Raw genomic sequence first — 144179 nt, 5'->3', positions numbered from 1 at the left:
GGCGTGCTGCGACTAGCGGACTACGCAGGAGCACTGTATTTGTGAAAGGCTATGTGTGGTGTAAAGTGTTGTGGTGGTGGAGTGGCTGTGTGATTAAAAATACCGTGCTAGTGGGCCTCAACAATTTATTCTGCTTTTAGATTGGTATATTAAAATGGGGTAACACTGCTATCTAACCTTAAATTGGGCTAAATCAGTGTTTTATGGTCGACATGTTTCAAGCTCCCCAAGCTTTTCATCAGGACCATACAGGGTCCAGCCCTGTATATACCACTCCTATATTGAAATAAATAGAATTTATTTGTTTTTTTTTCTTTGCGCTGTTAATTTAAAACATGCGTATTTATACATACGATTTCTATCTTAATGGCGTATATGTATTGGTGCTTAATTGCACTTCATGGTCTCAGGCGAGGGCGGGATCACCTCCTGGAAACATTGTGATACACCCCTTCATCAGGGAAAGGATACCTGGTCCTTGGAGGTCTTCAGTTTCCTTCATTTGAACCTCTGGATTCAGCGTCTCTGCCGTGGCTTTCGGCCAAAGTGGATTTTCCTGTGGGCGCAATGTCGATCGCTGATTGGGTGAATCCTTTCCCTGATGAAGGGGTGTATCACAACCCCGAAATGCATTGGATGTATACAAAGGATGGTACTATGTCACAAAAATGAACAATGAAGAAAACTATTGATTTACAATAAGGAAACTTATGAATAAAAAGTCAACTACATTCATTGCTTGAAACTTTTTTTGAAACCTCTATTACACGTAGAGGAACAGTAGTGTGCATACAAGGATGGGGCCAGTGACCCACTGACCACACACCATGGACTGTTAATAATGATGTCGAGGGACGCCTGACATCACTTGTATAGCACCCTAAACACTCAGGAATATCTTTACAGAAAAAACGCTGTGCGCCAGCCCGACTCATTCTAATGATGGGGTCTCCCTCATATTAGGTATTGTTTTCATTATAAGAAGTTAGCGATTACTGGGTGTTAGGAGTTTTGAAAGTGTTGGTGGTGTTCACAGAGCACCTTCAGAGAATGGGTGTACCAATCTTTCCATACCTTGACTACTGGCTGTTAAAGGTGGCTTTGCTCCACGTAGTTAGTCATAGTCTAGCTCCAGACTATGGGGAACCCACTAGCATTGTTGAGGTTTAATATCAGAAGTCTCACCTGATTCCTTCACAGACTCTCCCATTCATTGGACCCATCCTGGATACGGTGACGTTTCGTGCCCGCCTCACAGAACGAACAGTCCTGGATATTCAAGCTTTGATCTCAATATTTCAGCCTGTATCCTGGACTTCAGTGAGGATGCATTGTGGCTGCTGAGACTATTGGCCTCCTGCATCCTGCTAGTTAACTACATCAGATAGCACATGCAGCCTCTGCAGCTGGACTTGAAATCCCAGTGGAGATAGATAACAACAGGGGAACTTTTCAAATTCCATCTAGAGGAGGCTGCAGAAGATCTGCATTGGTGGCTACTAGACTGGGATTGAGCCATTGGCAGACTCCTCCTCTTACTCCACCCAGAGCTGACTGTGGTGATGGTTGCATCACTACTGGTCTAGCGAGGCAATCTGGGAGTAGTGGAGATCAGAGGTCTCTGGTCTCTAGCAAATACCCACCTCCACATCAAGTGTTAGAGTTGTAGGCAATCCGCTAGGCATAAAATGGCCTTCCTACCGGGGCATGGCTTCGGCAGCCACAACAGCGGTTGTGTCTGCGTAGAGCTCCGGCAGGCAGCACTAGATTACTACCATTTCCAGGTGCCGGTGGTTCCCGTTTACCGTGGCAAAGCCAGCTAGAAGACGATGGGGAGCCCCAGCACTTATCCCCAGGCAGAATCGACTAAGCAGACCCACAGAATCGACCCAGGAATAGAGCGGGCGTGCGAACAGACGGAGCCAAGATGGCGGCGCCCGGCCTCCAGATCTCCGCTCCGGAGGCAACAGGATTCGGGATCCGAGTCGGGGGCCCCGCTCTGACGTCGGAGGCGAGAGCGGAGCAGAAGCGGCGGCACTAACATGCCACAACAATAAATAGACGCCCAGAATACCTGCCTAGCGGCTCGTCGCCACCAAGGGTCCCTTCACCAACAAGGTGGCACCCTAAGTGGCGGAGGAGGCTCCGTGGCCCCTGCAGAGCCAGAGGAGAGGGCATTGTGAATGATCCAGGTGAGCCCCAGAATCGAGGATAGCAATGAAGGAACGGGCACATGGCGGGCGCGCGACCGCCAGGAAGGGGTCTCCAGAGGCATAGAGCGCAGGTGGCCCCATCAAACAGCTTGCTCAGAAGAAGCGCTGTGAGGAGGGGAACCCCCTGGCAGACATCTGCAGCAGGCCCAGAAATATAGCGCGACCACAGAGGGACAGGTCCTAAGCCAATAAAGGGCCAAGAGCCGCACCACAAACTCAGACCCGCCACCAGCTATTCTATGGCCCACTGCTGCAGTCGGTCACCCACAGCAAAGGAGAGATAGAAGAGGAGCTGGCCAATGGCGGGGCAGGTGACCGCGACACACAGCTTAACGGAGGCACAACAGAGGCAACAGGAGGGCCCGTCGCGGTGGGGAAGGGGCGGAAAGTGCAGGCGGTCAGAAGGCACTCTGTTGTCGTGAGAGGACTGGAACCCTCAAGCCAGAAGACAGCACCCCCCAACAATTACATAACCCTAGTCACACTCCAAATAACGGCGCAGCAAGCACCCGATAGTCCCCCGACTGATAGAGTACAAAAAAGAAAGGAGTAGTATCCCTCTCCCACCTGCTTACACAGAAGTGACCCCTAAAGGGATTATCAGAAGATAGGCAGAAGACCTATCCACCCTCCCACACATCAATATCTGCCGTCTCATAGAAGTAGGCACGGCGATCGGCACCAGGAATCGAGGCGCGGTAAAGGAGAAGAATGGCGACACCCACAGCGTGCAACAGGGAGCCTAAGGGAGACCCACAGGGGAGAAGATCAGTGCGCCTCAGTACCAGGGGGACCCGAACAGAAGACTTTTACATTGCCAACAACGCATCGACACGGGAGAGCTCATAGCTAGCCAAGATACCATCTTCCACAGCGCCCTTGGTGATCTCAAGAATGGGTCGACAGCGAGTCACCGGGAATCCGCAAACACCAGCTCACAAAAGACAATCCTCCCCTTCTATGAAAAATTCCAGAACAGAAGAGGACGCCATGACACCAGCATCAATGTCCGATAAACTGGATAAAGTACTAACGGCAGTTGAACACTCGAATGTCACAATGGAAGACCGATTTGAAACATTCAAGTCAAGTCAAGTCATAACATTTATATAGCGCACTACATACCCAGAGGGTTTCAAGGCGCTTAGGAAGGGGAGGTGGATTATTTGGGTGGATTATTTGTCAAATATCCACGTTTTAAGCTGCTTTCTGAACGCAAGGTGATTCTGGGTGAGGCGAAGGTAAGCGGGGAGTGAGTTCCATGTTTTGGCAGCCAGGTATGAGAAGGATCTGCCTCCCATGGTGGTCTTGTTGATGCGAGGTACAGTGGCGAAGGCTTGGCTGGAAGAGCGAAGTTGGCGGGAGGGGGAGTAGAAGGAAAGTCGAGAGTTGAGGCAATCTGGTCCGATGTCGTAGAGTGATTTGTGTGCGTGGGTAAGCAGTCGGAAAGTGATCCTCTTATTGACGGGTAGCCAGTGGAGGTCTTTAAGGTGACCAGAGATGTGTTCGTTGCGTGGGATGTCTAATATGAGCCTGGCTGAGGCGTTTTGGATTCGTTGTAGTTTCTTCTGGAGTTTAGCGGTGGTACCTGCGTAGAGGGTGTTTCCGTAGTCCAGTCGGCTCGTGACTAGAGCGTGGGTGACTGTTTTCCTAGTTTCGGAGGGGATCCAGCGAAATGTTTTTCTGAGCATGCGAAGAATGTTAAAGCAGGAAGAGGATACGGCGCTGACTTGTCTGTTCATTGAGAGTGAAGAATCCAGGATGACGCCAAGGTTCCGTGCGTGGTCTGTCGGGATGGGTGCATTTCCGAGGGCTTCCGGCCACCAGGAGTCGTCCCATGCAGAGGGGGATTTACCTAAGATGAGGACTTCTGTTTTGTCTGAGTTCAGTTTCAGACGGCTTTGTTTCATCCATTCGGCGACTTCTTTCATTCCTTCGTGTAGGTTAGTTTTAGCGGTGCTGGGGTCCTTGGTGAGAGATAGGATCAGTTGAGTGTCATCCGCGTAAGAGATGATGTTGAGGTTGTGTTGGCGGGCGATGGCCGCGAGGGGGCTCATGTATACGTTGAAGAGGGTGGGGCTGAGTGAGGATCCTTGTGGTACGCCGCAGATGATTTCAGAGGCCTCGGACTTGAATGGTGGGAGGCGGACTCTCTGGGTTCTTCCGGTGAGGAACGAGGTGATCCATTCCAGTGCTTTTCCTTGGATTCCGATGTTTCTGAGGCGTTGTAAAAGGGTGCTGTGGCAGACTGTGTCGAAGGCTGCAGAGAGGTCGAGGAGGATGAGGGCGACTGTGTCTCCATTGTCCAGTAGAGTTCGAGTGTCGTCTGTAGCTGCGATGAGGGCGGTCTCAGTGCTGTGTTTGGCTCGGAAGCCAGATTGTGAGGGGTCGAGGGATTTGTTGGCTTCGAGGAAGGCGGCGAGCTGGTTGTTGACAGCTTTCTCGATGACTTTGGCCGGGAATGGGAGAAGCGAGATGGGGCGGTAGTTTTTGAGTTCGGTGGGGTCTGCTGTTGGTTTTTTCAGAAGGGCGGTGAGTTCAGCGTGTTTCCAATCTTCTGGGAAGGTAGCGGAGTTGAAGGAGCAGTTGATGACGTCTCGGAGGTGCGGAGCTATGACGGAGTCTGCTTTGTTGAAGATGTGGTGGGGGCATGGGTCTGTGGGGGATCCAGAGTGGATGGAATTCATCAGGCGGATGGTGTCCTCAGTGGAGATTGGGTTCCAGGCGTTAAGGGTGTTAACGGGGGGAAGATGGTCAGCTGATGGAAGGGTGGGTTGGCTTCCGGGTTGGTTGTCAAAGCTGTTGTGGATGTCAGCAATCTTGTTGTGGAAAAAAGAGGCTAGGGAATCGCAGAGGGTTTGAGAGGGGGTGATGTCGTTGGAGTTGGTCGAGGGGTTGGAAAATTCCTTGACGATGTTGAAAAGTTCCTTGCTGTTGTGGGCGCTGTTGTCAAGTCGATCTTTGAATGCTGTTTTCTTGGCTTTTCGGATCAGTTGGTGGTGAGTACGGATGGCGCTTTTGAAGGCGTCCTTGTTACTGGTGGATGGGTCTTTTTTCCAGGCCTTTTCAAGGGAGCGGCACAGTTTCTTGGATTTCTTGAGGTCGTCGTTGAACCATGAGGCCTTCTTGATGCCAAGTTTGTGTTGACGTTTTTTCAGTGGTGCTAAGGTGTCGGCGGTGTTGGATAACCAAAGGGTGAGGTTGGAGGCGGCTTCGTTGGCGTTAGAAGAGAGGGCTGGGGAGGTTTGAAGGAGTGATGTGGAGATCTGCTCTGTGGTGATTTTGTTCCAGTTTCTTTGTAGAGTTGGTTGGAGGTGGATGATGGGTTTCGGCTTGTTATAGGTGAAGTGAACGCAGCTGTGGTCAGTCCAAAGGAGATCTGTAGTGTGGCTGAAGGAGACATGGTTGCTGGAGGTGAAGATGGGGTCGAGAGTGTGACCTGCGATGTGGGTGGGGGAAGTGACCAGTTGTTTAAGTCCGAGGTTGTCTAAGAGGGTGGCGGTGTTGCGGTCGTTGATCTTTTCAAGGTGGAAGTTGAGGTCTCCCAGAAGGATGTAGTCTTTGGAGGGGAGCGCGTGTGGGGTGATGAAGTCCGTGATGTCTTCACTGAATTTTGCGCGGGGTCCTGGTGGTCTGTAGAGGAGGGTGCCTCTGAGTGTGGTCTTGGGGTCGATGTGGATCTGGAAGTGAAGGTGTTCGGAGTTGGCGAGGTTGGCATCAGAGCTGGTTGAGATGCGGATTGTTTTCTTATGGACGATAGCGATTCCACCTCCTGTATGGTCGGTGCGGTCCTTGCGTGTGATCTTATAGTCATCAGGGATAGCGATGGCGATGTCAGGGGCGGAGGAAGCGTTCATCCATGTTTCCGTTAGGAAGGCGACGTCAGGAGAGATGGTGTCTAGTAGGTTCCAAAGGTCAATGGCGTGCCTGTGGACCGAGCGGGTGTTGAGAAGGATGCATTCTAGGTGGTTGGGGTCGGGAATCTGTGGTGTGGTCGTAGCGGAGATGTTGTCAGTGCCGCTAAATTTGCAGGAGAAGCAGGAGAACGGTCCATGGGTGCGTCCAGGAGCGGCTTGGACGCAGTTGGGGGCGCGACCAGGGTTAAGGGCTAGAAGGGTGGCGGCGTCGTAGGTAACGCGGGGGGGCTGGGCAGCGCGAGGGGCAGGGGGTCTGGCGCTGGGCGCGGTCCAGGCGCGGACGGGCGTAGACGGGCTTACCTTTGGCGCACCTTCGGCGTGGCCGAAGCGCGTGGAGGCATTGGCCATAAATGGATGGTGGAGGGGGCGGAGCGTGGGAGGGGCTGCCGGGAGGCGGGAGCGGGGAGGAGACAGGGGCCGCAGGTAAACACAACAACAAAATGGCGTTATGGTCGCGTGAACGAAGCAGGGGCACAGCCGGAGGGAGAGCAAAGGTACAGTTACACACAACAAACAAAATCAGCCTGTAAATAAGTCACCGCTATGCAGGGCCAATGAGCAGCAGTGATTGCAATATGAACGATACCACGCGCTTGGGAGTGGTCGAAGCGCTCTCTGATGCAGCCGGTGTCCGGGTGGCCAGGAGTTCAATCAGGGCAGGCGGTGTGGTCAGCAAGCGTCGCTAGGGCAGGCAGAGGGTCAGGGGAGCAACCGCTGTGGAGCAAGTCCAGTCGGTCACGGTGGGACGGAGGACGGGGCTAGATAGTTATACCAGTGTGTGGGAGGGGCTGCCGGGAGGCGGGAGCGGGGAGGAGACAGGGGCCGCAGGTAAACACAACAACAAAATGGCGTTATGGTCGCGTGAACGAAGCAGGGGCACAGCCGGAGGGAGAGCAAAGGTACAGTTACACACAACAAACAAAATCAGCCTGTAAATAAGTCACCGCTATGCAGGGCCAATGAGCAGCAGTGATTGCAATATGAACGATACCACGCGCTTGGGAGTGGTCGAAGCGCTCTCTGATGCAGCCGGTGTCCGGGTGGCCAGGAGTTCAATCAGGGCAGGCGGTGTGGTCAGCAAGCGTCGCTAGGGCAGGCAGAGGGTCAGGGGAGCAACCGCTGTGGAGCAAGTCCAGCCGGTCACGGTGGGACGGAGGACGGGGCTAGATAGTTATACCAGTGTGTGGGAGGGGCTGCCGGGAGGCGGGAGCGGGGAGGAGACAGGGGCCGCAGGTAAACACAACAACAAAATGGCGTTATGGTCGCGTGAACGAAGCAGGGGCACAGCCGGAGGGAGAGCAAAGGTACAGTTACACACAACAAACAAAATCAGCCTGTAAATAAGTCACCGCTATGCAGGGCCAATGAGCAGCAGTGATTGCAATATGAACGATACCACGCGCTTGGGAGTGGTCGAAGCGCTCTCTGATGCAGCCGGTGTCCGGGTGGCCAGGAGTTCAATCAGGGCAGGCGGTGTGGTCAGCAAGCGTCGCTAGGGCAGGCAGAGGGTCAGGGGAGCAACCGCTGTGGAGCAAGTCCAGTCGGTCACGGTGGGACGGAGGACGGGGCTAGATAGTTATACCAGTGTGTGGGAGGGGCTGCCGGGAGGCGGGAGCGGGGAGGAGACAGGGGCCGCAGGTAAACACAACAACAAAATGGCGTTATGGTCGCGTGAACGAAGCAGGGGCACAGCCGGAGGGAGAGCAAAGGTACAGTTACACACAACAAACAAAATCAGCCTGTAAATAAGTCACCGCTATGCAGGGCCAATGAGCAGCAGTGATTGCAATATGAACGATACCACGCGCTTGGGAGTGGTCGAAGCGCTCTCTGATGCAGCCGGTGTCCGGGTGGCCAGGAGTTCAATCAGGGCAGGCGGTGTGGTCAGCAAGCGTCGCTAGGGCAGGCAGAGGGTCAGGGGAGCAACCGCTGTGGAGCAAGTCCAGTCGGTCACGGTGGGACGGAGGACGGGGCTAGATAGTTATACCAGTGTGTGGGAGGGGCTGCCGGGAGGCGGGAGCGGGGAGGAGACAGGGGCCGCAGGTAAACACAACAACAAAATGGCGTTATGGTCGCGTGAACGAAGCAGGGGCACAGCCGGAGGGAGAGCAAAGGTACAGTTACACACAACAAACAAAATCAGCCTGTAAATAAGTCACCGCTATGCAGGGCCAATGAGCAGCAGTGATTGCAATATGAACGATACCACGCGCTTGGGAGTGGTCGAAGCGCTCTCTGATGCAGCCGGTGTCCGGGTGGCCAGGAGTTCAATCAGGGCAGGCGGTGTGGTCAGCAAGCGTCGCTAGGGCAGGCAGAGGGTCAGGGGAGCAACCGCTGTGGAGCAAGTCCAGCCGGTCACGGTGGGACGGAGGACGGGGCTAGATAGTTATACCAGTGTGTGGGAGGGGCTGCCGGGAGGCGGGAGCGGGGAGGAGACAGGGGCCGCAGGTAAACACAACAACAAAATGGCGTTATGGTCGCGTGAACGAAGCAGGGGCACAGCCGGAGGGAGAGCAAAGGTACAGTTACACACAACAAACAAAATCAGCCTGTAAATAAGTCACCGCTATGCAGGGCCAATGAGCAGCAGTGATTGCAATATGAACGATACCACGCGCTTGGGAGTGGTCGAAGCGCTCTCTGATGCAGCCGGTGTCCGGGTGGCCAGGAGTTCAATCAGGGCAGGCGGTGTGGTCAGCAAGCGTCGCTAGGGCAGGCAGAGGGTCAGGGGAGCAACCGCTGTGGAGCAAGTCCAGTCGGTCACGGTGGGACGGAGGACGGGGCTAGATAGTTATACCAGTGTGTGGGAGGGGCTGCCGGGAGGCGGGAGCGGGGAGGAGACAGGGGCCGCAGGTAAACACAACAACAAAATGGCGTTATGGTCGCGTGAACGAAGCAGGGGCACAGCCGGAGGGAGAGCAAAGGTACAGTTACACACAACAAACAAAATCAGCCTGTAAATAAGTCACCGCTATGCAGGGCCAATGAGCAGCAGTGATTGCAATATGAACGATACCACGCGCTTGGGAGTGGTCGAAGCGCTCTCTGATGCAGCCGGTGTCCGGGTGGCCAGGAGTTCAATCAGGGCAGGCGGTGTGGTCAGCAAGCGTCGCTAGGGCAGGCAGAGGGTCAGGGGAGCAACCGCTGTGGAGCAAGTCCAGCCGGTCACGGTGGGACGGAGGACGGGGCTAGATAGTTATACCAGTGTGTGGGAGGGGCTGCCGGGAGGCGGGAGCGGGGAGGAGACAGGGGCCGCAGGTAAACACAACAACAAAATGGCGTTATGGTCGCGTGAACGAAGCAGGGGCACAGCCGGAGGGAGAGCAAAGGTACAGTTACACACAACAAACAAAATCAGCCTGTAAATAAGTCACCGCTATGCAGGGCCAATGAGCAGCAGTGATTGCAATATGAACGATACCACGCGCTTGGGAGTGGTCGAAGCGCTCTCTGATGCAGCCGGTGTCCGGGTGGCCAGGAGTTCAATCAGGGCAGGCGGTGTGGTCAGCAAGCGTCGCTAGGGCAGGCAGAGGGTCAGGGGAGCAACCGCTGTGGAGCAAGTCCAGTCGGTCACGGTGGGACGGAGGACGGGGCTAGATAGTTATACCAGTGTGTGGGAGGGGCTGCCGGGAGGCGGGAGCGGGGAGGAGACAGGGGCCGCAGGTAAACACAACAACAAAATGGCGTTATGGTCGCGTGAACGAAGCAGGGGCACAGCCGGAGGGAGAGCAAAGGTACAGTTACACACAACAAACAAAATCAGCCTGTAAATAAGTCACCGCTATGCAGGGCCAATGAGCAGCAGTGTTTGCAATATGAACGATACCACGCGCTTGGGAGTGGTCGAAGCGCTCTCTGATGCAGCCGGTGTCCGGGTGGCCAGGAGTTCAATCAGGGCAGGCGGTGTGGTCAGCAAGCGTCGCTAGGGCAGGCAGAGGGTCAGGGGAGCAACCGCTGTGGAGCAAGTCCAGCCGGTCACGGTGGGACGGAGGACGGGGCTAGATAGTTATACCAGTGTGTGGGAGGGGCTGCCGGGAGGCGGGAGCGGGGAGGAGACAGGGGCCGCAGGTAAACACAACAACAAAATGGCGTTATGGTCGCGTGAACGAAGCAGGGGCACAGCCGGAGGGAGAGCAAAGGTACAGTTACACACAACAAACAAAATCAGCCTGTAAATAAGTCACCGCTATGCAGGGCCAATGAGCAGCAGTGATTGCAATATGAACGATACCACGCGCTTGGGAGTGGTCGAAGCGCTCTCTGATGCAGCCGGTGTCCGGGTGGCCAGGAGTTCAATCAGGGCAGGCGGTGTGGTCAGCAAGCGTCGCTAGGGCAGGCAGAGGGTCAGGGGAGCAACCGCTGTGGAGCAAGTCCAGCCGGTCACGGTGGGACGGAGGACGGGGCTAGATAGTTATACCAGTGTGTGGGAGGGGCTGCCGGGAGGCGGGAGCGGGGAGGAGACAGGGGCCGCAGGTAAACACAACAACAAAATGGCGTTATGGTCGCGTGAACGAAGCAGGGGCACAGCCGGAGGGAGAGCAAAGGTACAGTTACACACAACAAACAAAATCAGCCTGTAAATAAGTCACCGCTATGCAGGGCCAATGAGCAGCAGTGATTGCAATATGAACGATACCACGCGCTTGGGAGTGGTCGAAGCGCTCTCTGATGCAGCCGGTGTCCGGGTGGCCAGGAGTTCAATCAGGGCAGGCGGTGTGGTCAGCAAGCGTCGCTAGGGCAGGCAGAGGGTCAGGGGAGCAACCGCTGTGGAGCAAGTCCAGTCGGTCACGGTGGGACGGAGGACGGGGCTAGATAGTTATACCAGTGTGTGGGAGGGGCTGCCGGGAGGCGGGAGCGGGGAGGAGACAGGGGCCGCAGGTAAACACAACAACAAAATGGCGTTATGGTCGCGTGAACGAAGCAGGGGCACAGCCGGAGGGAGAGCAAAGGTACAGTTACACACAACAAACAAAATCAGCCTGTAAATAAGTCACCGCTATGCAGGGCCAATGAGCAGCAGTGATTGCAATATGAACGATACCACGCGCTTGGGAGTGGTCGAAGCGCTCTCTGATGCAGCCGGTGTCCGGGTGGCCAGGAGTTCAATCAGGGCAGGCGGTGTGGTCAGCAAGCGTCGCTAGGGCAGGCAGAGGGTCAGGGGAGCAACCGCTGTGGAGCAAGTCCAGCCGGTCACGGTGGGACGGAGGACGGGGCTAGATAGTTATACCAGTGTGTGGGAGGGGCTGCCGGGAGGCGGGAGCGGGGAGGAGACAGGGGCCGCAGGTAAACACAACAACAAAATGGCGTTATGGTCGCGTGAACGAAGCAGGGGCACAGCCGGAGGGAGAGCAAAGGTACAGTTACACACAACAAACAAAATCAGCCTGTAAATAAGTCACCGCTATGCAGGGCCAATGAGCAGCAGTGATTGCAATATGAACGATACCACGCGCTTGGGAGTGGTCGAAGCGCTCTCTGATGCAGCCGGTGTCCGGGTGGCCAGGAGTTCAATCAGGGCAGGCGGTGTGGTCAGCAAGCGTCGCTAGGGCAGGCAGAGGGTCAGGGGAGCAACCGCTGTGGAGCAAGTCCAGTCGGTCACGGTGGGACGGAGGACGGGGCTAGATAGTTATACCAGTGTGTGGGAGGGGCTGCCGGGAGGCGGGAGCGGGGAGGAGACAGGGGCCGCAGGTAAACACAACAACAAAATGGCGTTATGGTCGCGTGAACGAAGCAGGGGCACAGCCGGAGGGAGAGCAAAGGTACAGTTACACACAACAAACAAAATCAGCCTGTAAATAAGTCACCGCTATGCAGGGCCAATGAGCAGCAGTGTTTGCAATATGAACGATACCACGCGCTTGGGAGTGGTCGAAGCGCTCTCTGATGCAGCCGGTGTCCGGGTGGCCAGGAGTTCAATCAGGGCAGGCGGTGTGGTCAGCAAGCGTCGCTAGGGCAGGCAGAGGGTCAGGGGAGCAACCGCTGTGGAGCAAGTCCAGCCGGTCACGGTGGGACGGAGGACGGGGCTAGATAGTTATACCAGTGTGTGGGAGGGGCTGCCGGGAGCGGGGAGGAGACAGGGGCCGCAGGTAAACACAACAACAAAATGGCGTTATGGTCGCGTGAACGAAGCAGGGGCACAGCCGGAGGGAGAGCAAAGGTACAGTTACACACAACAAACAAAATCAGCCTGTAAATAAGTCACCGCTATGCAGGGCCAATGAGCAGCAGTGATTGCAATATGAACGATACCACGCGCTTGGGAGTGGTCGAAGCGCTCTCTGATGCAGCCGGTGTCCGGGTGGCCAGGAGTTCAATCAGGGCAGGCGGTGTGGTCAGCAAGCGTCGCTAGGGCAGGCAGAGGGTCAGGGGAGCAACCGCTGTGGAGCAAGTCCAGTCGGTCACGGTGGGACGGAGGACGGGGCTAGATAGTTATACCAGTGTGTGGGAGGGGCTGCCGGGAGGCGGGAGCGGGGAGGAGACAGGGGCCGCAGGTAAACACAACAACAAAATGGCGTTATGGTCGCGTGAACGAAGCAGGGGCACAGCCGGAGGGAGAGCAAAGGTACAGTTACACACAACAAACAAAATCAGCCTGTAAATAAGTCACCGCTATGCAGGGCCAATGAGCAGCAGTGATTGCAATATGAACGATACCACGCGCTTGGGAGTGGTCGAAGCGCTCTCTGATGCAGCCGGTGTCCGGGTGGCCAGGAGTTCAATCAGGGCAGGCGGTGTGGTCAGCAAGCGTCGCTAGGGCAGGCAGAGGGTCAGGGGAGCAACCGCTGTGGAGCAAGTCCAGTCGGTCACGGTGGGACGGAGGACGGGGCTAGATAGTTATACCAGTGTGTGGGAGGGGCTGCCGGGAGGCGGGAGCGGGGAGGAGACAGGGGCCGCAGGTAAACACAACAACAAAATGGCGTTATGGTCGCGTGAACGAAGCAGGGGCACAGCCGGAGGGAGAGCAAAGGTACAGTTACACACAACAAACAAAATCAGCCTGTAAATAAGTCACCGCTATGCAGGGCCAATGAGCAGCAGTGATTGCAATATGAACGATACCACGCGCTTGGGAGTGGTCGAAGCGCTCTCTGATGCAGCCGGTGTCCGGGTGGCCAGGAGTTCAATCAGGGCAGGCGGTGTGGTCAGCAAGCGTCGCTAGGGCAGGCAGAGGGTCAGGGGAGCAACCGCTGTGGAGCAAGTCCAGCCGGTCACGGTGGGACGGAGGACGGGGCTAGATAGTTATACCAGTGTGTGGGAGGGGCTGCCGGGAGGCGGGAGCGGGGAGGAGACAGGGGCCGCAGGTAAACACAACAACAAAATGGCGTTATGGTCGCGTGAACGAAGCAGGGGCACAGCCGGAGGGAGAGCAAAGGTACAGTTACACACAACAAACAAAATCAGCCTGTAAATAAGTCACCGCTATGCAGGGCCAATGAGCAGCAGTGATTGCAATATGAACGATACCACGCGCTTGGGAGTGGTCGAAGCGCTCTCTGATGCAGCCGGTGTCCGGGTGGCCAGGAGTTCAATCAGGGCAGGCGGTGTGGTCAGCAAGCGTCGCTAGGGCAGGCAGAGGGTCAGGGGAGCAACCGCTGTGGAGCAAGTCCAGTCGGTCACGGTGGGACGGAGGACGGGGCTAGATAGTTATACCAGTGTGTGGGAGGGGCTGCCGGGAGGCGGGAGCGGGGAGGAGACAGGGGCCGCAGGTAAACACAACAACAAAATGGCGTTATGGTCGCGTGAACGAAGCAGGGGCACAGCCGGAGGGAGAGCAAAGGTACAGTTACACACAACAAACAAAATCAGCCTGTAAATAAGTCACCGCTATGCAGGGCCAATGAGCAGCAGTGATTGCAATATGAACGATACCACGCGCTTGGGAGTGGTCGAAGCGCTCTCTGATGCAGCCGGTGTCCGGGTGGCCAGGAGTTCAATCAGGGCAGGCGGTGTGGTCAGCAAGCGTCGCTAGGGCAGGCAGAGGGTCAGGGGAGCAACCGCTGTGGAGCAAGTCCAGCCGGTCACGGTGGGACGGAGGACGGGGCTAGATAGTTATACCAGTGTGTGGGAGGGGCTGCCGGGAGGCGGGAGCGGGGAGGAGACAGGGGCCGCAGGTAAACACAACAACAAAATGGCGTTATGGTCGCGTGAACGAAGCAGGGGCACAGCCGGAGGGAGAGCAAAGGTACAGTTACACACAACAAACAAAATCAGCCTGTAAATAAGTCACCGCTATGCAGGGCCAATGAGCAGCAGTGATTGCAATATGAACGATACCACGCGCTTGGGAGTGGTCGAAGCGCTCTCTGATGCAGCCGGTGTCCGGGTGGCCAGGAGTTCAATCAGGGCAGGCGGTGTGGTCAGCAAGCGTCGCTAGGGCAGGCAGAGGGTCAGGGGAGCAACCGCTGTGGAGCAAGTCCAGTCGGTCACGGTGGGACGGAGGACGGGGCTAGATAGTTATACCAGTGCGTGGGAGGGGCTGCCGGGAGGCGGGAGCGGGGAGGAGACAGGGGCCGCAGGTAAACACAACAACAAAATGGCGTTATGGTCGCGTGAACGAAGCAGGGGCACAGCCGGAGGGAGAGCAAAGGTACAGTTACACACAACAAACAAAATCAGCCTGTAAATAAGTCACCGCTATGCAGGGCCAATGAGCAGCAGTGATTGCAATATGAACGATACCACGCGCTTGGGAGTGGTCGAAGCGCTCTCTGATGCAGCCGGTGTCCGGGTGGCCAGGAGTTCAATCAGGGCAGGCGGTGTGGTCAGCAAGCGTCGCTAGGGCAGGCAGAGGGTCAGGGGAGCAACCGCTGTGGAGCAAGTCCAGCCGGTCACGGTGGGACGGAGGACGGGGCTAGATAGTTATACCAGTGTGTGGGAGGGGCTGCCGGGAGGCGGGAGCGGGGAGGAGACAGGGGCCGCAGGTAAACACAACAACAAAATGGCGTTATGGTCGCGTGAACGAAGCAGGGGCACAGCCGGAGGGAGAGCAAAGGTACAGTTACACACAACAAACAAAATCAGCCTGTAAATAAGTCACCGCTATGCAGGGCCAATGAGCAGCAGTGATTGCAATATGAACGATACCACGCGCTTGGGAGTGGTCGAAGCGCTCTCTGATGCAGCCGGTGTCCGGGTGGCCAGGAGTTCAATCAGGGCAGGCGGTGTGGTCAGCAAGCGTCGCTAGGGCAGGCAGAGGGTCAGGGGAGCAACCGCTGTGGAGCAAGTCCAGTCGGTCACGGTGGGACGGAGGACGGGGCTAGATAGTTATACCAGTGTGTGGGAGGGGCTGCCGGGAGGCGGGAGCGGGGAGGAGACAGGGGCCGCAGGTAAACACAACAACAAAATGGCGTTATGGTCGCGTGAACGAAGCAGGGGCACAGCCGGAGGGAGAGCAAAGGTACAGTTACACACAACAAACAAAATCAGCCTGTAAATAAGTCACCGCTATGCAGGGCCAATGAGCAGCAGTGATTGCAATATGAACGATACCACGCGCTTGGGAGTGGTCGAAGCGCTCTCTGATGCAGCCGGTGTCCGGGTGGCCAGGAGTTCAATCAGGGCAGGCGGTGTGGTCAGCAAGCGTCGCTAGGGCAGGCAGAGGGTCAGGGGAGCAACCGCTGTGGAGCAAGTCCAGCCGGTCACGGTGGGACGGAGGACGGGGCTAGATAGTTATACCAGTGTGTGGGAGGGGCTGCCGGGAGGCGGGAGCGGGGAGGAGACAGGGGCCGCAGGTAAACACAACAACAAAATGGCGTTATGGTCGCGTGAACGAAGCAGGGGCACAGCCGGAGGGAGAGCAAAGGTACAGTTACACACAACAAACAAAATCAGCCTGTAAATAAGTCACCGCTATGCAGGGCCAATGAGCAGCAGTGATTGCAATATGAACGATACCACGCGCTTGGGAGTGGTCGAAGCGCTCTCTGATGCAGCCGGTGTCCGGGTGGCCAGGAGTTCAATCAGGGCAGGCGGTGTGGTCAGCAAGCGTCGCTAGGGCAGGCAGAGGGTCAGGGGAGCAACCGCTGTGGAGCAAGTCCAGTCGGTCACGGTGGGATGGAGGACGGGGCTAGATAGTTATACCAGTGTGTGGGAGGGGCTGCCGGGAGGCGGGAGCGGGGAGGAGACAGGGGCCGCAGGTAAACACAACAACAAAATGGCGTTATGGTCGCGTGAACGAAGCAGGGGCACAGCCGGAGGGAGAGCAAAGGTACAGTTACACACAACAAACAAAATCAGCCTGTAAATAAGTCACCACTATGCAGGGCCAATGAGCAGCAGTGTTTGCAATATGAACGATACCACGCGCTTGGGAGTGGTCGAAGCGCTCTCTGATGCAGCCGGTGTCCGGGTGGCCAGGAGTTCAATCAGGGCAGGCGGTGTGGTCAGCAAGCGTCGCTAGGGCAGGCAGAGGGTCAGGGGAGCAACCGCTGTGGAGCAAGTCCAGCCGGTCACGGTGGGACGGAGGACGGGGCTAGATAGTTATACCAGTGTGTGGGAGGGGCTGCCGGGAGGCGGGAGCGGGGAGGAGACAGGGGCCGCAGGTAAACACAACAACAAAATGGCGTTATGGTCGCGTGAACGAAGCAGGGGCACAGCCGGAGGGAGAGCAAAGGTACAGTTACACACAACAAACAAAATCAGCCTGTAAATAAGTCACCGCTATGCAGGGCCAATGAGCAGCAGTGATTGCAATATGAACGATACCACGCGCTTGGGAGTGGTCGAAGCGCTCTCTGATGCAGCCGGTGTCCGGGTGGCCAGGAGTTCAATCAGGGCAGGCGGTGTGGTCAGCAAGCGTCGCTAGGGCAGGCAGAGGGTCAGGGGAGCAACCGCTGTGGAGCAAGTCCAGTCGGTCACGGTGGGACGGAGGACGGGGCTAGATAGTTATACCAGTGTGTGGGAGGGGCTGCCGGGAGGCGGGAGCGGGGAGGAGACAGGGGCCGCAGGTAAACACAACAACAAAATGGCGTTATGGTCGCGTGAACGAAGCAGGGGCACAGCCGGAGGGAGAGCAAAGGTACAGTTACACACAACAAACAAAATCAGCCTGTAAATAAGTCACCGCTATGCAGGGCCAATGAGCAGCAGTGATTGCAATATGAACGATACCACGCGCTTGGGAGTGGTCGAAGCGCTCTCTGATGCAGCCGGTGTCCGGGTGGCCAGGAGTTCAATCAGGGCAGGCGGTGTGGTCAGCAAGCGTCGCTAGGGCAGGCAGAGGGTCAGGGGAGCAACCGCTGTGGAGCAAGTCCAGCCGGTCACGGTGGGACGGAGGACGGGGCTAGATAGTTATACCAGTGTGTGGGAGGGGCTGCCGGGAGGCGGGAGCGGGGAGGAGACAGGGGCCGCAGGTAAACACAACAACAAAATGGCGTTATGGTCGCGTGAACGAAGCAGGGGCACAGCCGGAGGGAGAGCAAAGGTACAGTTACACACAACAAACAAAATCAGCCTGTAAATAAGTCACCGCTATGCAGGGCCAATGAGCAGCAGTGATTGCAATATGAACGATACCACGCGCTTGGGAGTGGTCGAAGCGCTCTCTGATGCAGCCGGTGTCCGGGTGGCCAGGAGTTCAATCAGGGCAGGCGGTGTGGTCAGCAAGCGTCGCTAGGGCAGGCAGAGGGTCAGGGGAGCAACCGCTGTGGAGCAAGTCCAGTCGGTCACGGTGGGACGGAGGACGGGGCTAGATAGTTATACCAGTGTGTGGGAGGGGCTGCCGGGAGGCGGGAGCGGGGAGGAGACAGGGGCCGCAGGTAAACACAACAACAAAATGGCGTTATGGTCGCGTGAACGAAGCAGGGGCACAGCCGGAGGGAGAGCAAAGGTACAGTTACACACAACAAACAAAATCAGCCTGTAAATAAGTCACCGCTATGCAGGGCCAATGAGCAGCAGTGATTGCAATATGAACGATACCACGCGCTTGGGAGTGGTCGAAGCGCTCTCTGATGCAGCCGGTGTCCGGGTGGCCAGGAGTTCAATCAGGGCAGGCGGTGTGGTCAGCAAGCGTCGCTAGGGCAGGCAGAGGGTCAGGGGAGCAACCGCTGTGGAGCAAGTCCAGCCGGTCACGGTGGGACGGAGGACGGGGCTAGATAGTTATACCAGTGTGTGGGAGGGGCTGCCGGGAGGCGGGAGCGGGGAGGAGACAGGGGCCGCAGGTAAACACAACAACAAAATGGCGTTATGGTCGCGTGAACGAAGCAGGAGCACAGCCGGAGGGAGAGCAAAGGTACAGTTACACACAACAAACAAAATCAGCCTGTAAATAAGTCACCGCTATGCAGGGCCAATGAGCAGCAGTGATTGCAATATGAACGATACCACGCGCTTGGGAGTGGTCGAAGCGCTCTCTGATGCAGCCGGTGTCCGGGTGGCCAGGAGTTCAATCAGGGCAGGCGGTGTGGTCAGCAAGCGTCGCTAGGGCAGGCAGAGGGTCAGGGGAGCAACCGCTGTGGAGCAAGTCCAGTCGGTCACGGTGGGACGGAGGACGGGGCTAGATAGTTATACCAGTGTGTGGGAGGGGCTGCCGGGAGGCGGGAGCGGGGAGGAGACAGGGGCCGCAGGTAAACACAACAACAAAATGGCGTTATGGTCGCGTGAACGAAGCAGGGGCACAGCCGGAGGGAGAGCAAAGGTACAGTTACACACAACAAACAAAATCAGCCTGTAAATAAGTCACCGCTATGCAGGGCCAATGAGCAGCAGTGATTGCAATATGAACGATACCACGCGCTTGGGAGTGGTCGAAGCGCTCTCTGATGCAGCCGGTGTCCGGGTGGCCAGGAGTTCAATCAGGGCAGGCGGTGTGGTCAGCAAGCGTCGCTAGGGCAGGCAGAGGGTCAGGGGAGCAACCGCTGTGGAGCAAGTCCAGCCGGTCACGGTGGGACGGAGGACGGGGCTAGATAGTTATACCAGTGTGTGGGAGGGGCTGCCGGGAGGCGGGAGCGGGGAGGAGACAGGGGCCGCAGGTAAACACAACAACAAAATGGCGTTATGGTCGCGTGAACGAAGCAGGGGCACAGCCGGAGGGAGAGCAAAGGTACAGTTACACACAACAAACAAAATCAGCCTGTAAATAAGTCACCGCTATGCAGGGCCAATGAGCAGCAGTGATTGCAATATGAACGATACCACGCGCTTGGGAGTGGTCGAAGCGCTCTCTGATGCAGCCGGTGTCCGGGTGGCCAGGAGTTCAATCAGGGCAGGCGGTGTGGTCAGCAAGCGTCGCTAGGGCAGGCAGAGGGTCAGGGGAGCAACCGCTGTGGAGCAAGGCCACAGATTTCAACTTGCTCAAAGACGACCACCGGAAATTAGCAGACAAGGTGACACAAGGAGACAAAACCCTCAAGTGCATAGAGCCCAAATCAAAACCCAACAGGAAGCACTGTTCAAACTTCAATGCAGAGTCAAGATCCTGGAGGAAAAAATGGATGGTTTAGAAAGCCTCTTCCGCCGATGCAACATTCAGGTGATCAATCTGCAGGAGGGGGTGGAGGATCACGATCCTGTCAAGTATGTGGAATAGTGGCACCAATCGTTCACACCGATCTCAGAACAAACCCCGTATTTTTGGTGAAGAGAGCTCCAGCACGGAAGCCACCATCAGGTAACCCACCTATACCTTTACTACTAAAACTCCTGCATTTTCAAGATAGAGGTGCAGAGCTGAGAGCGGCCCTACAAAAGGGGCCCATACAGGTTGAAGACAAGACAGTTATGCTATTTCCGGATTACTCCCGTGCGGTGCAACGACAACGAGCATCATTCATGGAAATCAAACACATATTTCAGAAAAAAGCGATCCAATTTTCCCTGCTCTTCCCAGCACAGCTAAAAATAATGCACGAGGGACGCTCCATCTTTTTTACGACCCCAAGGATGCATATGAGTAGGCGGAACAACATCTGCAAACAGGGAAACCCTGAGCTGCCCTACACAACAAGCGAGGCCCCAAAGGCAAACGCCAACAATTGAACAGAGCGACCCAGGACCACACAGAGGCACCGGCGAGAGGCCCTCCAAACCTTGAACAAATTATTGCAGAACGTCGGAAAGCCTTGCAGGCGGCAGCAGAAATAGGGCCCACAGCGGGGAGCTCTGACGGCGAGAGGGGCCGTCCTATCTCCACAGACTGAAAACACTTTCATTTAACAAACACGCTGTTGGGTGGTAAGACTCACAATACATCATATAGACCCCATCACGGACCAGGTGGTAATTAAGGACACACGTATACATCCCTCAGCTGCTTGGGTCTGACTCAGAATAGAATATGACACCATGTCGACGGGGCTCCGCCGTGCAGTGGCGATGGGAATCTCCGGCACCACACACACTACACTGAACAACTAAGGCTCCCTAGAAAGGTTTATCATGGGTACCTGAAATCGCCTCCCCCCCCCCCCCCCTTCTAGGGTAAAACAACATAACGCTAACACAGTATGTCTAGTTTGGACGTACCGCCGCTTGCGGAGGGTCCCCAAAGTTGGGACATATTCCCACCATTGAGTTTACTCCCTTCCTCTCCAAGACTCTTACACAACTGGTTAACAACACCAAACAGACAGGCAATGTCGAGCTTAATATACGATCACTTCCCTACTGGGGAAACATCAGGCACCCTTGTACGGCCTGTGCAGGCTGCACCAGTCCTCATAGACAACCAGAAATTGCTACCATAATACAGACGTCAACATCTTAATACTAAATGTTAGGGGCCTCCATACACCGAGCAAACGTTACGCTGTATATACACCAAACGCCAGAACGCACAGATCGCTCTCTCACAAGAGACCACTTAACTACACCCGAAATTGACAAACTTCGGGCCAGATGGCGTGGGACCATATGTTCCACGTCTTATTTTGCCTATGCACGTGGGGCGCTGATTTGGATCAGACCAGGAACCCCAATTCAAGAACTTCGGAGAGTGGTGGATAAAGAGGGGAGGTATGCTTTCCTAGAAGGACTCCTAGATGGGCAGTCAATACTTTTGGGTAGTATATACACCCCAAATACTGAGCAAGACACGTTCTAGGACCGCCTAACAGGAGTTCTGGCCCAATTCACATCTACACCATGGATCTTAGGGGACGACTACAACTGCGCACTGAATCTCACCTTAGACCGATCCCACCCTCCACCAGCACATTCTCCTGCCCACAAGCAAACAGAACGGTTTCAAACCTGGGTCACACATTGGGCACTCATAGATGCGTCGAGAGCTCACCACCCGTAAACCAGACTGCATTCATTCCACTCCATCCCACACAATCTATGGGTAAGACTGGAAAGGTTTCTGTGCACAGCGCTGCTAATACTTAAAATTCAGAACACGGATTACCTAGGCCGGGTCCTCTTCGACTATGATGCCCATATACTAGGACTATGCTGGTGACCCCTACACCCCACAGTCCCCACCTGGAGACTGCCACGAGAATGCTTGACAAACCAGGTTTTCAAACATGAAAAAGGGTCAGAGCATACAGGAATTCTTCTCTAATAATGCAGGAACAGCGACATCCAAATTAGTAGAGTTGGGCGTATTCAAAGTAGCCCTGGGTGAGTTTATAAAACAAATAGTGGGTGTATAAAGACACTGGAACGGGCACTAACACAGGCCGAAATGAAGCTCGCTACCCTAATAAAACAGGAAGACGCAAGTAGCTCAGGTGGCAGATGCGAAGACGGGTCATTTAGCCGCTATATCAGATCTGCGCAGATATAACTTCAAGACATTCGCAACCAAGGTACACAAGGAGAGGGATAAAACAGGAACCCTACTAGCCTGGCTAGCTAGACAGGACACTGAGGTAAAACCCATTACCGAAGTGCTCGATCCTTCTGGTAATCTGGTACGTTCCCAAACAGAAATACTAGAGGCATTCCACCAGTACTATACTGAAGTATACCGAAAACAGCACAGACAGAGCAGGGAGCAGTAGACCAATTCCTTGACCCACTGACGATCCCACAAATTGATAAGGTAGAGCTAACCGCACTAGATACAGAGATACAATCCACGGACATTACACCAGCGACCCGCTCCCGAGCACGTAACAAGCCGTCGGGGTTGGATGGCTTCCCACTGGAATATTACACAACCTTTTCCCTCCCTGTTGGTCCCCCACCTTATGGAGATGTTTGCGGCTGCGCTAGAAAAGGGAGAGCTCTCGGGAATTAGTAATTGCAACTTTCCTGAAACCATACCGTGACATGGGACAGCTGGCATCATTCAGCTGATTGTAAGATTTTAGGAAAGATATTGGCGGTTCGCTACACACAAATTCTGCAACCCATGGTCCAATCAGACCAATGGGGATTTGTCCCTGGAAGAAAAACGTCCCAAAACCTACGTCGACTATTCCATATACAGAATATAGCGAGCACCGCATTTCCCAGAGCAGCCTGTCTCATCTTAGACCGTGAGAAGGCCTTTGAAACTCTCATGTGGCCATATCTGTTCTCGGTCCTACAACAGATAGGGTAGGTCCTGACCTCCTAGCATACACAAGACTCCTATACACCAAACTTACCTGGTGTGTCCGCATGGGACTGTACATATCCTCATTTGGGGTGGGGAGAGGCATGAGACAGGGTTGTCCACTCTTGCCCCTGCTCTTTGCTCTAGCCGTAGAGCCCTTAGCCGTACGATTACGCCAAGAGGGAGAAAATTGGGCCTTCTTTATAGCATATGTCAAACACATCATCTCCATGTACGCGAATGACCTTTTAATATACATACGGGACATCAACGCAGATCTGAAATCCATATGGACAACATTTGACGATTTTGCAGAGGCATCCGGGCTTAGTGAACTGGGATAAATCCACGGTTTATCCACTGCACCCAAACCTTACCCCCCAGGATGTTAGGATCGGCAAGCAGAGCTTAGCGTGGAGCGCAGATGCCCCCCGATATCTCAGGGTTCACCTGTACCACTCCCCATCCGACATGTTTGAGGGCAATCACCGCAGAGCTCTAGCCATGATACTTTCGGCTGTAGGTTTTTCGAAGAACCTCCCATTGGCCACAATAGGACGTGTGGCCTTAGTCAAGAGGATTATAGTCCCATGGCTATTGTATCACTTTACAAATCTACCGGTAATCCCACCCGAGCATTCTTTCGGGACCTAGACCCGCTCACTAATCTGGGCAAGAGGCAGACATAGAATAGCATTAGCGAAATTACAATTACCCACTACCCAGGGAGGAATGGGCACACTCTCCTTCGAATCATAGTTTCTGGCGGCACAACGGCAGTGGCTGTCCTACTGGACAGCAGGCAAACAAGTGGGGGAGACGCACACAGAGACGGGCCCTATTCCAGTTTCAGATCTCCGCCACTTGCTACTGCCAGGCACTAAGCCACTTTCAGTAAGAAACAAGGGAACCCACTAGGTAACCAAGGACCTGGGGTATCAGCTAAATTAAGAACAAATGGTCCTTGACAAGAGAATTCCTAAACTAAGTAATAATTATAGGCCACAATGAGCTCTATAACAAAGAAAAAGTCCAGCCGGACTTTGAAATGTATTCAATGTATTGTGGATATGCTTAATCAGACGAACAAACAATAAAGCAGTGGGACACAGTCCTGCACCCACGATGCTACACATACAATCAAAACATACAAGTACTGGGGTTTTTCAGGCATTTGGGGGGCATGAGCAAAAACAGTATTTAGAATGCATTTGCTTCACATATGTGGGAAACATACATTTTTGGGCACATAATAGTACACTTATTGTTTAGCCCACATATAGTGTCGACGGCGTTTCGATCCAATTGTTAATAATGGATCATCATCAGGACTTCCAATGTTAGCCTGAATGTAGAAAGCCTCAAGGAGATTGTTTGAATGAACCTGGTGGTGGGGAGAGGTGTTCCAATGGTGATCTGAGTGGTGTTACTCCTAATGTATTAATTTTGCAGGCAATAGTCCGGTATCAGGTTAATCCGGTACTGTTGTACAATTCGTCTATAATTAGGTCTAGGACCGACCTATTAACAACACGTCGGAGGATAATTGCGGGCAGATTTCCGGTCCTACGGGAGTTCAGTTAAAGTAGCTCTGATCGCCTATAATAAGGTCTTGGGCGGGATTCCTTAATGGATCTCCTTAGGTTCACGATGGAACCGAGTTCAAACGTCCCGGTGCACAGTCGCTGTGGTTCCTGAGATTACCCGCCTCATATAGATGTTGGGACAGAAGAGTCACTATACTTTTCCCCCTAAGTGCAATGTTAAATCAACTATGATATAAAATTCATCAATGTATACCACCTCTAAATCTTCTTGTAAAATCTCCATTTTTCTTGCCACAAAAAGCCCAGAGCAATTTTTATCCCCCCCAAGGTAATCTCAAGAAAACTGTTGCATACTGTGATTCAGGCACAATAATTTGACTAAAGAACTGGATATTTCTAATGTCGGTTTATATTTTTTCCCTAACTAGATGGGTGATCAGTCAAGTACTGAGAGTGTTTTGCGCCGCATGTGAATGCATTTACATTTTTATACTCAAAAATGATTCTATAAGAGTTGCCTGATTTTAACGCTGGGAGAAGGGAAGTGTTTATGCTTGTATGACAAAGCACTATTACGCCGGGATTCTGTGGATGACCTAGGATGACTCTTGGATAACATTTACCTTCTAGTTTTAATAGATTGTGACCCTGGACTTTGTCCCCTCCCACTTGATTTCTATACAATGCCGAAGTCTATTTTAAAAGTTACTTGCGAGCATATTTTTCCCCAGAGTTCTTCAGGTGATAGGGAGAAAAATGCTTGAATTGTTATCCCCAACCACATGGTGCGGCTCTTTTAAGGGATGGAGGCCAATCATCCCCTGAGAGAATTATGCTATAGGCATTTGACAAGTATGACCAGAATACAACTTTAATTTTGTGCAAAATATCGCCTTCAATTTGTATTTCTACACCAAAAACTCTGAAGTGTTTACATGTTCATCCTGTGTTTCAACCATTATAGTTGGAGGTAGTACCAGATGCTTTTTGAGAGTCTGGTGAACAATAGGTACTTTTGCTTCGTGGTCCAGAAGACCTATCGCCCATGCAGAAGTATTCACAGTTTCTGAGGTATGTTTTTCTTTGCCAATCCAGCTTTTTCTTCAATAAATAAAAAAGCTTCAGAGTCAGAACTTTTCTCTTCTTGCTTTACGCCAACCCAAACTTCAACTGCAGGCTCTCACACTTTTATGTCATGCATACTCAACTTTCCTGCAATACTCAATCTGTTCACTCCTTTCTGACAATCTACTCTCCCCAGTGTCCTGCAAAGAATGGCAAAAGAATGCTAATACAGACCCAAGTAAAAAAAAAAAAAAATCATGTTCCCTCAAAGATCCAGTCCTGGATTTAGGTTTCTCTTAGTTTCTCCGTTGTTTTCGTTACTGAATCCCTCACTCATTTTTAGGTCTTGCCTAGCATTGCTGTGCACATGCGCAGCTCGCTCGGCGAGATTTATAGGTAATGAGTACTTTTGGAAAAGGGCTATTAGCCCCGCCCCTTATTTACACTGGCTGGCGTCCTCGTTTATGCTAAACGTTGGCCTGCCATTTGAAATGAGCTATCTGTGTTGCCTCCCTTTTTGGGCTGGCCCACCTGGACTGGCTCGCCTACATTACGACTGTTGTGACGAAGTTTCTTATCAGAAGCTTTGTCACACTGTCTTTCACGCGCCAGTCCGGCTCTGTCATTGGGCGCTCTGAGAACGCTCTTCCTGTGTAAACAGGCTTGTTTTGGTAGGACTCCCGCATTTTTGAGCGTCTTTCTGACGTGTGCATTGCTTTAATTGCGTGGCTTCCCACATGCGCTCATTAGGCTTTACGCGTTGCCAAAGGCAGCCACGTGATTATTTTTCTATCATGGATTCCAGTGGAGCAGATTGTCGGGTGCATGGGTCCGTCTCCACAGTGGTGCTACAGGCAGAGTGGATTGTCGAGTGCATGGGTCCGGCTCCACAGCAGTGCTCCAGACAGGGCTGCACTGGCCGAGCGGGTTGTCGGGTGCCAGGGTTCGGCGCTGCAGCGATGCTCCAGCAGGCTAGAACTGAGGTGCGTGTGCAGAGCTCAGATGGTACCGTCCACGATATGTGTGCTTTGGTTTAGGATGAGGTGGTTTAGCAGAGCTGCGCCTTGCACCCCGCCCCACCCTGCACAGGGACACCAAAGCACCAAGCTCGGGACTATGCTTCAGGTCACACAGCCCAGGTGTATTCGCCGAACCGCTGCAGAGTTGGGCCCTTCCTTTTAACTTCTGAGCTGGCCTCTCGATTGGTGCCTGATGATACAAACCGTGCACATCAGCCGAGCAAGGGCAGGACGCACAATTCAAGCGGATAATGGGTTCACTTTACAGCAGGAGTTGTGCAAATGCCATTTTTATTATATGCAATTTTACTCCGCTTCGCACACGAGGTACTTAAACATCCAGGGGTTGGGAGCGCAGCTTCTAACATCTGCATCTCATTGGCACCCATTTTGACAAAATGTGTTTCCCTTATATCTATATTTTTTAATTGTTTTAACTCTTTATCCACCACAGGCTAAGAATTGGAAGCCAAGAGCTACGTGTCTCGAGCAGGAAAGGGACGGCGCGGGTCCGATATCAGGCCATCTAGCTGCCCTGTGACTTTTTTTATTTATTTAGTGCATTTTTATAAAGCACGAACAGAGCGCTTATATCTATATTTTTAAATTCTTTTAACTCTTTATCTGCCACAGGCTAAGAACAGGAAGGCAAGAGCTATGTGTCCCGAGCAGGAAAGGGAGGGCGAGGGTCCGAGATCAGGCCGTCTTTCTGACCTGTGATTTTTTTTTATTTATTTAGTGCATTTTTAGAAAGCAAAAACAGAGCGCTGTACAATAGAACCAGTTAAGTTAAAAGAGAAAAGTGTTACACAATAGAACATTACAGAGATAATCAGGAGACTTAAAAGGAAGGGTACGCAAACACTGAAAAACGGCATGCGTATATTTACCAACTTTAATTGTTGTCAACTTCCTCGTAATATTGTGATACATATGGGAATTTAGTGAACCAGGTGTACAGCTTTTCCTTTGGAGCAACAAGGAAGTGGGGAGTCTTGAACCCAAACCAAACAAGGGGTCCCTATGCCCTCATTCGCTATGTTATAAGCTGGTCCAGGGTCAATGCCATCTTAATTTAATGTGGCCGGCTACCAGCATCCTGCCATGTCATATTATTCTCACAAGTTTTTATTTTAATGAGCGTGGCGCCGTCTTCACGGACACCGCGCTATGCAAAGCAATAGGTGTTGCTTTTCGTATTGTAAATAACAATGCCAAAAGGCATTGCCATTTACAATGCAAATAGCTCCAAAACTCGCAGTTGCGAGACCTATTGCATTGTAATGCTTGCTTCTTTTGACTTGTAGTTCTGAGGCTCCAGAACCTACAGTATCTTGATCTATAGAGGTATATACTTCTGAAATAATTTTAGGAATCTCTTGTTCACAATCTTGAACAGGAACAATAGCCTAGTATTGGCCTGCTGCCAGAGCCACTGCTTCCCCTTAGGTGTTACTAATAGCTATAAAAGAGACCGTCACAGAATTACCTATCAATGTCATACTTAAATCAACAGCCAGAGCAGCTTCCTGCTTGTTCTGTATTTTCTTTTTTAAACACCTCCGGTAATACTGCCAATTAGATTGTAATGTAATGATGTCTTGTAAAGCGCATGAATCACCCCACATGGGGTATCTCCGCACTGTAGACCGCTGGGGAACCCGTCCTGGTTTTCCCTGTGAGATGGTCCCTACTGGGTATCGCCAAGGTGAAACCAGGCATCCCTGGCGTATGTGGGGGGCCGTTGTGGAAATGAGGCAAGCTAATGCCCAGAGTTGCCGAGTGTGATTCCTGGTTAGAGTAGGCACTGAGGCGAGAATTATCGAGTCTGCGGACCCTGCCGCGTCAGGAATTGAACCCTGGTCCCGGGCCGTCCTCTGCCGCCTCTAACCAGTGAGCCACACTTGTGCCAGTCATAGTAGTGTAAATACTAGTTCAAATTCTTCCTCCGTACATTCTGCTTTGAATGGTACCATACCAACTGGAACACACATTGTTAGAATTCTATATTTGTCTTGGGTGTACTGTAGTTTTGTGAGCAATCCAAAAGGAAATCTAGTCTTGCTTTTTGGACTAGTTGCCCAGAAGCACATTAATTGTCTGTGGACTAATAGTCTGCACTGCAGGATGCAGCTGTTGTGAAGGAGCAAGAATCAAAACTCCAGTACCTACAGTCTGTAGACTGTACTATTGACGTTGTCTATATATATATATATACATATAGCCACCAATTGATTTAATATAGGTCTCAATTTTGGAGCAGTTAAATATGTTGCAACCGAATGTGTAGTTTAACCAACCAACATGGACCAAGTAGGGCCTGAATTACCTACCTGCATTACATATGGCAAATGTCCATGAAACTAATCTAGGTGTTCCTGATATCCTACCGGGGTTCCTAGGTTTAGGTAAGGTTTATATTCTGTTTTTACAGAATCAAACTCAACCCATGAGTAAATTATTTCAAAGGGGTATGCAGCATGTGCATTTATGACAAAAATGACTTCACCCAAGGCCTTAGGGAAACTCATTCTTGTGAGCTGTACTGCTAGTGGTGTTCTGAAGCTTATCCATATCACAACATTTTTGTTGTCATTGTAACAGATTCAGAATGAGATTAAAAAAATAAAATGGAATGAGAAATACCCTTTACTAATGAGGCTCCTGACAAACTCACAGAAGGAAGCTCCTGTCTGAACTGAAGAAGGAAACCAATATTACAACGGACATCTCCACCATTAGTAATTATTGGTAAAGTCTTGTGTGTTTTACCCAGGAATACCCAAAGGTCGGCCCCACCATTGGGTACAAAAGTTTCTGCAAACTATAGCTCAGTTGTAGAACCATCCTGGCTCAGTGCATGAGACTGGACATTTTTATTAAAAATGTTCTGATCTCTGCCATGGTGTGCACAACATGCATTGTGAAACCTGTGTCATATGTCTCTCCCACTATGTCAGTTCTTAATTGATGTTGAGCTGAAGCTGGTTTTATGTTCAATAAAAAGACCTAAAAAAATTGTTCTGATCTAGTGCAGAATATGTATGTATATATATAGTTGTAACCATGAAAACAAACATTACAAAGGCAATGAAAGCAAATAGTAAGCAAAATATTAAAAATAATCGCAACACTGATGGCGAATGATGAAACTAGCCCCTCCCTTGTATCCCATAACTAAGCTGTCTTAGCACCAAAAGTGCCTGTCTGAATTTCTTGAAGTGGTCTCTAACCTGCATACGTTAGCGGAACAACAAGCCTGCTCTTCAGCATTTTCAGAAGGTCGCTCTAACTCTGGACCTCTAGATTGAGGAGTTCTGAAATTAGCTTATTGAGCGAGGTTGGCTCAGTGAACTTTATGGCCCTCACTGGGGAATTTTTCAGCTCAGATTTCACAAACAATATCTCCCAGGATTCTGCTTAACAGTGCTCTGTCACAGGTTGAAATACAATTCTCTGATTATTTTGAAAGTGGCAGCTCTCCCGATAAATGATGTAAAAAGCGAAATTAGCATATTAATGCTGATGCACCTTCCCTGAATTCTAGCACACATTTTGAATACACATTTAGGAATAATTGATGCACTCTCAAACTATAATAAAGCAGGGGGGTGGAGCCTAGCCGGGCAGCAAGATGGCTGTTCACTGAGGGGCTATGTTGGCTAAAATCCCAAATCTCCCAAAATCCGTGCTAATCGACAGATGGAGTGCACATACGAGATACCCCAGTGTCAGCTGCGGACTCCAGTGTTTGGCTGGAGAGCAAATCTGCAGCCTGCCTGCGGCAGAGTGATAGAGGCATAGCTTGTCCTAAAACAACTGGGTCGTCCACTGGATCTCCTAACCCTCATCAGCAGACTTCATGAAGATAACAAGGCCCAAATTAGATGGGGAGGACAGGAGGAAAGTCACTGAATCATTTCCGGTGGAACACGGTGTTAGACAGCTCTGTATGATGGCCCCTACATTGTTCACGCTATATATTAATGGAATAGCTGAATGCATGAGCGAAAACTCGACCGATGCCCCCATATTAGCAGGTGAGAAGGTATCCATCCTGATGTTTGCCGACGACACGCTGATTCTCTCCAAGACCCCGAGTGGACTTAAAAAAGCTCTTAAAATTTTTGAGGATTTCTGCTGTGAGAGGGGATTGGAGGTCAACATGTCTAAGACAAAGCTAATGGCATTTAATGCACGAAAGGCAAACGCAAGAGGTTTTGCAATGAAGGAGGCCCCCCTAGAATTTGTCAATGAGTTTACCTATTTGGGAGTTAACTTCCAAGGCAGCATGAAGTGAGACCGGCAAATCGATCTAGCCTCACTCAAGCTCAGACAGATATCCGGGGCTCTTTGTCAGGAACATAACCGTTCCATATCAAAGCCTTTCAGACCCGCCCTTGAAATCTATAATCTGAAAGCCGTTAGTTCAGCATTGTATGGTTCAGAGGTATGGGGCTGTGAGAATCTTGTTGCCCTTACCTCAGCAGAGAATAGGTTTCTAAGAAATATAACCAGACTTCCCCAGAGCTCCCCAATGTGTCCATTATTACTAGATCTAGGCAAAAAAAAACATTGCAGCCATAGCCAAATTGCGCCCCCTCCTGTATTGGAGGAGACTGTGGACTACTCCAGAACTTGTTGGCTATGCCCAGGGTTTCTTAGACATTATTAAATCAGACACATTGCATCAAATCAAATGGCTCAGGGCAGTCCGAAATCTTTTAGGGGAGCTAGGATTGACAGCATTGTGGACCGACCCTGCAAATTCTACTTTTCCATCTAAATCTATGCTGAAGGCTAAGTATTGGGAACTGTTTGCATTAAATAATGTCATACAACAAACGTCTTCCTCCCTTACGGGCCGCTTTTTGGATTATAAATTGGTCCCCAGGCTGGAATTATACTGGGATGCAATCACGAAACCCATGGATCGTAAATTGTATTTTCAGTTCAGGGTGGGGTCTCTACCAGGAAGATCTTTTACCCTGAAATGGTCATCACACTCGTCAGCTGGGTGCCCAAGATGCACTGCCGAAATTGAGACCACGGCGCATATTCTTTGGGTTTGTGATATCTATGCTGCCCCACGTCGGGCCTGGCTGTTACCAATATGCAAGCTACTTGGTACCAGGGTAGCGGCGGAGGCTGATCGAATTTTGCGAACAGATACATCATTACCCATTGTACTAGCTATGGCGAAATTCCTAGGCTGGGCCTGGATCTTGAGGGCGCGTCAAATTGCACATTGTCCTTGATTAGATTTAATAACTTTTTATACTGTTTTTGTAGTGTGTATATGTCCATTGTTTCATTCTTTTAACCTGAGGTTTTTACTGGTTTTAAAGCTTGTTTTTATTCATGGGGTTTTAAATGAATTTATGTATATCTAAATCAGGACTCTTATGTACTTTTGTGGCTGTATATGCTTTTATGATTGCAAAAGTCGAATAAAGCTTTATGAACTTAAAAAAAAAAAAAAAGATAGAGGCATACGCAGCACCCCGGGCAAACCACGAGAGGGCCAGGGCCAACTGCGGCTTGCTTGGGTCGTCCGATCCCAATGGAATTTGCCTGCCAGAGGCAGCTGGACCTGAGGCAGGACCGCTCAGGAGCAGACTGACCCAAGACTCCATGCCCTGCTTTCCGTTGAGGAGCAAGGAGACCGGATTCGGAGAGCCTGAGCAGCTGCCCGGCCCAATGGTAAGGCCTAGTTGCAGAGCTGGTCAGGGGCCGGGGGAGCTGTGTTCAGGGAAGTTGGCTCTCTCCTGCCTGGGGAGAAGAGACTGGCCCATGCATTGCTTGGAGACCTGGGTAGGAGATCAAAGTGGACATGATCCCTGAGCTTCCCTCTCCGGTGCACTGGTCGTTTGAACCTGCATGACCACTTCCGATATGAGCGGCACTCTTGTCGGGCCAGTAAGGCTTGTGAAAGGAGTGGTGAGGGGCCTGCCACCCCTCCAATATAGCCGGAAAGGACACATAGGTGAAGGCCGGCTCAGCATACTGGGAGGCCTACTGTGAGGCTTGAGGCAGCACCTGGGCTACAACTGTTTGCAGAGACGCCACCGGGACTGAGGGGTGAAGAGGCATGGGGAAGCACTCAGAGACTTTGAAACGTGGATAGCTGCTGGGCCTCTCCTCCGGCCTCACTCCCCACCTTATCCCCAGCAAAGCAACTAAACGGCACCAACAGCTCCTCTGCACGCAGGCCGATTCGGACACACCAGTGTGAAGTGCACTACAGTCGGTGAACTTACACAATGGGGTAATCTGACAACAGGCAGGCCTGGCTCCCCTTTGAAAGTTACCTTTTGCCTGGTCGTACTCTATATCAGAGCTAAGACGAAGATTTAGAGGCACGTTCGAGGAGTAATAACCTGAGAATCATTGGGGTCCTGGAGTTCCAGGCCATAGACAATATGGAGGACTAAGTAACGAAAATCATTCGGGATCTGTTTGGAAAGGCCTTGACCCCTAAATTTGTAGTCTAGCGCGCTTAACGCTCTTTGGGACCCAGGCCGCCACCGGGCAGGCTGGCTTGCCCTACCATTGCACGCTTTCTGAACCTTAAAGACAGGGACACAGTGCTGCTATTCTCCTGAAAACACGGAAACCAGCAATTCCAAGGGAACGTGATCTCTTCTTACCTGGAATCCACCATTACTGTCCAGACAGCCCACAGGGAATTCTTGCCAGCCAAGAAACTACTCCAAAAAGCAGAGATAAAATATGCCCTTCTGTACCCTGCAAAACTGATAACCATGTAAGAGGGCAGACCTCACCACATTCCCGACGATAAAGCTGCACTCAAATTTGCCAAAGGATTGTCTGCAGAATTGTCCCAGAACTCCACGCAGAGACAGGAAAGTGCCCATCTAGACGATAATGACTAACTTTGAATTTTGAAGCCCGCTGCATAATTAGCAGTGACTACAGAGTGGGGAGTAGCTGCTGTTCAATGGGTTACCCAGAGGGGGACTCTTAATTTCAATGTCCAATTATCCTCGCTTTCCCGCTGATGGAGCACTTGAGGGGTGTAAAGCCACCCAGTTAAGCAGAGGCTGGGGTGTTTTCGAGAGGCTCTACTTCGCCCTTTGGATGAATCCCAAACCTGCTGACTAGTGTGGGGAGGGTCTAGGTATTCGACCATGTTCGGAGATTATTAGTGGGAGGGGTTTTCTCACACCTTTATGGTTCCTGGTGTGTTTTGTTATGTTCTAGAGCGGGTGCCTGTCATGTACACACATACAAAATGCTTGAACATGCACTTAAACCCTTGGTTCCCCCACTTGGTGTCTCACTGTATTGCCAGCGTTAGTCGACTGGGATCATTATTGGCCCCACCATGAGCTGGATGCTCCACTACGGTGACTCAATCCTTTAGGGATTGGTTATTCACAGCACAATTAAGATGACTGCAGGTCTTAAGTTCCTGACATGGAATTTTAGGGCTCAATGACCCAAGGAATGCCCATATGGTCCATACGTATCTCACCAGGCACCACAGATATTTGCTTCTTTCAGGAGCTTCACCTTACCCCCTCTACTTCCTCCCACCTCAAAGCGCATTGGTGTGTAGAGGTGCATTTCTCCTTATATTCCAATTATGCCCGGGGCACCGCAGTACTCATACAAAAGAGAATTCCATGGAAACTTGCCCAGACAAAGAGTGACATGGAGGGGAGGTATGTCTTGGTGGTGAGGGGCCTTCATCATCGGCATGTTATTCTGACCTGCGTGTATGGCCCTAACACAGGTAACTCAAACTTCAACATCGAGCTATGGCACCAGCTAACGAAACTAGGCCATGGAGCTGTTCTCTGGGGTGGGGACTTTAATGTGGTGCTTGATCCCAGGTAGGTAGGACAGATTGGGTGATGTTCGGTGCCCACAGCGCAACACCTTGATACATAACTTCCACTTAGTTGATGTATGGCAACAAACACAGGGACTGCAGAGAGGGGACCTGTGTGACACTGGCACATGAGGCCTGGTCACGCATAGACTTCTGGCTGACTACCCAAGATGTACTTACCTGGAAAGTCACTGTGACTCTTCACCCCGAACATGGTCGGATCACACCCCGGTACTCTTGGAAATTGCTTTCCCATTGGCAACTGCGCATGCTTTTACGTGGCCCCTACTTCCGTTCGCACTGCGTGACCAGGTATTTTGAACCAAAATACACAGCCATTACAGAATACTTTGAAACCAACAAAGGCTCAGTTAGCTCTGCGCTGACACTCTGGAAGGCCTTTAGGGTTGTGGTGAGAAGCAGGCAGGAGTGCTGAGGGCGATTAGATCGAGTCTTGCTCAGCTAGAGATACCTGTGCGAACTCTAAACGCAATACTCTAATATGCACTCCCCTGCTATCTGAGAGTCTATAAACAAAAAACTCACCAAGCATGATGAGGAGGCAAACCGTAAGCTCCATTTTGTAACCCGCAAATTCTGAGCTCAATATGAAGAGGGTAATTGTGCCAGTAAGACCCTGGCAGACGTGCTCGTCGTGCCCAGAGCCCAAGATTACATTGTGGAACTCCAAGATGAAGTCGCTACGTCAAATATCCCCGCTGACCATACTTGATATAATGTCCTCTTTTTACTCCTACAATCCAGCTATTGTTGCTTGACGATGCACACCGTCAATACCCGGACTCGCCTTTCACCGAAGAGGAAATCCTGCAGGTTATCTGTAGCTTCCCGAATGACAAGGCGCCTGGCCCGGACAGCCTCTTTCTATCAAGAATACCCTACTCTGTTAGTTCTTCAATTGCTGGCTATGTACCAGGCACCTTTAGAGGCCCATTTATTACCTCCCTCACTTAGGGAAGCAGTAATTATATCTATACTAAAGCTCGGTAAACCGCAGCACCTGTGTGACTCATACCAACCTCGGTCAATGATTATTGTGGAAACAAAATATTGGCTAAGCTTATCGCCGACCGTATCCAGCCCCTCTTACCAGACATATTCTACCCGGTTCAATCAGGCTTTGTTCCAGATCAATCGACGGCACAATCTCCGAACGCTGTTTGCAATCATGCAATGTGTGGAGCCTGGCTTGGCGCTGATTGCCGCCCTCCTGGACACCATCAAAGCGTTTGATTAGCTGGAGTGGTCTTTTCTCTTCAGTCTCCTCTGGCAGCGGTGCTTCAGTTCCCAATTTATTCTCCTAATAAGTCTGTTATATACCTCCCCGACCGCTAGACTACACAAGATACCGAGCTTCTAGAAGCTCGGTACATTGATACACGCACAGACCCTGGACAATTCAATTGCCATCCGGACTGACCCTTGGGCACCCGAAGATATGGAACCGAATGATTAATACAGATACTCTTCCCGCCAGTTTTTGCATGCAGATGAGGTTTCTAAACCACAGGCTGGTTGCCTCCTCACCCACCCTGGTCCCGTCCTGAGGAAGACTCGCAGGCTAAGGTCTAACTGCCCCATATGCCACAAGTCGAGTCAAAACCTCGACGAACACTCCCCCTGTACCTGGACCTACTAAACCCCCAATGATCACGTGCCACAGATGACTACAATCTGTGATTGTACCAACAAATGTAAAAAGACCATGTAAAATATACAACTTGGCCAGGACACCCAGGTTGATACGCTTGATCAATCTCTCCTTGAATCTATCTACTTTCTCTTCTAAGACTTCACGTTGGGATTAGTCCCCCCACTTACTTTTGAGCACCGTTTCCTTTGAGCGTTCACCTCAGAGCAACCTTTAAGTTCTCATGATGAAATGTTGGAAATTTGAAATGAAAATAAATGTGATGATTAACTGTTAATCAAAACTAAGTCTCTGCACATCCGTCACCTTTCCTTGTTTTTCGTCAAACATTACACTTACTGTATGTATAGAAGTGGTTAACATTGCAAATACTATATTACTGGGATAAGGTTACCCCTAGGAGCACCAGCTTAATTTTTTGCTCCAAAACTAGAGAATATATTTGGTATATTTTTAACCGTGCAAATAATTGGTTGTTGGATCACGGTTTTTCTTTATTGTACATTACCCAGGTCCACAGACTTAGCTGGGTTACCCCATACATGTAATGGCTACATGGGCTGGGAAGCAGCCCAGGATAGCGTGAGAGATCTCTACCCTACCTCTGCACCAGGGATGAATCAATGTTCCCTGATCTGGCACTATATGCACTGTGTGCCCAGGCCCACCGTGTTCACTTCTGGTGATACCCCATCAAATTTCAACCGCACATGGCTGTAAAGGCAGATCTGACCCCTCCTACACCCCCGTCAATGGCATTATATCACCTGTATAGGCAGACGCACAAGACGGCTACAATAGTGGACTGTGTAAGATGTGCTTCAGACGGAATGGGATGCAGTTAAACTTCCATGTCTGTATGCCCCATCCATTCCGATAACTAACAATCCACCGATACTGACTCTGCTGGATACAGGTGCAAAAACTAAAGCACACAAGCAAAACCTGCATACATTTGCAGACCTGTACCCAGATGGCTACTTCTTCTCTCCTCCCCGCTGCCTGACGACCATCAGCTGACTGCTAGTGCTGTTGTTCTATGCCAGCAGCTGCGAGCCACCTGCAAAGCGTTACACAATACATTTTCAGAATCCCTCCCACTATAGATGCCCTAGAACATATACTAAGTAATGAAACACACCATAAGCTGATTACACAATTTTATAACATCATGCAGGACAAGGCACCAGTATGCACCCCAAGGACTCACGCCCAGTAGATAGTGGATATCGTCGCGCCAATAACGATGGAACAATGGGAGTACTGTTGCAGACCCACCGTGGCTCTCTCGCCCAATCATAGGCTACGCCTCAGACATTTTAAATTTCCACACAGTATATACTGCACACCTAATTAATATACAGTAGGATGACAATGGTCTAGAACAATGCTGGCACATACACAATTTCAGTATTAGTAACACATATGGAGACAGGTGTGCTCAATGAAGATGGAAGCACTAGGTCGTCCAACTAGCGTCAAGTACAAGGGGTAAACCCCAAATACATAGAATAGCTGAAAAATGGCCAGAGCACCACCACAATCAGAAGTAAATGGTCCATCACTTTAACAGGTCCGTTCACGTAGAATCAACTTAGATGAGCAAAAGGTAGGCACAGAAAATCTGATGATTCCATTTGTTTATTCAATCAATCAGAACATTTGTAAAGCGCACTACTTACCTGCGAAGGTCTCAAGGCGTGGTGGTGGGGAGGTGCTGCTACTTTTCGAATAACCAGGTCTTGAGGAGTCTTCTGAAGGTTAGCAGGTCCTGGGTCTGCCGTAGGTGGATAGGTGGGAGAACAATCTGCCGCTGGAGGTTGTTCTACGGATGCGGGGGACTGTGGCGAGGCCAAGGTCGGTGGGGCGGAGCTGGTGGTGGGGGGTGTAGAAGCGGAGTAGTCTGTTGAGGTAAGCTGGTCCAGTGTTGTGGAGTGCCTCATGTGCGTGGGTGAGGAGCTTGAAGATAATCCTCTTGTCGACGGGGAGCCTGTGCAGGTCTCTCAGGTGGGGTGTGATGTGGCTTTGGCGAGGGATGTCAAGGATCAGCCGTGCAAAGGCGTTTTGAATGCGTTGAAGTTGTTTCAGGAGTTTGGCCGAGGCTCCCGCATAGAGGGCGTTTCCGTACTCCAACCTGCAGCTGACGAGGGCCTGGGTGACCGTTCTTCTGGTCTCCGTGGGGATCCACCTGTAGATTTTGTGAACATGTGGAGGGTGTTGAAGCAGGACGACGAGACGGAGTTGACCTGTTTTGTCATGGAGAGAGTAGAGTCGAGGATGAACCCAAGGTTGCATGCGTGGTTGGTGGGTGTTGGGGCTGTTCCCAGTGTGGTCGGCCACCAGGAGTCGTCCCAGGCCGAAGGGGTGGAGCCGAGGATGAGGAGTTCAGTCTTGTCTGAGTTTACCTTCAGTCGGCTATTCTTCATCCATTCGGCGACAGCTTTCATTCGTTTGTGGAGGTTGGTTTAGGCGGTGACGGGGTCCTTGGATAGGGAGTGCATCAGCTGGGTGCCATTGGCGTAGGAGATGATGTTGAGGTCATGCAGTCGGGCGACATGGGCGAGGGCTGCCATGCAGATATTGATCAATGTTGAGATGAGCCCTGGGGTACGCCACAGATGATCTCGGTGGCTTCGGAGCGGAAAGGGGGAGGCGGACGCTCTGGGTTCTGCCGGAGAGGAAGGAGGTGGTCCAGTCCAGAGCCTTGTCTTGGATCCCAGCGTTGTGGAGGCGTGTGCGTAGGGTGCGGTGGCAGACAGTGTCGAAGGCAGCTGACCGGTCCAGGAGGATGAGGGCTGCAGTTTCTCCATTGTCCAGCAGGGCCCTGATGTCATCGGTGGCAGCGATGAGGGCCGTTTCGGTGCTGTGGTTGCTGCGGAACCCGGACTGGGATGGGTCCAGGATACTGTTCTCCTCAAGGTAGCGGGTCAGTTGTCTGTTGATGGCCTTCTCGATGAGCTTCGCAGGGAACGGGAGCAGGAAGATGGGCCGGAAGTTTTTTAGGTCCTTGGGGTCTGCCTTGGGTTTTTTGAGTAAGGCGTTGATCTCGGCGTGCTTCCAGCTCTCCGGGAAGGTTGCTGTCTCGAAGGGGATGTTGATGCCATTCCGGAGATGGGGTGCAATGGTGTTGCCGGCTTTGTTGACGATGTGATGTGGGCATGGGTCTGACGGAGATCCGGAGTGGATGGTGTTCATGATTTTGATGGTGTTGTCGTCTATGTTGGCCCAGGAGAGCAGATGGTTGGGGCGGATGGTGGCCGTGGGGACGGATGTCTCAGTCGTTGTCATGGCGGTCGTGACGTTGAAGCGGTCGTGGATTTCTGCGATCTTGCAATTGTATTCCGTATACAAACACAGACAGCTGACACGATTCGTCGCACTAGACAACTTTTTCTAGGCTGTGAGAGCTACATAAAACATACATATATTACAATTCCTTACTATCATGTTAATTTTAATTATTTCTACTTTGTGGAAATCTGTACTTCTTTTCTTTGGGCCCACTATTAGTGTTTTGCCTCAACTGACATGGGAGCTGTAAAATGTGGGGACTCTCCATTCGGTTTGCTTTGTTTCTGGTTTGCATTGCACACGACGGTGCTGCGTGCTAGGGTTTATTTGCTATTCAGGAACGATTACCAATAAAATACTTATTGTGATTTCGGTTAGTACTCATGGACTATAAAGATTTGCTTGGGGGTGTCTGCTTTTTCACTAATTATTTCTTATTTAGTTCTGGACATCGGTGTTAGCTTATCTGTTATTATGCAGAGTTCTGAATCTTTATTTTTGTATTGTGATTAATATTTCAGATCCTTTTTTGGGGGCTCCAGGGGCCATAATTTGGTTTCTCTTGTAATTTTCATTTGGATGAACCGTCTTTCCTACATTGATGGCAGCTTCCCTTGATCAACTTCAAGTAAATCTTTTTTCACTTATTTTCTCTCTTTTTCTGTATCTCGTTTTCCCTTGATCCACATATATACTTTCTGGACTAAAAGCTTGCTAGTGCATGTGGGCTTTCAGGTTTGTTTTTCATTTGCTCTCTCCTTTTTTCCTTTCTTCTAAATGTATCGTTTTCTTTTAACTTACTTTTGGAAACCCCTCTTTTTTTATTACACTTTCCGATTTTTGGGGAATTAAGTGCAAGTGTTTATTGCTTTTTATGTATATCCACTTACTATCTATGAATATCTCTCAACTCGCTAGGGTGTAAAAAGGAACCACCGGAATATAGACATTATCTATCTGTCGATTGGCAAGAAATAGAAGCATGGCGAGCAAAACACTGGGGAGGGAGAGCCTACTGGGCACTGATGCCACATGTGACTCGGCCATGGGAAATATGGGAGCCACTCCTGTCATATCCAAGATCAAGTGACGACTCTACATCCAGCTGGCAGCCTGAAAACACTCAGTAATAAAGGAACTAAGGTGTAGCAGGGAGACATGGGAGGCTATATGGGGTCTTGATGTGAGCCCTAATATAATGTGTTTTTTTACCAGTGCCTACTAGAAGTGACTTTAATAGATATATATTGAACCTCAGAATGTCAAAGACTGCAACATTGGGCGAGATATTCCAAGATGTGAGACTAAGAAAACAAATGTACATGACATATCAAATGTCCCCCCCCCCCCCCACCTTCTCCCAGTTGACTGTCTGCCGTATCTGTTGAGGATGCTGCCTCGTTTGTATGGTTACCTAAAATGACAACAGAGAATAAAAGGAAAAAAAATATATATATATATATATATATATATGTGCAGGAACTCCAAGTTGCCACCTCCACTTTCAAAGAACTGGCGAGGCAGGAGACAGACCACAGGCTTCAGGAAACTGGTTTTATTTGCAGGTTTTTCTAGTACAACCGACCATGACGCGTTTCGGGCTTTGCAGCCCTTGTTCACATGCAAGGAGTAGCTGCATTAGGTGATTTTTAAAGTGCATTATGCTCCGCCCTTAGGCCGCCTCCCACTAGGTCACATGTTCTATCAACATAAACAACAGACTGGATGCGCCTGAGTTCACAGTTAAACAACAAGATTTGAAAAAATAATGCAATTTTGTTGATAGTGTTTACATATGCATTAACCATTGTGGAAATTATTAAAGGTTAAGGCACATGTCAGTACATATTCTGCGTAAATGCATTTACAGACTATAAACATCATTTTTTATGTACTTTAACATGGAGTTCAAACCAACAAGTGAGCAGAGAAAATAACCGGGTAAATCCGTTATGTCACCATGGATAGGGATGAACAACATTGATAACTGGAATGGTGTCCTTTATAATAAATTCCACAGGACCTATGTACATATGTGTGGAGGAATAGGCGGCTGGATGTGCAAATGAGCAAAAAATGTGCTGTAGTGTCAAACACCTAAAGCTAAGACAACCTTGTCTGGTGTGCAAAGAGGCTTAATCTAAAGTGCAAATATTCACATCACAAAAGTGATAAAATTCATGATATATATGTGTTAATGTTAAAAAAGAATGCATATACAAACATTACCAGTAATATAAATATGTGCAAAGCCATATTGTATGATAAAAGGTAAGTATAAAATGCTATTCTAAAAACAATAATTCATCATGATTTTACAAGTGAGGAATAGATATAGTGATTAAATATGCAGTGATAAAAATGGAAGTGTAAAAGGGAAGGGAGGCCACAGATGTACAATGGCCGAAGGACAGAGATACATTAATGAAGGGGATATATTAAAATCTAATAGATAACAGGGAACCTGACTATCTATTGTACATCATAAATAGTATGGGTTTATCCCTTCTTGTAATCCAAAGAAGTATGGGTGGGCAACAGGGAGCCTGACTGCCCACCCAACTGGAGATACATCATGATGAATCAGACATTTGATGACTCTGTTGAATGAATTTCATGCAGGAATAATGTAAGACTCCAATGTCAATGCAGGGCATATATGAATGAATCAACTATCAATAGAAACAAGAATTCAGAATTCAACAACAACGACACAAACCGTGAGCTCTATAAGAAGTTGTGTATATCTTCAGTGTTGTTGAGCCCGTTGGGCCCCTTACTGTCGAACTGGAGAATGAAACGTGTTTCTAGCTGTCTCAGTAACAACTCCCTGTTACCTCCTCTGCGCAAAGGAGGTACGGACCCCACTACATAGTACCTTAAACACTGCAGATCTTGATTGTGTTTTAGCGCAAAATGGCGCGCCACTGGGTAGGCTTGATCATTGTGGAGTATTGCTCTGAGGTGTTGGAGAATTCTGACGTGCACCTGGGCTTTTGTGCTGCCAATGTAATTTAATCCACAGGTGCGCGTCAGAACGTAGACTGCAAAATCAGTTTTACAGTCATGGTTGCCCTTGATAGGAGTCTCACTCATGCTGAAGGGTGTACGATAGTGAGTCATGTTTACACCAAATTTGCATGCTCTACAATGTGTGCATTTATGAAATCCTGCTTTAGTTTTTAGCCATGTGCCCTTTGATTTCAGCTCCGGGCTGCTGATATCTAAAGAAACTCCCATATTTCTAGCACGTCGAAAGGTGACAGTAGGTGTGCGGGGCAAAGTGGAATTGAGAATGTTGTCAGTTAAGACTATCGGCCAATTTTTCCGAATAATCTTTTGAATGGCCTTTTCTTCACTGCTGTAAGCTGTGATAAATCTCGGACAAGTAGTGTTTTTCAAAGCTGTATTGGCAACAGACTCAGTGTCATCAGAATCAACATCAGTTTTTGGCAAAAGGCTCTCCCTACTTCTCAACCTTGCTTTAGCCAAAGCTTGGTTAAAGGTGCGATCAGAGTAGCCTCGGTCTTTTAGCCGGGCCTTTAGTTCGATAATGCACCTTTCAAAATCAGTGGCAGAGCTACAGATACGTTTGATCCTTAGGATTTCTCCATAAGGAATGCTGGATATGGTATGTTGTGGGTGGAGACTGGAGGCATGTAGTGTGGTATTGCCTGAAGTGGGTTTCCGGAATAGGGTGGACTCTATTCTGTTAGCATTGATGTATACCTTGACATCCAAAAATTCTATTTCGGTGGGACTGATATGCGAAGTGAAGTGCAGATTGAGGGAGTTTACATTAATTTCAGCCACAAACAATTGAGCCTCCTCTGCACTGCCCTGCCAAAGAATAAAAATATCATCAATATATCTGAGATATTTAACAATCTTTTCTCTTACCCACACTTCGTGCGTGACGGCGAGAACCCGCTCCTCCCACCAGCCTACGTGCAAGCACGCATAGCTGGGGGAGAAGCAGGATCCCATCGCCACGCCGCGAAGTTGTCTCCACAAATCCTTGCCAAAAGAAAAATAATTATTATTGAGACACCAGTCCATCAAATCAAGAATAAAATTGTTGTGAGCATATAGTTCCGCAGATCTATTGCCTAGAAAGTGTTTAGTAGCCCTCAGTCCCTCTTTATGTCCGATGCTCATATATAGGGACTCAACGTCCAATGTCATGAGTAGCATGTCTTCTTGCCATTCTAGATCTTTGATTTTTAATAGGAAGTCACAGGTGTCCTGTACATAGCTTGGTAATACCGCAAAACACTGGGGAGGGAGAGCCTACTGGGCACTGATGCCACATGTGACTCGCCATGGGAAATATGGGAGCCACTCCTGTCAGATCTAAGATCAAGTGACGACTCTACATCCAGCTGGCAGCCTGAAAACACTCAGTAATAAAGGAACTAAGGTGTAGCAGGGAGACATGGGAGGCTATATGGGGTCTTGATGTGAGCCCTGATATAATGTGTTTTTTTACCAGTGCCTACTAGAAGTGACTTTAATAGATATATATTGAACCTCAGAATGTCAAAGACTGCAACATTGGGCGAGATATACCAAGATGTGAGACTAAGAAAACAAATGTACAGGACATATCAAATGTCCCTTAGGGGGCAGTCTCTGTGTCCAGGACTCACCAGCCAGCCTGTGAAGCCGGCACTGATGACGGCCATTTCCGGCTAGAAACGCGTCTGCCATAGTGTTTCACGGACTGCGAGGACAAAGTTGTGGTCTACTTGAATAAATCCTTGTTGGCACTCGGAGCTGTGTCCTGCTTACTTTCTTGGAAGGTGAGCGTTGTGGTTTGGATATATAGTACCGGGTTGCCGATACCGGTACAAGGACACACCCTCTCGATCTGGTGCTCCGCGTTCAAAGGGCAAAAAAACTGTGGTATAGCACGAGGAGTGCACAACGCGGCGCCCCCCCAAGCTAAAAGTCATTGCCACCAGGCGGTCATTTCGGCAAGGGGAGAGAGTAGGCGGTATCTTACTGCCTGATAAGAGTGCCAACGGAGGTTCAAGCGGAATAACAAACCTGGGAGCGGTATGGAGGCACTCAGTCCTGCGCCATGAATTTGGGACACCACTCGGGTGTTTTGGTTTACCCCATCACTGTATGCGGCACCACGATGGACTCCAGTTCCCACCATGCATCACCCTTGCGAACCACTAACATCCATCAAAGGACCCGCACTTAGGAGGAGGAGCCGAGAGACTGCTACTTAGGGGGCAGTCTTTGTGTCCAGGACTCACCAGCCAGCCTGTGAAGCCGGCACTGATGACGGCCATTTCCGGCTAGAAACGCGTCTGCCATAGCGTTTCACGGACTGCGAGGACAAAGTTGTGGTCTACTTGAATAAATCCTTGTTGGCACTCGGAGCTGTGTCCTGCTTACTTTCTTGGAAGGTGAGCGTTGTGGTTTGGATATATATATATATATATATATATATATATATATTCCTCCAACCGGTTATCGTGCAGTGAAACGTCCAAAGCACTTTTCCCAGTACGCAGACACAAAATCAAAGTCCGAAGCCAGTCTTCAAGTTGTTCTTGGTTTTATTTCATAAGCTTAATGTGCAGGGGGTAAAAAAGGAACGTCGAACAGACGCGTTTCGGGCGTGAACGCCCTTGCTCACTGTTGCTCAAGCAGAAAACCCCAAGGATTACGTCAACTGTGCAGCTAATTTAAGTGCTGTCTTGAAGTGCAGCTGACTGGACTAAAATACTGCAGTGAAGCCAACTGATGCAACTCAACTACTTTCCCCAAACCTGCAACGGGTAGTGGATAGCATCACAAGCTTGACCCCAATGAGGAAGGATCAGCTGAACTGTCGAATCACCAGACAGCAAGGAGGAAGGGTGCCCTGCCACAATCTGTGAGGCCTAATCCCCAGCCAATTGGAATATGGAGGATGAAAAGGACTCCAAACCAGTTGATACCCTCCAAATAAAGGTGAGTTCAGAGAGGTGCCCTGGGAGAAGAGATGAGCAGAGTGCTTCCGTTGGGGAAGCTCTCAAGTCTGGGCTATCAGATTATTCAGATGCGAGTAAGTAAAATCGTATGCAAACGGTGTGCGCCGTACATATTGCAGTACTTTTATCCAGGGCTTGTAGGGTGAACCTCTGTTCTGATGTCTTTATATACACCAGCCAAGAGAGGTTTGGTAGACATTGTAATCTCTGCTCCTTCGAAGGATGGGAGATGGTCTCATGATGTTGGTTTCTAAAAAACGAACATGAAGTTTAACAAGGGGGTACACATTACAAAATTGTGGAGACAGGCAGGAAAAAGCACAAGAGACCGACAGGCCTATGGGTGACCTACAAGTTTCCAAAATGTCCCTCAGTATAGATAAAAATGGTATAGTGTGGATGGGATACTCTAGCACTCAAAGTTTGTGTCAGGCTGCTCAGAGGAGTAGAAATGAGTTAATCACATAAACCCTTGATGTATCTACGATTAGCTCAAGGTGTGCCAATTGCTGGGACTATCAGAAAATGCTAAGTTCTACACATTGTGGGCTTGGACTTGTATAGAGTTTCACATTTTTAATGAATCAAGCCTAAATACCTTTTTTGTCAAACCGCACAACACTGCATCTTCAACAGTGAAGATAAATGCATACATCATTTGCTTTTCCCGATCGAAGAAATGGCTAAATAAATGCACATTGCCATTTTAGAAAGTGAATCGGGAAACGATTCATGGGGTTTCCGACACTCCTCGTTGGTATCTAGCATCAGCAGACTTCTAACCCAGCATTAGACTTCAGTGCTCTTCAGCCAATCGATAATTAATGCTTCACATTTTAAACTGCACTGAACAAATGAAGTAGTTGCCGTTCTGAAGTGGGTTCATAGTGGAAAGGTAATAATGATTTGTGGGCCGGGGTCACCAATTGATGTTGGTTCCAAATTGACTAATGGATGTCTCAACTAACATGAAAACAGTTTCTTCGAAATTGTACTTACATTAACTTTTGACTCTTTGCAAAACCTTCAGGCATGGCACTCACTCCCAAAGGATGACAGGCATTCTTTTTCACCTACAGGGAAACTTCTCTAACCCACATGGGCTCAGTGTACTTGACTATATCTGCCATCCTGTACTGGCGATTGCTTTTGGAAATCGAACATAAATAACGTGGGGATTTTAGAGAAATGTTAATTAGCTACCTTTACTGGAGGTTGACAACTCGAAATAGGCTAGGCACGGTAACCTATTGCATGCAACACACACGTTCAAAATGAATAATACAACTTACTTTGTAATTAGAGGAATCTCATTGTCGGCCTAAGACTGTTTTCGAAAATGTGGTACCTCGTTTAGCACTAATTTACTATATTACTACACTATAATCAATATGCAAAAAATACAGAATATAAATCTCCTGAGCAATACACTTACTTTTCACTAGAACACAGGGTACGACGCTGTATTCTTCTGCTGAGGTTGGAAATCCTCCCTCTGAAAGTATACATAGCAAAGTGGAATAACTCAGAAAATACAACATAGCTCTGCGACTTGTGTAAGGGAGGAACCCAAGATCTACCTCATGTATTGACAGTTTGTCCTAATCCAACCCTAGTAGAAGCCTGGTGGAGATATAGGAGGCCAATTTGTCTCCGATACAATGTATTCTCTACACAAGGTCTAATTAAGCTCTGTAAATCACCACCTAATGAACTTGTTTGTTATCAATTATATAAATTCTTTAAAAGCTTTTTTTAAGTGGTTTTAAAGTAATTGTGATAAATGTTTTGAAATCATAAAAGCATAAAGCTGTTTTTAAGGTCTTTATAAATAATGTTTTAAAACTATGTCTGTGTAATTGTTGATCTCAGTAGAGGTCTATATCAAATCTAATAAAAACTCCTGAAACTCCCGATACTATATAACTAGAATTTTTTCAAGTGATTCTAAAAAACTGTACAAAATGTTTTCCAGTGATCCCAAAATGTAGTCCAATAATGATTTTAAAAGTATTAGCAGCTTTTTTTGTATGAAAAAGAGACAGGGTATTTGGCTGTGAGAGACTAAAATGAAGCATGTTTAAATAAAACAATGTAAATGACGGCAGCGTTGAAAAAGGGACAAGCAACAGTGTTAAATTAACGTTTCCAAGTTGCAGGACTGTTACTGGAAGAGTATAGATGGAGGGTATCCAGAGGCTGCTACAAACAGGAGGTATCAGTGATTCATTTTATTTTTATTAACAAATGGCAAATATCAAATATGTAGAACTATATTTTACTGTGATTCATTGTGTGTGGGTGTGTGCGTTTTTTCCTTTTGGTACAGCAGTTTCCAAGTGTATTAGTCTGCATCGATTGTGACCAAAAATGTATTGTGAACACTTTACACAATGTTAAGAAGGGATTCTTTGATGTGACTGAAAGGTGTTCATTCTGAATCTATGGTTATTTAGAGTTATGCTTTGGTAATTTTTACATTGCTTTGATTAACCTTTCTTCAATTAACGGAAGACCAAAAAGATATTTCAAACATTAGCTAAGTATTAGCTATCTTTTTTCCCCAGTATCTTTTCACACACAAATGTTAGAAGTAACACTTTCTTTCAGTGAGAGTACACTGCTATGGAGCATTGCTTCCGAGTGGCACCAAGTTCATTTCCCTTTTTGCCATCTACATAGATGGTTTCGGTCAGATACACCATCCCAAAATAATCTCCTCAAAAATTAAAATTCCAGGCATTTCTACAACCTTTACTCACTTCTATGAATGTTACATGAATTGACCAGTTCTGCCGCACCACACAGTCTTCGCTCTGCTAATCAGAAGACACATTGTTTCTCTCTTTGCAAGAAAGTACAGGTTCACCTGATGTACCCACTCATACGTTTCATAAAAGCCTGTCTTAAATCTGGTTGGGTATTTAAAATAATATTGTTTAACTCTAGGAATTCTGAGCAACACCAACTTGTTGACAGAACAGTCAGTAGCAGAATTAATGGGGGAAAAAAACAAAAGTGACGCAAACTATGAGTCCTGAGAGAAGAAAGTTTACTGCAGATGCCCATACAATAGCAATTTATGTTCCCTGTAGGTTTTCATATTAAGAATAGAACCAATTTGCATTCTCTTTTGCTGTGTACCAGCCACAATTAATATATTCTAGGTTTTATTTTCCTCGAAGAAGCTTATTTTTGGTAATCTGAATACAGGTGACAGGATTCTATGGGGTAATGGAAGAGTTTGTGTGCCTTAAAGTCTCAGGCCATGTTATTGCAATGTGGCTATTTCCAATAAGAGCACAATATTATTGGTTTCAACCAATTTTGACAGAACTGCAAAGTGACCTGCATCAAGAAGACTCTTCAGTGATACTGTGGCTTTTGAAATGGATATAAATTTGCACTTCATTATGCTTTTATGAGGTATTAAATATAAAAATGAAAGAGAGGCAAGTTACTACTCTGAGGTTCAAATGATTCACAAGGCTTTCAAATATACAGATATTCAGAAGAAAAACAAATACAGAAGGCACACAGCAATGTAATTTATTTTCTCTATGAGGGAATACTTCTATATTTACACAGCTTGCACTGGGGCATAATTGGGAAGATGTGGAGAAGTAATGTCACCCTTCATGCAGCAATTTGAGAAAAATAAGCACTGATAAGTTGCAGATTCCTTTCTACGCGAACTTCAGGTGATCGCTGCTTGAAGGATTTCTCGCCTGTGCACTGTGTCACAGCTCTTTCAGCCACTGCAGGTTGGGCCCCAGTTTGTCCATGGGGTGACTGGGAACATCAGGTAAATTTCCATCATCCCGAATGGGAACTGAAAACAATGTAGAGACGGAAAGTGATAATAATTAGAACAAATCATGACAGTATGGCGTGAGAACCTGAGCAAGCAAGTGATCTGAAGGGAATACAGTATAATAATAGATTAAGCAGCATTCATATATTTCCATTCTCTGAACTTGCCATTTGGCTACTGGTCAATAAAATATTTTAGGTGATAATATCTGTATGTGATTACCAGTGTTTGAGACAGGCAATGCTCAGTGGGTTAGGAGAATAGACAATGGGATTCTGGACATTACCCAAATAGGAAACCTTTATGAAACCTGTTATAATGAATAAAGCTAATATCGAGAGACTCTAAATCCCTTGTAAGCAGTGTAAACTATAAAAGATATCTGTATTTGATATTATGCGTAAAGGCTTTAATGCACTGTAGCGCTAGGAGTTACCTCCCTACATAAAAAGACAAAACATTAAAATAGGGAGGTCTAACAGGACAATGATTAGCCAGGGTCACAGAGGCCTAGATGTTTGACACACACTCATCTTTCAGCTATTAAAACTGAATGTATGTTTACATACAGATGGGAGCGGGGGCTATAATCAAGCAGCAAAAAACAAGTATTATGAAATAGCGGGACGTCATCCTGTATGGAATTTCACTTACCTGGGTACCAGTATGGTGTAGCTTCGTTTATTCTTGTTGAATACTTGGTGTATGGACTCAAGATTGGGGCAACTATAGCTAAAATGAAAAAATAAGGCACGTACAATGAAATACTTCATGTTTGTATACAGCCTGCAGCACAGTTTTGCAGTAGTCATTCGCTTTAGACTACAGTTGTTTCTCTCATCTCAACAACTTTATTCATTTTATTATCCTTTTAATGATGAAGGCTGAAACAACCTGAAAGCTATGCACCGATCTAGTAGAGCTTGTGCTTAACAAATGAAGAATAAATCTGCTTATTACCACAAAGACAGAGGAGTAGGCATGAACAGACAGGGATTTGGAAAGTACATATATCTATATAATCTACATCTACACACACACATATATGACTTCCTAAAGCCCTAAACTATATAGGTATATGTGGAGTTTTTGGTTTCAAGATATTGAAAACCTCTGAACCACCGCAGCTGAAAGGAACGGGAACCTGCTGTTATCAACAGACTGTGAATGCATAGTAAGACACAGTTCACTGTACCAATGTCTTCGGTGTGTTCCAAGTCAGCAATCTGTGGCAGGATGTAGGAGTCCAAGAGACTGATTATTTTTTTAAATTATTTTAAGGGGCAACACAGTGAATAATTGTGTTGAAGTTGTGACTACGTTCGTAACAGACAGCCCGTACTCACTATGAGGACACACTGATTAAGAGCTGAAAGAAAGACATTTTTCCAGGAGGAACAAGAGTATACTGGGATATGCGAAGGGGACTTGGACTGACGGATTCATTTAGCAGGAGTTTGAAAAATCATATCAGCAATGTGTGTAAGGGAGCTAATCATTTGATGAGGACACTTAGAAATATCAAACCATTCCATCCACAAAAGGATTTCAAGCAAGTGGTCCAAGCACTTGCCTTGCTGAGGCTAGACTACGGCAGCGCTACGCTCTGTGGCCTTCCCAAATACACCCTGGCTCCACTAAGGGCATCACTGAACATTGCGGCTAGACTGGTCACAGGTACCAAAAGAAATGAGCACATATCCCCGGTACTAAAATATCTTAAATGGTTGCCCTATGAAGCTCGAATCCAGTTAAAGATTGCCATTCTGATGCACAAACCCCTGCACTTCAAAACTCCCAGGTACCTCGCACAAAAGCTTGAATTATTCTGTGGTGGTAAAGCCTCAAGAAGCGCCAACACTTTCCTCCTGAAACCACTCATCCTTAGCAAAAAGAACTTGTCACCAAGCCTTCTCCGGTGCGGCCCCTAATATATGGAACTCTCTTCCACCGGAAGTATGCAGAATCTCCTCAATGACTGCTTTCAAACTGGAAGCCAAAAGTTTTCTAATTAACAAATTCTTACCCTAACTGGGAGAGGCTCACCTTCTCGAAGTCATTGATCCTACAACCATTGTACCATCGAGTTCAAAAAGCTTTATTCGATTAAAAAAATAATCATAAAAGCACATAATAAAAATTGACATTTACAATCCATAAAATTATGTTCTAATACAGATGTCAAAAAAGTAAAAGCAGGTTTAAAAGCAAACGTTGAAGGAACTCAGTACAAATCCACATACCAGCAAACAACAAATGGATGTTAAAAAACCATGCTTTTCCTTGCGGCTATTGATTTCAAAATGTAAGTAGCCGTAAAAAAACGTATATCTGACTCTTCTAAAGAGAACAGCAGACTCATGGCAGATTTTATAGTTGTAACTTCATTTTTCTTAAACAGTGGTTTCAGATAAGTGATGCGATAATACAAGTATAGATCACAAATAAATAAAAAATGCGTGGTGCTCGGTTTCGTGACCCCTTCACAGGGGCATGATGCGGAAGGATATCTTTTTATACAGGGGAACGCCACCAAGTAGTGTACGATTCCTAGTCTTAACCTAGTGAGAACAAACCGATGGGATGGTCTAGTAACTACCGTTAGATATTTTTGATAACCGGTAGTGACCACATTGGAGTGATAATACTGGTGGATTGTTAACTGCGAGTTAGCATCTCTACGTGCTTGGGCTTTCTTCCCCAGATAGATATATTTGATCTGTACCATCATTTGAAGCTGCTCTTCTTTTCCTCATTGTGTGCCCTCCTTCGTAGCCCGCTATATACCCGTTTATTGTATTACTCTCCTTATTTCATTTGTCTTGTAATTATGCGATTATTCCTGTTTTGAATTCTTACTTGATGTCGATATTGCATTTATGTCCTTCCTTCCATCCTTTTGTAAAGCGCTCCGATATCCTTTGGGATCTTCTTCGCATTATATAAAACTTTATAAATAAATATGCAGTCCATTAGAAGGTGCCGTAATACTTTCTTTAATGAAATTGTTGTCAGCTGTGCTCCCACCAATCTGAGTGAGGCAGCACGTATAAAGAATGTGGACAGACGAGCCCCGAAGTCATAGGCATTTGAAAGAGGCACACATGCCGAAACGCAAACTGTTGTGGTTTGAAGCGCGTAATGTGATCAAGTCCCCTGGGAGGGGCGAAACGTGTAATGGCTGCTGCATCTGTTTGGGAGAGAGAATAAATATTGCAGTGCAACATACCTACAGTGGTCCGGGCTCGTTCTTTGCGCGTTTGAAAAGCGCAACTGGGAAGGAGTATTCGGATATATATATATATATATATATATATATAGATATAGATATATATATATATATATATATATATATATTTGTTTGTTTTAGGCATTAGATCATATTTTAAGAGGGAAAAAACATAAGGTCAAAGTGACATTCTAGTTAGGTAAAAAAGTTGCTTAAAACTTTACATTTTAAATTCTAAAAACCACAAATTCACCATGGTTAACTGAAGTAAGTATTACTTGTGCCCTTGCCATGCACAGCGTTATCATCAATGATTTAATTTCAGGTGTTATAAAAGATGTTGTCAATGAGGTCATAAAAAATGTTATGAGTGATCTAATATGTGAGGTCATAAGCAGAGCATGCCGAGGGCCTAGTGGGCCAGGGGAACCCTACCCTGCCCCTTATATGTTTTTTCATTCTACGGTACAGGGGCGAAGTCTCAGACTCCTAAAATGGCTAATGAACATCTTTGTTGATGGAAGCCAAACAGATCATCATCTTTTGATCTGCCTGCCCCCTTCTAGTATCCGGCTGCTAGATTTCTATAAATATGAACCTTCATTTCTCAAAGGCAACTGAATGCATTTGCACCAAATCATGCAACTGACACTTTCTGGCTAATTATCTAGCTTTCTGCCAAATTTGGTGTAATTCCGTTTAGCAGTTTTGGCTGTACACGGTTCAAAATTCCTAGGGACATTGCATGGGGGCATTCTGGGAACCGTCCTTTTCTTCGCCCCCTGCTTAATGGATCATCCTGGAAATTTCCATGGATGGACCGTTTATTTGCAAACCCTATCTAAATACATTTAGAATTTAAAATCAATTATGAATTAAAATGCAATTTAGAATTACAATTTATATACATTTAAATTAATCTAAATTCACCTTTATGAATTCTATAAGTAGAGCGATTTCAGTACTGAAATCAGAGCGAACCCCGATTGCGCTTTATGAAGTAGTAGAATTTCTTAAAGGACTAGTGACAGCAGTCTACTGATAGTTACTTCAAGCATTTTTTAAAGTACAGGAAGAAGGAAAATAGGTCTGTAAAGGCTTGGAGTAGCTGGATCTATGCAAGCCTTCTTCAAAAGGGGCCACAATTGGGCTCGTTTCCAGCACAGCTGCTGGACAAACCCTGCCTCTAAGAACTGATTAAAAAGATAGTTTACCAATGGAATAATAACAGGTAATGCTGCTTAATGCTACATTAAAAAAATGTGGCAGACAGGGGTCCAAAAGTGAGTCCGCTTTGCAATTCGCTCCTGCCAGAGCAGAATCTTCTGGGAAGACTTTTTTCTTAATCTTGCATGGGGTTACAAAACAAACAAATTTTAAAGCTCTCCCACGGGGCGTTTATTGCTTCCGACACTTGAGAAGTAAATGTACTAGACTGTGCTTTCTGGTTAGTTTTGCAGTCATTCTTTACGGCACAGTTGTATAGCACTAGTATGCTGCACTGGCTATGCATAATTTCTACCTTGCTATGTGCTACCGAGTTGTCTGAATAATGCCTTTTTTCTTATATTCACCCTAGAGTATTGAGAAGGCCTTAGCGCACATGCAACCACTGGCTAGGTTTTTTCCTTGCAACCTGGTCCTAAAGAAAGCAAATGTGACCCAGTAAGCATGTATATTTGGTTTAAACATGTCGACCTAAGATGTGGGAGACCATTTGAATTTCACATCACATCCAACATCCCTAATTTTAACCCTACTCAAGTTATCCACGATTAAACCATCCTCAAGGGACAGATTACCTTGAGGCAGTTTTAACCCACTGACAAAAAAACACTCCAATAGAATTCAGGTGTTGCAGCACACCCGAGTTGCAATAGCCGTCTTGAGTGGGAACCCAATAATGAAGCATGCCACTAACTAAGCTAGTGGGTGAGGGTTCTTTAAAAAGAAACAATCTTTTTTCCCCTCTTGAGACCGGAGTGAAAGGTATTCTTGACGCTATACAAGTAGCCGCAAGCTCGCTTTCATTGGATTGTCATGTTTACAAGGGGAAGAGAAATGAGCGTATCTCAACTTCACTCTCTTGTTTTGTTTTCTTGCTTAAAAAGATAGTTCACCATTTGAATAATAACAGGGGATGCTACTTTTAAAAAAATGTGGAGGACAGTCATCCAACGGTGAGCCTGCTTTGTAATTCACTGCTGCCGGAGCAGACTCTATAAGGGAGATTTTTTTAAAATGTTCTTAATCTTGCAGCAAGGTTAAGAAACACACGCATTTTAAAAATCTCCTTTGGGGCAGTTATTGCTTCTGACTCTTAACCGCATCGCTACTGCGGCGATTTTTTGCGCTGTGCGGCGTTTTTCATTCTCCCGCTTTACATGACGAGCTCAGCTCGTCATCAGCACACGCCACCCGTGGCTGATGACGAGCTGAGCTCGTCATCAGCATCGAAAGGGTTAAGTAAATGTACCAGACTGGGCTTTCTGGGTAAGTTTACAATAATTCTTTACGGCATCTTTGTAAATCAGGTTGGCTGAACCATCACAATGCTTTCTTCATTTCCTTCCTAATTGTTTGCTGTGATGTTTAGCTAATTTACGGAATTAGAATATAGAGTAGAATATTTAAGAAAATTGATACATTGCTGGGTCAATTAATCTGGGATATCGGGAGAGAGAGTTCCCTGCAAGTTCTGCATCTACTCCTTGGAGGTAGGTGGGTTGGGTGTTCCCGATCCCAAATTATATTATCTGGCCGTTCAATTGCAAGAAGTGGGCATGTGGATGGCCTCATTTGTTACAAATGAGTCACTGGCCAAAGAAGTAACATCAATTCTATGTCAGGACCGGAGGCGAGGATTATGCTATTCTTTCTTCACTTTATTGAATAGCAGCCATTCAAAGAACGTAACAAACCACTATTCCGATAAACCATACTTGTGTCCTTTTTCCCACATATATTGTTTATTTGCTGGTTTCTTTGTCTGACGCATGGTGATTTCTTTCACTTCTCAGCGCGAGTGATCCGCTCGTCGGGGGGACTCGCGCGCGGCCGTGGGAGTGCTCTGCCTAACGGCCGTGACGTAATGGGGCTTGCGGCATTCCTCCAGTCGCATCGCGTCCTCGGCGGGCATTCCTTAGATTCCGCGCTATAATCTCTAAACTGCCTGCCACACCGGAGCCCGTCTGACGTACTTCTGACACCCAGTGGGGTTTGTTTTATCTTTGAGCGCAACAAACGGCCGTGAACGCTCTTCGGAGTCCGTATTCATTGTCATTAGACAATTGTGGCGTTTCATCTTGTACGCTTCTGGTTCGTTTTTCCCTTGCAGCGCTTGAACACTCCCTGGGATTCTGTAGGGCAGGATTACCTGCCAGGGCCCTAGAAGCAGGCCGCCCTCCTAAAATTGTTTAGGGCTGTTTGGGCCCAGGGCTTGCCCTCCTGTTGTGAGCACTGCTCGCTCTGACTTATAGGCTGAGACCCAGCCTCCCATAACCTGAGGCTGCCCCTCTCTATCTGCCCACTAATTTTGTTGACTCATCACCGACCGGCATGGACTCATACCAGGACAGAGCGGCATTAAGGTTGACCCCAAACTCGGGGATCTTGCCGACTCGGAGGCGGGCGCCATTGCCCGAGGCGGTCTCTTTGGAGAACCTTTTCTCAGAGAGCTAGGATGTTTTGTAAACCCCTTTACGTCTTTAGATAAAGCTCAGTCCTCCATAAAAAAGGTGTTTCGCCCCAGCGTTTTCCGAGAACTGGGCGAGGCAGGGGGCGCTCGTTCGGCCGTCCAAATCAGAATAGAGGACAAGGCTCCAACGGCGGGCAGTACCAGGATCAGGCCCGTTTCGGAAACTTCTATCCAACAAGAGGACGTCCTGGGAAGAACTCCGGTGGTAGAGGCGGTGGCACCTCTAGCTCTTCCGGTGAGTACTCTCCCTTCTTCCCTTCTAAAAGTGGGGGCCGTATGGCGCATTTTTTCCAGGCTTGGACTTCTGTCACGGGAGACGCTTGGGTGCTTCAGACCGTGCGAGGTTTCCTCAGAGTTTTACGGTCATCCTGTGCAACCGGTTCCGCCGCGTCCTCACCTTTTCGGTGGCAGACACTGCCTTAGTTGACCAGGAGGTCCACTCCCTTCTCTCCAAGGGCGCGGAGGTGAAATCCTCTCTTCACACCAACAGGTTCGTCAGCAACCTTTTCTTGGTAGACAAGCCGGATGGGGGCAAGAGACCCATCATAAACCTTCGCGAGTTCAACGAATGGCTGGTTTACCACCATTTGAAGATGGAGGGTATCCATCTTCTGCGCGACATTCTTCGACCTGGCGACTGGATGGCGCGTCTCGATCTCAAGGACGCCTGCCAGGCAATCCCCATTTTTCCGCCCCATCAGCCTTTCCTTCAGTTCCTCTGGCGAGACAGGGCTTACGAGTTCACAAGTGGAGTGATGTGGCTCACTGGTTAGAGGCGGCAGGCCCGGAAGCAGAGAACGGCCCGGGACCAGGCTTCAATTCCCGACGCGGCAGGGTCGTGGACCAGGGTCAGCGGACTCGATAATTCTCGCCTCGGTGCCTACTCTAACCAGGGATCACACTCGGCCACTCTGGACATTAGCTTGCCTCATCTCTACAACAGCCCCACACATTCGCCGGGGATGCCTGGTTTCACCTTGGAGATACCCAGTAGGGACCATCTCACAGGGATAGCCAGGACGGGTTCCCCAGCAGTCTACAGCGCCACGACGCCTCAGGGCAGCAGTGCGCTTTACAAGACACATACATACATACATACATACATACATACAACACTCCCCTTTGGCCTGTCCTCCACCCCTTGGTGCTTTACTAAGGCAGGGGTGGGGGAATCCTATCGCCCGACGCCCTAACCATGTTGTTTTTATTGATGGGCAAGAAGATTTAATGTCTATTTTGTCAGACGGACAAGTAGACATTAAATTACGTAAATAAAATAGGAAGTGGGATCTCTAGGGCTCACAGCCAATCATAAAAGCTTGCAGAGAGGCTTTGGAGCCTTTGAAGCCCTCTGATTGGCTAGCAGCCCATGACTTCACTGGGTTCTAGCCAGTGATTGGCTGGTTAGTGAAGCTTCATTACTCTCAGCAAGCAGTTGAACTTCGGGACAGCCACAAGCGAGGCTATTACATTTGAGGTAAAATGAAAGCACTGCCAAAGTACCCCCCATAGCACTGCTAGTGTTATTATTCCCTGCTTCCATACAGATTGCACTGAAATATTGGAATAGAACTTTAATGTCTGCCTGCTGACGGACCATCGCTAATGCAGCATCATTGTGGCTGCAGAAAGCGCGGGCTCTCATCACTGTTCTTGCCGACTGCCCACGTTTCTATTGGTATGCAGAGTGGATTTAAAGTCCCTTTCATACCAGACGTCTGACACCGATTGGGCAATTTCTTTCACAAATGAGCGATATCTTTCCCATTTGTGTGAGAAAATACTCAATTGGTAAGTGCCTATTTTTCGGGATTAATTTAGCCCGTTGTGCGCATTCTTTTTAAGCTGCAGCGGTGCCTCAGCAGCATCGCTGCAGTTTATCTTTCATAATTGTATAAGGACACTTAACAGTTCCCTTGTAAGTTAATTGCGGGCAGCATGAGCACTGCACATATCAAGTCGCACCACATTAGTGCTAGGACTTCAGTCTGAATAAGGGGGTTAAAAAGACATTTGACTTTGGAAAGCGAAAGTTCTCACTGTTCTAATGCTGAAGGTGCAAAGCTCTTTGTGACCGGGATTATAAATCAGTATTTCTGCTGAAGAACGCTCCCTACATTGCAAAAGGTCACGAAAGGCTCTTCAATTCCACCATCTCCAGGGTGCTTGTGTTTTGGCTGGGCAATTAATCAGCATAATGTTCCGGCGCGATAAAGTGAGGCAGCGCTGCACTGGGGGGAAGAAAGTAGCAGATTAAAGACCTCAGAAGGAGAAAGTAAGTGAAGGTGGAGGCACGAGGAAAGAAAAGTATGCAGTGATATCGAGCGTGATCTATTTTGGCATAAAGTTAACTGCAGGCGTGTGCTTATGTGGTCGGAAGAGCGCTGCCTGACTGAGTATAAGGGGAGGAACTGTCACAGTGAGCCACACATTGTTTTACTAAATTTAGCAACTTCAGCCGCGCCGCGCTCCAAGTGTAGCAGAGAATGCTTAAGGCGGGTCACAGGGAGGCACCCGATGTACCTCTAGCAGCCACTTTGTTTTTCCATCCTGCTTGAGTGCAGAGTTTATTTACAGTAGTTATCTGCTATTTGTGATGTTGCACAATTCTTGACAGTCCGGAACTATTTAGATACTCTATGTCCTGGCTTGATACATTTAAAAGAACTTCCATGCTTAAATTGTGTGATCTTAGGCAAATATTGTATTTCAACCAAACTAACTTTTTCTTTTTAATTAAGGCTCCCTGCTTTCCATTTTACAGATAAATATAGACAGCTGAAGCCCTTATGTTTGATGTGGGACGGGAGTAGGTGGGACAAGTGGATTTTACAGGACATGTAGATCTCAGTGGCATTTTGTCCCTTGGACAAGTAGATTATTTGGATAATTCCACACCCCTGTAAGGTCCTGCGCTCGGTGGTCGAACGTTTGAGGGCGTCGGGGATGAGACTTCTAGTTTACCTGGACGATCTTCTACTGATGGCGCTGTGTCCTCGGACCTTAGCTGGCCAGTTGCAGAGGGCAGTGGACCTTCTTCAGGGTTTGGGCTTCGTAATCAACAAAGCGAAGTCAACTCTCTCCCCAACCCAGAGAGTAGTGTTTCTGGGTTTTTCCATCGACTCGGTCGAGTGTACCCTCAGTCTCCCGGCTCGCAAAATGTCAAAGGTCCGTCACAAACTCAAGAGGGCGTTGACTCAGCCCCAGCTCTCCCTAAAGACAGTTGGCCCGGATTGTGGGCCTTCTCAGCCTCGATCCAGGCCATTTTCCTGGGCCCGCTCCATTTCAGGGCCCTTCAACGTCTCAAGGCCCATCACTTGCGCAGGGGCCTGACCTACTCTCAAAAAGTAGTCCTCACGGCAGAGGCCAGAGATGAGCTCCAGTGGTGGCTTTCCAACATGAAGGCCTGGAATGGGTGTGCGATTTTCGGTTCCGTGACGGATATCGTTATAGTCAGACGCCAGGAGGTCCGGATGGAGCGCCCGGTGTGCCGACTTTACTACAGGCGGTGTGTGGTCTCCTCAAGAACAACAGTTAAATATCAACTGTCTGGAACTGTTGGCTGGATCTTTTGCGATCCAATGTTGGACCAAAGACGGGGTCCTGTCCTGTGTTCTACTCAAGATGGACAATGTTTCGGCCGTCTGTTACATCAACCATCTCGGGGGTACGCGTTCCAAAGCTCTGCCGAATCTGGCAGCTAACTTTTGGCAGTACTGCCTGGATCACCACATTTCGGTGACAGCCGAGTGCCTTCCAGGTCAGGACAACCAGGTGGCGGACTTCCACTCTCGCAATTTTCGCAACTCAAGCCTTTGGAAGCTGCACCCAGGAGTCTTTGCGGACCTCCAGAGGATATGGGATCCGTTTTCAGGGGATCTGTTCGCCTCCCGGCTGGATCACCAACTTCCCCGGTTCTTCAGTTGGAGACCGGATCCCCTGGCAGTGCGGACGGACGCCTTTTCTGCAGGGTTGGCAGTCCGAAACGGGGTATGCTTTTCCCCCCGTTCACGATGTTGATGAGGGTCTCAGCTCAGGTCTGGCACCAGAGGGTGGACGTGGTTCTGATTTCGCCTATTTGGAGGTCTCAAGTGTGGTTTCCGGTTCTTCTGGAACTTTCTTGGGATTTTCCAATCCCACTCCCCCACCTTCCCACCCTCCTTCTCAGTCCGGACAAGGTTCCTCATCCTCTAATTACCTAAGGCTCATTGTCGTTGATGGCGTGGAGGATTACAGGGGACGATGGGGGGTCCCAGGCCTGGGCGGACAGTACAGTCAAGCGTTACAGGTCCACCTGGAGAAGGTGGTGTCGTTGGTGTGTGCGACGGGGTCTCAATCCCGTGGCAACAGATGTGACTTCTATCCAGAATTTTCTGGCTTCGTTGGCGGAAGGCGATCTGGCATATAGGACTGTTTATACTTTCCGTTCCGCCATTTCAGCGAGGCACATGCCTGTGGATGTTCCCTGGTGGGTGACCATCCTTTGGTGTGCCGGCTCTTACGGGGCATTCCCCTCTTTCTCCAGAGCCTCATTATTCACAGCTCTGGGGTGCAATCTGGTGTTGAATTTTTTTTGTCTTGGCAGCCGAACAGGTTCCTCTCTCGTAAGGAGCGGTCGGCAAAGTTGGCCATGCTTCTCTGCCTCGTCTCTTGCAGGAGGGTCTCGGATGTTAGGGCCCTGGATGTCAACGACAGGATCTTTTCCCCCTCGGGGGTCACCTTTAATGTTCGCCGGCGGACCAAGTGTGGTACAACGTCCATCTCCTATCCCGCTTTTCCGGATTCCCCCAAGCTTTGTGTGGTCTTGTGCCTCAATGCTTACGAGGAGATGTCAGAGGAGTTTCGTCCTCTGGGGGAAAGACATGCTTATCGCACTGCGCAAACCCCACAGGTCGGTTTTCTCCCCCACCATCACTCGTTGGGGGACGTGGGTGATGCAGAAGGCTGGTATTGACCTCAGAGCCTTTGGAGCTCATTCTACTAGGGGGGCCATGGCCTCTAGAGCTATTACCCTGGGAGCTTGTCTGGAAGACATTCTGAATGCAGCAGGCTGGTCTTCAGACTCAACCTTCAAACGATTTTACTTCAAACCAGTGATTGATATGGCTCACTTGGTAGTCAGTAAGCTTTAAACAAGCATAATCCTCGCCTCCGGTCCTGGCAGAGAATAAAAAATGTCCTCGCTATTGAAACGGAAAGTTTCAATTCTATTAAGGACTCGGAGGCGAGGATTATCCCACCCAGGGTACACTTCTCGTACTTTTCCACCCTCGTAATTGACTAAGTAAAGTGTTTCTTTTGTTTCTGATATGCTGTTGTGCATTCTATTGGCTATGATGTACCTTGGTCCCGATTTTCTATTTGCCGTTTCTCATTGTGTTGCCTTGCTCTGTCTTTCCCCTACAGGGTAAACCTCAGCCTTTGCTAGTGTCGGATAGTGTTGTTTATTTCTGACAGGGGATTCAGCTAAACAAGACTCCTGAGATGTTCCACTGGGCTGACCTCGAGCGACAAAAGATGGGGAATGGAAGATGACAGAGGACTATCATAGCCATGGTGACCTGTGATTGGTGGACTGATGCGGACACTCTGTATTGGGACACTCTAATGTTTGACTTTGTTATTCCCTATGGTTTATGGGAATAGTGGTTTGTTAAGTTCTTTGACTTGTTGCTATTCAATGAAGTGAAGAAAGAATAGCATAATCCTCACCTCCGGGTCCTTAATAGAATTGCAACTTTCTGTTACGATAGCTAGGAAATTTTTCATTCTCCTTGGATAGTATTAAGAGCAATGAAGTACTGATGGAATAGAAAGGAGACAGGAAGTGCAACAACCATACATGTCCATTATGTAAATTCAACAAAGCAGATGGGTCAATAGGGGAGTGGGCACAAGCATTCAACACTTACCTAAAATAGTGAAGGAATTAATGGGGACATGGAAGCAAGCAGGTATTGAAACATTGGGTGATCTACATACATGGATCCGAAATTACTGGGAATCGGCCCAAAGTCATAAGATTCCAGCAAGCCAATTTGTGAATTATGAGACACTGTTAAAGTCTTTCATTCCATTTAAGAATAGAGTATTATGATAGAGACAACCACACGCCAGACACTTAACACCAGAGATGGGAAGAAAAGCCTTTAACTTTATTAGGTCGAGCTGATGTGGCATTCATGCGAAGCATGAATGCATCGGCTCGACAACTTATGCTGCCCGTATTTAGGAGAGCGGACAGCTACCAGACGCGCGCTTTGACGAGGTCGGATTTCACCTCGGGAGCGAGCGTCTGATAGCTGCGCATGCGCGGTGCAAAGCACACACACAGACACAGCCAGCCCCCACCCCTCTGCATGCACGCACACAATACACAGGCGCGCGCGCACGCACACACATACATACATACATACACACGCTGCCGCCCCCACCCCCACCCCCACCCCCACCCCCCTGCATACACACAGACACGCAAGCACGGAGCCCCACTCACCCGGACTTCTACTCGTCCCGCAGACTTCTACTCGTCCCGCTCCGGGCTGCTCACTCAGACGTCAACGGGCACAGGGACACCGGCACTCCGCTCCTTGGCTTCCCGGGCGGACGCCGGCTGCACGCAGGGCTCTCCTCTCTCTGCACCGGAGCCATGCGCCAGCCACTGCAGCCTGCCTCCTGGAAAGCTCCGGTCGCGTGTCCGGCCCCGCCCCCGTCCCAACAAAGGTTGCCTGGCTTCCTGTTGAAGCCGGGCTGCGGCGGTGAGTTTGCTTGTTTTTTTACGTGGTAAAAAGTGAGGCTTTGATTGACGGTGAGCACACGTTTCTTATTTAATTCAAGCCAAAAACGTAAACATTGAAGCTCTGAATGTGTGCTCATTTATCTGCAAAGAGAACATATGAGACAGGGAGGAGCACAAATTATGATTGTGACCGTACCGCATGGAATGAAAACGGGTATATATATCTAGCGAGACACACACGCTAAAGTTTTTGCATTACCCGTATCTGTTAACAATTATCACCAAGGCGCACTAATAAAGTATGCTGCCCAAGTAAGGTACACTACGAGCCAGTCCGGGCAAAAATGCAAAACATACATTCGACCGGGGACGGGCATAGCATAAACGTTATGGCGAGAGAGCCCGCATGCCTAACATTTTTCACAGCAGTACTCAAGACGCCTTTCCCCAGTAGCGCGTAAGTCAAAGACCGCGCACCGCCCAAAACTCGATGCAAACTAAACTCCTCACAACCCCAGTGAGCATACCTGAAAACGATGACCCTCTGCCTCATACAGTCGTCTCCCAGGACGCCGAAGAATCGACCGGAGATGGTCACTAATAAAGTATGCTGCCCAAGTAAGGTACACTACGAGCCAGTCCCGGCAAAAATGCAAAACATACATTCGACCGGGGACAGGCATAGCATAAACGTTATGGCGAGAGAGCCCGCATGCCTAACATTTTTCACAGCAGTACTCAAGACGCCTTTCCCCAGTAGCGCGTAAGTCAAAGACCGCGCACCGCCCAAAACTCGATGCAAACTAAACTCCTCACAACCCCAGTGAGCATACCTGAAAACGATGACCCTCTGCCTCAAACAGTCGTCTCCCAGGACGCCAAAGAATCGACCAGAGATGGTCGGGGGCATATCTTTCACATTTAAATGCCTGCTAATGAGCATGCACAGCCCATTCAGTGCACAGGGCAAGAAAAGACGAACACCGGGCAAAGGGAACAAGCATTAGAAATGCAATCGGGCTCGGATTTATTTGAGTTTGAGCTAATGGCATTGTGCATGTGGTGTGTAGTGTAATTATGTGGGTTGGATTGTAATTTTAGCAATGGTGGCATGCTGTGCTTTAGATGAATATGTTTAAAAATAAAGGGTACCATACTGCGATTGCTACAATAGTTAATTGTGGATGCGTTAACAATTGATGCGTGCACTGATGGCTGGTGGTGTGTGTGCTTGGTGGAAGAGTGCACTGGCGCCTGGAGGTGTGTGTGCCTGGTGGAAGGGTGCACTCACGGCTGATTGGTGTGTGCTTGGTAAAAGAGTGCACAGATGGCTGATGGTGTGTGTGTTTGGTGAAAGCGTGCACTGATGGTTGCTGGTGAGTGCGCCTTGTAAAAGCATGCACTGACGGCTGCCTGGTGTTGTACGCCTGATGGTGTTTGTGCTTGGTGAAAGAGTGCATTGATGGCTGGTGGTGTTTGGCCCCGGTGAAAGCGTGCACTGACGGCTGGTGTTGTGTTGTTGTGTGTGTGGTTGTGTTTGTAGTGGTGAGTCATACACTCCAAATACCACTCAGTGCCACATAATTAAACGCCACATAATTTCAATGCAACGTACACTCCAAATACCACTCTGTGCCACATTACAAGCCACATAATTACACTGCACTCAATGCAACATGCACTCCAAACAATACCACTCAGTGCCACATAATTGCACGCCACACAATTACACTCTACTAAATACAACATACACTCCACATAATTATATGCTACATAATTACACTGCGCTCAACGCAACATACACTCCAAATACCACTCAGTGCTACATAATTACACGCCACATAATTTCAATGCAACGTACACTCCAAATACCACTCTGTGCCACATTACAAGCCACATATTACACTGCACTCAATGCAACATACACTCCAAATACCAATCAGTGCCACATAATTACACGCCACATAATTACACTGCACTCAACGCAACATACACTCCAAATACCACTGTCACATAATTACACGCCACATAATTTACACTCTACTGAATGCAACACACTCCACACAATACCACTCAGTTCCACATAATTATGCTTCATAACTACATTGCACTCAATGCAACATACACTCCGAATACCACTCAGTGCCACATAATTACACTGCACTCAATGCAACATACACTCCAAATACCACTCAGTGCCACATAATTTCATGCCACATAATTACATTGCACTCAATGCAAAATACACTCCAAATACCACTCAGTGCCACATTATTACACGCCACATAATTACACTCTACTGAATGCAAAATACACTCCAAACAATACAACTCAGTGTCACATAATTATATGCTAAATAATTAGACTGCGCTCAATGCAACATACACTCCAAATACCACTCAGTGCCACATAATTACACGCCACATAATTACACTACACTCAATGCAACATACACTCCAAATACCACTCAGTGCCACATAATTACACGCCACATAATTACACTACACTCAATGCAACATACACTCCAAATACCACTCAGTGCCACATAATTACACGCCACATAATTACACTGCACTTGATGCAACATACACTCCAAATACCACTCAGTGCCACATAATTACACGCCACATAATTACACTCTACTGAATGCAACACACTCCACACAATACCACTCATTGCCACATAATTATGCTACATTGTTATTAGTAATATCAATACATCTAAGTCACGTAAATACAACACATATTGCATTACAAATGCTATAGGTGTCACATTTGCGAAAGTAAAAAATATTGGCATTGTAAATGACAAAGCTATTCATTTCGCTATTTTCAAAACCAACAGATAAATATAAAATTTGTCATTTACAATACCAACAGCTCAAACTTTCCTAATGCGAGACCTATTGCATTGCAAATGCTTGTTTAGTAAGCTTTAACTCAAGAAACAAAAAGGCATCCCTCCGCAACTTACACAAGTCTCCTATAATGTTAGATATTACTCCTGCAGTTTAACATTCTGCACAATATGTACCTTACTTCTAAAAGATTACACAAAATATATCTTAAGATACCCTCTCACTGCCCCAGATGTTACGCCTCTAAGGCAGATTTCATACACAACTTGGCAGTGTGACGCCATAGAAGAATACTGGTATGGGATTTCTATTCCTACTGCAAACTAGTCTGGATAGACCCACTGTTAAAACAGCAGGGTTATGCCTTCCAGGGCTGATGCCAAAGCCCAAAAAAAAAGCATTACATAAATTGGTTACTGACATAGATTTAGTCCTTGCAGATGACAAATTGCTATGGCTTGGAAAGCTGATGCACCACCCTCAGTCATCGCACTACAAATCTGTCATATAAAATATTGGGCAGGGGTGGACAGCAAAAAACTGACTTCCTATAAGAACAAGGAGTTGAGAACACAGGGTGAGACGATAAAGGGACAAAGTTGGAGGCTTTTGAGAAGGTGGCTACAAGCCTAAATGCATTACATTTACTTGATAAACATGGACACATACTAATAGAGCAGACTGGAGTGAACAGCAATCATCAAGTACGAAATAACAGCTAGACTAAATGGGACACCCACACAGTACAAACAACACAAATTCTACACAACAAAGTCTCTCACCAGAATTGAAATTCTCAAAGTGTGAAAGACAAGCTTGGGTATATCATACATTCAATTACACTATCCCACTGCTTGTTGATGTAATGGTTTACTTACTTACTTGGCAGTTATAACTGAACATATTTTTCACACCTGATAAATCTGCGACATTGTAGAATTACAGAAGTATGAATAATTATTATCAGTCTTCTTACATAAGAACGAAGGACTATAAAGTCTTCCTTTTTTTAACATTATATTTAATATTTTACCACACAAGTGAAATGCATCAAACTAGTATTGACCACCGAGAGAAAGAACATACCCACTGTACATAACTCTTATAACATACATATTCTGGCCATCCCCAATCACATGTACACAAGCTAACAGCCTCTACCACCCCTTTCTCTCGCATCCCCTTTGGCCCCTATAGGCGTGTCCTCAGAATGAGGTGAGGTCTTCATCATAACCATCTGGAGTCTGGTCTTGTGAATAGGTTTTGTAGGACGAGCGTCGAAGAAACCCACCCGTTGGTCCCTCGCTATATAGTTTTCAAATGCCTTCCACACTAAATGAAATATTGCCTGGGAATCATGAATTATGAATGAAAGCTTCTCCATCGCATGAATGGATCAAATCTTATTCCACCACATGTGTATAAGTGGCACACCAGGTTGCTTCCATAACTGTGCTAAGGTCAAATAAGCAGCAATCAGAAGTTGGAAAATTGGCTTAACCATAGGTGTTGTTAGTGGGAAAACAGAGTCATCTCTATAATCACCCAACAATATAACTACCGGATTAAGTGTCCTCATCTCACCGTTGGCACTTGCAAAAGAAATACACCAACAACCCTTTATTCTCTCTTGTGCGCCCAGGGTCGGGGTCCTTGCTGCACCCGAAGCCGACCTGGCTACCCCTTTATCCCGGGGCCCGGTGTAATCCTTGGACAATCTCGGAATCAGATACCAACCTCAGCTCGAGTGTCCATTCCCAAAGTGGGAGCCAAACTATGGTATTTCTATTATATATAGCCCCCAACTCTAGCCGTGCAGTTTTTAGAACAGACTGTAGCCATTTATCATGCAGTGGGGGGGCTGGATCTTTCCACAGCATACAAATTTCTCTGCGAGCAATAATAATTAGAGTGAAAAATAAGGCAATCTGTTCCTCACAGAGCTCATTAGGAGTTTCCGAATCCAAACCAAATATTACCCTCACCCCATTCAAACCAATATTTACTTTTAAAACACTATCCAGTGTCTTTCCCACTTTTGTCCAAAAGGGACCAATCACAGGGCAATCATAGAACATGTGAATATCGTCCGCTTCTGCTGAATCACACCTTGGACACAAAGGGGGGGGGGGGGGGGGGGGGGGGGGACAGACAAACTTTGCTATTTTTTTTTTGGTGTAAAATACAGCCTATTTAATACAAAATAGTGGTTCCTTTTCAATGAGGCCGACTTAACATACCTATATAAGAATTTAAGAGATCTTTCATAAAGCTCAGCAGCAGAAGCCTCAAAGACCGATGAACTCCATACCTGGTTTAAAGGCGTGGCTGTGGTCTCTTCCGAATTCAGCAATTCTCTATACCAGAGGGCTACCTCTTTCTTCCTAACACCCACAGACTGGAGTGCTACCTCGATTTCCCAATTTCCCCCTATATTGTCTTTCTCTGTAACATAGCAGGAGCGGAGTTGGATGTATTTAAAACGGGAAAATAAATCCCCTATTTTAGCCCGCAGAACTTCCCACGGAAGAACACCCTCCGCCGTGACAAGGTCTGACCAGGTAACTACACCTGCACTCCTAACAGCCTGAGAAAGACGGTCCTTTAGGCATAATGGCGTGCCAGGGGAGTCCCAGATGGGGGCTAGATCTGAATAATATTTTATACCCCAACATTGCTTTGGTCTGCACCACAACGTCAAGGCTGATCTTAAGACCTTTAGACGGACTTTTTTGAAGAATCTTGGGAACCCGAATTTATACAAAAAACCCGGACCCCCCCTTCTAGATCTTGCATCACCTTTAATGTCCGGACCCAATGAGATTCGTCTGGGGTGGTTAAAAGGGTTCGGATGTTTTTTAATTGGAAAGAAAAAGAATACCAAAGAACATCCGGAAGCGCCATTCCACCATTTAGCAGACTCCTTTTTAATTTTTTCCATGAGAACCGGGCGTTCTTGTTTGCCCAAATGAAACTACCTATCTTGCCCTGAATATTCCCCAGAAGTTCATTTGGGAAAGTTAAGGGTATAGCGTTGAATATGTATGTTAGCTTGGGCAAAATAATCATTTTAACCAAGTTAACCCGGCCATAAATCGTCAAGGGGATACTCTGCCATTTCAAAAACAGCAAACTAATATCCTTCATAACCTTTGTCAGGTTGACCTTTGCAATATTATTAAGGTCGGAGGTAATTAGGACTCCTAGATATCTAAACTGGTTACTTTGCGGGCCGTCCCAATTCTCGACTCCCCAGCACATTATTTCAGTTTTAGTGTTATTTATTAAATAACCAGAATGCTGTCCATAGTCCAGCATGATCTCCTCCACTCTGGGGAAGACCTCCGCCAGATTACTGGTGTAAATCATTAAGTCATCCGCATAAAGAGCTAATTGGGAGGAATATCATTTATTCTAAAGGGGGTGACTATTATCCAATCTAAGAGCCTGTGCCAAGGGCTCAATGTATAGATTGAACAAAAGGGGTGAAATAGGGCACCCCTGTCTAGTCCCTCTCCCCACACTTAATCGAGGAGACAACAGACCATTCAACAGTATTGCTGCCGAGGCTCCCTCGTAGCAACTCCTCATGGTATTAATGAAGGTCCCCCCCAAACCTCATAGTTTTAAGCACATCCCACAAAAATCCCCAATTGATGCGGTCGAACGCCTTGGCGGCGTCAAATGCAGCCACCGCCAGTGGCTCCGACCGTGCCACCGCCAGATCAATACAGCCTATGAGTTGGAGGGTCAGCTCATGGATGTGCCTCCCCGGAATAAAACCTTTTTGGTCTGGATTAATCAGGGACGGGGCCAGCCTGGCCAATCTCCCGGACAACACTCCAGTAAAGATCTTGTAATCGGCGTTTAGCAGGGAGATTGGCCTATAAGACTCCGCCCTGAGAGGGTCTTTACCAGGATTTAATAACAAGACAATAGTGGACTCTTTCCAAGTAGGTGGGATTTTACCATGCGGGCTATAAATAAAGTAAAATAATTCACACAGCCTAGGTGCTAAAAGATCTATGAATATTATATAGACCTCGCCCGGTAAAGCATCAGGCCCGGCTGCCTTATTTTTTTGTATTTTATTGATTTGTATTTTAATCTCATCTTCTGTAAATGGACTATCCAGCAAGGTACGACCATCCTCCGATAGCTTTGGTAATTCCTTATCAGCGCATGGCGTTTACTGAGCTACTGGAAGGCTCTTCTTTATATAGCTCCAAGAAGTGAGAAAATGTTTTTTTTCCATCTCTATCTGCAGACATGATATCGTGCCCTGTTCATCTATAATCAACCTATTGATGTTGTTCTTGACTCGGTCTGCTCTTATTTTCCCTGCCAACACTGCGCCTGCTCTTTCTCCATATTCATAATTCTCCATGGAGTATGAAGCCCATTGAGCCTTAATCTTCTGGTCTAGATGCCCCCGATATTCCTGGCGAAGAAGATCTATTTCAGATGAAATTCGGGGAGCATCTTCTGCATTTAGGCTCATTCTCAGTGTTTCTAAAGAGGAGATCTTATCTTCTATTATTTTAAACTTAGCAGCATCTTTCCTGTTACAGGAGCTTATTGCGCTAAGAAATTAACCACAGACAAACGCCTTATAAGCGTCCCATACATATTCAAGGGATGCCGAGCCTAAATTGTCAGTGAAAAAACTGACAGAGGAGGTATCATAGAGACAACTTCCTGATCATATAAGGCCCCTCGCTTAAGAGTCCACCTAGGGTTTACTTTCGGCCTGTCTCCTCCAAAATTAAATGTAACCAGAATACGTGCATAATCGGATAACACACTAGGTAAAATGGCCATGTCCTTCATTGACTCCAAACCTTCTCGGTCCAATAAAATGTAATCCAATCTCGAAGCATGGCCATTTTTTTTACTAAAATAAGTATGACCTGGGATCGGGCCATTTTTCGCTCTCCAAGCATCTATTAATCCTAGGTCTAGGATCATATTCTTCATTGCATGTCGTGTCTTTGGAGCCACTACCACCTGACGGTGGTTGGAACGATCCTGCCTAGGGTCAAGAAGAACATTAAAGTCTCCGCCTATTAGTGACATTGAACGGACTCCTGACAGGTTGTCCTGGACCTTATGTATATATACCGGATCGTCTATATTGGGGCCATAGAATGAAACCGCGGTCTGATCCCTCCCCCTGATATTAATCAGAGCTTGGACCAATCTGCCTGAGTGGTCAGTTAAGAATGATTTTATTGAGCCGCCAGAGCCACCCTTAACCAATATCGCTACACCTTTATTAGTGACGGATTGATCTGAATGGCAAAAAGCATCAATCCATCTAACAATCCCAAAGGCCTCTTTAGCTTCTACTGATGTCAGATGGGTTTCCTGGGGCAAGATCACTTTAGCTTCTGACTGCTCTAGATATTTAAATATCAATCTTCTACGTCGGACACATCTGAGCCCATTAACATTCCAAGATAAAAAACCTATATCACCCTGCTCCATATTTTGTAGTCACCTACCCCCTGCTTACTTCAGCAACTGACTGAGCGATACAATAATAGGATATTGCTTGGCGTGCATATTTCTTATACAGTTTGTAGAGATAAGGACACATTTTTTTTCTTTTTTCCCCCGCTGCACCCCCCTCACCCCCCCATCCCACCCTGGGGAACCCTCCTTTTCTTCTTGAGCAAACATGCTCGGTCAGACTAAGGTTTTGAAAAACAGCAATACCTCTACTGCTGTCCACTCCCTAGCCCCCGTCCCTCATGAAATTTCAATTAATGATGTGCTACTTGGCCATCACTCACTACTTACTGCTTCTTTATTCTGTAAGCACGGACCAGGGTTCCATGCAGATAGTCTGCTGCTCTGCCCTAGCCCTTACACTCCTCCAGAATTTGGAAGACACACTGCCAATCTCCACCAAGAAGCGCTCTCCGCTGATGGCTCAGGTAGAATGCACTGCCCCCACAGACTGGAAGTCCAGCCTTGGGTGCACTCAGCATCTCAATGCCTCCAATATCGTCCGCTGATGAAAGCGCAAAGATTTCGTTATCCCTTCTCATAATTCCACAGGCTCCTTCACAGGGGAAAGCAGCCCAGAGGAATAGAAGGGTAAAGGGAGGGGGGTGGTCAGGGAAGTAGATAGTCCACTCTTTTTCTTTGTTTCGACAGTCGCTGGTATGAGAAAAGGGTGCTACACGGGTAAACGTTTGTCTCAGGTCAGCAGGGTAAACAAGCATTTACAATGCAATGGTTTCGCCTTTTGAAAAGTTTGAGCTATTGGCATTGTAAATGACAAAATTTGTATTTATGTGTTGGTTTTGAAAACAGATAAATAAATGGCATTGTCATTTACAATGCCAATAGTTTAATCTCTGGCAAATGCCACACAAAAACACACAGACCCACACACACACACACAGACCTCACACACAGAGAGAGCCACACACACACACCCAGAGCCACACACACACACACCCAGAGCCACACACACACACACCCAGAGCCACACACACACACACACACACACAGAGCCACACACACACACACACACAGAGCCACACACACACACACACACAGACACACACACAGAGCCACACACACACACACACACACAGAGCCACACACACACACCCAGAGCCACACACACCGAGCCACACACACACACACACACACACACACAGTGCCACACACACACACACCCAGAGCCACACACACACACACACACACACACACACAGTGCCACACACACACACACCCAGAGCCACACACACACACACACACACAGTGCCACACACACACACACCCAGAGCCACACACACACACACACACACACCCAGAGCCACACACACACACACACACACCCAGAGACACACACACACACACACACACCCAGAGCCACACACACACACACACACCCACCCAGAGCCAAACACACACCCACCCACCCAGAGCCACACACACACACCTAAAGCCACACACACCCACCTAAAGCCACACACACACTCAGGAGAGCAAGCACAGCCAGGGGGCAGGGAAGCAAGCACAGCCAGGGGGCAGGGAAGCAAGCACAGCCAGGGGGCAGGGAAGCAAGCACAGCCAGGGGGCAGGGAAGCAGGCACAGCCAGGGGGCAGGGAAGCAGGCACAGCCAGGGGACAGGGAAGCAAGCACAGCCAGGGAGCAGGGAAGCAAGCACAGCCAGGGGGCAGGGAAGCAAGCACAGCCAGGGGGCAGGGAAGCAAGCACAGCCAGGGGGCAGGGAAGCAAGCACAGCCAGGGGGCAGGGAAGCAAGCACAGCCAGGGGGCAGGGAAGCAAGCACAGCCAGGGGGCAGGGAAGCAAGCACAGCCAGGGGGCAGGGAAGCAAGCACAGCCAGGGGGCAGGGAAGCAAGCACAGCCAGGGGGCAGGGAAGCAAGCACAGCCAGGGGGCAGGGAAGCAAGCACAGCCAGGGGGCAGGGAAGCAAGCACAGCCAGGGGGCAGGGAAGCAAGCACAGCCAGGTGGCAGGGAAGCAAGCACAGCCAGGTGGCAGGGAAGCAAGCACAGCCAGGGGGCAGGGAAGCAAGCACAGCCAGGGGGCAGGGAAGCAAGCACAGCCAGGGGGCAGGGAAGCAAGCACAGCCAGGGGCCAGGGAAGCAAGCACAGGCAGAGAAGCAAGCACAGCCAGGGGGCAGGGAAGCAAGCACAGCCAGGGGGCAGGGAAGCAAGCACAGCCAGGGGGCAGGGAAGCCAGCACAGCCAGGGGGCAGGGAAGCCAGCACAGCCATGTTTCCAGTGCTTGGCTATTCTGAACAAACCATTGGTATCCGGCCTGCCACTCAAACTAAAACAACTCCCAGAATACCTTCTATGAGCATTGGTACCCAGGAACCTGCACTAGCCTAAGTGACAGGGTGGGTGTGTCTCAAACACTGTGGGGTTAGGGTTAGGTAAGACGTGTGGAGTAGGCCCTTTTTAAAGCACCCACCCCTCAGACAATATCCACAAATGTGTGAGATAATCAGTGTTTACCTGTTCATTCACAAATGCACTTTCTGGAGCTAAATTCAGCAAATAGTGTTCCTATGAGTCAGCACTCAGAATGTACCATCGCAAATAGTGTTTGAGCCCACAAATGTTAAACTTCGGTGTGAGATATGGTTTGTGAATGAAGCCATAGAACTCCCACGCCCTACAAGTGACTAGTCTCCAACAAACAGAATCCTAGAAATAGCAGAGAGGCACAACTCATAGGCACAGCAATAAAACTCTTTAAAACATGGGTGGGAAACGGAATGGCAGGAAATGTGGCACAAAACTGCAGACCTATCATTTCACTTTTAGTCCTGACCCATTATTAGCAGGTGAGGTGTGTCTGCAGGAAGGAAACAACTTGCCAGCTCTGTAATACAGATAAACCCTAAACAGACAGCAAAGAGAACAGCACCATTGGGGAGGGTGCAAAGCCAAAACAAACAACAAAGAGAACGTCAAGACACAGCAACAACCAGTACAAGAAACACCAACATGTAAAGCAAAACAAACAAAACTGTAAAAGCAGTAATATTAAAAACATGCTGGAAACAAGACAAACAACAGACAGGAAAAAGGCAATATAAAGAGTACACGCCAACTGCATATAAAATAAGATAGAATAAAAGGCAAAATAATTTCAACAAAAAGAACAAGACATGCAAAAAAGAGACAACACATAAAATAGCACACGCAAACGAAGTAAAGTGCCAACCACCTGTAAAATGAGGCTGCTCTTACAATGAGTGCCCACCTGAAGTGATGGAAGAGCCATCTCCTCACACTACATACACTCTATTAAACAGCCTTACTGTGAGGACCTCGAGTGGGAATAAAATAAGTACAATAGGGTGCGTCCACGTACGTAATAGCACCGTTCCCACTCAAGTAACGCAATGACCAGCATGAAGCAGTGCGACATCACCACGGCAGATCAAAGAGCACCAAAACCTTCTCGGTACAAACACGTCACTGGGTCACACTGGTGTAGCGGCTCCTCGTGCGAAAGAGAGGGGTGACCGACCGGGTCAGACACAGAGGACGTGGCAAGCCAGCTAGCCGGACAAATGTCCTGCACTGTGCAGCGAACAGAAGAAACACGAAAGAAGCGACCTTTGAGAACTTGTGAAAGAGGCAAGGTTTCTGAAGAAAGCATTACTTACGTCTGTACTTGACCCCACCATCCGCTGGTGACTCAACGGCTGGCAAATATCTTCTGGGAACAACCTGAGAGGCTGCAAGAATGCGGATCTCTGGGGCCTATGCTGGGCGCTCCTACGCCAGGCCTTTAGAGACAGCTAGTACATAAACAAAGGAAGAGTGTCCGTCAGTATAGCGTTTTATATGGTGGAGATAGCACGTAAGAATATGAGGCCAGCTGTGGTTGGTCAAAGGACTGGACCAACTTTCAAGAAAAAATACATGATTTTTTCAGGAAACCCTCACTCACCCTAGTGGTGACATGCTTCATCATCGGGTCCACTGGGGAGATCGAGTACCTCCCCAGTGTGCTACGACGCCAGGAGACTGCGGAGCAGGTTTTGTGAGAGTGAAAAAAAGTGTGTGGTTTAAAAATGTCAGAGGTTGTCCCAAAAAATCATTTATTCACTGGTCAACTTGACATAATAAAATTAAAGACTATGTGCAGGGAAACTATCCAAAAGAAATACTGGTGTTTCCCTGTTAGGGGAAGGTCAACATGTTTCTGCCCTTTAAGTGTGTGAATTTACAGGGCTTTCGTCAGGACCAGTAAGCGAATGTTACCTCAGCAGGTATAAGCGCGCTAAGGCCTACCCTGCCGTAGGCAGTGAAAGTTAAAAAGTAGTACTATGTGTAAAAAAGGTGCGTTTAAAAGTACAAACCAAAAGGCTGGGGGATTTAGCCTCTATTGCGAGGAGCCCAGAAGTCTGTAAGTAGACAAACAGAGAACACACAAGACATAAAAACAAAGACAAGTAGTTAATATTGATCAAGTTTTGTTGCCATTTAGACTGTGGTGTGGCGTGATACGTGCTAACAAACCTATCAAAGGCCGTGATGGATTGCGTTGTAGACTAAAGGTTGTGCCCAAGAGCCATGGTGATGGGCCTCAACTAGTGCCAGAGTCGAGTGATCTGACACAAGGCGTTGCGCAATTTGTGAGGTAATGTAAATGGAGGCTTGCAGTGCTAAGTCCATCCGTGTGGGAAGCCGGTCGGCTGCCCGTATTTATAACATTACCTATAGTTAGGAGGCGGAGAAGTAATCCCCTTGGTGATGCGTAGGAAACGGAGCTGCGTAGTGGTTATGCGTAGCCCCGCTGGCCGTGAATTAGGGAACTTAAAATCGGCACGCAAAAATAGTGAAATAATGGAAATATAAGCGAAACAATCCTCCCTTGTAATCAAAGTGAACCACGCCCCATAGATTCAGGGGGGGGGGTGGGAGCGACAATGGCACACCCTATCAAGGTAAAAACACACAAACATACGGAGAGTTCAAGGAAACTGGCAGAGTTACACACACAAACACTTAGCTTGTTAAGATGTCCAAAAGGTAGGTCTTACGCCCGCAACGCCCGGCACCCGCTCGGCACCTAGCTGTCCCCCGCTGGATCGCGTGGATCACGAGCAAGGGGCGAGCCCGGCGCTAAGAGGGGGAGGCGTCGAGGCGTCAGCCAATAGGACGCGTTTGTTCGAAAACGAGGCTTGGGAAGCAAGCCCCGCGTTGCCGCGAACGGATCGCTCGCGTCTATCTGAGCGAAAGTGAGGCTTGGAATACACGCATGGTGCGCATGCGCGCACAGGAATAGAGTCACAGGTTGTGTCTACAACGAGGCTTGGCACGCAAGCCTCGAGGGATCAGCAGGTCCGTTATCGAACATTGAGTCCGTTTTTGTGACGCGGACTTCACTGATATTGTGCAAGGTCATGGCTCAATAGGCTGATTCACTGGCCCAAAGATTGGTCACATAAAAAAAGGCATAAGGGAAAACAACACCCAGAGGTACAGTGTCCAAGAAATTACTACTAGTGGTGCATCGTTTTTATATTGTTGGAGCTACAACGAGAAGGTTCTTATTATTACATGTTTAGGACAATGATCTGGGGTATTGTCCCACAGGAAAAAGAGTCACTGCTGGTCAGTATTACTGTTTCAGAACGCTAGCCCAGGGTATTTGATCATTTAATCCTTGGATATGTGTATTGAGTCTATAGACCCAGCGTTGCTCCTTTTCAAACAGGATGTTCTCTCTGTTCCTGGGGTTATTGACCTGTTCTATTACTGTCCAGGTCATGTCATTGGGAGTATGATTAGCCTGCAGAAAGTGTTCGCTGAGTTTGGTGGTTACTTTCTTACAGCGAACATTGCTGCGATGTTCGCCAATGCGTGTCTTGACTTTACGGGTTGTCATGCCCACATATCTCTTGGCACACGGGCAGATAATCAAGTATATAACGTTCATGGAGTTACAGTTGGTATGGGATTTTTGGGTCCATACTTTGCCCGGTTCCAGATTTAACTGTTTAGTGTGGGTGGTTAAATGACAGACACTGCAGTCTGTGCATGGAAAATGGCCAGTAATGGGGGGTAAATGCCATGGTTCAGTGACGGATCTGGTAAGTGATGATGGGCATTTTAAAGGCCTAGTGTGGACCAGGGCATCCTTGAGACTTCTGCCCTTTTTGAAGGAAAAAAGTGGTTTTTCCCAGTCACCAATACTACTGGTGATAGTTCTCCAGTTCTTATTTATTGATTTTTTAACATTGTCTGAAAGCGTGCTATATGTAGTAACACACGTTAATGGGACATCAGTGTCAATTTTCACATTCTCTTCAAGGAGGGCTTCCCGAGGCTGGTTACGGGCCCTGGTCTGTCCTTTATTGAGGATTCGTTGAGGGTAGCCTCTTTGTCTCAGTTTGACAGTTAGGTCCTTTGCCTGTGTCTTATAGTCTGTAGTGCTGCTGCAGTTTCTTCTTAAACGGAGGTATTGCCCATAGGGCAGGTTTTCACGCAGTGGCCTTGGATGGAAGCTGCTGAATTGCAGAAGGTTGTTCCTTGCCGTAGGTTTGTGATGGGTCACAGTGGTGAGAGATGTTCCCTCGATCTTTATCACTACGTCCAAGAAAACTATTTGTTCCTTGTTGTAATTGTGAGTGAATTTTAGATAGGGGTCAAGGGTATTGACCCAGCTCAGGAAATCAATCAGATTGTTTTCAGTACCCGTCCATAGTATGAGAATGTCATCAATGTACCTCCTCCATAATCCTATGGAGGAGGCAAAAGGGTTGGATGTGGGTAGGATATGCTTGGTCTCAAAATCGTATACGTACAACCCCGCTACGCTAGGAGCGAAGGTGCTGCCCATTGAGGTCCCCGTGCATTGAAGGTACAGTTGCCCTTTATACTCAAAATAATTTTCTTTAAGTGCCATCCTTGCACATTGTAAGATGAAAGCCTTTGGCGTGACGTATTCCCAAGTCACTGTGTCCAGTGCTTGTGCCAGTACCCGTAGTGTTTCTTCCTGCGGGATACTGGTGTACAGACTCTCTATGTCCATTGTGACCAGAATGACAGAGTCTGGTTCGAAAGAGATGTCATTCAATAGCCTGAGAAGGCTTTTTGTGTCCTTCAAGTAGGTGCTGGAGTTTTGCACTATTGGCTTTAAATAATGGTCGCAGAAGGTGGATAGAGGTTCCAATACTGAGCCAATACCAGACACTATGGGGCGTCCTGGTGGCGGTGATACATTTTTGTGGGTTTTTGGCAATGTATAAAAATACGGGATCGTTGGACCCCCTGCCATCAGGTATGCCGCCTCATGAGGTGAGATATGTTCATTCAGCTCAGCCTCTCGCACAAGTGTAGATATTCGTGCTTTCATTTCAGCAGTAGGGTCTGTGGTAAGAGGGGTATAGTTCGTCCTGTCATTCAGAAGAGTTAGACAGACTTTGTCGTAATCCTCAGTATCCTGGATGACAGTCCCACCACCCTTGTCAGCGGGTTTAATGACCATATCTTTGTCATTTTTCAAGTTCTCCAGGGCTTGGTGTTCTGCCGCCGAGAAGTTGTTGAACCGTTTGGGATTCTCAAGGGCTTCCAGATCTTTTGTGACCGCCTGTTCAAAAGCCGTGATCGCTGCTGGTACAGTATGTGGTGGTGGCATGAAAGTTGATTTTGGTCTGAATGTTGTGTCAAACTCCTGTTCGTTGATTTCAGACTGCTCTTTGGACTCAAAAAACACCTTGAGTTTAAGTTTTCTAAAGAACTGTGCGAGCTCGCAATGGAGTCGAAATTTATCCGGACGTGAAGTAGGGACAAAACCCAGACCTCTCTCCAGGACTTTGGTTTCATCTGGTGTGAGAATTTTCTTTGAGAGGTTTGTTACAAGACTTAAATTGCACTCGTGCTGGCTGTTGCTGTCCGACTGCGGGTGTGTTTTCCCACTGCGTCTTCGTCCTCCCAGGTCACTTGTGTGTTCCCTCTGCTCCGGCCCCGTCCCCGCCCGCCTCTCCCTAAAAAAGGCATAGGAGGGTGGTTTTGGGGAAAAAGGGGTTGCATATAAGGGTTCCAATTCATCATCGGGAACTGGGGTTGTTGGTAAAACAAAGGTGGTGGACCATTGTTTGGTTGTCCATAATTCTGCCATCTCGGTTGTTGTGTAGGGTAATTGAATCTGCCTCTACCCCCTCTGCGTCCTCTTTGTTTAGGGCTCTGATTGCTCGTAGTGCTCCCACTGGACGAGTGGCTGTCTGAGTCGTCAGATTTGTTAGTGTCCTTTTTTGGTACACTGTAGTTGGGATCAGAGTAGGGGTAAACACTCTCAAATTTAAATTTCTTTAGATCCTTTTGGAATTTCGTTAGTTTTGCTTGCATCAGATTATCTTTGTATTCTACAAGGTCTCTATTAATTTCGTCCAACTTTTTTTTATATCCAGTTATCGTAGCTTTGAAATGAGCTTCTGTCTGTTGGATCTCGACCTGTAGGGTTTCTGATAGGCGGAGTGCTGTTTTAATAATCAGCACTAGCCAGTCTCTTGTGCAATGCCATGCAATCATGGCCCAATCCCTTCTGAAAGTGGCATCATTCAAAAATATCCTTGGAGCATTGGTGACCAATAGCCCTTTAGGGGCTGAATTGGAGGTGAGATATTGTTTAAGAATTGTGCCATGTAAAATGGTTCGAATTCTATCACGCTTTAGTTCTGTCAATTGTTCCCATTCTGCTGTGTGTGACACTGCTTGTGCTATTGCTGGGTCTGCAAATATGTTTGGATCTGCCAGTAGTTCATCTATTTCCTCCGTAGTGAATGTTAATCCCAGATTTGGTGTCGCCATTTTGGTTTCTATAGATACCAGGTGTTATATCTATGAGAAACGTATTTTGACTTATCAATAAAAATGAAACTCTCACTGCTGTGTGCAGCTAAATATCCGTCAACAAAAGGAGAGACGGGGTTCAAGGGCACTCTTAGTCCCCAATCAGTAAGTACATAAACAAAGGAAGAGTGTCCGTCAGTATAGCGTTTTATATGGTGGAGATAGCACGTAAGAATATGAGGCCAGCTGGCAAGCCTCAAAAACAACTGCACCCGCCGTGTACCCACAGGAAGGAGGTCTGCCCACTGGAAGCGGGGCTGCTGTGCCTTTTGCAGAAAAGAGAGGTTTAACCTCGACAACCACCAACTATTTCTGCCATTGCATTGTCTAAAAATCCATACCCCATACCCCAAAAATCCATAATCTCAAAATCCTTACCAACCATGGGCTAGATGTTACCGATACCGGTCAGAATTGAGGCGAGATGGAGGGGCGGGAACGGGCACACAGACAGCGGGAGGGGGGACGGGCACACGGACAGCGGGAGGGGGGACGGACACACGGACAGCGGGAGGGGGGGGGGGAACGAGCTCACGGACAGCGGGAGGGGGGCGGGAACGGACAGCGGGACATCGCGCAACCCAACCCTGCAAAGGACACTTCCGAAATGGCGAAAACAAAGCAAAAAAAAAAAAGCACGCCCACAGCCGCATGACTTGGGCAAAAGCCTAAAATTCTCGGGAACGCCCACGAATCTGCTCCGGCATTGACGGACAGACCTCTGTTCCAATGGCTAGCCTCCATTTATGGAGCTAGCCAATGGACCAGAGGGGCGGGACAACACACACATACTGTACACATAAGATTTCGCCTGCGCCGAAAAGCTGTGCGGTGCGCAGCTTTGCACAGGCGAAACCTAAAAAAGTACTTTTGTTTCTATTTCGCGCACGTCTCGTTGCTAGAGAGCATTCATTAAAAGTAGTTTGTCTCGAAGGTGCAATATGGAAAATAAAATACTGCAAACAAAAGCAAGCAACATCGGAATCCAGGACAAGGCGCTGGAATGGATCATCTCCTTCCTGGACGGAAGAACACAGAGAGTCCGCCTACCACCGTACAAGTCAGAGGCCTCCAAAGTCGTCTGCGGCGTCCCCCAAGGATCATCCCTGAGCCCCACCCTCTTCAACATCTACATGAGCCCCCTCGCGGCCATCGTACGCAAACACCACCTCAGCATAATCTCCTACGCCGACGACACCCAGCTGATCCTCTCCCTGACCAACAACCCCGCCGCCGCCAGAGCCAACCTGCACGAAGGGATGAAAGAGGTAGCCGAGTGGATGACGACCAGCCGCCTGAAACTGAACTCGGACAAGACGGAGGTCCTCATCCTGGGCTCCTCACCCTCCGCCTGGGACGACTCCTGGTGGCCTCCCGCCCTGGGCACCGCACCCAAACCGACAGACCATGCACGAAACCTGGGCTTCACCCTGGACTCCTCCCTCTCCATGACCAGGCAAGTCAACAGCGTCTCCTCGGCGTGCTTCAACATCCTACGCATGCTACGGAAGATCTTCTGGTGGATCCCCACAGAGACCAGGAAGACCGTCACCCAGGCCCTCGTCACCAGCCGACTGGACTACGGCAACGCCCTCTACGCCGGGACCACCGTCAAGCTCCAGAAGAGACTCCAGCGGATCCAAAACGCCTCAGCCAGACTCATCCTCGACATCCCACGTTCCAGCCACATCTCCGGACATCTGAGAGACCTTCACTGGCTCCCCGTCAACAAAAGAATCACCTTCCGCCTCCTCACCCACGCACACAAAGCCCTACACGACCAAGGCCCGAGCTACCTCAACAGCCGAGTCAACTTCTACGCTCCCAAACGCCACCTCCGATCAGCCAACCACGCCCTCGCCGCCGTCCCCCGCATCCGAAGAGCGAATACAGGAGGAAGGTCCTTCTCCTACCTGGTCGCCAAGACCTGGAACTCCCTCCCGTCCGACCTGCGCCTGACCCAAGACCACCTCTCCTTCAGGAAGAAGCTGAAAACCTGGCTGTTCGAGCAGTAGCGGCACCCCCCCCCCCCCCAGCGCCTTGAGACCCTACGGGTATGTAGCGCGCTTTATAAGTGTATCTGATTGATTGATTGAAGCCATCTTTACATATAACTGCCGGTGTTTCTGTGTGTGTCAAAAGGTTATGTCAAGGTTTGTGAAATTCGGCATTTAAGGCACAAGAGAACTGACATAAAATGACTGGGAGACCTGCCCAAGCGTTCTAACCAAAAACACAGAGGATGTCAAATGAAATCAGAAGTCAGACTCTTTCATGAGTGGAAGTTGGTGCTCAACTCAAACCTGTGCGCCGAGGAGTAATTACTACACTTCACCCCGGTCAATACACAAGAACACACTGTTTTTCTGTAGTGTTTCAAGTCGTGCCTCTGCCGTGTCAAAGCACTCTGAATAAAAGGTTTTACCATTACCTGATGTAACGGAACTCAAAGATACAGTACTTAGCACGAGGACCTTCAAATATGTGTTTACCCTTCGTGCGGGCTAAACAGAGACCAGGTCATATTCAAGCGCCACGAGTCCTTGAGTGCGGTTTCTGAAGAGGAAGATAACTTACTCTTTCGAAGGAGACCTCTCTTTATAATAGATGGAACAGGAACTTTCGCTGCTGAGGGGTCTCGGGACGCCGCAAAGGCAAAGCATGTTGGCAAACAGCGAGGACGAACAGTCTTCACTCAGGAGCGACCGAGCGCCGTCTTCGTCCGGCGGCGCTGAATGATCCTGGTCCTCCAGAGACCGCAGCTTTCACTCGAGGCAGCCCGGGCTCGGTCTCTGTGCACCAGTGCAGTGGAGTGACGGTCCCGACACTGAAGACACCGCAGCCCCCGCTCAGGAGCCACACCAACCCCGCTCTTCGCCAGGGGTGCCGAGGAGAGTCCGCTCCTGGCACTGGAGAGGGCAGCCTCCACTTTGGAGCGAACCCAGCTCGCGCTCTGTCCGGGAGTGCCGAGGAGAGTCACCTCCTGGCACTAGAGACCGCAGCCTCCACCCGGGAGCAGCGGGAGGGGTGCGGGAACGGGCTCACAGACAGCGGGAGGGGGCGGGAACAGACAGCAGGACATCGCGCAACCCACCTCTGCAAAGGACACTTCCGAAATGGCGAAAACAAAGCTTTTAAAATGTTTTTTTTTTTTTTTAAACACACACCCACAGCCGCATGACGTGGGCAAAAGCCTAAAATTCTTGGGAACGCCCACGAATCTGCTCCAGCACTGACAGACAGATCTCTGTTCCAATGGCTAGCCTCCATTTATGGAGCTAGCCAATGGAACAGAGGGGCGGGACAACACACACATACTGTACACATAAGATTTTGCCTGCGCCGAAAAGCTAGGCGGTGCGCAGCTTTCGACAGGCGAAACCTAAAAAAAGAAGGTGCAGGCAAAATAGAAGCGTTTCCCTGCTCCAGGGAAGCACTTCTATTTTGGCTATAGAAGTTCATCAGCCAAGCCAGCATCTTGACAGCACCACTGCTACACCTGAATAAGCTCAGTTTCGTCAGTGAATAAGTACAGCTGCACTGTTTATTTTTTTCATAGTATTGCGACTTGTCCTTAGCAGAAGGAAGTAACCTAGACCTTAGCGATTAATAAGCACCTATTCGCCCTACAGATTTCACAAGTGTCATAAAATTGTTAAAACATTAGAACTTTTTATTTTTAAATCAAGATTGGACATCACTTACCGACAATGCCAAGAACAGCTGAAACAGTAATGACGGGCTCCTTTGCCCACGCATTTTTGAGAAAGGAGCCGATCTCTGCATATAAAATAAAATTAATAAAACAAGTAAGAGGATGACTCACTAAACTTTGAGACACACTAAAACGTTTAAATGTCAGCTTTCTGCTTGTATAACACTCGTTCTGTCATTAGCAGTAAAAGAAATTTCTCACTCGTGTGCCTAAATTAAGGACCGGTCATCGTGCAGGGTAGCTCCATCAGAAAACCAGCTGACTTTTGCCACACAACAGACTCTTGTAATGCCCAAGTTTGGCCTTCGTTCCCACTGGCTGGTGGTGGCTACACGATTTTGAGAGGATTATACTTATGACAAATATGGACACAACACACTGAGCCAAATTAATCTTCTCCCTTAAATTGGAAAATGCTTTCCTACCCCATTATCAAGAACCACGAAGCAGCAGTGCTTTACTGTTTTTGTTTTAGCAGGAATCACTAATTCGTCGTCACAAATACTCCTCCTGTGACCTTTCCATTACTGAGGACCCAGGCGAAGATTCTACCAGACAGAATCCTCAGCATACACAATCAATCAAGGTTTTGTAAAGCGCACTACTCACCTGTTAGGGTCTCAAGGCGCTGAGGGGTATGTGTGAACAGCTCCTTTGGGGTCATTCGAAAAGACAGGTCTTTAGGTCTTTCCTGAATTGGTGCAGTATCGGGCTTTGCAGGAGGTGAAGGGGGATATCATTCCAGGTCTTGGCTGCGAAGTAGGAGACGGCCCTTCCACCCGCTATGGTCCTGTAAACGTGGGACGGTGGCTAGGGAGAGGTCAGCTAAGCGGAAGTATCTCTTGGGGGCATGGAAGGAGGTGCAGTTGTTGAGGTATTGGGGTCCGGTTTTGTGAAGGGCCTTGTAGATGTGAGTGAGCAGCTTGAAAGTTATTCTTCTTTTGATGAGGAGCCAGTGGAGGTCGCAGAGTTGTTGATCAATGTGGTTTTGCCATGGGATATCTAGGATGAATCTGGCTGCGGTGTTCTGGACTGTCTGGAGTTTGCGCAGGAGCTTTGTTGATTCCGGCATAGAGGGCGTTGCTGTAGTCCAGTCTGCTGGTGCGGAGTAACCGTTTTCTTGGAGTCGGGTGGGGGAAATCCACTTGAATGTGTTGCGTAATATGAGATACAGTTCCAAACAACGGCGGACAAGGTGACAGCACTTCCCTGTGAAGTTCCCTTGTTGTGTGTTACTAGACACAATCTGGTTGAGTGTGCACAAGCTACTCCAGCACTTTCCGTCGTTGAGTGCCAACTGCTGCGCAGACAAATGAAGAAGCCAAACTTTTGGAGCGGTGCAGCGCTTGATATTGGGACGAATGGTAGTCAATGAATCAATAAGTCATATGGTATTGAAGTCTTGAATAATCCTTTATTTTCACAATATTGCCAGCCAACGCGTTTCGTTCAGGAGAATGAACTTCTTCAGGGCATGAATCCACGTTTCCAGGTGCGGAAATGGAGGTAGAGGTAGTACTCCTAGCTGCACGGGCCACCTTGGTAAGGGTCGGTGTGCACTGAATCTGGGAGCAATGCGAAGAGATGAGCCGTCCGTTTCTATGATATGACTTATCATAGAAGCGGACGGCTCATGTCTTCTCTTCCCGGACGGCTTTCATCTCTTCTTGGAAGTTGTGCCTGGTGATGTTAGGTTCCTTCGTGAGGGAGCGGATGAGCTGGGTGTCATCGGAATAGGAGACGATGCAGGGACCGTAGTTTCCGACAATGGTTGCAAGGGGGGCCAAGTAGACATTGAAGAGGGTGGGGCTGAGGGAGGATCCTTGGGTATTCCGCATCTGATCTCTGTTGGTTCTGAGAGGAAGGGCGGGAGTCTTATTCTCTGTGTTCTGCTTGTGAGGAACGATAGTAACAAGTCTAGGGCTTTTCCTTGGATGCCGGCATCATGGAGACTGGTGGATAATGTGCGGTGGGAAACTGTGTTGAAGGCTGCTGATACGTCCAGGAGGACAAGTGCTGCTGTTTGGACTTGGTGGAGGAGGGCGCAGATATTGTCTGTGGCGGCGAGGAGGGCGGTCTCAGTGCTGTGGTTGCTGCGGAATCCAGATTGAGAAGTATCCAGGATGTTGTTGGCTACAATGAAGTGTGCTAACTGGGTGTTGACGGCCTTTTTGATTACTTGGGCTGCAAAAGAAAAGCAGTGGGATGGGCCTTAAGTTATCGAGGTCCGTTAGGTCTGGGGAGGGTTTCTTTAGGAGGAGGGCTGAATTTGGCGTGCTTCCAGTTGCCGGGGAATGTGGTGGGCTCGAGGGAGCAGTTGATGGTTCGACGTAGCTCAGGTTTAATGGCTGTGGCAGCCCTGTGGAAGATGTGCAGGGGTCAGAATGTGCTCAGGAGAGGATGCTCTTCATGGTCTTTAGGGTGTTTTCTCTTGTGAGTGGGGTCCAGGTAAGAAGGGTCTGTTGGGTGGCGTCGCTGGGGGTTGGGGCGGTGCAGAGGTCTTGGTCATTGAAGTTGTCATAGAGCATCTTGATCTTGAGATGAAAGAAGGAGCTGAGTCTGTTTCAGAGGTCTTGAGAGGCAGGGATGTCAGTTGTTTTGCTGTTGGGTTTGGCAAATTCCTGTATATTGGCAAAGAGGTCCTTGTAAATGGGGTGGTGAAACAACATACAAACTTTAATTAATCATGGGATCCCGAGGAGCGTGCTAGTAATTTTAAAAGAACTTCATTATCAGAACTGGGCGCAGGTAATAAGAGATACTGAGGAAAGTTTGTCCTGAAAAATACCAATTGAAAACGTGCTGTGCCAGGGCTGTGACCTAGACCCCCCACCCACCTTTCTCCCACTTTATAGCAGAATAACCAGCAGCACTTGATGCAGTAAGAGGGTTAAGCCCCAAAATGAATGGAATACATTTGGCATGCTTACCATATGTGGACCATATTGTCATTATGGATAGGACTGATATAGGACTACGGAAAAAAATGTACGTTTTTGGGGAATACTGTAACAAGAAAAAACTAATAATGAATTGGAATAAAACGAAAGTGTTGGGGTTTGGGAAAAATGGGCAAATATAAATGGCACATAGTGACTAGCAAACTAGAGACAGTTGACAAATATACTTTTGAGTATAGTTCGAAAAGAAGCTACTGTGGAAAGAGCACATGGAAGCATTAAAACAAGAGCATCTGCCTCAAATATCAATAAAGATGGTGGTATGGCCTTAAGGCCTGTGCTAAATGCATATGACCTTTGGTTCGCGGCAAATCCGCTACAGAGTTGAACTGTTAGATCTAAGTGGAAAAATTGATTAGGAGTACAAAGAGGGTAAATGTCCAAAAAGCCTGTTGTCATTACCCAAATCAACAATGATACAGGCTATAAGGATGGAAACTGGTGTACCCTTATGGAGCCACTTAGCGGATGCAGAAGTGGTGAGATTCTGTGTTCGCCTCACAACAGGCCATATACAAAACGTTTATACAGGGGGTAAGAGGCAACATGTATAGACAGTAAGTTACAAAGTCTCTGGTTTGAAAGAATGAGTCGACTTTGCTATTCATAGCCTTTGTGTGTCTTTATTGCAGGAATGCTGGATTTTCATAAAAGCACAGCCAATGCATTTTGCCCAAACATGGGCTTCTTCAGGGCTGTAATAACATACAATATACACACATTTTAGGATTTTTCATGTTAATACAATGTTGTGTGCATATAGGGGTGACAATTAATCCCAAGTGCTCGTGGTAAGAGAACATGGGAAATTAAGAAACAAGGGCCGGAAGCGTATACAAAAGGTAGCGACACACTGTAAAAATTAGATCACATATAGTGAACTGCATTGATCCAAGGGAGTAAGAGAAAATCTGGGCGACATATACAGGAGACTAGGACTGGATATAGACAAGACCTGGTAATCAGGACTATAAAGAGGGAACTTCGCACTTTAACAATAAAGTTAACCAGATATCAAGACATGGGATATTTAATGAGCTAGTCATCCACCTAATTCTCATATGACTCATAGCAAAATGATGAATGGTTCCCGTACACAGAAGCATTACCCAACTCAAAGCTTAGGTACAAGATAGTAAGGTTAAGAACTGGCTTAATTCCCTGATACACAAGCAATAAGGTGAAAAATTGGCACTGATAGAAGCTCATTGAAACTGTACTTGTAGGTTACCAGCCAATTGTGATTGCCGGCATATCATTTTGAAATGAAATGAAAAGACCATTTATAAAGCACGATATCTACCCTGAGGCGTCCTAGCGCTGCAGACTGTGCGGGTAGGGGCGGTATAGGAGATTTAATCAGTTTTTTTTAAAAAGCAGGGTTTTTAGTTGTTTGCAAAAGGATAGTAGATTGGGCTCTGAACGTAGGTGATAAGGAAGGGAGTTCCAGAGTATTGAAGCATTATATGGGAACGACCGACCCCCACATCTGGCTCTCTTAATCCTGGGTACAGTCACCAGGAGAGAGGATGACGATCTGAACTGTCTGATAGGGTTATATGGAGTAATCAGTGAGTGATTGATGACAGCACCAGTTTTCCAATATGCTCGATGAGTTATGCAAAGGGTCTTAAATGTAATGCTTTCTCTGACCGGGAGCCAGTGAAGGCTCTTCAAGCCAGATTTCACAAAGAGTCCTCGGGGAATTTGAAGTAATGTTCGTGCCGCACAATTTTGTATGATCTGGAGCGTGTGCAGAGTGGTATGGTGGGGGGGGGGGGGATAGGTACAAGGCATTCCCAAAATCCAGCTTGGATAGAACAAGCCCCTGAATCATAATCTGTCTGGCTTTGGACTGTCTAAATTTGCTTTTATTACAAAAAAAAAGTTTTTTATGCCACTTTTTTTAAAGTACGGTATCCAGGATCGCATGCAATCAGCTGTACTTTTAACTGATGTGAGATTCCTGCATGTGACTTGTGCCATGGGGAGATATATTTCTCCTGTGAGGGAATTATTATCTCAATTGTAAGATGTGCATTTAGGTAACTAAGGGTAGCACTCTTATGCATACACAGTATTTGTGGCATATTTTTTCTTTTGTTAGAAAAAGTAACTTTTAAAGGATTTAATAAAGCATTCTTCAGGATTGCGATACTAAGTTTTCATGGTACAAGTGGCATTTCGTCCATTTTAATTAAACACGAATCATGGGTTTATCATTTAACATGGTGTATATTAGTTTTACTGTTGTTAAAATACCACGGTCTAAATAAACACTATTTTTGACTTACTTACGAAGGGACAATCTATGCTGCTTTTACTAGCAATCAGATTCTTCCCGATCACTCACTCAGAGTGGCCTAGGTTTGAATTGTCCTCAACTAATCAGCTTTTAAGAATAACTGAGGGACTGTCTTGTACAAGATCCAGTGTCGCCTCCTCCAAGGGTCACTATTTCCTGCATAAAAACCTTAATAAAAAGGTTCTCATATGTGGAGTATACGAACATTTTAAACGACAAACTTGTGCCAAAGATCCACAAGATGGCGAGGACTGGTCATTGTCGCCCCTACATAACCGGTCATGGTAGTGTGACTAGTGTCAATCTCTCTTACAAGTAAGGGCATGTACTCAGTTCTTTACTTCCTGTTCAAAGGTCGCACTGTTATGTCAGTCCAGACATGCCAACCCTCCCGATTCAGGCGTGAGGCTACCGATTTGAAGGCTAGTCTCCCGCCTCCCGATTCCTACACGACCAGTAAGGAAGCCAGCAGTACTGACTGCATCGCTCCGAGAGTAGCGGAAAGAAAAGAATCAGATTGCTTGGATTTGTCCGGAGCCCCGGCTGGGAGCTCTTCTAGACAGACACGCGCCTACCCCTTTCGCGGCAGCCGCAGACAAGAAGAAAGGTGTAAGTGACTCACGCGGCAGAACAAGCTACACAGCGTTACTGCAGCGTCACGTTGGAGGACCTAAAGGACGAATTTACACTACGATTAAACAAGACGGTAAAACAAGATAGAATTTCCTCCACTCCATTGGCAAAACCAGTCCGCGCACATGGAGATATCCCCACAACTTCTATGAAAGGAGTCCAGCAATCAACAGCAGTTATTAACAGTGACCCACTGTACAACACAGATAATTAACAGAGCCCTGATGAGGGTTTGGGGATTCAAGACCCAAACCTGAAACGCGTCGGTATACCTATCAAGAGCTAAATATTACATTTCATGCCTACGATTAATTGAAAAGGACATTGTTGCTCTTGTTTTCAAATCTTTCTCTGTTTAAGTAATGGGAATTAAATCACTGATTTGTTGAATTGTAAAAAAACAAAATGATGAATTTCTGTATGTGTTTCTGGATGTATTTATTGGTTTAATTTGTTCGTGAACATGATTTGTTGTATATATCTTTTCAATTCATAATGCAATTTGCTAGATAAGAATGTAATCACCTTTTGATATGTGTATTTCTCTTTTTTGTCAATTGAAATCGTTTTTTCTAAAAAACTATAAGTCAAAGGTATAAATAAATATACTGGACTGAATTTAATGTATACGTTTATTCAGTCTGTTTAAATGAGATTGCAAATAAGGTGAGAAGGGGGCACTCTTTTGTTGTCACTTTGCATAAAACGGTCCAGCCCTCCCTCAGCCACACTACGGACCTAACTCCCTCTTTTTCGCTCCCGATTCCTACAAGCAAAAACCCGATTCCTTGGGGGTTTCAGCTGACAGGGCTTGGTATTGTGTAAAGTGTTAATTCTTCCAGCAAAGAGTGGCAATGCAGGGGCTCTCGAAGGGGTGAAAAACCAACAAAGCGTCATTAACAAGGGAATGGTTCTTCAAAGACCTGTGAAGTACTGGGGGGGATGGGGGGGGGGGGGAGCTGTTTCAGCACAGGCTGCCCAAGGGTGTGTGGGGTCCGGGGGAGGGGCATGCACTGCCAGCAACCTGCCAGGCCAGAGCCCAACACTTGCATCACCCCCTCTCTGCCTGCCATTATGCTCCATGCTTCTGAAAGGTAAGGAAAAAACGTGCATTTGTGTTTCAAATGTCCGATCCTGAAAGAGCACACTTCCAAAGCCCATACATGACAATAACCCGACTCAAGGCCCCATTCTCCCGATTTTTTTTTTTTTTTTATCTCCCACTTTGCTCTTCTGAAATGTTGGCATGTATGTGTCAGTCAAAACATTTCAACTGAAACACCTGCTAAGAGCAGTACGTAGAAATGACAGACGATATAACGCAAAATAAGTATTTCATTACCCGTTCCCGACTCTCCAAAATAACATTATTTTGAGCGCCAGTAGCACATCACTAAAAACGTAATCAGTTAACACTTATAACCAAGGTGACCGGCTTAATTCCCATGTCCACGGACACTCATTCCAATACAAATCAATATCATTCCCCGAAGGAGACACAGAGAAACGAATCTCCGCTTCAGAAAGGCAATAGTCACACCCTTCAAACCGAACAAGGACAATAATCCCAGACCTACCAATGCCACAGTCACCCCTCTGCCTCTTACACGGGCATTCTGACGCCCCCACTACAGGCCAGGGTCACATCCTTAGAAGAACAGAGCCCACGGTCACATCCTTTCAAAAATAATCCGGCAACCCAAATACAGCGACCATGGACGCCTTTCGCCTGATATGTCTTTCACGAGGGTACAAGAAAGTCTCCTTGACAGATACTTACTACTCGCCATTTTCCCCACGAACTCTCACCCGGTACCAAAACTCAGAGAACGCTGGGAACTGTAGTGAGAACACAAACTGAGGTCAACTATCGAACTTGAACCGGATGTAAAAATATTCCAGTAAGGACGCCACTTAAAAAAAATATTTCTGGAGTTCTCTATCGTGTGGGTTAGAAGGAAACGCGTTATACGCCTCTAATATGCATTTAATAGACGTAGATTGTCCCGTAATTACGACAAGCACCACGGATTCTTGTGTTCAGGCACTCTCCACCAATCCCGGAGGTGGAGTTATTTGTGCACGGTGGGAAGGGGGCGCTTTCTATTGGTTAGAGGAACTTGGAAGGGATTGGTTCGGAAAGATATAATTGATTGTTCATTGGCCGTGGTGTTTTGAAGACCCCTTGCTGCCCCCTGCCCCTCTGTTTGTCAGAGGGGGCGGGGTGTTGTAGTAAGAAAAGAGAGAGAGACTGAGAGAGAGAGAGAGAGAGAGAGAGAGAGAGAGAGAGAAAACCGTAACTGTGTTTTTCATAGTGTGTTACAAAACGCCCCGTTGGGATACATTTGTTTCCGGTTGTGCAAGTAAATATTGATTTGTGCGGTTGCTAAATATTAGGCCATTTCAGAATTGAAATTTTTAGCATAATTGGGCTAGAAGTGTGTGTTGGTAACTGACTCAGTCTTAGCTGCTCTGTCCACTATGCCTGGTTGGGCAAGAGCCACCCTCTAAGAAGTGTGATTGAAGCTTTTAGATCAGCAGCTTGGTCACACATGTTTCCACAGACACCTCTCGATCAGTGGCGTAACGAAACGTGAGGGGGCCCCCCTGCAAACTACATGGAGCCCCCCCCCCCCCCATTCTCCGTGGCAGTCTAGAGCTCTCAGGCCAGCGACCCGCCATACTGCAGGGGATGCGTGGCTATTGCTATGCCACTGTCACCAATACAGCTGTTATAAGTAACACTGGATGGTGGAGTTAAAGGTTGGGCTTAGTCTGCCAGCAGGCTATCATAGGTGGTGGTCCATTCAGTTCAGTAATTCTTTATTCGATGATTAAAAAACATCATAAAAGTACACATATATACAAGGTTAAAAAAAAGAATTAAATTACATCTGAACAACATCTTAATTTGCATATAAAATCAGGTAAAAAATATATTCTTCAGTGGTCCATTCATTAGCCCTCTCCTCTTGTGTTTCTTAACCTCACTGCAATCTTAATAAAATTTATGATACAACAGAGTGTCCATGGGTCGTTTGCTCTTTGCAAAAAAAGTAAAGTGGTTTTGGCATGACAAAACTTCTCTTTTTTTAAAATCTCCACCAAAAATGTACGCCTAGGATACTTAGAAAAGGGGCACAAAAGTACAAAATGAAGGGTGTCCTGCGGAGACCGATTGTCGCAGCCGCAGGCACCCTTCTGCTCAATTGTCAATGTAAAACCTGGCGGATCAGCCAGTATGTGAGATAATAAATCGAGCCTAAAACGGGTCATTAAAAACCTATCCTGTGCGTTGTGCATAAAGTACAATTATGGCTCCATGCCCTCATTGTTCTTTATAAAACTGGGGGCAGCTACAGTGTGTTTGGTCATCTCCCCTTCTGCTCTACGTGTGGAGAACTGATCAGACAACATTCTTTTGATTTTCAATTTATCAGGGTGTGAGATAGTGCTGGGGTTAGTAAAATGGCCCTTCTGGTCAATACCCTCCAAGGTAGCCTTAACATACTTTAACCATGGTATTTGTAAACCTTTATCCCTGTGCAGACAGTCTCTAAAAATGTGTCTGCTTAGATCTGCCTCAGGGTTTACCCAGATTTTTAACCAAGCCATGATGGGTCTTAACTTGACCTGGTCCTCAATGAAAGGTCTCCCCAATTCCCTATGTGAAATTGCAGCTGGGGTACTCTGAGGGACTTTTAAAATCCTTTGCATACATTTATTTTCCTCCAGTTGCAATTGCTCCACATTGACATAGCCCCACACTTCTGATCCGTACATGACTTTTGAACAGCCTATCGAGCTATTAAGGTTATTGACCTGTTCTGGGGACCAAAGACCTAGCCTTCTGCCAAAATGTGCTATGGCCCCATTTGCGGATATTTGTTTTGTACAGCGGTCCTCTACTAGGGATCTGAATTTTAGTGCTCCGTCAAATAACTACCCCAGGTAAGAGAAGGACTGGACGTTTTCTAGTGTGTGGTTCCCTATTTTGTATGAGAACCTCTTACAAGGTTTAGATCCAGCCAACATCACAACGGACTTGGTCAGGTTCACCGGCAGATCCAAGTTGGCCATAAATTTAACAAATCCATCGATTAAGCATTGCAGACCCCTCGGGGTGCAGGCAAGCAGGACCGTGTCATCCGCGTATGAAAGCACCGGTATGTGGCGCGGTCCGACTCTTGGGCAATCTGTATTTAAATCAATCAAAGCCTGCTCTAAGTTGTTAATGTAGAGCGAGAACAAGAAGGGGGCAAGAATGCAGCCCCGTCTCACTCCACTCGTACAGGGGAATGGTTCTGTATTCCCCCCCTCCGTGTTGTAACGAACTTTGGCTGTCGTGTCCCGATGCAACTCTCTGAGCATGTTAATCAGACCTGGGTCAATTCCCATATCCCTCATCAAGCACCATAGCTTTTTCCTATTAACATGGTCAGAAGCAGCTGCTAGGTCCATGAACCCCAGATACATAGATTCATTGCTGGATTTGGTATATTTTGCAACCAGCAAATAAAGATTTAGTCATTGGTCACTTGTAGACCTCCCTGTTCTAAAGCCATACAGGATATCCGTTATTATGTGGTGGTCTTCTGTCCATTCCATAAGCCGCTGCAAGATTACCTGCCCCAGAATTTTGGCTAAGACATCAATCAAGAAGATTGGTCTGTAGCATTGCGGATTGTCCCTGTTACCCTTCCTAAAGATGGGAACGATGACTGCAGTCGACCAGGAGCGAGGTAAACCATGCTGGACGGCCGCATTTAAAACTCTAGTAAGAATAGGAGCCCAAAAATCAACATTGCTCAAATACAAATCAGGTGGTGAGCCATCTGGGCCTGGAGCTTTGTTACGTGTGAGGCCCTGGATCCCCTGTGTTATTTCAGCTAGAGAGAACTCGATAACTGGGCCCTCTTGATCAGCTCACCCCCTCTCCAGATCTATGTCCTGGTTGTGATTATACAATCCCTCAAAATGTGATGCCCACTGTTCCGGTAAAATGTTCATCCGAATCTCAGGGGTGTTACTGTCCTGAAAGCATGGGTTATTAGCAATCCTCCAAAATTGAGTCATGTCCCTTCTTTCTCCATCCTCTCTTAGGTCTGCCCATGCTTCATTTTGAAGAGTGCTCTTTCTTTGTTTCAGCGCGTATTTGTATGTCCGTCTGCACTGGACTATTCTTAAATTGTCCCTGGGGTTAGATTTTAAACTGGATTTTAGATCTCTTAGGGCTCGCGAGCACTTGCTGTCGAACCATCTCGGTTGCATGTTTTTCCTCATGGGGGCTTTTGTCTTTAGTAGGCCATCTACCAATTTGGTCACTGACCTAAATGCCCTGACCAAGTTACTCCCCTCTATCATGGGATCTAAGCATTCGTCAATCTGCACTTTCCCTTTTACCATTAAGTCTTTATAAAATGCTTCACTGTCAATTTTTGACCATCTAAGCTGCCTTCCCTGGTCGGTTACCTTCAACTCACTGTCCACCGGGGGGCGTGTCTTGGGTCGGCCCGCTGTGTTAGTTTTAAGGTTAGGGGGTTGGGGTCGCTAAATGCACTCCAGTCAATCCCCACCATGCTAATCCAATTTTTTGCTTGCCTGGATGCTAGTATATCTATACTACTATTATAAAGAGAGAACTTGCACCTTTAGGCAAGGTAAACTCGGGAACTACAGCGCCAATCCACACACCCAAGACATCTTAGAAAACCTCAGGGCAAGCAGAAGGACATAGGCTACATAAAAAAAAAACCTTTTAAAAAATATTAATACATTAAAAAAAGTAGTCCCTTGCAACTAGCGCCGGCCGCAATGTCTGCGTGAGGGGAGGAGCGGCGACGACGTGAGGGGAGGAGCGGCGCCAGAACCAGGAAGAGCGGAGGACAACAGCGCCGATAGAAGCTGGGATAACCGGAGGAGCAGTGGCAGTGAGAGGTACGTTGCTAGGGCCGGAGGCGGGAGGCGGGAGGGGGGAGGGGATCAGCGGGTGCCCAGCGCGGGCTTTAATGTTTATGGAGTCCGGGCGGGAGGCGGGGGGGGGGCGGCTTTCTTAACTTAATTCGAGTCCGGGCGGGAGGCGGGAGGCGGGCGGCGGCGGGGGGGAGGGGAGTCGGAGAACATGCTGCCCCAGCCACCTTCTGCCCCGGGGTAAAAATGCAGCCCCCAGCCCCCTTCTGCCCCAGGCAACGCTGGGGCGGGCTGCTAGTAGTCTATATAAGAGGAACATCCTCTCCCTTTAAAAGTTGGAATAAGGGACCCATCTTCCTCCAGGCGAACCAAATCAATCGTGTGTTCCAAATCATGAGTCTTAAGGAGATTACTAAGGGCTGTTCCCTCTGGGCAATGTTCAAAGTGTGGGCCCTTCTCAATGGGACAACAGGACCAATCTGCATTCAAGGGAAACAGGGTTGGACACAAATGACAGTTAAAATCACCCATTATTAGTATAGTGGTTTCTAAAGCCCCTTTTCTATGGGCTAGTTCCTGATGAAGTCTATAGTCTAATTCCTTTAATGTGGGATTATTTCCTTTTGTAGTCCCTACATTATATAAGTTGAACAAAGTCAACCTTAACCCGAAACTAGTGAAACCTAACGCCTGGATGGTGTGTGATAACCAAGATGGACTGGTCCAAACTCCTTCCAGATTTAGGTCTACATATAGTGATAAACCTCCAATCGCTCCTGAACTAGCTTTTTGAGCTGGCACAAAAAAACATTTGTACCCTGCCATATGGAGGGGATTACTGTCAACCGCCCAGGTCTCTTGTAGGCTAATTATCTGAAACCCACTGATGTACTGTCTCCATTCTTTGTTATTAAATTTTCCTGCCAGGCCCGCAATATTCCACGATAATATCTTTAGCTGCCCCTCCGCTTGAGGTTCTCTATCTGAGTTTTTATCTCTCTGACTTTGGACCCTCAGCCCTTCCTCGGTACTTGGAGGTGTGATTTGTGTCCCAGGGCTCTGTGTTGGTGGCGGGACTGATACCACATGTAGGAGAGTAGGGTCTGCAATCCTATGATCACCCAGATTTTTTGCTTTTGTTTCACTGGTTTACGACTTTCTCTGGCTGTGGGCCTGCCAATCAGACCCACAGCCTAGCTGTTCTCTCACTAAATTGACATGTGTACCTTAGGTGCATTATCCAATTGGTACTGGGCCACCTTGTCAGACCCTGTAACTCAGGGCCTAGGTGTACCCAGGGCCTACCAGGGGCTGAAACATGTATTATGCCACCCCTGGATGGCCATCTCAATCTGACACAACTGGCTGCACGACAGCTGGGGCAAGGTGGTGTACTCACCCTTTGCTTTAGATATAGTATACCTATATCTAACCCTAAAAATGGACACACAGATTCCTATCAGTCACTCCTATGGCAGGCCTTGACAATCCTGAAGGCAGAGTGCTTGGAATCGTGTGAAATGGTGCTCTGACATGAGCTGAGCCCGTTTGCAGCTTGCGGAACCAAGTCCTATTAGCTGTTCCATGATAACGCATACCATATACTCTTAAGTGCATTATAATCCTCGCGGTTAAATGCTATCTCTGGTATTGCTTTATCAAAACATGTCGAGTAAGGTGTTATACGAATTGGAATACTAACCCCTCGCCAATTCTGGCGACGGGGTTAGCATTCCATCCTTCTAGAGGGACACAACGTGTATATAACTGTGAACCCCGGTTAAAGTTAACTGAAGCCTCAGCTCCACAAAATGGATGCTGCCACCACAGACACGAGTCTGACCTCCTGCTGCTGGGAGTCCTTCCAGTGAGGAGAGCTTGGACAAAGGGTTTCCTGTCAGGGGCGGTGCTAGCACCATCCCAGAAAGGGTTTTGTGTATCCTGGGTAGGCAGGGTTTTACAGGAAGGTGACTGCAGAGTGGCACCCCGGTGCTCACTACGCATCTGCCGGCTAGAACCAGTTCCAGGGGCACACCAGCCCCTGGCCTGGGGAAAGTACGGTTGGGAGAGGGGTGTAACCACCCCCCTTCCTGGTCCCACCCCTAGGGCAGGACCTAGTCACGTACCCACCCCTTTCTTTAGGATAAAGGCAGGAGCGGGGACCCTTCCAAATTAGATCATCTTTGAATCAAGAAACTACTTTCTACAAAAGGAACTCTCGACTTCTTCTCAAGATTTCTCCCTTGTGACTAAGGAGTAGTCACCCTGCATCTGCAGGCACCATCTAAGAACTCTGCGGTTTGCTGCACGTCCTTCCTCAGGAATCCGACCGACCAGCACGACGAGACCCGGCTTCCCTGGCACCTCTGACCTCTACCTACCTCTACAGCTAAGCTGAGAACCGTAGGTGCGACGAGACCTCGAGGGACCGGCCATTATCAGAACTGCACGACTTCTATCCAGCACGACCGCCGAGGGATCCTCTGGTGAGTGCTTCGGGGTCCGAGAAGCCCCGACCCTGAGCAGCTCCAGCACCGAAGTCCAGCCTCCCAGCATCTCCACGATCTGCGTGGGGCCCTTCTGCTTTTTGCTGCTCACCGCGTTGTTTGGCTACTAGCCCGCTGGCTTGTGGCCTTCCTAACGCCGCCCGACGACATCACCGCTGCTGGTCTGGTTGCTCCAGACTGGCCTTTGCTCCCTTCCAAAAGAGGAGCACCCCGGACCCTCCTGGTCCACTCCAGACGCCATTTTAGGTCCACCGCATGGGCTTGAATTTGCCAAGACTTGTTGCCCCAATCCTGTGTCCAGCGACGTCGACAGCATCATCCATCGTGAGACAGCTCGCACCTCCATCCTGGTCGCCGACAACACCTCCTGGTCCGTGAGACTGCAGAGCCCAGCGTCGCCCACTCACCTAGTCGAGGTGACTACCATCCGGTGCCCTCCTGGTGCCACCTGACTACTGGCTAGTAGTCACGAACTTGGTCCCCTCTGCTTTCAAGTGTCATCCATCTTCGATCCAGGCTTGGATCACTCGAAAAATCTTCAGTGGTCGCCTGCCAGCAATTTCTTTCTTTAGGCTCCTGGTTCGTCTACGAGGATTCCCGACGTCTTTTGAGACCTATGCAGCTGCAGCCCCTGGGCTAGGTAACTTCGGCATTTCGGTGCCCCAGCATATCCTCACTATCCAAGGGTCAGGATCCACTGTCGTTTTCGATCTACCTTATCGGGTTCGCCCGAGAACACTAACTTTGCCTTTACTAGCTCCCATAGACTTTGTCCCGCATCTCGCGTGAGAGTGCACACTCTGCACCCGAGTCCCCTAGGCCTCCTACTAGTAATCTGAAGGTTCAGTAACGTAGTCCTAGCGATTCCAAAGCTATTAGTCCAGTACTTACCTACTAGTAATTTCGCATTCCACTTTTAGAGTATATGGTTTTTCGTGCCCCTCGGGCATTTGTGTAAATTGTGCAACTTAAAGTATTTTCATAAGAGTTTTGTTGTGTGCTTAGTACCCTGTCCTCATAAAGAGTACAGGGCTGTTGTGATCTAAATAAATACACTGTTTATTTTCATAACACTTGTGTGGTGTCCTTTCACTTGGTGTTCAAGGGGTATATGTGATGGTATAACAGCTGGCTTAACACGCCCTCTAGAGTTTAGCCCGAAAACTGCTCGTATCCACACTACTAGGATAGCTGGTCTATAAGGTTGACTTACAACCAATCACCATAAGGGTTGTTTGGACTGATGCATAGTGATCACTAGAATAATGAGCACTGCATATCAGGCCAACTTCCAACATTGGTGAGCAGCGGTTGGGATTTGAGCTTGCTGTTGTTTTACCACACGTATCCTAAGAATATCTTGTGAAAGATCACATAAGTACTCCAGGTACATATAACTTAGCTTAGAATACTCTGAGTTCTACTGAACCAGCTGTTGTAGCTCCTCAAGGCTTAGCACACCTTGGCTACAACTCTTAGCAAGGGATCAGTAGGCAAACATATAGTGTAGGTAGGTGCATCACTTACACCACACTAGAAGCAGTATGTCAGACAAAGGAGGAAACTCTGAGTCTCCCCTTGTGTCAGTGGACTTTCCACAGGTCACTTCCAGATATGCTGCACTTAGCTTCCAGGAGATGAGACAAATCTGTACATCCAGGAAGCTAAAACAGGGTGCAAACCCTACCATTCCTTTTCTGATTGGTCTCTTAGAGACTTATGATGCTAGAAGGGCTGGTAACACAGAACCTTCTCATCCAGATGGGAACATGCCTCCCCTAGAGGGAACCACAGGTGACCCTGACCTTATCCATCTCTCTGCAGAAGGTGAAGAGGAGGATGAGGATCTAGAGCCATCTGAGGATGAGGCAGACAAAGGTCCAGAAGTAGTTAGCCAGCTAACTAGGGACAACTTAAGCAGGCATGAGAATGGTACTAGGAGACCCCTGGGGCCCCTCTCAGGCCAGCTTAACATTGGGAATTTACGAGTTAGGTCTCTATCCAGAGGCTCTAACAGATCCATTCAAACCAATGGCTCTCAGGCCTCTTCTCAAAGAGGGATGACATCCCCTCAGAGGAGAGTGTATGAAGCCAAAGTGAGGGAAGTCAATCTGAGGATTGAAAGGGAATAACTTGCCCTGGCCAAAGAAAGACTTGCCTTTGCTAGAGAGCAAAAGTTAAGTGGGTTAGATCTCACTGGTGGCAGCATTCCCCCAAGGGAAAACAGGAGTTTAGACACTAGACACCTGAGTAAGATAGTGCCCCCCTTTAAGCAGGGGATGATATCCACAAATGGATTACTGCTTTGGAGAGGGCCTGCACTGTACAGTGTGTACCCCAGAGTCAGTGGGCAGCTATCTTGTGACTCTCCTTTGAAGGTAAAGGTAGAGATAAGCTCCTCACTACTAGAGCTGAGGATGCTAACAATTACCAAGTCCTGAAGAATACACTGATTGATGGGTCTGGCCTAACCACTGAGCAGTACAGGTTGCTGTTCAGGGATACCCAGAAAACTCAGTCTCAGGATTGGTCTAATTTTGTAGATTGTGCCACTAAGGCTTTGGAGGGCTGGTTGCTGGGCAGTAAGGTTACTGATTATATAGGATTGTACAATCTGATCATGAGGGAACAGATTTTAAACAATTGTCAGAACCAGTTGTTGCATCAGCACCTTGTTGACTCAGATCTGACCTCTCCCCAAGAATTGGGAAAGAAGGCAGACAGATGGGTCAGAACAAGGGTTAAGCAAAACCAGGGCCAGAACCAGGGTGGTCAGAAGAAAGCAGACCAGAAGGGTAAAGATTCTAAAGGTGAACAAAATGACCAGAAGTCTTCGACAGGTCCCCAACAACCCAAAGAGGGTGGGGGTCAGGCTTCCCAGAAAAAGAAAAATCAAGAAGGCCAGTCAAAAAGGTGGTGCCAATACTGTAAAAGTAAAACTCACTGGTTTAGTGAGTGCACCAAGAAAGGAGGGCAGACTCCTGCTACTGCAGCCCCTAAGGCACCTGTGCCCCTTAGTACAGCCAGCAGTAGTAGTGCACCTCCCAAGGGTTTAGTTGGGTTAACCTTGGGTTCTGAGGGGTATGACAACTTAGTTGGCACACTCACTCAGGCTGTCCTTGTCTGTACAGGGGATGTGGATATATCCCCTGATGTCAGTCCCAATACTTTGGGCAAATACAGACAGACACCTTTTATCAATGGCAAGATGGCTCAGTCCTATAGGGACACTTGTGCCAGTGTCACAATGGTGACACCTAACTTTGTGGACCCTGGACAGATCATGCCAGGTACAGATTTCCTGGTGACCAATGCAAGCAATGTCACTACTAGTCATAGTATGGCAATTGTTGCTTTCTCCTGGGGAGGGGTAATTGGCCAAAAGAAGGTTGTAGTTAGTTCAGACCTCCCAGTGGATTGTTTGTTGGGCAATGATTTGGAGTCATCACAATGGTCAGAAGTGGAGCATAGGACTCACATGGAGATGTTAGGCTTGCCAGCACATGTGCTTGCTGTGACTAGGTCACAGGCCAGAAGATGCCCCACTGAACAGGTGCTGGATCCTGGAACAATGGGCCAGCCACCTTCCAAGAAGAAGAGCAGTAGGGTTAAGGCATCGCCTTCCCCCTTGCCCCAGGTTGAGGATCAAGTCTCAGAGGAGGCTGACCTACAGGAATTGAGGGAAACTGAGCCTAAAGAATTTGAACTTGATCTAGTTGAATTTCTGGGCTCAGGGGGACCCTCAAGAGAAGACCTGGGGAAGGAACAATTAGACTGCCCTTCCCTTGAACCCCTCAGACAGCAGGCTGCTGCTGAGGCTGCTGGGAACGCCACAGGTACCCACAAGGTATACTGGGAGGATGGACTCCTGTACACTGAGGCAAGAGACCCCAAGCCTGGCATGACCAGGAGGCTGGTTATCCCCTTGTCTCAGAGAGGTTTCCTTCTTACCTTGGCCCATGAGATTCCCTTAGCAGGACACTTAGGCCAGACAAAGACTTGGGACAGACTTGTCTCACACTTTCACTGGCCTCACATGAATGAGGATACCAAGGAGTTTTGTCGCTCCTGTGTCACTTGCCAAGCCAGTGGTAAGTCAGGTGGCACAACAAAGGCCCCCCCTTATACCAATGCCTGTGGTGGGGGTGCCCTTTGAAAGAGTGGGGATTGACATTGTTGGTCCAATGGAACCCCAGACAGCATCAGGGCACAAGTTTATACTGGTGGTAGTGGATCATGCCACCAGGTATCCTGAAGCTATTCCCCTTAGGACCACTACAGCACCTGTTGTGGCAAGAGCCCTAGTTGGAGTGTTCTCCAGAGTGGGCTTCCCTAAGGAGGTTGTCTCTGACAGAGGTGCAAACTTCATGTCAAGCTACTTAACTGCTATGTGGAAGGAATGTGGTGTCAACTACAAGTTCACTACACCCTATCATCCACAATGCAATGGGCTTGTTGAAAGGTTCAACAGGACCCTAAAAGGGATGATTCATGGACTACCTGAAAAGCTCAGGCGTAGATGGGATGTCCTGATTCCCTGCCTTTTGTTTGCTTACAGAGAGGTCCCACAGAAGGGGGTTGGCTTCAGCCCTTTTGAACTTCTGTATGGGCATCCTGTGAGAGGACCCCTGTGTTTGGTTAAGGAAGGATGGGAGAGACCTCTCAAAAAGCCTGCAACCAGCATAGTGGACTATGTACTTGGTCTCCGCTCCAGGATGGCTGAGTATATGGAAAAGGCATCTGAAAACCTTAAGGCCAGCCAAGAACTCCAAAAAGCTTGGCATGACCAAAAGGCTGTCCTGACTGTGCATCAGCCTGGACAGAAGGTGTGGGTGTTGGAGCCAGTGGCCCCAGCAGCACTCAAAGACAAATGGTCTGGGCCCCACACAATTCTTGAGCAAAAGGGAGAGGTCACCTACCTGGTGGACCTTGGAACTCCCAGGAGCCCCCACAGGGTGCTCCATGTTAACAGGCTCAAAGCATACGTCGACAGAAAGGACATGAGCTTGCTCATGGCCATAGATAAGGGACAAGAGGAGGAGAGTGACCCTCTCCCAGACCTGCTCACTCAGAATCCTGATGATGGATCAGTAGATGGTGTTGTCTTTTGTGGCAGCCTCTCTGAACATCAACAGAAGGATTGTAAACAAGTTCTTCAATCCTTCAGGCATATGTTCTCTCTAACACCCAGTAAAACCAATTGGTGTACCCATGAGGTTGACACTGGTGACAGCTTGCCAGTCAAGAGTAAAATCTACAGGCAGCCTGATCATGTTAGAGACTGCATCAAAACAGAAGTGCAGAAGATGTTGGAGTTGGGAGTCATTGAACCCTCAGATAGCCCTTGGGCTAGTCCAGTAGTTCTAGTGCCAAAGCCTCACACCCAGGGTGGTAAGAGAGAGATGAGGTTTTGCGTAGACTACAGGGGTCTCAATGCAGTCACTAAGACTGATGCCCACCCAATACCAAGGGCAGATGAGCTTATAGATAGATTGGCTTCTGCCAACTACTTAAGTACATTTGACCTGACAGCTGGGTATTGGCAAATCAGGTTAGCTGAGGATGCCAAGACCAAGACAGCATTTTCTACCCCTGGTGGGCATTATCAATTTGTGGTAATGCCCTTTGGTTTGAAAAATGCACCTGCCACCTTCCAAAGGTTGGTGAATCATGTTCTCACTGGGCTGGATGACTTCTGTGCAGCATATCTTGATGATATTGCTGTCTTTAGCTCCACCTGGGAGGATCACCTGGTCCACCTGAGGAAAGTGTTAGAGGCACTGCAAGCAGCAGGTCTCACTATCAAGGCCACAAAGTGCCAGATCGGGCAGACACAGGTTGTATACTTGGGCCACCTTGTAGGTGGAGGCCAAGTCCAGCCACTGGAGAGCAAAATACAGTCAATCAGGGACTGGGCTCCTCCAACCACCCAGACTCAGGTTCGAGCTTTCTTGGGCCTGACTGGTTACTACAGAAAGTTTGTCAGGAATTATGGATCAATTGTGACTCCACTTAATGAACTGACAAAGAAAGTTCAGTGGACAGCAGGCTGTCAAAAAGCATTCGATGACCTAAAGCAGGCCATGTGCACAGCACCTACCCTCAAGAGTCCAGACTACTCCAAACCATTCATTGTCCAAACAGATGCTTCTGAGTTGGGTGTGGGAGCTGTTCTATCTTAACTGAATTTTGATGGTTAAGACCAGCCCATTGCTTTTATAAGCAGAAGGCTGACCCCAGAGAGAAAAATTGGTCAGCTATTGAGAGGGAGGCCTTTGCTGTGGTTTGGGCCCTGAAGAAATTGAGGCCATACTTGTTTGGCACTCATTTCAAGATTCAGACCGACCATAAGCCCCTCTTATGGCTAAATCAGATGAAGGGTGAAAACCCCAAACTGCTTAGGTGGTCCATTTCCCTACAGGGGATGGATTTTACAGTGGAGCATAGACCCGGCACTGATCATGGCAATGCAGATGGGCTCTCCAGGTATTTCCACTTAGAGCAAGAAGACTCACCTGGTCAAGGTTAGTTTGTTGTCCCAAAGTTTGGGGGGGGGGGGCATGTAGGAGAGTAGGGTCTGCAATCCTATGATCACCCAGATTTTTTGCTTTTGTTTCACTGGTTTACGACTTTCTCTGGCTGTGGGCCTGCCAATCAGACCCACAGCCTAGCTGTTCTCTCACTAAATTGACATGTGTACCTTAGGTGCATTATCCAATTGGTACTGGGCCACCTTGTCAGACCCTGTAACTCAGGGCCTAGGTGTACCCAGGGCCTACCAGGGGCTGAAGCATGTATTATGCCACCCCTGGATGGCCATCTAAATCTGACACAACTGGCTGCACGACAGCTGGGGCAAGGTGGTGTACTCACCCTTTGCTTTAGATATAGTATACCTATATCTAACCCTAATAATGGACACACAGATTCCTATCAGTCACTCCTATGGCAGGCCTTGACAATCCTGAAGGCAGAGTGCTTGGAATCGTGTGAAATGGTGCTCTGGCATGAGCTGAGCCAGTTTGCAGCTTGCGGAACCAAGTCCTAATAGCTGTTCCATGATAACGCATACCATATACTCTTAAGTGCATTATAATCCTCGCGGTTAATTGCTATCTCTGGTATTGCTTTATCAAAACATGTCGAGTAAGGTGTCATACGAATTGGAATACTAACCCCTCGCCAATTCTGGCGACGGGGTTAGCATTCCACCCTTCTAGAGGGACACAACATGAATGTAACTGTGAACCCCGCTTAAAGTTAACTGAAGCCTCAGCTCCATAAAATGGATGCTGCCACCACAGACACGAGTCTGACCTCCTGCTGCTGGGAGTCCTTCCAGCGAGGAGAGCTTGGACAAAGGGTTTCCTGTCAGGGGCGGTGCTAGCACCATCCCAGACAGGGTTTTGTGTATCCTGGGTAGGCAGGGTTTTACAGGAAGGTGACTGCAGAGTGGCACCCCGGTGCTCACTACGCATCTGCCGGCTAGAACCAGTTCCAGGGGCACACCAGCCCCTGGCCTGGGGAAAGTCCGGCATGGGAGAGGGGTGTAACCACCCCCCTTCCTGGTCCCACCCCTAGGGCAGGACCTAGTCGCGTACCCACCCCTTTCTTTAGGATAAAGGCAGGAGCGGGGACCCTTCCAAATTAGATCATCTTTGAATCAAGAAACTACTTTCTACGAAAGGAACTCTCGACTTCTTCTCAAGATTTCTCCCTTGTGACTAAGGAGTAGTCACCCTGCATCCGCAGGCACCATCTAAGAACTCTGCGGTTTGCTGCACGTCCTTCCTCAGGAATCCGACCGACCAGCACGACGAGACCCGGCTTCCCTGGCACCTCTGACCTCTACCTACCTCTACAGCTAAGCTGAGAACCGTAGGTGCGACGAGACCTCGAGGGACCGGCCATCATCAGAACTGCACGACTTCTATCCAGCACGACCGCCGAGGGATCCTCTGGTGAGTGCTTTGGGGTCCGAGAAGCCCCGACCCTGCGCAGCTCCAGCACCGAAGTCCAGCCTCCCAGCATCTCCACGATCTGCGTGGGGCCCTTCTGCTTTTTGCTGCTCACCGCGTTGTTTGGCTACTAGCCCGCTGGCTTGTGGCCTTCCTAACGCCGCCCGACGACATCACCACTGCTGGTCTGGTTGCTCCAGACTGGCCTTTGCTCCCTTCCAAAAGAGGAGCACCCTGGACCCTCCTGGTCCACTCCAGACGCCATTTTAGGTCCACCGCGTGGGCTTGAATTTGCCAAGACTTGTTGCCCCAATCCTGGGTCCAGTGACGTCGACAGCATCATCCATCGTGGGACAGCTCCCACCTCCATCCTGGTCGCCGACAACGCCTCCTGGTCCGTGAGACTGCAGAGCCCAGCGTCGCCCACTCACCTAGTCGAGGTGACTACCATCCGGTGCCCTCCTGGTGCCACCTGACTACTGGCTAGTAGTCACGAACTTGGTCCCCTCTGCTTTCAGGTGTCATCCATCTTCGATCCAGGCTTGGATCACTCGAACAATCTTCACTGGTCGCCTGCCAGCAATTTCTTTCTTCAGGCTCCTGGTTCGTCTACGAGGATTCCCGACGTCTTTTGAGACCTATGCAGCTGCAGCCCCTGGGCTAGGTAACTTCGGCATTTCGGTGCCCCAGCATAGCCTCACTATCCAAGGGTCAGGATCCACTGTCGTTTTCGATCTACCTTATCGGGTTCGCCCGAGAACACTAACTTTGCCTTTACTAGCTCCCATAGACTTTGTCCCACATCCCGCGTGAGAGTGCAAACTCTGCACCCGAGTCCCCTAGGCCTCCTACTAGTAATCTGAAGGTTCAGTAACGTAGTCCTAGCTATTCCAAAGCCTATTAGTCCAGTACTTACCTGCTAGCAATTTCGCATTCCACTTTTAGAGTATATGGTTTTTCGTGCCCCTCGGGCATTTGTGTAAATTGTGCAACTTAAAGTATTTTCATAAGAGTTTTGTTGTGTGCTTAGTACCCTGTCCTCATAAAGAGTACAGGGCTGTTGTGATCTAAATAAATACACTGTTTATTTTCATAACACTTGTGTGGTGTCCTTTCACTTGGTGTTCAAGGGGTATATGTGATGGTATAACAGCTGGCTTAACACGCCCTCTAGAGTTTAGCCCGAAGACTGCTCGTATCCACGCTACTAGGATAGCTGGTCTATAAGGTTGACTTACAACCAATCACCATAAGGGTTGTTTGGACTGATGCATAGTGATCACTAGAATAGTGAGCACTGCATTTCAGGCCAACTTCCCACACCACTCTCATATTCTATTCCAGAATACTACGTATTAGGGGGCTAAGTTGATTTTCAGCCTCCTGGGGGAACTCCCTATTGGGGCTTATTAGTAAATGAGGTGCTTTACTTACAGGGGTTGTGGCGAGACATCATTTTTAATCCCCCTCAACCCTCTTCCTGCCCAGTTCGGTAAGCTAATTTTGACGCCCTCACTCCTGAATGACTCCACTACTTGATCTGTTGATATTCGTGGTCAATCATTATCTTCTAGGGACATAAGGGGACCAAATCTGTTTGCCCAATTGGAAACATCTTGTTCTTTTACCAGAGCATTGTTCGCGGGATAGCTTCGAATCCCATTGACATTTTGGCTCATCCCCGGTCTCCCCAGGTATTGCCTTGGGTCGTGGGGGCACATTGCATGGGATAAAAATATCCCAGTGGCAACTTTCTTATGTTACTTGCTGGTTGAAAAGAGCCACTAGTTAATATGTGCTCCACCAATCTGATGTCCCTAAAGTTCACAATTATGCAATTACCCACCAGGTCTTTGCTTTTCCTACCAATCCAATTCACCCTTCTGACATGCAGGATTTCTCTACTTTTATTCCCTGCCAGTGGTCTGTTCTTATTCAGCCAGGCTATTGTCTTGTTTTTAAGTTCGGAGTAGGATTCCTTCTGCTCTGGCTTCAATTCTGGGACTCCCCCAAGTACCACTACATAGGGGCATGCCTCAGGCGGAATATTTATACTAGGTGGGGAATTGGTTAATCTAGGATTGGTTTCTCGACTTAGATGTTGTGTCTCTGATGATTTATTAATCAACAGCTTTTTATTTTGCAATTGTGCTGTTAACATGCTAGACCCTCTATCTAGAACACCAGTACCTCCGTCCTTGCGGGGTACAGCATTTATTTGCATTGGTAAACCTCAGGGTGTTGGGTCCTGTGTTACACTTTGTAAATTACTGGCAGTACAGTCAGAAAGTGTGGCAGACTGAAGGACTGGGCTAGTGTCTGATGTGGAAATGTTACCTGTAGCACTGGAGTTCACAGGACTGCCCAATGTCCTTTCCCTCTTATGTAAATCATTTATAATTTTGTCCAATCTGCTGGCTAGTGGTTTGATCTGGCTAACTATAAATAGTTCTAAAGATTTTTGTAAATCTATAACCACCTGGGCCATCCAGCTTGGGGGTGCTAGCTGTTGGGCCCCTTGGACTTCAAAAACATCTTCTTCTATGTGCCTGGTTTGGGGGATAGTTGACCATAATTTAATTTTCTTAGTGCCTGGGTTCTTCTGACATGCTCTTCTTTTCTTACTGATGGGGGCTTTCTTATCTGGCAAGGATGTCACCTGGACATCACCAATAGGCAACTGTGCGCAAAAAATGTCCTGGGTGAGTGACTCAGGCTAGTGCATGGGGAAACAACTGTTCTCTCATTGATATTATCCTGAGATGGAATTAGAAACTGCCCCTAGGGCTTTCCGCAACATGCGATAAATCGCGGTAGGTTGTATATTAGGAGGGGGCAATGAGTTGAGATACTGAATGATTACCCTTGGTGTGAGGGGGACATTTGATTTTGCTTTTGCAGCACGGGTATTTGCTTTGTTAGCCATACTATGTTTCGTCAACAGGTAACTACCCCAATTCCTTGTATTAAAGCACTCCCTGAAAAGCACTCCAAACCCCGCATGTTAACACATATACCACGGACCAAGGAGCCCCCCACTAACTCTCTTCTTTAAGCTTACAGTTTTTGAGGGCCCAGTGTTCAATTTGGTAGGCCTTCTGGCTTACTCCTTCTCGAGGCACCAGTTAATATCACTCCAACCGAAATGAAAGGTCCAGAGTTTAAGGGCCAGAGGGAGTGGCCCAGCCCAGCCTCCTCCGGCCACTGACGACCTTGTATGGTCCCGCCCTTGTCCCGGGCTTCTCCTGGCGCCGCCCGCGTGCCTCCCGTGAGGCAGGAGGCGTTCCGCGTTCTTAAAGCGCTTCCGGGCGCATCGAGAGCGTCACTGTTGCGTTGGTCCCCAGGGCAGCTGGGAAATGTAGTTCGGCGTTGTTGGAACTACTGCCGTTGCCCTCATGGCGTGTGGTGTATGGAGACTCTTGCCGTTCTTCTCACGGCGGAAAACCAGGTGAGACAATGCCGTTGCCCTCACGGCGTGAAAAGCACTATGTCCTGCAGCCCCCAGGAGCGCTCGGCGCTCTGCGTTCTTAAAGCACCTCCGGGCGCGTCGGGGACGTCACTGTTGCGCCGGTCCCCAGGGCAGCTGGGAAATGTAGTTCGGCGTTGTTGAAACTACTGCCGTTGCCCTCACGACGTGTGGTGTATGGAGACTCTTGCCGTTCGCCTCGCGGCGGAAAACCAGGTGAGACAATGCCGTTGGCCTCACGGCATGGAAAGTACTATGTCCTGCAGCCCCCAAGAGTGCTCGGCGCTCGGCGTTCTTAAAGCGCCTCTGGGCGCGTCTGGAGCGTCACTGTTGCACCGGTCCCCAGGGCAGCTGGGAAATGTAGTTCGGCGTTGTTGGAACTACTGCCGTTGCCCTCACAGCGTGTGGTGTATGGAGACTCTTGCCCTTCCCCTCACGGCGGAAAACCAGGTGAGACAATGCCGTTGCCCTCACGGCGTGGAAAGCACTATGTCCTGCAGCCCCCCATTCATTACATGGTCCCTGCCATCAGTAGGCCGGGGAAGTTTTCCCAATTTTAGGTGAGTTTCCTGATGCAGACTCCTGTCATGATATACAACATTGGGCCCACTCATCGTTCAGTTTTGACAAAAGTGCATCCACTGCTCCTTCTCGTTTCCGTTTTAAAACATTAGACAATGCGACAATGCTGCATTTCAAAAGCAAATGTAACCACAAAGAGCACATTTTGATAATACACTTTTATTAGCAGACAATAGCAATCTTAGGAGGCATTGCATAGCTTCATACACACTTTGACCCCAATTCCATCACAGTCTCTCTCTCTTCGTCAGTCAGTCAGTCAGTCTCTTTCTTTCAGTCAGCCAGTCTCTCTCTCTGTCAATCAGTCAGTCTCTCTCTCTGTCAGTCAGTCTCTCTCTCAGTCTCTCTCTTTCTGTCAGTCAGTCTCGCAGACATTCTCTCTCTGTCAGTTTCTCTCAGTCAGTCTCTCTCTCTCTCTGTCAGTCAGTCTCTCTCTGTCAGTCAGTGTCTCTCTCTCTCTCTGTCAGTCAGTCTCTCTCTGTCAGTCTCTCTGCCAGTCTCTCTCTTATTCTCTCTCTCTCTCTGTCAGTGTCTCTCTCTCTCAGCCTCTCTCTCTCTCTGTCAGTCTCTCTCTCTCTGTCAGTCTCTCTCTCTCTCTCTCTTAGTCTCTCTCGCTCTCTCAGTCAGTCTCTCTCGCTCTCTCAGTCAGTGTCTCAGTCTCTCTCTCAGTCATTCTCTCTCTCTCAGTCGGTCAGCCTCTCTCTCTCTCTCTGTCAGTGTCTCAGTCTCTCTCTCAGTCATTCTCTCTCTCACAGTCAGCCAGTCTCTTTCTCTGTTAGTCTCTCTCTTAGTCAGTCTACTCTCTTTCCACTCTCTCACTCTCTCTCCACTCTCTCTCCACCCTCTCTCCACTCTCTCCACTCTCTCTCTCCACTCTCTCTCCACTCTCTCTCTCCACTCTCTCTCCACTCTCTCCACTCTCTCTCCACTGTCTCCACTCTCTCTCCCCACTGTCTCCCTCTACTCTCTCTCTTCTCTCTATCCACTCTCTGTCCACTCTCTCTCTCTCTCCACTCTCTCTCCACTGTCTCTCTCTCCACTCTCTCTCCCTCCATTCTCTCGCTACTCTATCTCTACCCTCTCTCCACTTTCTCTCCACTGCTTCTCTCTCCACTCTCTCTCTGCACTCTCTCTCTCTCTCGCTCTCTCTCTCTACTCTCTCTCAATCAGTCTCTCTCTCTCTCTCAATCAGTCAATCTCTCTCTCTGTCAGTCAGTCTCTCTCTCTGTCAGTCAGTCTCTCTCTCAGTCAGCCAGTTTCTCTCTCAGCCAGTCTCTCAGCCACTTAGTCTCTCGGTCAGTCAGTATTCAGTCTCTGAGTCAGTCAGTCTCTACTCTCTCTCCTCTCTCTCTCTCTCTCTCTCTCTCCATTCTCTCTCTCAAATCTGTCCACTCTATCTCCACTGTCTCACTCTCTCCACTCTCTCCCCACTGTCTCCCTCCACTCGCTCTCTACTCTCTGTCCTCTCTCTCTCTCTCTCTCTCTCCACTCTCTGTCCTCTCTCTCTCTTTCTCTCCACTGTCTCTCTCTACTCTCTCTCTCGCTCTCTCCATTCTCTCACCACTCTCTCTCTACTGTCTCTCCACTTTCTCTCCACTGCCTCTCTCTCCTCTCTCTCTCTCCCCACTCTCTCTCTCTCTCTCTACTCCCTCTCCACTCTCTCTGTCAGTCTTTCTCTCTCTCTCTCTTAGTCTCTCTCTCTCAGTCAGTCAGTCTCGCTCTCTGTCGGTCAGTCTCTCTCTCTCTGTTAGTGTCTCAGTCTCTCTCTATCTCAGTCAGTCTCTCTCAGTCAGTCAGTCTTCCAGACAGGCTCTCTCTCTCTTCCTCCCTTTGTCAGTTTCTCTCAGTCATTCTCTCTCTCTCACAGTCAGCCAGTCTCTCTCAGTCAGTCTCTCTCCCTCTCTCTCAGTCAGTGACTCTCTCTCTGTCAGTTAGTCTCTCTGTCAGTCAGTCTCTCTCTGTCAGTCAGTCTCGCTCTGTCAGTCAGTCTCTCTCTCTCTCTCAGTCAGGTCAGTCTCTCTCTGTCAGTCAATCTCTCTCTCTCCCTGTCGGTCAGTCTCTCTTTCCCTGTCAGTCTCACTCTCTCTGTCAGTCTCTCAGTCTCTCTGTTAGTCAGTCTCTCTCTGTCAGTCTCTCTCTGTCAGTCAGTCTCTCAGTCTCTCTCTCTTAGTCTCTCTCTCTCTCGCAGTCAGTCAGTCTCTCTCTCCCAGTCAGTCAGTCAGTCTCTCTCAGTCAGTCATTCTCTCTCTACCTCAGTCAGTCAGTCTCTCTCTCTGTCAGTCAGTCTCTCTCAGTCAGTCAGTCTCTCTCGCAGTCAATAAGTCTCTCTTTCTCAGTTAGTCAGTATCTGCGTCTCTCTGTCAGTCTCTCTCTCAGCCAGTCAGTCTCTCAGTCAGTCAGTATTCAGTCTCTGATTCAGTCAGGCAGTCTCTCTACTCTCTCTCCACTCTCTCTCCACTCTCTCTTTCTCTCTACTCTCTCTCCACTCTCTCTCTCTACTCTGTCCACTCGATCTCCACTGTCTCACTCTCTCTCCACTGTCTCTCTCTCTCCACTCTCCTTTCAACCTCTCCACTCTCTCCACTCTCTCTCTCCACTCTCTCGCTCTACTCTCTCTCCACTCTCTCTCCACTGGCTCTCTCTCCTCTCTCTCCACTCTCTCTCTCCACTCTCTCTCTCTGTACTCTCCCTCCACTCTCTCTCTATCTCCACTGTCTCTCTCCACTCTCTCTCTACTACCTCTCTCCACTCTCTCTCTACTCTCTCTCCACGCTCTCTCTCCATTCGCTCTCCACTGTCTCCCTCCACTCTCTCTCTCTACTCTCTCTCCACTGTCTCTCTCTCCACTCTCTCTCTACTCTCTCTCCACTCTCTCTCTCTCCACTATCTCTCTCCACTCTCTCTATCTCCACTCTCTCCACTCTCTCTCTCTCCACTCTCTCTGCACTCTCTCCATTCTCTCTCCATTCTCTCTCTACTCTCTTTCCACTCTCTCTCCACTGTCTCTCTCCACTCTCTCTCTCTCTCTACTGTCTCTCTCCACTCTCTCTCTCCACTGTCTCTCCACTCTCTCTCAACTCTCTTCACTCTCTCTCTCTACTTTCTCCACTCTCTCTCTCTCTCCACTGTCTCTCTCCACTGTCTCTCTCTTCACTCTCTCTCTACTCTCTCTCTACTCTCTCTCCACTCTCTCTCTCCACTCGCTTTCCACTGTCTCCCTCCACTCTCTCTACTCGCTCGCCACTCTCTCTCCACTCTCTCTTCACTGTCTCCCTCTATTCTCTCTCTCTCTACTCTCTCTCTCCACTCTCTCTCTACTCTCTCTCTCCACTCTTCACTCTCTCTCCTCCACTCTCTCTCTCTCTCCACTGTATTCTCTCTCTCTCTCTCTCCTCTCTCTCCACTCTCTCTCTTTCCACTCTCTCTCTCCACTCTCTCTCTCCACTGTTTCCCTCCACTCTCTCTTCCTACTCTCTCTCCACTGTCTCTCTCTCCACGGTCTCTCCTCTCTCTCTCCCTTCTCTCTCAACTCTCTTTCCACTCCCTCTCTCCTCTCTCTCTCCACTCTCTCTCTACTCTCTCTTCACTGTCTCCCTCTATTCACTCTCTCTCTACTCTCTCTCCACTCTCTCTCCACTGTCTCTCTCTCCACTCTCTCTCTACTCTCTCTCTCCACTCTCCACTCTCTCTCCTCCACTCTCTCTCTCCACTGTCTCTCTACATTCTCTCTCCACTCTCTCTCTCTCCACTCTCTCTCTCTACTCTCACTCCACTCTCTCTCCACTCTCTCCTCTCTCTCTCTTTCCACTTTATCTCTCCACTCTCTCTCAACTCCTCTCTCTCTCTCTCTCTACTTTCTCTCAACTCTCTCGCCTTACTCTCTCTCCACTCTCTCTCTCCTCTCTCTCAACTCTCACTCTCCACGCTCTCTCTCCACTCTCTCTTTACTCTCTCTCCAATCTCCCCACTCTCTCCACTCTCTCTCTCCACTGTCTCCCTACACTCTCTTTCTCTACTCTGTCTCCACTCTCTCTCCACTGTCTCTCTCTCTCTACTCTCTCTCTCCACTGTCTCCCTCTACTCACTCTCCACTCTCTCTGCACTGTCTTTCTCCACTCTCTCTCCACTCTCTCTCTCTCTCCCTCCACTGTCTCCATTCTCTCCCCACTCTCTCTCTCCACTCTCTCTCTCTCCGCTCTCTCGCTACTCTCTCTCCACTCTCTCCTCTCACTCTCCACTGTCTCTCTCCACTCTCTCTCTCTCTCCACTGTCTCTCTCTCTCCACTTTCTCTGCACTGTCTTTCTCCACTCTCTCTCCACTCTCTCTCTCTCTCTCTCTCTCCCTCCACTGTCTCCATTCTCTCTCCACTCTCTCTCGCTCTGTTCTCTCTCAACTCTCTCTCCACTCTCTCCACTCTCTGCACTCTCTCCTCTCTCTCTTCTCTCTCTCTCTCCACTGTCTCTCTCCACTCTCTCTCTCTCCACTCCCTCTCTCTCTCCACTCTCTCTCTACTCTCTCTCCACTCTCTCTCCACTCTCTCTCTCCAATCTCTCCACTCTCTCTCTCCACTCTCTCTCTCTACTCTCTCTCTCCACTCTCTCTCTCCAGTCTCTCCTCTCTCTCTCTCCACTGTCTCTCTCTCTCCACTCCCTCTCTCTCTCCACTCTCTCTCTACTCTCTCTCCACTCTCTCTCCAATCTCTCTCCACTCTCTCTCCAATCTCTCCACTCTCTCTCTCCACTCTCTCTCCACTCTCTCTCCACTCTCTCCACTCTCTCTCTCTACTCTCTCTCTCTACTCTCTCTCTCAATCTCTCCACTCTCTCTCTCCACTGGCTCCCACTCTCTGTCACAAAGTAGTGTGCGTTCTAACAAGAGTGCTTACCCGAGGGCACTATTTTGCTGCCTCGTCCCTTCTCATATGAGCATTGCCCTGGAGAATGCTTTCTCTGGGGCCCCCACCCCCACCCCCATCCTTGTCCTTGTTCCTTTCAGAGGAGCAGAGCACTGTGGGGAATGCTCTCTCTGGGGCCCCACCCCCATGTCTCTGAGGCTGTGCCCTGTGGGGAATGCTGTCTCTGGGGCCTGCACATCCATCCTTTTTACGGGCCTGGCGCGCTCTGACTGAAGAGAAACAATGTACCTTGTTACATTGTTTCTCTTCAGTCCTGCCCTGGGTCAAAGCGAGCGACTCAGAGCAGGCTGCAGGCACTGCAGCTGCTTCAGAGCCTCTCACAGATCCAATCTGGACCGATGAGCTGAGGGGGCCCCCTTCACCTACTGAAGACTGGGGGCTGCGGGGTGTTTGTTACGCCCCTGCTCTCGGTTTACCTGCCTCCCTTGTTTATCTGCATTTGCAGACGAATCTATTAATAATCCAAATTTATTGGTGTTAAACATGTGGTACAGAGTACTGGAACCTATGACTTGTCACGCATGAAAGTGTCGCTTGCTAATTGGGCTATGCATCATTCAGTTTGCAAGCAAGTTTTTACAGGTGGGTGAAGGGTGCCACCATACCGAGCCCATCTAAATAGAAATAGAAGTAAAATGCCTTACTGAGATTAGACATTTGAAGTCTCCCTCCCAAGCTACCTGAAAATGTCTGGAGGTAGGCATTTCTCAAGAATCCAATTGAAAAGGAGTATGAATGATGAAACTGGAACTGTCCATTGTAACTAGTAAGTTCATTGTATTGAAAGATGTTGCCAAAAGCCTCACGAGCTGACTGGGTGCATTAACATTCTAACCTGCAACTCCAAGTGATTCCAGGTATTCCATCACCATCCAATAGTCAAGGCTTTGAGTGGGAAGGAGAACGAGAGAGATTGAAAACTCCAGTAACTTTTGATGTCGGGTGTACATAATGATGAAAATCAGAGAAATGTACAGAATGTACAAATGAAATTGGAATAGCCTTGAGAAAGCCCTGGAGCCAATCGCCACAGAGGGCGAAACACGTGTCGGCTGTCAATGTTGGAATTTGCACTAATAAAGATTGTCTTTTCTAAACTGAAGCAACCCTATCATTTGAATGGCATCTTGAATTTATGACAACAGGATTCAGCTTCAAAGTAATACGTATATAATAACAGAATAGATACTCTCTCCTTTTTCAAAACTGTATAATTCTAAAGCTCAAAAGGTCTAGAGCTTTGAGTATGTTTCCTTTGCCTTCATAAAACCTCGTGAAAACAGATATAGCTCTGGAATCCTTGGACCTTTTTTCTTTCATTGTTATGAACCGATTATATCCAGACCCAGTTAGTCCCAAGATTTTATTGGAACTTCCACAGGTTCTAATGGGGCTCTTCTTATGCATTTAGTCTTGTCACTAAGACCACATACATGACAATTTTTACCAATACTTCTATCATGGTATGCATGTACAGGAACCATTATCCTGATCTTAGTTTACTCTTAGTGAGGTTCCTACCTAGGTGGCCTTAATGAGCTAGCTGACAGATAAAATTCCTCAATTTCTCAGGTGGAATAATTTTGTTTGATTTAAGAACATTATACCCATCTATGGAAAGTTCTTACCTCACAGTCCGAAAAGATCCTTAGATAGATTTCCGCATTTACTAGGCCATCCATTTGTAGAGTTATCTTTAATCCACCACAGAGTTACTTCTTCAGACATGTGTTTTCCCCTCTTTGAATTCATTTTGTTTGTCAATGGGAAGGCGAGACAGACAATCAGCAAATGTGCTACGCTATGATTTAACTTGTAATGTTGATGTTAATGATGGGTTAACTAATGGAGCTTCCGGTTTAGTAGAGTTAGTTGAAATCATTAGTAATACACCATTTATTGTTTGGGTTGCATTTGATAATAAAACTGTTGGGAAAATAACACAAGAACAAAATAAACACATATCACTCACACATTTCAGCTACATAGACACCCATACATCCTATAGCAAGACATTTTTAATTCACTAAAAAATGTATAACAATTATACACAAAATATTTCCATTACGGCAAGCATCTGCAAGAACTAATCATAGGATACAAGGTGAAACTATAGAACCACTTTATATACACTTTAATAACAGTAAAATGCACCACTTGCATTATGTAGCTTTAAGCAGAGCAAAATCTATATCAAACAAATATATTCAAAACTTTAATGAAGAAAAAATGATAGTACATCCCAAAGTAAATGAGAAAAGATTAAGAGCACATATGTTACTAGAAATATCTGTACCACAAATAGGAACATACAGTACACATTTTAATATTATCAAACAAAATATACGCTCACTTTAAAAACATTTTTAATCAATGTTATCAGATAAAAACCTGTAAAAAGCTGACATTATTTGCTTAACAGAAATAAACACTACAAAAAAAGCAACACAACACGACTTTTTCATAGAGCAATATCATCATATAATATTTGATAAATACCATAAGCAAAATACAAACCATGGAATTATGATTTACTAAAAAAGGGAGCTTTTTATTCTACCTATTTATGAAACACAACAAGGGGTTGACATTATACATTTTACATTACATATTAATAATACAGATTACCTACTTGTAATATTGTACAAATCACCACATATATTAATACATTCACTATTGCGAACAATCCAAAAAATACCAAACTTTTATCCAAATTATAAATATATCATTATGGGAGATTTTAACCTAGATTAAAAAAAATGCACATAAACTGCAGAACTTCTAACATTTATGGAAATACAATTACAATGCAAACAAATCATAGACAGTTACACAACAAACTACCAAACATTATTAGATCACATATACACAAATGAAGCATTGCAATGCTATGGAACATTAGAATGCTATTATAATGATCATAAAGCTTTATGGGTATCAATTTAAAATATTATTATTTTTTCTATAATTTCATATGCTGACTATTCAAGAGATTATTAACAAGCCAACAGAAGACAACAAACCTTATCAAAAGCCAATCAGAATAACTGTTGTAAAGTGTTTGCCAAAAACATACTACAAAAATGCAAAACAGGACAACAAAGTTCTATACCATTTGGCGTTAGCTGATGCAACTGGAACCATCAAAGCAACTTGTTACTTTGAAGAATTTTACAGTCAAACAAAGGAAAGAAATGGTCTACTTATTCATAACTTTCTTATCAAAAACAATACAATAATCATAACAAAACAAACAAAAATCACAACATTTCCTGCAATGCCACTCTCAGATTTCATGGTGAAAGAAGCAGAAAAAAGATTGCAACCACCAGCACCACCAGCATCACTAGTAAAAGCAATTAAAGAAGCAAGTCTAAAAACGCTAATGACTGTTTGGGGGACAATTGCAGAAGTAAGGCTCTACCTCCCTCTAACTTACTGTACCTCTAACTCACTCTTCCTCTACGTCAATATTACTCCCTCAACCTTTAACACATCTCAACATCATCATCTATCTCTATATCCCTGTGTCTTCATCACACATCCTCTATCTCTCTCTATAACTCTCTATTATAGTACCTCTATCTAACTCTCTCTAGGGCTAGCTCTCTTTCTCTCTACCTCTCTCTGTGCCTCTCTATCTTTAAATACACTCTGTCTATAACTCTATATAGTCCTCTCTCTCACTTTCCCTCTAAATCCTTATCATAACATCCCTATACCTACCTATATCTCCTTCTTCCTATGCCTCCAACTCACTTCACCATTTATCAATCTGCCTCTACCTTTACCTCCAGCTCACTTCCTCTACCTTCATCTCATACTAACTTTCTCAATATCCCTCTCTCTAACTCAACCTCTCTCTACCTAAACCTCTTTATACCTCTACCTCTCTCACTGTACCTCACTCTCACACTGACTCTCTATCTACCTCTTTCTATACCTTTCTCTCTCTATTTTCTAGCTCTATCACTATTGCTCAACAATTACTCTCTATCTATACCTGCATTTTTTCTAACAATATTTCTCTACATAATCTACTCATAATACACTATCAACTAACATCAACAAAAAAGAAAATAACTATTCTAATTGTTTTGTTTTAGGATGAAGAAATAAAAATAGGATTAATCAGCGGACAAATAAACAAGCCTAAAATCAATAACAATAAAAGATGCGACTGATTTTGTGAAAATTACATTATGACGAGAAGCAACGGAATTTCCCGTCAAAATGGGAGAATATGTGAAATAACACGTCACAGTACATCAATTCAATGGAATATTAAATACGACAAGACACAGCCAAATTCAAGTAAGTAAAAAAACTGAAAGTGTTACAAATCCCCCATAAAATGGTGTATTGCTACCTCAATCACTGAATGTCTGTCTAACTCTCGCTCTTACTAACTAAGGCCTAGATGTAGGTAATTTTATTTTACCACTTCTTAAATACCGATTTTACCGATTCGGTATTTAGGAAGTGGTAAAATAGAGGGGGGGGGGGGTATAGGTATTACAGAATTGGTAAATACCGAATCGTTAAGATTCGGTATTTACCGATTCTGTAAATACCGATTCGGTAATGCCCATTGATTCCTATGGGCATTGTAGCCCATAGGAATCAATGGGCATTACTGAATCGGTATTTACCGATTCGGTAAATACCGATTTCAGCAAGGGTGCAGGGGGTGTCAATTTGACACCCTCTAGCACCCCAAATACAGGCGTGTGTGCAATGTGGCACACATACATGTCCTAAGGGCATGTCTGTGTGTCACATTGCACAGGTGTGCATGCACAGATGTGCATGCACACCTGAATTCGGTATCTTACCACACAATAGGATTGTGTGGTAAAATACCGACTCTTAAGGGCCTGTGGCACTGTAAACTGTGCCACCTACATTTGTAATTACAGAATCGGTATATTTACCGATTCGGTAATTTACCGAATCGGTAATTTTACCGAATCGGTAAATATCCCGATTCTGTAATTTTCAGCCCCCTACATCTGAAAACCCTAATACCGGTCGGAAACGGCCGAAATCGGCCGTTTCCGACCGGTATTAGGACTCCTACATCTGGCCCTAAATCTCTAAGTATCTCTATCACTAACTAATGATCTAACTCTCTCTCTCAATAACTAACTCTAACTCCCTCTCTCTCACTAAGTAACTGTCTCTCTATCACTCACTAACTCTCTCACTCTCACTCAATAACTAACTCAATGACTCTCTCACTAATTCTCTCACTCTCTAACTAATTTAATAACTAACTCACTCGCTCAATATCGCTCTCACTGACTAACTAACTCACATTATCTCTCACTATCTCACTAACTATCTCTCACTAACTAACACTCTCACTAACTTACTAACTCTATCACAGACTAACTCTCACTCTCACTAACTCTCTCACACACACACTCACTCTCTCACTAACTACCTAACAAATTAACAAAATCTCTCACTCACTAACTTAATAACTCACCCACTCTCTCTCTCACTGACTAACTCACTCTCTTTCTCACTAATCGACTGACTAGCTCACTATCTCGATATCGCTCTCACTAACTAACTCACTCTCTCTCTCAATAACTCACTAATTCTCTAACTAACTCTCTCACTCTCTCACTCACTAACTAACTCACTCTCTCACTAACTTACTAACTCTAAAACAAACAAACAATCTCACACTAACTAACTCTCACTCTCTCACTCACTATAACTAATTAACTCTATCACTAAATAACTAACTGCCTTACTCTCTCACTAACTCTATACCTAACTCACTTTTTCACTCTCTCTCTCACTGACTAAATAACTAACTCTCTCACTAACTAACTAAATATCTAACTCTCTCTCTCACTAACTAACTTGCAAACTCGATCACTCTCTCTCACTAACTAAATAACTCTCTCATTCACAATTACTGACTCTCTCTCTCTCAACTCTCTCTCTCTCTCTCACTAACTAACTCTCTCTAGCAAACTAACTCAAGCAAAAAAACTATTGGTGTAGCAACAAACCTAATATTTACTTTGCCATCTATTCACGGTAACAGAACCACCACCAGAAACAATCCAAATAGAAATGTATGGCATGGAAAAAATGGAGCAAGAAATAAGTATTGTAACAACACAAGTACAAAACAATGAAACATATCAATCAATGGAGATAAGCAATGAACTTCTAATGGACTGGGAGAGGGGAGAACATGGCGGCTGGCTGAGAGCCTAGGTCACGAGCTCTGCGATTGAGGTGGCGTGTTGTGGAATGCGGAGGTGGTTCCCGGCTCCTAGGCGGAGCCCGTATTCTCCTGTTGATGCGGCGTGGTGTACTCTAACAAAGGAATAAATATAAAGAAATGGATTTTTAAGCGTACAGACCTCCGAGGCGCCGAGGAGTCGATACGATCCGTTGGCTCCGCAGCTTTTCTCCTGTGACTGTGGTAGCTGAAGGAGCTTGGAGATGGAGTTTGCGGCGGCAAGGCTGGTGTGAGTGGCAGAGGCAGAGGCTGACGGCTAATGGGGGTTAGGAGGAGGCTTCGTTGCTTGTTCCGTCGCATTTCCCCAAGGAATCAAAACTGACCTGGAACAGCAGTAAGGCTGGCAGGGGGAAGAGAGCGCTCTTCAGTTTGAACAAAAGGCGGTATTGTGGCAGTATTGTGGCTGCAATCAGAGGATCAACGGTGGCAGAAGTGGTGCCCAGTGCGAGGTGTGGCGTAAGGCGGGGTAGATCACTAGACTGCCTGGATTGGGAGCAGCAGCTTGTGGCTGTGCAGAAAGGAGAGGGGAGAGCAGTGGTCAGATCAATAAGTTTCTGGGGAGTGGCTGCTGCAGAATTTCAGAATCAGCGGCAAGTTGTCCAGAGGGTTAGCTTTGGTGGGCCTTCTTGTGATCGAATCCTCCTTTCACCTTCACCTCCCCCTTTCCCTCGCCCTCACCTTCTCCCTTTACAGCGGACAGCGATACCGGACATATATAGGGAGGGTAAGTGTACCGCATGCATACAGAAGGGGGTTAGTAAGGGAGACCTAGACCTGAAAAAAGCCTCTCTCTTAAACTTTGAAAGGGTTGTAAAGTGGAGAAACGCAGCATAGAGGCAATTGACTATTGTGCCATTTGTTTGAATTCCACTAAGAAAGAGGATAGGGGAAGGCGCAGAGGGGGTTCTGTTTCAATTACTACCTTAGAGGAGCCCTGTCAAGATAAGTTACCCCAAGCTGTAATATTGCCATCATTTCTCCACGCCCGCACGGACCCAGGCACTAAGTTACATGAGACTAGCACTGCCGGATCTAAAGAATTAGTGCATGATTTAAGAAGCAAGTGCTTGAATAAGGGCTCAAACAAAGGTTCTGTACCATAAGGCATTCTTTCTATCACTGATCTCCCAATAGAAATTCTATCAGAGCAGGAACAAGGGTTGGCAGACCTGGAAGGTGAGCATTGCGGGATAGAAGCAGGTGGCAGAGGTAAACTCCTAAATAAGAAACAGAGAGGCCAGAAAAATAAAGGAAGATCTTCAGCGGTAGTATCAACAAAAGCAGCCAAGATGGCCAAACAAGCATTTACAATGCAATGGTTTTGCCTTTGTTAAAGTTTGAGCTGTTGGCAAAGCTCTTGACCATTTTCTTTTTAACATAAATAAATGGCATTGTTATTTGCAATGCCACTAGCTTTATCTTTTGCAAATGACACCCACAAACACCTACAGAGAGCCCCCAACACACACCCACACTGCGCCCCTCCCACACACACTGCGAGCACCACCACACTGCGAGCCCCCCCACACACACTGCGAGCTCCCTCCACAGACTGTGAGCCTCCTCTATACACTGCGAGTCACCTCCTACAAAGCCCCCTCCACACACAGAGCCACCCCGCTCACCCACAGAGAGCCCTCCCCTTGTTTGGCAATGTATAGTAAGCCCTTAGAGTTTTATAAAGCTTTGGAGAGAGTTGTTTGCAACTGTTTATTATAAAGAATATATTCCTTTCTAACTATACAATGGTGTACAATATATCTTATTGAAGCCACTCTCAGATGGACGCAGGCAGCTGCTTAGAAAGTTTTTGAAACACCATACACAACAAGGTCAAGGTCTTAGAATGTGAGTGCATGTACTGTTGTAAAACATTAATAAGGCACATGTGGATGACACAGAACCATGCATAGGCACAATATTGCACAGTGACTTTATTAGTTTAATTAACCCTATAACTTCTGAAGAATATGAAGATTGATGTATTAAAAGTTGCATGGATGAATGGATGTGTGAAAATGTGGGTGGATGATTGATTGTTGGATGGATCGAAATGTGGATGTTGAAAGGATGGATGTATGGATGGAAGGATGAAAGGGTGGAGGGATGCACGATGGATTGTTGAAAGTGTGGATGAATAGATGAAAGGATGCGTGGAAGGATGAAAGTGTGGATGGAAGAAGGACGAATGGAAGAAAACGTGGATGTATGGATGGATAAAATGTTGCATAGATAAATGATGTATGGATGTGTGAAAATGTGGTAGGATGAATGATGTATCTTATTGACATTTTTTATCTTGTTGTGAGTATTATCACTGGAGTAGCACTTCTAATGAACGTGGGATATTTTTTTACCATTGTTTCTGAAGGTATAAGACAGATGAATTTGCTACAGAACATTGAATGAGTGCATGTGGTATAGCTTCTTTAAAAAAAAAAGTATTGCACAGTAACATATTTTAGGCATTTTGCTCAATTTGCTATAGAACATAGAATGAGTGCATTTGTTGTATTTTTTTAAACTAAATTTGCACAGTAACATATTTTATGTAGTTTGTAAATAATAATGCAAAGACAAGATAAGAAGGTTTAAAATTTTTATTTAAGTAAATATATTTATTATTATTGTATGAAAGCAAATTAAACTTTACTGAAAATACTTTTGCATTTTTTATGAAACGTAATTTGAATATTTTTTTTTACTTCCATTTACAGTAAAGTATTGTGTCCTTTTTTTCAACTTATGAAAATATATCTTGTACAAGCCACTCTTAGATGGATGCAGGCAGCTGCTTAGAAACTTCTTTAAACAACATATACAATGAGGTCAAGGTCTTAGAATGCGATTGCATGTATTGTTGTAAAACATCAATAAGGCACTTGAGGATGACACACAGAACCATGCATAGGCACAATATTGCACAGTGACTTTACTAGTTTGAAAAACCCTATAAGTTCTGAAGAATATGAAGATTGATGTATAAAATGTTGCATGGATAAATGATGGATGTGTGAAAAGGTGTGTGGATGTGTAAAGGATGGATGTATGGATGGAAGGATGAAAGGGTGGATGGATGCAGGATGGATTGTTGAAAGTGTGAATGGATGAAAGGATGCGTGGAAGGATGAAAGGGTGGACGGAAGGACGGATGAAAGAAAAGGTGGATGTATGGATGTATAAAATGTTGCATGGATGAATGATGTATGGATGTGTGAAAAGGTGGTGTGATGAATGATGGGTGGATGGATGAAAGTGTGGGTGAATTGATGTATAGATGAAACGTTGGATGGATGAAGGATGTATGAAGGATGGATGGATGGAAGAATGAAAGGATGGATAGTTAAAAGGTTGCATGGATGTATGATGTATGTGTGAAAAGCTAGGTGGATAAATAATGTGTGGCTGGATGGATGCGTTGATGTGTGTATAGATTGGGGAATGAAATTTTAAGATGGATGTAGAAAATGTTGCATGGATGAATGATTGATGGATCGTTGAAAAAGTTGTTGGACGAATGATGAGTGAATGGATAGAAGGGTGGATGTGTAAATGATAGATGTATGGATGGAAAGCTGAAAGTGTGGATGGATGTATTGTTAGTAGAATGAAATGGTAGATGGATGTATTAATAAAAATGTTGCATGAATGATGGATGGATGTGTGGAAATGTAGGTGGCTGTATGATGGGTGTATGGATCGAAGGGTGGATGAGTAAAGGATGGATGTATGGAAAGATGCAAGTGTGGATGGATGAAGGATGGATGAATAAAAGTGTGGATGAAAGGATGCATGGAAGGATAAAAGGGTGTACGGAAGAAGGACGGATGTAAGAAAAGGTGGATGTATGGATGGATAAAATGTTGCATGGATGAATGATGTATGGATGTGTGAAAATGTGTTGTGATGAATGATGGGTGGGTGGATGAAAGTGTGGGTGGATGGATGTATAGATGAAACGTTGGATGGATGAAGGATGGATGGTAGAATGAAAGTATGGATAGTTAAAATGTTGCATGGATGTATGATGTATGTGTGAAAATGTAGGTGGATAAATGATGTGTTGCTGGATGGATGCGTTGATGTGTGTATAGATTGGAGACTGAAATTTTAAGATGGATGTAGAAAATGTTGCATGGATGAATGATTGATGGATTGTTGAAAAGGTGGGTGGACGAATGATGAGTGGATGGATAGAAGGGTGGATGTGTAAAGGATGGATGTATGGATGGAAAGCTGAAAGTGTGGGTGAATGTATTGTTAGTAGAATGAAATGTTAGATGGATGTATTAATAAAAATGTTGCATGAATGATGAATGGATGTGTGAAAATGTAGGTGGCTGTATGATGGGTGGATGGATCGAAGTGTGGGTGAGTAAAGTATGGATGGAAAGATGCAAGTGTGGATGGATGAAGGATGGATGAATGAAAGTGTGGATGAAAGGATGCATGGAAGGATAAAAGGGTGGACGGATGGAATAAAATGTGGCTGGATGTATGGATGGATAAAACATTGCATGGATGAATGATGTATGAAAAGGTGGTGGGATGAATGATGGGTGGATGGATGAAAGTGTGGGCGTATGAGCATTATCACGGGAGTAGGAGTTCTAATGAACGTGGGATATGTTTTTATTTTACCATTCTTTCACAAGGTATAAGACAGATGAATTTGCTACAGAACATAGAATGAGTGCATGTGGTCTAGCTTCTTTAAAAAAAAAATTGTGCACAGTAACATTTTAGGCATTTTGCTCAATTTGCTATAGAACATAGAATGAGTGCATTTGTTGTAGTTTCTTTAAACTAAATTTGCACAGTAACATATTTTATGTAGTTTGTAAATAATAATGCAAAGACAAGATAATAAGGTTTCAAAATTTTATTTAGGTAAATATATTTACTATTATTGTATGAAAGCAAATTAAACTTTAATGAAAATACTGTTTTTTGCATTTTTTTATGAAACCTAATTTGAATATTTTCTCTTTTTACTTCCATTTACAGTAAAGTATTGTGTCCTTTTTTTCAACTTATGAAAATATATCTTGTACAAGCCACTCTTAGATGGATGCAGGCAGCTGCTTAGAAACTTCTTTAAACAACATATACAATGAGGTCAAGGTCTTAGAATGCGATTGCATGTATTGTTGTAAAACATCAATAAGGCACTTGAGGATGACACAGAACCATGCATAGGCACAATATTGCACAGTGACTTTACTAGTTTGAAAAACCCCATAACTTCTGAAGAATCTGAAGATTGATGTATAAAATGTTGCATGGATGAATGATGGATGTGTGAAAAGGTGTGTGGATGTGTAAAGGATGGATGTATGGATGGAAGGATGAAAGGGTGGATGGATGCAGGATGGATTGTTGAAAGTGTGAATGGATGAAAGGATGCGTGGAAGGATGAAAGGGTGGACGGAAGAAGGACGGATGGAAGAAAAGGTGGATGTATGGATGTATAAAATGTTGCATGGATGAATGATGTATGGATGTGTGAAAAGGTGGTGTGATGAATGATGGGTGGATGGATAAAAGTGTGTGTGGATTGATGTATAGATGAAACGTTGGATGGATGAAGGATGTAGGATGGATGGATGGATGGAAGAATGAAAGGATGGATAGTTAAAATGTTGCATGGATGTATGATGTATGTGTGAAAAGGTAGGTGGATAAATAATGTGTGGCTGGATGGATGCGTTGATGTGTGTATAGATTGGGGAATGAAATTTTAAGATGGATGTAGAAAATGTTGCATGGATGAATGATTGATGGATCGTTGAAAAGGTGGTTGGACGAATGATGAGTGAATGGATAGAAGGGTGGATGTGTAAAGATGGATGTATGGATGGAAAGCTGAAAGTGTGGATGGATGTATTGTTAGTAGAATGAAATGGTAGATGGATGTATTAATAAAAATTTTGCATGAATGATGGATGGATGTGTGAAAATGTAGGTGGCTGTATGATGGGTGTATGGATCGAAGGGTGGATGAGAAAAGGATGAATGTATGGATGGAAAGATGCAAGTGTGGATGGATGAAGGATGGATGAATAAAAGTGTGGATGAAAGGATGCATGGAAGGATAAAAGGGTGGACGGATGAAGGACGGATGGAAGAAAACATGGCTGGATGTATGAATGGATAAAAAATTGCATGGATGAATGATGTATGTATGTGTGAAAAGGTGGTGGGATGAATGATGGGTGGATGGGATGAATGATGGGTGGATGGATGAAAGGGTGGGCGTATGGATGTATAGATGATAGGGTGGATGGATGAAGGATGTAGGGATGGGAGGATGAAAGGCTAAATAAAAAGTTGCATGGATGGATGTGTGAAAAGGTAAGTGGATGAATGATGGATGATGAAAGGGTGTGTGGATGGATGTATAGTTGGGAGAATGAAATGTTAGATGGATGTATGGATGGAGATAATGTTGCATGGATGAATGATGGATGGATGTCTGAAAAGGTGGGAGAACGAATGATGGGTGGATGGATAGAAGGGTGGAAGGGTAAAGGATAGATGTATGGATGGAAAGATTAAAGTGTGGGTGGATGGATGTATAGTTAGGAGAATGAAATTGTAGATGGATAGATAAAAAGTTGCATGGCTGAATTATGGATGGATGTGTGAAAATGTGGGTGCCTGTATGATAGGTGCATGGATAGAAGGGTGGATGTGTAAAGGATGGATGTATGGCTGGAAAAAAAAGGTGGATGAAGAATAGATGGATGGAAGGATGAAAGAATGGATGGATGTGTGAAAGTTTGAGTGAATAAATGATGTTTGGATGTGATGAGGTCTAATAGGCGCATTTATTGTTGTCCAAAGTTGAGGAGTACCATTTTCTATGAACTTTTGTTGGAAGGTGTCCTTATGGTAAAAAGTCTTTTACAAGTGTGTCTCGCAAGTGTGTCTCGGTATCAAAAATTTTGAAGACCTCCTTACATACTCACCCAGAGCTCTTTTCACTCTGCAAGCTTTTTCCATACACTGTGAGGCACACACACTGATGTACTCTCACACACTGCGAGCTTCTCACATACGTGGAGTTTTACACACATTGCGAGCTCTACAGACTGCAAGCCCTACACTCTGCAAGTATACACTGCAAGCTCAACACAGTTGGTATTGTACATGAGGCCCTCAGAGTTTATACAGCTTTGGAGAGTTATTTTCCAACTTTTTATTATAATGAACAGATTTATTAATTTGCCAAAAAAATGATATTGAAAGACACTTGCAATTGTAAGTATTTTTGAATTAACTTGTTTTTTGACTATTTTCTTTTGAAGCTCACAATGCTTATTGTTGACTTTAATTGCCCATATTACAAATCTAATGTGAGACAATATATTTTTTAGGAGTTCCAATGAACTTGTGATTTGTTCTTTTTTTTACTATTTACTCAGAAGTTAGAAGACAGAAGAACTTTCTATAGGATATACAATGAGTGCATTTGTTATAGCTTAAAAAAATGTTTGCAGAGTAACATATGTTATGCACTTTGTAAATAGATATGGACAACGGCCCCTCGCGGCGGGATGCCTGGCTTTCACCTTGTGGATACCCTGCCGGGGTTATCTCACAGGGGAATACCAGGACGGGTTCCCTAAGCAAGCGCCGGGAAACCCTTTGTGGGTAGCTGTGCGCTATATAAGCTCAAGTAGATTTACATTTACATTTATGTAATTCACATTCTTTAGCTTGTTGTAAGTATTTTCACAGGAGTAGCAGTTCTAATGAATGTGGGATGTTTTTTTTTTACCATATTTTCTGAAGGTATAAGACAGATGAATTTTGCTACAGAACCCAGAATGAGTGCATGTGGTATAGCTTCTGTAAAAAATTTTTTTGCACAGTAACATATGTTAGGTATTTTGATCAATTTGCTATAGAACATAGAATGATTGCATTTGTTGTAGTCTCTTTAAAGTAAATTTGCCCAGTAACATATCTTATGTACTTTGTAAATAATAATGCAAAGACAAGATAAAAAGGTTTAAACATTTTATTTAAGTAAATATATTTAGTATTATTGTATGAAAGCAAATTAAACTTTAATTAAAATACTGTTTTTTTTGCCTTTTTAATGAAACATAATTTGAATATCTTCTTTTTGTACTTCTATTTACAGTAAAGTATTGTGTCCTTTTTTAAAAACTCATGTATTTTTAGTATGTATCCGTTTTGAAAAATGACATTAACATTTTTTGGCAAGTTAGGCATTAGAGCTTCTTGAATGTCGTCAATGTCGGCTGGTATATTGAAGAAGTCCATTAGAATAGTGTTATTTATTTCCACAGATTGTAAATTTTCGGCGTTATCAATATGTACATTTAGTGTACAGTGTTCCTGATTTGCAGTTTCTAGCCCATATATAGTCAGATTTATTTCTTCTTGTGGTGGTTGTATTTTCTGTGAAGGAAAAAGAAGTTAGTTAATTACATTTTTTTGAAGTCCTTTTGTTTTTTTCTTGTGTTGACCTACGGAAAAATTTCTTGTTATATGCAGGCTTAAATAATGTTAATAAGTAGTGAAGATAGTTTAAGAAAGGATAGATGTGAGTAAAGATAGTGAAAAGGTATAATATAGTGTGTATAATAGAGGATTAGAGACTGTTTTGTAATGTTATAGCTACTTTAGTAAAAATACGTATTAATAAATAGTGAGTAGTAGGTACTAGTTTTGTGTTTTAGAATAGTATTGTAAATAGTGATTATAGTTAATAGTGCAGTGTGAGTTGAGTTTGAGTTATTAGTAGAGTGTGTATGAGTTTTTTAGTGCATTGTCAATTATTTTTGGGAGTCTTGAAGTTATTGGCGTAGTAGTATAAAGAGAATTTGAAAACGACAAAAAATTGTGTACTTAAGTGTTAGTATTAAAGTCATATTTGTAAGTGATAGTTGGGCATTATTAGTAAGTTATTTTGAAATAGTGAATGTTATTTTTCCGTAATAATGTGTTTTTTTATGGTGTGAGTAATAAAGAGAGAGTAGTAAAGATTGAGTAGTAGATTTATTAGTGGAGAGTATTAGTGAGTTTTATAGTAGTGATTAGTAGAATATGTAGTATAGCTTAACCGATTTAGATAGAGAGTATTAGAAGAGAGAGTTTGAGGGAATTGTAATTAGTGAATATAGAGTTTGATAGTGTTTTAAAAAGTAAATAGTATAGATTGAGTAGTAGAGCAAGGTATTAATAGTTTAATAATTTGTACTTACTTGAAATTGTGTATTTCTTGTTGTGTTTAACATTTTATTGCTGTTAAATTCATGCACTGTCAGGTGCGTCATCTTTATGTAGGATCCAATTTCTATCGGGAAGTCTGTGGCATCTCTCCAAAGAGTTATTTTCACTGAGTCCGTTGTATCTTTCACAGTTATTGATTTAAGTTTTGTATCTTGGCCAGCAATAATAATTGTTTTTGTTTCTTCTTCCTGTAAGACAAAAAATTGGTAATAGAAATTTGTTTATTATGTTACAGTGTTGGTGTGTAAGAGTGTGGGTGTTAAAGAGTGGGTGTGAGCGTGTTGTAGCAGAATGTGTGTGTTAAAGAGTGTGTGTGAAAGTGTGTGAGTGTGCGAAAGAGTGTGCGAAAGAGTGTGTACGAAAGTGTTTTTTTATGAGAGTCTGTCAAAGAGAGTCTGTCAAAGAGAGAGAGTCTGTCAAAGAGAGAGAGTCTGTCAAAGAGAGAGTCTGTCAAAGAGAGAGAGTCTGTCAAAGAGAGAGAGTCTGTCAAAGAGAGAGAGTCTGTCAAAGAGAGAGAGTCTGTCAAAGAGAGAGAGTCTGCAAAGAGAGCGTCTGTCAAAGAGAGCGTCTGTCAAAGAGAGCGTCTGTCAAAGAGAGCGTCTGTCAAAGAGTGCGCCTGTCAAAGAGTGCGCCTGTCAAAGAGTGTGCCTGTCAAAGAGTGTGCCTGTCAAAGAGTGTGCCTGTCAAAGAGTGTGCCTGTCAAAGATTGTGTTTGAAAGAGTGCGTTTGTGAAAGAGTGCGTTTGTAGAAGAGTGTTTTGATAAATAGTGTTGTTGTGAAAGTGTGTGTTTGTATTAGTGTGTTTGTGAAAGAGTATGGCTGTGAAGTGATGTAGATAGTAAATAGTTGTGTAAAGTGTGTTTGTGAATAGTTGTTGTGATAGTGTGTTGGTGTGTAATAGTTTTTGCGTGTAAGTGTTGATGTGTAAGAGTGTTGTTGTGAAAGTGTTTGTGTGCATGATTTTTTGTAATAGTATTTGTTAAAGATTGTGTAAGTGTTTTGTAAAGGGTGTTGTATCTTGTGTGGGTGCAATAGTGTGGTAGTGATAAAGAGTGTGTGTGTTTAATATTGTTCTAGTTAAAGACTGTGTTGTAGAACGTAGTGTGTAAGAAGGGTGTATGTGTAATAGTGTGTGTATGAAATCGTATGTAATAGAGTGTTGTTTTGGAACTGTGTGTGTGTGAAACAATGTTTTGTTTGAAAGATTGTGCGGTAAGTATTGTGTGCAAGAGTATGTGTGAGAGTGTGTGGTATATAGTGTGTGTGTAAAAGTGTGTTAAAGGGTGTGTGTGATAATTTTCTTTATTTTTATAAGCTTACCTCTGCAATTGTCCCAGAAATGCTCATTAATGAGCGTAGTGAAGCTGCTTTAACTGTTTTTATAGGTGATATTGGTGGAGCAGGGGGTTGTAGGATATATTCTGCCTCTTGTATAATTTCTTGAGGTATAGTTAAGGGGATCATGCGTGATAGTTTCGTTTGTTTCGTGATGATAATCACATTGTTTTTGGATAAGAAATTTCGAATCATAATAGCTTGTCCTTCTTTAGTTTGCTGGTAAAATGGCTCATTGTAGCACGTTGCTTTAATGCAACTACTTTCATCAGCTAGAGCTAGATGATACATGACTTTGTTCTCTTGTTTAGCATTTGTATAGTTTGTTTTTGTCGAACATTTTATAACGTTGGCTCGGATTGTTTTTTGGTACGGTTTGTTGTCTTCATGTTTCAATTTTTTGAGGTCTTGTATGGAAATCATCTGAAACGAGAGTAAATGTTAGTACACATTCTGAACATACATTTTTCCCCTTTTGCTATTACCTGTAATAAAATAGCATGTTAATGAAGTGGTTGCATTTTAAACTGCCACCCATAATGCTTTGTGATCACTATAATATGATTCTAATGTACCGTAGTGCATGATGTTGTCATTAGTATAGATGTGATCTAGTGTTGAATTGTAGTCTGTTGTGTATTGTTGTATTTTTTGCTGGCATTGAAATTGCTGCAGCATATATTCTAATAGCAAAGTTCTGTTTGGTGACATTTGTGTTAAATCTATATTGAAGTCTCCCATGATGACATATTTTGAATTTGGATACAAGTTAATTATGCTACTTAAAACTTGTAATAATGTCTGCAAAAGTACATGTGGTGGTTTGTACAGTATAATAAATAAGTATTCAGAATCATTAAGATGCTGAGTGAAAAATAAAAAGTAAATTTCGTGTTGTGTTTCATATATTGGCGATAAATGCATGTTTTTTTTGTAATAAATGGCAATACCATGCTTTGTGTGCTGGTTGTGAAATTTATCAAATAATACTAGGTGATATTGTTCTATTAAGAACGTATTCTTATCTGCTTTTCTAGTTGTGTTTATTTCAGTGAGGCATATAATATCACTGTTCATGATATTTTTGTCTGATTTAATAGCAGTGTAATTTCTTTGCAAGGACCGTATGTTATGGACAATTATATTACACTGTTGTTTATAGCTATCTAATTGTGGTACTGATATTTGTAATTGCATGTGTGTTCTTAAACGTGTCATTTCTTCATGCACTTTTGGATGTACAGCTATTTTGTCTTGCTGAAAGTTTCTAATGTATATGTTGGCTAAAGATTTAGCTCTGCTTAAAGCTACATAATGCATATGATGTACTTTACTGTTGTTAAAGTGAATGTAAATGGGCTCAATTGTTTCTCCTTGTGTTCTATGTATAGTTCTTGCAGATGATTGTCGCAATGGGAATTGTTTGCGTATAATTGTTATAAATTTCTGTGTATATTGGAAATGCCGTGTAATAGCATGAATGGGTGTCCAATGAGGCAAAATATTACTGTGATATATGTGTTTGTTTTCTTGTCTTGTTAATTTGCCTACTGTTTCTTTATCAAAATTAATCCAAATTACATTTGGGCTGTTATTGATAGTTTCTACAAGTTCTACTATACCTGTTGCACCATTTGTTAAACCATCATTGACATTTATATTGTTAGTTAAATCATATCTTAATTGTAATGCAATATGTAATATTGATGGCAGGCTCATTGTTTTAGTAGGATCTGTGGGCAACTGTTGGAGTATTTTTTTTTTTACTGCTTCACTTAAGTCTGCTGCAACTGTATCTATTGCTGTAGCTGTGTAAACTGGGTAATGGGTTATATGTTCTAATAAAACTGCATTATTTATGCTATTCACTTCATTGTTAGTTCCCATAATGTAAGGAATCGTTTTGCTAATGTTTTCAGGTGGCTCTATTTCTCGTGTTTTTATCTGTATAATATCTTCATTTGTTTGTTTCCCTTCTCTTAATCTGTTTAGTAGTTCAGCAAATGGCAAGTCATTTTGTTGTCTCATTATTTTAGTCAACTCAAATAACTTGAAATGTGTCTGCCATAAATTAGTACTTACTGGCCTATATGAATGTTTTGGGTTGTCAAATACGTATGGGTCAAAAACTGGCTTCAATTGGTAAAAGTCTCCAATTGCTAAAATAGATATTCCGCCAAAAGGGAGATCAGACATTTTTATCTCTTGCAATCTATTATGTATAAAGTTGAATACATTAGCCCCTACCATTGATATTTCATCAATTATTAGCAATTTAAGATGCATTAGCTGACCTTGTAGTGTGCTTCTATTCTCATGAGTTAGCTGTCTATGAGTTAGTGTTTGTGAAATAGGTATTTTAAAAGTACTATGTAGTGTTTTGCCTTGAATGTTATGTGCTGCTTTGCCAGTTGGAGCTGTAAGCAATACATATATGTTATCTGGGTTTTCTCCTGCTTTTGTATTGTAATAACGTACTAATGTTTGGTAAAGTGCTGTAATAAGGAAACTTTTGCCTACTCCTGCACCACCTGTACAAAATGTGTAGCATGGCGTTTCTTTTGTTTTAACCCAATGCAAATGATGATATATAAAGTTAAGTTGTTCTGCTGTTAGATTTTGCATTATACTGTCATATTGTTCTTTTGGCATTATGTTATTGCTTAGTGCTTCTTCTCTACTTGTACTTCTAATCCCTAAATCAAATGATAGGTCATACAATGGCTTTTCATTATTTTGCACTTCATGGAATATGGTGTTATCTTCTTCGGTATCTATTGGTGGTAGCAATGTATCTAATATACTAGTTTCATTGCTATTAGTTGTTAGTTGTTTATTATGTTTATTATATTTATTATGGCTAGAATCGACTGCATCTTTAAGTTCTAGATAGCGTTCATAATACGTTTCCTTGTTATTAATTATATTATGTTCATTTCGCCATGGGTAAAAAAGCATGAGCAATTCTCTATAGTAATTTTCGGAGTCATTTTTGATGTTAAATCTGCAATAGCGAATTACTCTTGCTTTTTTTCTTTTTATGTAGTTTGTTTCGTGTACTAAATTTATCTCAAGTTCTTCGTCATCTGAGCTATGAAAGTTATTTTCAATAAGGAAATTGTCATGGCCTGTTTCTTGTTTTCCTTTACATTTCTTCTTTTCATTATACATAGATGCATAGTCAGCTAATGTACATGTTTCTAATTTTACAGGGCGTTTGCTGTACCTCACTATAATATTATCATATTGTATTTTACAAGACTCATCTGGTAAAGAATTGATAGTTTCGATGTCTTTTAATAAGTATGTACGCTTTTCATTAGGACTTGTATTGATAAATACAAAAGATCTTGAACTTTTCCGTAAAGGAATTTGTAGTATTAGATATGCTGCTTCTTGGGCACTTATTTCTGTACAGTTTAAGAATTTGTTACCTATATGCTTAAGTTGTTCTTTAATACTTGGATTGGCATGTACTTCTTTAGCAGCTTGGGCAATTAATTTGCTCATTCCTCGCTGTGATTTACTAATGTATGAAACAATATACACAGCACATGCATATGCATCTAAGATGTATTGTATATCTATGTTTGCTTGCCATGCTTTCAAAATAGTAGGATTGTAGTTATTTATAAAGCATTCAGCTGGTGTCCTTTTCAAGAAAATAGTATTTTTTTCTATAATAGATTGTATACATAAAGTATATTGTTTTAGATCTATGTTCATTGAATGTAAAATCTGTTCAAAAGTATAATTTGAAAATTCTTGGCTGTTTATAGTTAGATGTATTAGTTCAAGTTTGCTGTAAGAGCTCGTTATTTGTTTTGTCTAGCTCTATTGGTTCTAGTATAAAAGTTTCAGGCATTGGATATCTGGGATAATGATATTTGCATGTTCTTTTATGTTTGATACGGCAGTTTTTTGTATGGCCGTGTCTTTGTAGAGGTAGTAAAGATTCTATATCAGGTTCTTGTGTCTTTGCACATGTAACATACTTATTTATGAAAGTAGTGACTTCATTTCTATCAGAACTTTCATATAGTGGAGCATTTTCTATCCATATTATAGTATGTATATGTGGTGATCCCCGTTGTTGGAATTCCACTCTATAAAAGTAATCAATAATTTTGCCAATCGGATTACTTTCATGCAATAAAATAGAATAAAATAATTACCTAACTTGGAAGTCGAAATGTCTTGCACATGTAATGGGATTTTGCTGTATTAATTGGCATTTTGTTTCCCACGACATATTTTTAAATTCTTCTTTTGTGCATTCTGGTCTTTTTTCTGTACGTAATAATATGTTAATTAAGTGATACCATTTCGTTTCTGCAGCTGATAAAGTTTAAAAAAATGTTGGTAATCCTAATTGTCTAATCATAGCAAAGAGGTCTTTCTTGCATTGCTCCCAATATGGTGGTGAACTACGGATTGTTTTAAGTATTTTGTATCCTTCATTATACTGTAAAATTGTATCTAATTTATCTTTTATGTCTTTGGCAGTTATAATGTTTCCATTAATAAAGTATTTCCTAAGAGATATAAATATTTTGCTCTGTAATTGTTTAATGTGTAATGTTTTTAATTTAAAGAAAAGATTAGTAACACACTTTGCTACTCTTAGATCATTACTTCTTACTTCTGATTGACAGATTGTGCTGTAATGTATTGGGACATGCCTTTCTTTATTAGTTGGCCTTCGTTTTCCGCAAAATATAGTTGGGAATGCCAAATATTCGGAATCTTTGTCTTCATACAAGCCTCTTGGTGTGTTATATTCTGCAGGTGCTAAACTTAAAATATTATTTGTTTATGTAGTAATAGTTTCATTATCTAACATAGTATCTAAATTTCCTGCTGGAATGTTGTCTGAGGAATCTGACGTATTACTTGTATCTGAAGTCTCATCACAAGAATGTATATCTTGTGTTGTATAATCCCAATCTTTATTAATAGTGATTCCATATTCTTGAAACAAACTGCTAGTAGTGGCTAAATATAAAGCTGCACGTTTTACTTTGTTTGGTCTAACATTTTCATAATGGGTATAAGATTTATAACTTAATTTTCTTTTTAATTTTATTGGAATTGTCATGTTATCATTAATTTGCCTTGGTAAAACAGTTACTGTTGTCATAACGTCTGCAGGTACATTTACTACTGCACCTGGTAGAGATTTTTGGAATCCACGTGGTAATGTTCTAATTTGTAAAAAAGGTATTCTTGGTGATACTAATCTTTCTTCTAAGTTATGCAAGTGTAAGACTGCTGGGATATCAGGAAATGTCATCCCATTATAAACTGAACATGGAGGTATTTTGTCTTTACATATATATGTGTAACATGTTCTGCTTATCTCATCTGTTCTGTATTTGCTAATGTTACATTCTATGAATTTAGCTCTCTTACTAATACTGTTTGTTTTTTGAAACCTTTGCTTATGCCATAGTTGATTGCAAATAGTGCAAGTGTACTCAGGTCCATATCGTATTTCTTCCTGAAATATCCTAATTATATCATTTGTTGTTTGACCTGCTATATCTCTATGATTAGGTTCATTTTCTATGTTTTGTGTCCGTTTTCTTTTCCTATTACTGTTTATTTCTAGAATTTCTATATTGGTTGTTTGAATTAGTGATTCAACATCAGCTGTTAATGTGTTTATTATCTCAGTATTGTTAAGAGCTATGTGTGAAGCTAAATAACTGTGTTCTGTTACATGCAGTCTATTGTCTTGACTATTGCTGTTTTGTGTGTTTATTATTGTATTTTCTACTTGTAAGTTATTTGAAGGAATTTCCCCTAATGCATTTATAGATATATGTGTCGTATGAACATATATGCTTTTTCTAGACTTTACATTTCCTTGTTTATGATTCCGTTGTGTTTGCTGTAATCCTTTTTTTCTAATTGTTTTTATGTTCACTGTAGTTAAATCTAAAATAATACTCTCAGAATTAGTAATTTGTTCTCTATTGCCTAACTTTATGATGTATTCTATAATAAGATTAATAGAGTCAATTTGGATAGCAATACATGTTCCATTAGGATGTTGTATTGCATTTTCATTTTGGCTATGTGAATCAAATAGAGAGTATGTATGTATAGTTTTGAAGACTGAAATTATATATCTACCTATAGAGATCAATACACCAGTTTGTGAATTAATTGTAGAAGTTAATGCTGATATAAATTTACTATGTAAAGTTTGTGCTGATTTTGTTAGTTCTTCGCTAAAGCATTTTTTGAGCTTTATAGAATAGATTATGTCATTGCTAACTATGTAATTTGGTAACTTTAGAGGTTGCATACAATCTTGTTCATCAACAGAGTGCATTTCTGTGTACAAAGCATCTCCAAGATTCATAATACAATGCAAGTCTACACTATCCCAAATATATGCTGGTTTACAGTAGTTCTTTAGAATAGCAAATATACTATTTTGCAGAGAATGTGTATAGTGAATACTTTTATCACTATGTGTATTTTTTTCCTGTGGATGTGTCTTATGTAAAAACGGAATTTCTTGTGGTGTTTGTGTTAAAATACTTGAATCTATATTGGTATAATTTGTGCTACTTTGCTTGTTGTGCAATGTGCTATTGTGTATATTATCATGAAGTAAACTGTCATTACTTCCAGTAATAAGTTTATATGTATTATAGTAATCACTTGAATATGTGTTGGTATGTAAATTACTTGTGGATATTGTCTGTTGTACATTTATGTGTGTGCTATTAATTACATTACTAGAATATGTGTTGGTATTTAAATTACTTGCTGGTATTGTCTGTTGTACATTTATGTGTGTGCTATTAATATGTTGTCTTTCTGTGTTGCCCTTTAGTGTTTTCTTAAGTATACTTGCATATGTGTCAGTAGGAGTAGTCTCTTGTGGTGTATTAGTATTTTGTGTTGTGCTGATCTTCTTGCTGTTGTTTTTAGATAGATTATTAGGCCCTGTTGTAGTGAGAATTGCACAGGAATATGTACTAGTACTAGGAGTATTATCTAAAGATGCTAATGGCTGTTCCTTATTCAAAAAAGTGTTTTTATTTTAGATTGACATCTCTGAATGAAATTTTTGGCACTTTCTATACGCATTTCAAATGCTTGTGTGAAAATTTTTTCACATGCTTTAGTAGAATACACATAAAGATTTTTCGGTGCTACTGCATTCTTATTTTTTTCATGAAGCACCATTGCTTTTTGAAGTGATTCTTTTTTAATCGTACTTATTTGTATTGGAGTTAATTCATACGGTACACAATTCATGTTTGGTTTCTTTAGATAGTGTGCCAGATTTGTGATGTACTCTAGAAGTTTTTCAAATATGAACTGTATAGTAATACATGTTCCATTTGGGTGAGGCATTCCAGTGTTATCACGACTATGTGAGTCAAATACAAAGTACGAATCATTTTTCTTAAAAATGGAAATAACATAAATTTCCATGCAAAGTATAACACCGGAGTTGTAATCAAGTGCAGGTTTTAATATTTTGTTCAGATTTGGAAACGAAGGGTCACATTGTTGTAATATGTCTCCATAATAAGGTTCTTTAAGTTTAAGTGAATAGATAGTAGTATTGTGTTCAAAAAAATTTGGTAACTCATCTGGATGCCTAAGTTGTTCGCTATTAATTAAATGCATATCTATATATAAAGCATCACCTAATTTCATAATGTAATGCAAGTCTTCTTTAGTCCATGTATGTGCATCTTTGTAATAGTTGTGTATAATTGCAAATGTACTATTTGGCAAGCATTGATAACCTCTAGAATTGCATGTAAATTTGTCATGACCTTGATGATAATCTGCTGCTAGTATTTGCATCTTAGCTTAGCTAATTTATTAAATAATTTGATATCGCTACAGTATTGCTAGATTTTTTGTTATAGCTGAGTCTTATTTTTTGGTTCTCTCTCTCTTATATAATATATATATATATATATATATATATATATATATATATATATATATATATAGCTAATTTATATTTGTCTTGTAGTTAACTATAATTCAAGGTAATTAATTTAATTTTACACTATTTTTTTGCTTTGTGTTTTAGGTAGCAACTTTAGATGTATCTTTTTTACAATTTTAGTGATGTAGTAGCTATAATTTATACTATTAGGGTGCACACATATATATATATATATATATATATATATATATATATATATATATATATATATATATATATATATATATTTATATGTATATATATATAGTTATTTTACTGTTTTTAGATAGATTTCTAGTTACAGGTTGATAACTTATTTAAAAAAGATACTTGTAATTGTATATATTTCCAAACAATTAGCAATTTTCTTTTCAAAAGAAACAATTGGCAATGGGAAATATATGAAAAAATATATATATAAATGTATTTATATATATGATTAGTTCTTTTTTTGTGATTTAAATGCACTCTATTGATGTTTTTGACCTGCTTTATAGTTGGGGCTTGTAGCAAAACAAAGCAATTACTTTTACTCTGAGGAAGTTTTGCTAATATATATACATATATATATATATATATATATATATATATATATATATATATATATATATATATAGTTAATTTAATGTTTTTAAAAAGATTTCTAGTTACAGGTTGGTAACTTATTTAAAAAATAGACTTGTAATTGCATATATTTCCAAACAATAAGCAATTGTCTTTACAAAAGAAACAATTGTCAATGGTAAGTATATAAATATATATATAATTTTTTTTAATAAAAAATTATATATATGATTAGTTCTGTTTTTTTTTATCTAAATACACTCTATTGTTGTTTTTGACCTGTTTTATAGTTGGAGCTGGTAGCAAAACAAAGCAATTAGTTTTACTTTGATGAAGTTTTGCTCAAGAATGAGCAATGTGAAATAAGAAGTAAACGATTGAACTTTTTCAATGTGATATATATCTATATATCCCTTACCTTTTTTTTGGCAGTTACCTAAAAACAAAAGCAAATTATGCAATGGCTATATAATGTTGATTCTTACTTTATTTTTTTCCTAACTAATTTTTTTTTCTTAACATTAATCTTACCTATGTAGATCTTCTATATGATATTTCCTAATTATAAGTATATACTATATATATATATATATATATATATATATATATATATATATATATATATATATATATATATATATATATATATATATATATATATATATATATATATATATATATATATATATATATATATATATATATATATGTGTGTGTGTTGATATATGTGTCTTATTGTTTTCCTTGCTATTTCTATACTTACAAGTGAATACAGAAGCAAAATAGATACTTTTACCGTGATGATGTTTTCACTGATGATGTTGTGTCAAACAATTATGAACGTCTGATCTTATTCAATCAATTGGCAATCTAAGGAAGAATGAAAACAAGCATTAATATTGAGTTTACATATTAATATAATAAAAGTGGCTCTATACTCCTAATCATTGTTAGTATATAAAAATTTTTAGCAAAAAGTTTTTTAATTAATGCATTACTAGTATTAAAAAGTGTATTACAGTAAGTTATATAGAATAGTATATAGTCTATTGTATTGTATGTTGATATATGTTTTTGAAACATTGTGACTAGAGTGCATGTGTAAAGAGTGCATGTGTAAAGAGTGCATGTGTAAAGAGTGCATGTGTAAAGAGTGCATGTGTAAAGAGTGGCGAAGGTATATGTATAAAGGCATATGTGTAGAAATTGTGTGTACAAAGTGTATATGTAGTACATACTTTAAGACTATGTGTAGAAGTTGTATGTGTAGTATGTGTGTGGACTGAGTGATGAAGCATATTAGAAGTTGTAAATAGAGTATTAGAAGTAGTGTATGTAGTATAAAGTAACTAGTAAAGTATAGTAGTAAGGAGGATAAAGTGAGCAAGATAGAGAGAGATGGAGGGCAGGAAGAAGAGATGGAAATAAAGAGGGATGGATAGGCAAGATTGAGAGTAGGGGAAAGATGAAAAGAGAGAAAGATAAAGTAGGAAAGATAAGGAAAAGAGAGAAGTATGATAAGGAAGAGAGAGGATATATAGGTATAGAAAGGAAGGTAGAAAAAAAAGATAGAAATGTAAATTACACAATGTGAATTTTATTTGAAGTTGTAAAGTGTGTATTAGAAGCATTGTTTGTAATCTTAAGCAACTACAAAACAACAATAGGAGAGGCAGGGAGATTAAGGAACACTCTTAGTCCCCTGTTAAATCTAAATAAACAAGAGAAGAGACGTTAAATAAGTCTCAAATTGCCACAGAGACGGAGCGAAGCAACTGGGGAATCGCACACCCACTTTAGGTGGAAAAGAAAGCCCTCACACACCGACCTAGTCAGTGTCATGCTTCATCATTGGGCCCCACCAAAGAGGCCGAATGCCTCTTTGGTGTGCTACGACGCCAGAAGACTGCGGAGCTGGTTGTGTGAAAAGGGCATGTTGTGAGTTTTATAATTAAAAGTGCGTAATGTGTATCTACAATTCTATAATTCTTGATCCTTAGTACACAAATGAAAGAGTTATGTGTCTGAATTTAATGCCAAAGGTAATGGATTTGTTAATTCAAAATAATAATTAGTCAGTCAACATGTTTCATCCTTTGCAGTTGTTTAAATTTACCTAGGCATTTATCATGACAGAATTATACCCCGGCGGTATGGACTCTCTAATCGTCCACCCTGACCTGGGGGCGTGAAAGTGAAAAAATCAAAAAAGTGATTTAGTGCATAAAAAAAAGGGGGAAGAGCAAGTTGCTCATTCCAAAAATACTCCTAATTGCGGAGTGTTTTTGCACCTGTAAAAGAAATAACACAGACAAACATATAAAACTTTCACACAATTAGTTGTAAATATAGGTCATTGCGTTTGTCCAGGGTGCTCCATAGTTGTGGCATAGTGTTCCTAAATAAACACTATAGTTAACACCATCCATATATCTATATAGCCTTATAGGGATGATACCACTAACTTTGGGAAGTGAAGTGGAAAAATGTGTGTAAAGCACACAAAGTAGCTAGAAAGTGTTGATGAAGAGAGAAGACGCATGAGAGAGATCAAGAGAGATGGAAAGCAAGAAGAAAAGTAAGTGCAGAATGGAGTGAGAAGATAGCAAAAAAAGAGTGCAGGATAGAAAGTGAAGACAAGATGGAGATGTAGATAGAGAGTGAAGGCAGGAAGGAGAGAGGACACAGGAGAGAGAGAGAGAAAAAGGGAGGGTAGGATGTAGGGCATGAGCAAGAAGGAGGAATGGATGGAAGAAGGTGCAGGAGCGAGAGGTACAGTAGAGTGAAAAGAAAGGAGATAGAGAGATAGAATAATGTTTTTTGGTACGTTTCTACGTCGTGTGAGCTGCTTAGTGAGTTTGCTCGTGTCTCGTGATGTGGATTGCTTTTTCCGTGGTGCAAGTACTTGCAGGTAAGCTATTTTGTCTTTTGTAAGACAAATACTGTAATATTTTTTTTGAATGCTCTGTAGTTGTGACCCAATTTTTTTTGTTTGCAGGTATTTGACAGCAGAGTTGAGCACGTATTTCTGGTCACCATTTTGTCTTGTGATCTTGGTGTGACTTATTCAGGTAAGTGCGACTCATCGTAGATAGATTGTAATGTAATTTGTATTTTTCTTACAGGTAACTTCAGGCTTTTGTTTATATTCTTCTAATATATTGTTTTACTTTTGCTCCTCTCTTGTGTTTGCTTTCAAGGTTTGCCCATGTACTGGGAGGTCTGTGTGCTTTGCTCGTGGTGCAAGTAAGCTATTTTTTTGTTTTCCCTATTAAACATTCTTTTCTGTTTTATTTGTAGCTTTCCTCGTGTTCTGTGAGCTGCTTGGTAAGTTTGCTCGTCTCTTATGATCTCTGGCTACTGTAGTGCATTGCTTGCTGTCTTAGTGGAGAGGATGAGAAAGAGGCAAAGAGAGAAAAAAGATAGAAAGATAAAGTAAAAAAAGAAGAGAGTGCAGGAGAGAGAAGCATGATAAATGGGGAGGAGAAGAAAGGACGCATAAGAGAGATGGCAAGATAAAGGGAGATAGAGAATAAAAAAAAGGAGATAGAAAGGAGAACATGAGAGGACAAGAAGCAGAGGGAGTTGTAAAAGGAGGGGGCAAAAGAGGGGCAAGAGGAAAAGAGATAGTTCAGGAACGGGAAGAGAGAGAGTAGATAAAGAAGAAAGGCGCGAGAGTTGAAAAGGAAGAGGGGGTAAGAAGAAGAGGGAGGCTAATAAGGAGAAGGCTAGCACGAGAGCAAGAGAGAGAGGGCAAGATAGAGAGGAAAGGCACAAGAGAGAGGGAAGGCAAGATGTAGAGGGTGAGCAGGATAAAGACAAATTGGGAAGAAAGACAAGGAGAGAGAAATGGAGAGATGGTAATGAAGGGTAGGAAGTAGAGAGAGATGAAAAAGGAGAGAGGGACAACGAATGGGCAATAGGAAAATAGAGTGCAAGAAAAGAAGGAGAGAGAGTTGGTGACTGAAAGAAGAGAGTGAGAGAAGGCAAAAGAAGGAGAGAGAGTTGGTGACTGAAAGAAGAGAGTGAGAGAAGGCAAAGAGAGAGTAAAGGCACGCGAGAGAGT

The 144179-nt window shown here is 45.6% G+C and overlaps 2 protein-coding genes across 2 annotated transcripts; both read right to left on the bottom strand.

Annotated features, from left to right (window-relative positions):
- Window positions 1-48591: 48591 nt before the first annotated feature.
- NDUFA3 (NADH:ubiquinone oxidoreductase subunit A3) lies at window positions 48592-91428 on the bottom strand. Its single transcript, XM_086930319.1, has 4 exons — window positions 91153-91428; window positions 83465-83539; window positions 49527-49604; window positions 48592-48890 (listed from the first exon to the last, which is right to left on the bottom strand). The coding sequence occupies exons 1-4, from the start codon at window positions 91160-91162 to the stop codon at window positions 48799-48801; spliced, it is 255 nt and encodes an 84-aa protein (XP_086786445.1). The 5' UTR covers window positions 91163-91428; the 3' UTR covers window positions 48592-48798.
- Window positions 91429-129120: 37692 nt separating this feature from the next.
- Window positions 129121-140984, bottom strand: LOC147701686 (uncharacterized). The gene is made up of 4 exons (XM_086929359.1): window positions 140910-140984; window positions 131566-132003; window positions 130218-130433; window positions 129121-129411 (listed from the first exon to the last, which is right to left on the bottom strand). Exons 2-4 carry the CDS (start codon window positions 132001-132003, stop codon window positions 129121-129123), a joined length of 945 nt encoding a protein of 314 aa, XP_086785485.1. The 5' UTR covers window positions 140910-140984.
- Between the last annotated feature and the right edge of the window lie 3195 nt (window positions 140985-144179).

Source organism: Lissotriton vulgaris, chromosome 7, assembly GCF_964263255.1.
Source record: "Lissotriton vulgaris chromosome 7, aLisVul1.2, whole genome shotgun sequence".
Lineage (NCBI taxonomy): Eukaryota > Metazoa > Chordata > Amphibia > Caudata > Salamandridae > Lissotriton > Lissotriton vulgaris.
This window is presented reverse-complemented; position numbering and strand designations above follow the sequence as displayed.

Coding starts and splice junctions, on each gene's coding strand:
- LOC147701686 (XM_086929359.1), bottom strand. CDS start 132,003: ATGATTTCCATACAAGACCTCAAAAAATTGAAACATGAAGACAACAAA. Junction 130,434..131,565: donor TTTCTGGGACAATTGCAGAG/GTAAGCTTATAA, acceptor TTTGTCTTACAG/GAAGAAGAAACAAAAACAAT. Junction 129,412..130,217: donor CAAGAAATACACAATTTCAA/GTAAGTACAAAT, acceptor TTTCCTTCACAG/AAAATACAACCACCACAAGA.
- NDUFA3 (XM_086930319.1), bottom strand. Junction 49,605..83,464: donor AGCTGTTCTTGGCATTGTCG/GTAAGTGATGTC, acceptor TTTTCATTTTAG/CTATAGTTGCCCCAATCTTG. Junction 48,891..49,526: donor TACACCATACTGGTACCCAG/GTAAGTGAAATT, acceptor CATTGTTTTCAG/TTCCCATTCGGGATGATGGA.